This window comes from Equus quagga, chromosome 1 (genome assembly GCF_021613505.1).
Source record: "Equus quagga isolate Etosha38 chromosome 1, UCLA_HA_Equagga_1.0, whole genome shotgun sequence".
Taxonomy (NCBI): domain Eukaryota; kingdom Metazoa; phylum Chordata; class Mammalia; order Perissodactyla; family Equidae; genus Equus; species Equus quagga.
The window spans coordinates 17,713,435-17,857,613 of NC_060267.1; the positions used below are offsets into that span (position 1 = coordinate 17,713,435).

Consider the following 144,179-nt stretch of genomic DNA (forward strand, 5'->3'; position numbering starts at 1 on the left):
ATCAAAATTAAAAACTTTTGGGCCAGCCCCATGGCCTAGTGGTTAAGTTTGGCATGCTCCACTTTGGTGGCCTGGGCTCATGGGTTTGGATCCCAGGCATGGACCTACACCACTCACCAAGAGCCATGCTGTGGTGGCACTACTCACATACAAAACAGAGGAAGATTGGCACAGATGTTAGCTCAGGGCAAATCTTCCTCAACCAAAAAGGGGAAGGTTGGCAAGAGATATTAGCTCAGGGTGAATCTTCCTCAGAAAAATATAAATAAATAAAAACTCATGTTCAAAACTTTTTGTTCTAGGGGCCAGCCCGGTGGCGTAGTGGTTAAGTTTCTGTGCTCCGCTTCAGCAGCCTGAGGTTCATAGGTTGAGATCCTGGGCACAGACCTAGCACCACTCATTAAGCCATGCTGTGGCAGCATCCCACATAAAATAGAGGAAGATTGGCACACATGTTAGCTCAGCAACAATCTTCCTCAAGCAAAAAGGGAAAGATTGGCAACAGATGTTAACTCAGGGCCAATCTTCCTCGCCTAAAAAACCCCAAAACAAACAAACAAAAACAAAAACTTTCAGTTCTATCAAGAAAGAACCCATGAAGTAGAAGAAAATATTTGCAAATCATGTATCTGACAAAGGTCTAGCATCCACAGTATGTAAAAACCTTACAATTCAACAATAAAAAGACCAATAACCCATTTACACACCTACTAGGATGGCTATTATCAAAAAGACAGATAATAAGTGTTGGCAAGGATGTACAGAACTGGAACCCTCCTATGCTGCTGGTGGGAATGTAAAATGGTGCAGCCACTTTGGAAAACAGTCTATCAGTTCCTCAAAAAGTTAAACATAGAGTTACAATATGACTCAGCAATTCCAGTCCTAGGTATGCAGCAAAGAAAACAGAAAATGTATGTTCACATAAAAACTTGTATGTGAATATTCACAGCAGCACTATTCATAATAGTCAAAAAGTAGAAACAGTCCAAACATTCACCAGCTGATGACTAGACAAACAAAACATGGTATATCCATACAATGGAATATTATTCAGCCAAAAAAAGGGGAATGAAGTACTGATACATGCTACAACATGGATAAACACTGAAAACATTATATTAAGTGAAAGAAGTCAGACACAGAAGGCTACATACTGCATATTGTATGATTCCATTAAATGAAATGTTCACAAGGGGCAAATCCATAGAAACAGAAAGTAATGAGTGGTTCCCAGGGGCTGGGGGAGGGAGGTTTGACAAGGAAGTGATTGTGAACAGGTAAGGGTTTCTCTTGGGGGTGACAAAAATATTCTGGAATTAGATAGTGGTGATGGTTACACAACTTTGCGACTATACTGAAGATCTCTGATTTGTACATTTTAAAAGAGTGAATGTTATTGTATCCGAATTTGATTTTTTTAAATTGAGAGACCAAAAAAAAAAAAGAGAGAAACATTTTGGCACACTTGGGGAACTAAAAGTACTTTTTTATGATCACTTCCAAAATTCATCTCATCATTTCTCCCCTAGACCACTGCAACTCTCTAAGTGGTCTCTGAGCTCTACTGGGATTACCACACCCAGAATCTGTCTTTCAAACAACAAGGGCTGCCCTTCTAATATAGAAATTTCATCATGTCACTCCTCTGCTTAAAATTTTTCAATGGGTCTGACTACAGGATAAAATACAAACTCATTAAAATGACAGGCACAGCTCTTAATGATTCTTCAGGTTCATCTGAGGCCACTCTCCTCTACCGACCCAATGCTGGAGCCAAACTTAAGCCCAAAGTTCCATGAATTACCAGTCTCTCTCCCATCCCCATGCCTCCTTCTGCCTTCCTCATCTTGTCTACCTGGCTAACCCCTAGTCATCTTCAGGTCTCAGTTTAAGCTTCACCTTCTCTAAAAGGTACAATTTGGAACTAGTGGCAGAGACTGTTAGTTGATCTGCAAAATTCATCCTCCTCTTCTCCTAAGTTAAGGATCCCCATTTTTAGCTAAGCACATGGGCAGGTGTGGAGTCATTAAGCTAAGCTCTCACCAATGAAATGTAAGCACAAGTTTCCATGGACCGTCTTTAAGAGACAACTCTATGCCTCCTCTTCTTTATTCCTTTCCCCATCCTGCTGCCTGGATGAAGAAGCTGCCATCTCAGACCATGAGGTTGAGGCCGCTCATGGTGGAGCAACAACATGCATACTGTACCCTCATGAAACGCCACACCAGCCCCAACCCACCTAACTAAATATTTACATAAGAGGGAAACAAACTTTAATCTCACTTAAACCACTGTTAATCTGGGTTTTCTGTCTATCTCAGCTGAACCTAACTCTAACTAATATAGACCGTTTCTCTGTGTCCCTTACTTCCTTTGGCATAGTCCCACAATAGCAATGATAAGCACTGACACTGTTTGTTGAGTCTCCCTTTAGTCTAGACTGTGAGCTCCCAAAGAGAGCGTTACCTAATTTATCCCTGTCTTATTAGCCTAACACAGTATCTCACACACTGTCTTGGCATATTAGCAGGTATTCAAAAGACATGTACTGAATTTAATTATATTGGTGACCAAGTACCAAGTCATTAACTTCTACTATCCTGCCCTTTCTTTCCTTTCAAAGTCCAAATATGAAAGCAATTTCTTTTCTGAACCTATCTCTCAGTATTTCTCCCAAACTTTTGCCCCAAATCTCAAGCTGAGCTATATTTTCCCTTTTTGAACACTGTCAGTTGAACACAAAATGCATTTTTACAAAATTACAGTGTACTTAGCATCGCTTCCGTGTTCAGCAGCTCTAAAAGATTAGAAATAAATTCATCATTGACTCAAGAATCTGTATTAATTATCTACTGTGTGTCAAGCACGAGCAAGCAGCTAAGAATATCAATTAGGCATTCCTGGTTCTCGGCTCTCATGCTCTGCTCAGTCCAGTGTATCACTCTGAGGACCCACTCCGGCTCAGCAAGAAACATCAAACTGCTCTAAGGGGACTTGCCGCTCAACGAACGCCATGTTTGTGAGAGGTGACTCAAGCCAGTCTGTGACAGGCATGTACCTTGTCCCTTCTCTGTTCTCTATCTCCGCCTTTCCAGCCTCCTATCTTCTCCAGTCCTTCCAGTCTGATGTCTAACTAAGAAGCTTTTCCTGCTTTGACCCTCCCAATTTATTTCCTGGTCTAATTTCTATCTTCCTAGTCCCTTCATGGAAACTGTTTTTATACAGCCTTCTTGATAACTGACCTCTGCCTTGGTCCTGCCTACTCTTCTTGAATACTATCTCAGGAGGCAAAGGCAGTGTGCTGGGTTTCCTATCAGAATCTCCTGCCCCAGCCCCCTAGACACGTCAGCCCTTTAGGAGGTACGGTATCACGGAAAGACCACTGGCTTAACAGCCAGAGGCATGAACAACTACGGTCTTAAGAGAACTATTTAACCTCTTGAGCTTTAGTTTCTTCAAATATAAAATGGAGAGTCTACCTACCTATGGAGTTATTATAAGGACTAGAGAAAATTCATGTAAAGGGCCAAGGGCAACATAGAAGATTTTTAGTCATCATGACTTATTTTAATACAAAGAAATGTCATGACAGATTTGAAATCTTGTAATATCTGATAACAATAGTAATAAAGAAAACCTAGTTACAATTCCACCATATTTACTGAGCGCTACCTCTACCTAAGTTGTGCCAAGTGATGTAAATAAGGAAGGGGCCAGCCCCATGGCCAAGTGGTTAAGTTCGCGCACTCGGTTTTGCTGGTTCAGATCCCGGATGTGGACATAGCACTGATCATCAGGTCACGCTGAGGTGGTGTACCACATAGCACAACCAGAGGCAATCAAAACTAGAATACACAGCTATGTACTGGGGGGCTTTGGGGAGAAGACGGAGGGAAAAAAAAAAGATTGGCAACAGATGTTAGCTCAGGGCCAATCTTTAAAAAAAAAAAAACTGTAAACAATGAAGCCTGCCCTCAAAGGATTTCCATTCAGGTAAGGATGAAAGCAAGTAAAAAGATAATTAGAATACAATGAGCAAGGACCCAAAGAGGGGTAAGAACAAGGTTTAAAACAAAAGAGCATAAAATATTTTAGATACAGATTGAACACACCCAGGGAAGAGGGGAAAGCAGAAGGCACAGGAGGAAGGATGGGAGCAAGAGCAGCCACAGCGAGTGTGGAGGACTCCTCTGTGAAATTTAGAGAACAGCCGCTGTCCACTGGCCATTTTACACGGAGAACTTTTCTCCTTTTCAAATGGCCAGAACCAGAAACTGGCCTACTGACTTGTATACTCATGTAAGATTTGTATACTCCCTGCTAGTCCCTTAACTCACCCTCTTCCAAATCCTACTGTCATAAAACATTCACACATGAAATGCAATGTCCAAACACAGCACACCAGAACTGGAGTAAGGCTCAGCAGCCAAAAAGCACTGATCGACTCAATTTGAACAAACTGTTAAAAAAAGAGAGAGAGAAATTAATAAGCCAATTGGGGAAATTCTGAGCACATGCCTGAATGTTTGAGGAAATTAAGACCTTTTTTTAAGTGATAACGATATTACAGGGTTTTTTTGTTTTTAAGAGTCTTTTGTTCTTTGTTAGAGTTGTTCTGTTTTTGTTTTCATTTTTTAGAGATACATACTAAAATATTTATGGATAAATGATAGGTCTGGGATTTGCTTTAAAATAGTATGAGGGTGGGGGGAACCTGGTAGGGATGTAAATGAAATAAGCCTGGTCATACACTGGCAATTGTTAAACTGGGTGACGGGTGCATAGGGATTTGTCATACCCTTCTCTCTACTCTTGTCAAAGAGATATTCCATAATAAAAAATATTTTTTTAAAAAGCACTATTCTAGACAGTCCATAACAGTAGAGAATAATACTCATGAAGTTTCTTGCCTCCTTTTCTTCATTTAAAAATCCATGGCAGAAGAAATATTTCAAAACTTAATTAGTCCCCAGTTCCCTTTGTTATTGTAAGATATTACAGATACATCTTGTTTCCTTTTTGGAACCTCAAGTCATAGAAAGGATAGAAGGAATTCTTAACCAGGAGACAATGCCTATTGTTATTTCTCTACCCTTAACGAAGACAATTAATTCTAGGATCCCCACATTGTCCTCCAAAGGAATCAAAGGGTGGTTTAACACAGAAAATTATGGCTGTATTCTTGGAGGGAGATTAATTTTTTAGTAAAGAAAAACTTTGTGGGTTTTTTGCTGAGCAAGATTAGCCCTGAGCTAACATCTGTGGCAATCTTCCTCCATTTTATATGTAGGTTGCTGCCACAGCACGGCTGAGGAGTGGTGTAGGTCCACACCCGGGATCCAAACTGGCAAACCCAGGCTGCCAAAGGGGAGCAGGCTAGACTTGACTACGTCATGTGGCCTGCTCCAAAAAACTTTTTAAGAAACAGTGCAAGTATTACGTGTTTTTTTTAAGTCATTTATTTTTTTAAAAAGTGCAAGTGGTTGGCCTGTATAAACTGAACTCCTGTTGTCTACTGCCAAACACCAACTGGAAGAGCCACCTGCAGAGGACAAAGTTTAGACAACAGGAGAGGGAACTTCAAACCCAGATAGGACTTAGAACCTAAAAGGAGAAAAGTGGGATAAAATAATTTTTGAATATATAAATTTCTAAACCTTGTATCTTTTTTATTCCAGCTCTTTTAAAAATTCTGTCTTCCAGTAGGATTAATTTTTAGTTTCAACAGTAAAAATTTTTTTATGGCTTTGGGTGTATAATATTTGCAAGTATATATATTTGCTAGGTAGAAATAATAAATCGATTGATCCAAATTGACCAAAAAAAAACAAACTGTTTTCCTGAAAGCATATGTAAATTCAGCTTGTCCTTACAAAAAAGTAAATATTTTTACCTTATTTCTTTATCCTTTACGTCCTAATAACAGTAAACATTTACTGAGTTCTCACTATGGGCCAGACACTTGTCATTAATTCTCTCATGTAATCCTCACAACAACCTTATGAGGTGGGTTCACTATTATCCAAATTTCAAAGATGAGGGAACTAAAGCTTAAGGAGGTGAAATAACATAACGAAATTGCCAAACTAGTAAATGAAAGAGCTAGAATTCCAACTTACTGTAGAACCTGAGATCTTAACCACTAAATGGTACACACCTTTCCACCTTTTGGTCCTCAGTACCTACATTTTTAACTTTCAGCTTGCAACTCTTAGTTTCTCTTAACTCTGGAGAAAAATAAAGTCAATTTTTACTCGTTTATATAATCCCTACTTTTTAAATGGACAGAGTAAAACATACCAAGATCCTAAGCCACTGTGTGCAATTTAAGCATTAACGTGTATGTGCAATACTTCGCATAAAAACATGACTCTACTAAGCCAATATCATCAAGGATTGAGCTTTCAGAGTCTCTCGGGGCTAGAAATAAAGTTTCACTGATCCATCGATGTGCTCAGCTGGTTCCTCTTGCAACCAAAGATCCACATTTATTTGTAAGATGGCTGGCACCACTGTGGAGGCAAACCATGGCCATGACGCTGGGCAAAGCTAACTACAACAAAACTTCACATCTCATTATCCTCTTATGCACTGTCCTCCAAGTAAGTGACCTCTAGCTTGACGCGATGTGTGTACAATTTTACCAAAATGACACTGTAAATTTTTCAAAGTTTATCGTGTAATCAAGAAAGATCATTAAGAGTAAAAAGTCAAGCCACAGAGAGAAGACATTTGCAATGCATACAAACAAAGAACTCATATCCAGGATATATACAGAATGCCTACAAATCAATAAGAAAAAAACAATTTAAAAATTGCCAAAACACTTGAATAAGTACTTCACAAAAAAGGATATCCCAAATGCCAATAAAAATATGAAAAGGTGCTCTATATTATCAAACATTCAAGAAATGCAAATTAAAACCACTAGGGAAGAGGCCAGCACAGTGGCGCAGCGGTTAAGGGCGCACGTTCCGCTTCTCGGCAGCCCAGGGTTTGCCAGTTCGGATCCCGGGTGCGGACATGGCACCATTTGGAAAGCCATGCTGTGGTAGGCATCCCACATCTAGAGGAAGATGGGCACGGATGTGAGCTCAGGGCCAGTCTTCCTCAGTAAAAATAGGAGGATTGCTAGCAGATGTTAGTCAGGGCTAATCTTCCTCAAAAAAAAAAAAAAAAACCACTAGGGAATACTACTACAGTACTACATATTTACCAAAATGGTTAAAAGGAAGAAAACTAACAATACCAAGTGTTGGTAAGTATAGGAGCAAATGTAACTCTCATACATTTCTGATGAGAATGTATACTGGTATAAACACTTTGGAAAACTTTGATATCATCTATTAAAGCTAAACATACACATATCTAGGACCAAGCAATTCCACTACTGGGTATATATCCAACATATGGGCAGTGACAGACAGATACAAGGGCATGCATAAGAGCCCAAACTGGAAACAAACCAAATGTCCATAAATAGTAGAATGAATAATAAATTGTGGTATAGTCATACAATTAAATACTGTACAGAATGAAAAAGAATTAGCTACTGCTCTAAGTAACAACATGGATGAAACTCACAGATATAATGGTGAGCAACAGAAGCCAGACACAAAAGAGAAGATATATATGACTTCATTTATGTGAAACCCAAAAACAGGCAAAACCAATCAAGGATGACAGAAGTGAGAGGAGTGGTTAACTTTGGGGAGGTAAAAACTGCGATGGGGAAAGAGTTCTGGATGGTGGTAATTAATGTTCTCTTTCTTGATCTGGGTGGTAGTTTCATGGGCGTGTTCACTGTGTAAAAATTCACTAAGCTACATGTTTATTTTGTGGACTCTTTTTTTTGTATCTAAGTTACACTTCAATTAAAAGTTTACTGTAGAAAAACTGAAAGCTATCTATAATTCCAACAATAAATGAATATTCAAATATTATGGCATATCCAAACCAATGGAATATTACATACTTATGTTTTCAAAGAATAATGAAATAGAAAATGTTCAAAATAGTTTTTTTAAATTGATATAACTGAATTTACTATATTACTTAAATTTTTAAAAAATATCTAAATAGAAAAGTGACTGAAAATTTACTTAAATAGTATTAGTGTTTATATTTGGGTGTTAGGTTTAAGGAAATATTCATTTTCTTCTTTAGTTTTCTTTTTTTTTCAGTTAAGCATGTGCTATTTTATAATGAGGGAAAAGCTATTTTAAAAATATTAACAGCCTGCCACAGACATTGAGATTATCTTAACCTTAATGAATTCACCCATGAAAATCTATCTCGGTGGAGGATCTGTAGCGTCAAAACCACTGAACCAGAACCAAGGATACCAGAAACAACTAGAAATTTGTTTTGGTTATGTGTTTCATTTTCTTTGTTTGGCCAAAGTGAGAAACAGTGTAATCATAAGTCTGATTAAAGCTTTGTAATTGTTCTAGCACCTGTTCAACTTTGCTGATGAACAACACACGTGTGACATACTAAAATCCAGACAGGATTTAACAAGTAAAGTATATCAAACACAGGCCCTGTTATTGTCAAGGTTTCTAGGTGTGGTTGCAGCTCAAGTATAATAAGATCATTTACATCTCTCTGAGTCAGTCACCCACTCCTGTCTGTGTGTCTCCTTCCACCTCAGACGTGGGCAGGAACCTAACACTCTATACATAGCACAATCTGAGCGAAACTGAGTAGATTTTAGGAGTGATGACTCAGGAGTATCAAATCTTTTCCTTCTATGCGGGAAAATGAAGAGAGGACAAACTATTAGCGAAATACACATCTATAAAGATGAAAAAACTTAGTTTTTTAACACATTTATGAATTCCAAGACCACTGCTGCCTTTTACCATTCTATTTATGAGATTTTCTAGTTGAAAGGCCCTAGTTGTGTGTGTGTATGCGCGAGTGTGTATGTGTTGCTTTCCCACACTACAGGTTAGAGAGGAGAAGAAATTAGATTCCAGAAAGTTCAAAACCTAGAAAGGTCAGATAGCTGGCAATCACACACATGCCTCAAAAGTTTATGAAGATCTGGCAGAAGTTTAGTCCAAAATTTAAGGGAATAAAAAATGCTACGGTAAGCCACAATACAGAATTAAACATTTTCTATTTGTATTTCTCTTAGTCTGCCTTTCTCTGTTCTCCAAACAGAAGCTGTTTGTGACCATGGATTAAAAATTTCCCAACCAATTTTAAGCACATCAGTTCAGTTCTCATATTGCAATGATGCAAACGGCAAACCGGAATTACAACTACTACTAACATCTGAAGCACTTTTCGGTGTTTGGATTCTCATTCAGACAAAGTACATGTGGATCCCTTTCACTTACTAACTTGTCTTAAAAATAACAAAAACGTTGAACACAATATTTTGAGGGTCATTTTCTCTTCTAGACTCTATAAATTTTGTTAGGGATGGGGCCAATGAATTAATAAGAGCATTACATTCTGTATGGGAAAAACTAACATTACAGCACACTCGCAAATACTTTTACGTCAGCCAGGACCAAAACATGATCTCTAAAAGGCTTTCCCCCCACGGAAGGGCACAGAAAGATCATGAGTACTTTGGTGAAAGATGAAAAGGAGATGATACAGGAAATGAAGCGTTCACATTTTCGGAGTTAATACAGACATTAAGTGGGTTGCTGCATCAACCCCAATTTTCACTTTCTAATCTCTTGAGGCATACGATAAATCTGAGGTATTATCAAGAAACTTTCTTCATCCACCCCAACTCTGGAACTTGACTTTCCTGAACTAAGACTAGCTTCACGGCCAAATTTTTCTCAAGTTTGTACAGTACATGTTGCTGCAAACGATGACGCAAGTGAGGAGGACCTCTGGGATCCCTCCAAAACTCAAGGTTTGGGTTCGTTCATAAACCCAACTGAGGAATACGGATTACAGTTTCTCACAATTGAGCCGGTTCCATTATCCAAATTTAATTACCATGGTGATCACCAGAAAAGTCCCAACCAACTCCCATCATATGCTTAAATGAACATAACACCGCATTTTACACTCCAGGAAATAATGACATCTGCCTTAGAGAGAGAACTCCAGGGGCCTATGGCTGATGTTTGTCAGAGGGAGGCATCTTCAAACAAAGGTCAAACAAAAAAGCAGTTTAGAGGTATTTAAAATGGACTTCTCCTTATGCCTGAGGCCAAGTTTATCAGCTCTATCATACACCAATCAAAATTGAGTCCAAATTTCCCAAGCTCTGTGATCAGTTGCTCTGAATGCCTCTCTTTGCTCAGTCACCTTTGGCTCTGGGTCAGTGAGGCACAGAAAAGTGGTTACCCCAAGTAAGCCTATGTAATTCAGGCAGAGTAGCAAAAACCATTATCAAAACCATTATCAAAAGCATCGCACGCCTCAGTCTGAAAAACCTTAGCAATAAAAACAAAACGAAAACCAAAATCTTCACAATTCAAAAGCTCAATTAACTATAATAAATCTCTTAAATCTTTTCAATTTAAAACATTCTTTGTCCTTAGATAGCAAATTCTTTTTTTTTTTTTTAAACAAAGCTTTATTTTTTTTTTCCTCCCCAAAGCCCCAGTGCATAGTTGTATATCCTAGTTGTAAGTCCTTGTAGTTGCTCTATGTAGGGTGCCACCCCAGTATGGCTTGATGAGCTGTGCGCAGGTCCACACCCAGGATCCAAACTGGCAAACCCCAGGCTGCTGAAGTGGAGTGCGTGAACTTCACTACGCCACCCGGCTAGCCCCACAGATAAAAAATTCTCTAAAAATATTCTTTGTCCTTAGATAGCAAAAGTTTTTGATGAGTCTCCTTTAACCTGCATAATGCTGACGAAGGAAATTTGAGTGACTCATAGTAGATGAAATGAAAATGAAGTTTAAACAGCTACAAACCTGGCAGAAACACTGTAATTCCAGCCTGGAAGTACCCACAAATAGACTTATTTGACATAGGTGGCATTGCCAATGAGTCTACAAAATCACTAAGTTTGCAAAAATCATAGTTAACACACGAAAGTTGCACTGATTCTTTCCACGTTATTAATGCAAATTTCTTTTTTTAACCTTTACCCTTTCTCCAATGGAAAATAGTGTATATGTTTAACTGTTTTTTAAAATTCTAGGACATAAAACTAAGAGCATTTAAGGGACAGTGGAAAATACAAAGAAGTTTATAAAAGAATTTTCAATCATTCACAATTTCCTATCCAAAGGTTTTGTTCTATTTCATTCTAGACTTTTACATACGCATCTGAAAATCCATGAATAAAGGTATAAATACATATATATTTAAATATAAAGATATACAAAAGAATGTTCATAGCAGTGATGTTTGCAATAGCAAAAAACTAGAAACAACCAGAATATCTGCCAACTGGTGAACGGACTAATAAACGGAGGTGAATTCATGCAATGGAATGCTAGAGCAGCAGGAAAACAAAAGAAGAACTACAAAAACTTGCATCAGCAGAATGGACCTCACAAACAATGATGAGCCAAAAAACAGCAAGTCACAGAGGAATACAGACAGCACGATTCTAGGGGAAAGTTCAGAAACTTGCAAAACTAAATATTTTGTTTGGGATATACACAAACTATAAAACAAAATTAGGGAATGAGTAACAAAATCCAGAAGGATGGTTACATTTGAGGGTGAGGCGAGAGTAACAGGAGAGGCCCACAGGGCGTTCAGAGGTATTTTAAAGTTTTAGCGCTTAAACTAGATCACGGACAATTTATTACTCTTTCCTAATCTGTGCACACACAGAATATATACTCTTTTGTATGTGACAGTCCATAATAAAAACTTAAATACCTAGGAAGACCTATTCAAATGCAGAAGAAAACAATACCAGTTACTTCTACTAATCAACCTAGTCACTCACATGAACCATGAATGACCACGAATTACCTGACGTTTGGGGAAACCCAACAGAACAGAAGAAACAGGCCAAGGTGGACCAGTGGAAGACCTCGTCCCAAAGGAAATATGAGCTATTTCAGGAATCAGAAGAGAACTTTTTAAAAATTCTAATTAGCATGCTCAGACAGATTCAAGAGGATATCATGTCCATAAAAATCAAGAATAAACTGTTATTAAAAAAGAGAGTAAATTTAAAAAGAGAGAGAGAAACATTAAAAACATGACACATGGAAGGGAAGAAATAATAAAACAAAATCCCCCTGGGCTCTAGAAAGACACCCAATCAAGACAGATTGAAAGAGTCTGCAGAGTGACAAGCAGGACGAAACAGAAAGACACGCACCCAGGCACACGCTAAGGAAATTTCAGTCCTCCAAGGACAAAAGCAAAGCCTAAAAGCTTCTAAATATGAAAAAAGGGTGCATTCAAAGAAATGAGAGACAAAGATATTTTTGAAAAGCAAGGACTTAAATTTCAACATTCGTGCACCCCATATTAAAAAGAACTACTCCAAATTTTTAAGAAAGACAAGAAAAATGACAACTTAAAGTATGAGAAACAATAGCAACAAGTAAGACCTAGAAGCAGCATAGAAAGCTGAAAGGAAATTAATAGAGGGTTCAGAGATCTTGTGTGCACCGCTCTCTTTGAGGCAGGGGTTTGGTGATTCAGTATTACGTTCCCTTCTCCAGGTGTCCACTGGCACTTCCAGGTTCTGACGTAAGTGGTATTTATTTAATGATGATATTGCAAAAGCAGTATTTGTGGAGAATAAGCCTAAACATTTAGGCTTAATTTGTACACACAGCATGAAGACTACTTCTTGTTACACAAAACAATATAACTTTGATAATATACAAACAATAGGACTACAAAAACTCAGGAGGAAGAATAACTGAAATGGGTAAATTTCTCATTGTTCACAGCAGAGAATCAAGAGACGTCTTCTAAAGTTGACTTATTATTATTGAAAGTTGACATTATCATTGACGTTATTATTATTATTGAAAGTTATACCATTAACTACGAGAACTATTAAACTCATACAAAGTGGTATATTTTGGGAAGTGGAATTGGGGGTGGGAGAGAAAGGAGGCTCTTTTTCCATTTCATAGAGTTTTCCAACAATGTTCTCATGCCATTTTCTTTAATTAATAGGAAAAAATGCATAGTATTCTTACAAGTATTCTCATACCTTACTTCCACCTCATTAACCCTTAAATACGATAGTCTTTTTTCCTGTTTCATGCACACAAATACAGTGACGCAGGAATGCTCAGGGCTCAACAAGGGACAGTTTGAACCTCGAAGTCGAGGCGGACGGCACTGTGGTCCCCAGGCCCACCACCCCTCAGAGTGCGTTCCTATCTTTACAACCCGGCTTCTCCGGTTTTTCTGTAAACCCCAGGTCCTGTCACCATCCTTGGGGCCCCTGTCCTTCACACTAATGACCTGCATGACCGCCTGATCTCACAGTTCCACACAAACATCACAACTGTGTCCAGCAGACGCAGGCCGACCACGCTGGCTGCGGCGTGGCTCCCACTGTTTCTTTCACTCCCCTCAAACGCCCCTGCAGCTGCTGTGGACCCGGCTCCTGGCACATATCAAAGCTTCTCTCTTTCTGCAGAATCTTTTCCCTTTAATCTCACACCAACTTCCTCTCCCGAAATCAATCTTTCCAACCAAACCCTTCTTCCTGTCTCAGACAGAGAGGCGCTCCTCTCCCCACTGCACCAGGACCACAGCCCCGCCACCCTGCTCTCAGGTTCACCCTCTTCCATCCTGAGGGTTCTAACCCATGCCCAAATCTCGCTAGCCAACTCAATCTTTGCTTAGTCTCTTTTCTTAGCCTCCCTAGGCCTTTAAAGATTTCTCAGTCTCTTCTCTTATTAAAAAATAGTAACAAAGTAAAATAAATACTCCTTTGAATCTGCCCTTATTCTTTCATTCCTTTTTCCCAATTTCAAAATGAGAAGCCTACACTCCTCATTTCTACGTCATCACTTTTTAATCTAGCCTCTGATTTAACCGTAGGACTGGAACAGACTAATCCAGTCATCTGGATGCCCTCATCTAATTCTCCGAGGCTGTCGGGAGCTTTAACACTGATGAGTATTTACCTCCACAAAAGCAGTGCACTACCCACCCCAGTCACCTCCTGCTCCTGTGAGCACCTCTGGCACCCTGGATGACTGTTCTTTTTCCTCTAGCCTCCTAAATACAGGCATTCCCCATCAGCTTCATTTTTGACTTTCCCTTTCGAAAGTCTGATTCACTCTGATGAACCTCACAAAGATGCTGCCCAAATCCTTCAACCGCTCCAGGACACAATTCACCATTTCCAGCGGCCTACAGAACCGGCTACCTGAACGTCCTGCCAGTGCCACAGATCTCATCATGTCCCAATTATATTTATCTTCTCCCCAAACCAGCACCTCAGGTGTTTCTATATATAACACCATCATTCTCCCGGTTACTCAAACTCAAAACCTATTTCCTCACCCCTCACTGTCTTTCTTCTCCTCAGCGTTTTACAAAAGGGACAATAAAGATAAGTAAGATATGGTTTCCAGGCTCCAGGAAGGATAAAGAGAAATGTAAGCAGGGCCAGCCGGGTGGCGTAGTGATTAAGGACACGTGCTCCACTTCAGTGGCCCAGGGTTTGCAGGCTCAGATCCCGGGCGCAGACTTAGCACAGCTCATCAAGCTCTGGCGGTGTCACACATGAAATAGAGGAAGATGGGCACCGACATTAGGTCAGCGATCCTCGAGCGAAAAGAGGAGGATTGGCAACAGATATTAGCTCAGGGCAATCTTCCTCACAAAACAAAAGAGAGAGAAAGTAACGTAAGCAAATAACTATAAAGTAATTTGATAAGCATTGCAGAAGATAAATGCACAGGATGCTGAGGCTGGGGGTGAGAGAGGGACAAAGGGGTGAGGAGATGTTACTAGGAGAGGAATTCAATAAGCTATAAATGTAAGAGTCAGAACTAAAATCCTGTTCTCTAACCCTCACTAGGCCAAAATAGCAATGGCACATATCCTGAATAATGAGGTGTATTCCTTGCTTTAAGAAAATTCAACATATAAGTTTTGACTGACTGAATATAAATTAGGCAATGATGATTCTCACTATACACAGATTTTCTTTAAATAATGTCTCTTCCAATGACTTTAGAATGGGATTTCCTTCTTGTAGATTTTCATAAATATACTCCAAGGTCATCTCAGGAATTAAGAGAGAAAGAACTCTCATGTAGCCACTTCATCTCCCAGAGGCTACCAGAGGTTAAATCACTTGCCTGAGGTCGCAAAGGCTGTAAATAACAGAAATGGGACCTGAACCCAGTGATGTTTTCCATGCTACCTCACTCACCGCCTCTGACGTGTCTCTCATGTCAGAATGTTTTCCCAGTTGATTCCCATAAGAGAAAACAGAAATGAGAATCTGTAAAAAGGGTCCAGACATCAGGTCTCTTTCAAAATCCTGAACATCATCTCCTAGACACACACACACATAATATAAATTCCAGGAAAACAGAGATCTGGTTATAACTTAGTTCTCTGTAAAAATGAGAAATGGGTCCTTAGCTTGTTGATGTCAAATTGACCAGAAGACTCTTGTTTTCAGGGTTCTCCTCAAAATGCTGATAAAGTCATTTTTCTTCCCCAGGATAAAGGACTAACTGGGTTCTAACTATTCAGCTAGTGGCTAAAAAACTTAGAATTTAGGGGAGTGGGAGGCACATAGGGTTTTCCCACATCGGAATTGGGATTACTTAGAAAAGATGAATTCTAAGTATTGAGCCAATTGTGACGATACCAAGTTCCAATTAGCATATCTTAGTCAACCTCTAATTTCACTTTCTGTCAGAGAAAAAAACAGTTACTTCTCTCCATCTCCTAAAAGTGGCACTATGCCTTTTACACTATGAACTTGTCTTCCTTGATAGGGCAGTTAAATAAGTGATTAGAGTTTGCAACTTGCTCTCAGCAAAACCCCTTTTAGTCCTAGAATCTGCTCCCTTTCTAGGGAACATGTGAGAAATACAAAACCAGAACCAGCCAGAACTCAAGTCCAACTCCGCCCTGCCTTGTACAGCCTGTCAGAGGTCAATCTGCAACCATGGCTGGTAAGGTGAACAGCAAAAGAAAAAAAATCAGCCTGGTTGGGTTATTTAATTCCAAGTAAAGTCTAGAAGACTGTGAGAACCATCCTTACTATTGCATCATCCCTTTCGGAAAGTTCCTGAGAAATACGTAATCTTGAACTTGATTAGACTGAAAATAGAGAATTCTGAACAAGGGAGAACTTATTACTACACAACAGTTAGTTAAAACAAAATGGACATTTTAATATTCTTTCAATTTAATTCTAGATAAAACCTGATGAGGTAAACAAATATGATGTCTTGTTCTTTATGACTCACTGCAACCCTGTCACATCCTCTTTCTCACTACTACCTCTGCTCCTACACAGACGAACCATTTTAGAGAACAAGCTGTCAAAAGTTGGGAAAGCAGCTTCCCGTCCAATGAATCAGAAATAAATCACTGGAAAACGAGCCTGGTTAGGACCAGAGAAGTGGCTAACAAAGAGTTACTCTACTTCACTCAAGAGTCAAGTTTCTGTTCATTTTATCTCCCGCACTGCCGTTCCTTCTCCCCACTTCCCTGGAGTCCAAGCACAGTTCCCTGCTGTCTCTGGGGCAGAAGGAAATGGCGTTCACACAGGTGAGCGGATTCCCTTCTCTCTGCTCACAGCCACTCCCTACATTCACAATGAGACTAGAGACCTCTTGTCTCACCTACTCTTACTCATCCTCTCTGGCGCATCCTTACCTCATCCACCCTTTATGTCACTGACCACATTTGTGTGTGCCTACAATTATATGTCTATGACTTTCTGCCTAAGCATAGCTGCTTAAATGGGGGTGGCTTTTTTGTATGTCTTCACAAAGCATTTTCCAAGGATACACACATGACACTCATTCTTAATTTATTTTTAACTCAGAGAACACTCATAAGACCATCAGGAGAGAACTCCCTCAACTTCCTCCTCCATCACCTATAAATATCTGCCTCTGCTCCCATCCTTTCCTCCTTCCCTTGGATTTAAGCAGAAAAGGAGTCACTCCTGGTCTCGTGGACAATCACTCCAGCGGTGCTCGGGATCCCAAACTTTCCTGACTGGTGGAGACCCTGTTCCAGCACATCCTTTCTACTCTACACCTTCAACCCCTCCTCTCCAAGACCTCTCACCCTTCTACCCTACATGATACATTCTCGTCTCTCTCTTCTTAACATAATGCATTAACTGAGCCATCAGATATTTACTGAGCACCTCCTTTGTGCCTGGAGCTCTCTTCTGGCCTGGAGATAAAGCAGTGGATAAAACTAAGCTCCTCCTACCCTCATGCAACTTACTTTCTAGTGAGGGGAGCGACAAAGAACCGATAAACATGTAAGCATCCCAGGGGCTGCTCTTTCTCTCCGTCCCTTCACAGAGCCAGGCTAGAGAGAGCCGTGTACACTGCCTGCCTCTACTTTCCTTCCTCTTCCACCTCGGGTTCCTCACTCCCCTCCTGACAGCTTCGTGGTACCCCAACCCCAACACCACTAAAAGCTCAGACGAAGATCACCACCAACGACCTTCTCTACTCGAAAATCTCAAGGGCATTTCTCAGTCTACTCTTAGTTAAACTCTCCGAAACAACAGGCCTCGCTCCCTCTGCCCAGGTCAACATTCCTTAGGGGTCTGTGAAAGACGCAGCTCAGTTCACTCGCAGCCCTCTGTGCTGGAGGAACTCATCTGTTCTCGTCCTGTTTTAGATAAAGATGGAAATCAACTCTGGGTTCACATACCCAGTTCAGATACTCTATTAACTAATCACAACTCCTGCATGGAGAGGAGTCTGGGGAACGTCAGACAACAGAGCAGCACAGCGGCATAACAAGCACTCACAGGGCTCCCCAGGCGCTGTTCCAACCGCTGTACTTTCATGGATTAACTGACTTAGTTCTCACATCAACCCTACAAGGCGGATACTTTTATATCCACATTTTATAGGTAAGGAAACTGAGACAACGAAAACTGACTACAAGGAAAAAAGCAAGAAAGAATTCCCACCTCTAAGGAGAAATTCTTTTTTCCACAATTGTAAGGGAAAAGTTAGAAGATAATCAAATCAAATTCAGGATTCTGAGCAATTTATTTCTTCTGACAATAGTGATCTTCTGTTAATTAACTTTTAAGGATCATCTTAGTCATGTTTTCAACATGCTAATCATTTTCATGTTTTTTTCAATCTTTATTGAAATAGGATAATCTTAATTACTAAGATGTTTCCCACGTTCTATTTCTCAGCCACAAAGATAAACTTGAAGTTCATGATAGAATAATAAATAAATGGAATATCTGAGATTTTATCGTATTTATCCCATGTGCAAAATTACAATGAATTTACTGTTTGAACAGTATCTTGGACACAGATACTCAATAGGCACCTAAGAGACAACTGGCAGGACCCAAGATAACAGGGTTGTGTGTGTACAGTTGGACATTATGGTTGGCCCACGAGTGTCCTCAGCAGTCTAGCTGGCCACACTGTTTGCATACACTGGGATAAATCGACTATAAGTCTGACTTAGTTCAACAAACCCAATATTTACCTTATGGCCAAATACTTCACTTCCCTGGTTTCCCAACATTTTGTGAAAGATGTAATGTGGCCAAGAAAAGATGCTGGAAAACCAGGTATACGAAATATTTAGTTTTTCCCAACCAGGACTGACCAGTTAAACCAAACGAAGACTGCTGAAGATATCTGGCCTACAGAAAAACCCACCCAATTAGCTTATGCCTCAGATCAGATCCTGCGGCTAATACATTTGGTTAAGGTAGAGGAAAAAGAGAATCAACACACGGGCAGAGCACAACAAAACACAGGAGGTAGAGCGGATGTCCCCCAGGCAGGGGTCAGAGGCAGTCCGCAGCATGGCTCCAGCTCTCACACAAGCACCTGGCCTCGCGAGGCATCTTCCATAAGCATCTACATAATAACCATCAGCTGAACTGAATGAGCAAAGTAGCCAGGTAGGCTGACAAAACGGAAAGTTGTCACACATCATCCAACTGTAAAAGTCACATGGAAAATCAGAGGGCAAGATCAATAGGTGAGGGAAACAAAGGAAAAACAAACAGATTTTAGAAACCAACCAAATGCCAGGAAACACCATGAGCCCCTGAGTTCCAGCCTGGCCAGCTCCCGCAGGGGGCCCTTTTCCTCCCTGGCAGAGGCCCTGGGGACAGAGCCTATACTTAGACTTCTTTACTCTGTAAAGCTGCCACCATCTAAGGAATCCCGTTGGAATCTTCCCACTGCGAAGTCCATCTGTTCACTGAACAAGTATCTACAAGAGTCTTGTGTTCCGGGCCCTGGGCATCCAGCAGGGAACAAGACGGCAAGGTCTCTGCTCTCGAGGGAGTGATATTTTACTGGGAGAGAATCAGATAATCGACGAACAAATACACGAACCAGATCCTTTCAAATGGTGCTAAGTCTTAATTAGGAAATTTAAAACAGCAAAAAAGAAAGTAAAAAGAGAAATGAGATGGAGAAGGACAGGAGGAATTGCTCATTTAAACTCGGTGGTCAGGGAAGTCATCTCTGAGCTGAGACAGGAAGGAGGCAAAGCTGCTGGCCAAGCAGAGATCCTGGAGCAGAGCATTCCAGGCAGAAGACAGGTGAAGAGCACAGCCCGGAGGCAGCCAGCTTGGCGAGTCCAAGGGAGGAAAAGGCCTCCCTGCCCTCAGGTTCTCGTTCAAATGCCATCTCACCACGAGGTGGCCCTGACCATGTCCACTGACCAGGCCCAGTATGCTGTATCCTGCTTCACGATTTTTCTCCATTGCACTATATATTACTTATTAATTTCTGTCTATTCCTACAGAATGTAAGTCCCTTAAGGGCAGGGATTTTTGTTATTTTCACCACTGCTGGATTGCCTCCACCTACATGGCACATAGTAGGCACTCAATAAACAGCAGCTAAATAAATAAAAGGAAAGGGAGGGAGGGAGGAAGGGGAGAAAGAAGAGCTTCAGTCTGGCCGAAGCATGGTGGATGAGCGGACTGGATGAGAGGCCTGTGTAGGCCTTGGAGACCATGAAATGGAGTTTGAATTTTATTTTAAAAACAAAGAGAATCCACTGAAGGGTTGTAAGGCAGGGAAGCAAGATGATCTAATTTGTATTTAAAAAGCTCACTGTAGCTGCTCTGTGGAAAATCAGTCAGAGAGAAGCAAGCAGGGACACTGGGTAACTAGGAGCTAGCAAAGCTGGAGATGAGGAAACAGGCGAGGCAATGACCAGCAATGATCAGTACAGAGAAGCAGATTTAGGAGATTTCTTAAGGTAGCATCAAAAAAAACTTACTGACGGACGGGCGAGATATGGAGAGTTAGAAGGAAGCAGAGGCATCAAGGATGTGTCAGTTATCACCACACTGCTTCGCAGCCCCAAACCTACCCTTCATTACTTGCTCTGTGAAAATTCGGGTGGACCCTTGAAGGATTTTTCCTTTGCCTGATGCCTCAGTGTTAAGCTCTGTCTGTAGAGGGCACTGGAAAGACACTGAAGAGGAACAGGTTTTTCTTTCTAGTTCCAGTGTGCTCCTCTGAACAGGATAAATAAAACATCAAGAATTTCATTATTTCTGATGTCCTCTGAAGTCCTAGCCAGCTGACTTTAAGATCTTTTCTAACTTGAGACAACTGGCAAGACAGCTGGTTTAGGCTCATGAAACTTTAATGTTTTCATAATTGTTTTTCCTACACATACAAGGATTTGGGCACTTTATTCTGTTCGCCCATCCTTATTCAAATGCTAATACCATATGACTTTGAGTATGGCAATTTTAGAATCTATTTTAACACATGGTAAAGCAAGGACCACCTCACTATTTTCTAAGTTTTCTTGGCTATTCTACACTTTTTCTTTCATATGAACACTGAGATCATTTTATCTGATTCCCCACCCCCAAAAGAATTCTCCACTGGAGCTGTAATTGATTTCGATTAAATTTATACATATTTAGTCTTCCCATCCAGGAATATGATATGTATTTTCATTCTTTTCAGCTCTTGTTTTTACATCCTTAAGATTTTACAATTTTCTTCAGATAGATCCTGTGCCTTTCTTGTGGCATTTATCTTTAAGTATTTTATAATTTTTTGACAGTATTATAAACAAAGTATTTTTCTCCTCACCAAGGCCATTCATTTCCATACTCTCCCCTGCCAACATCCCAATGATACCAACGAATGTTTTTACTTCCCACCCATCCCCGCACTGCCCTGTGCCACAATGTCTGATTTTTGCTGAAATCATCTAGAATATTTCATTCAGATAACCAGGTTTTCTTTTGCAAAATGTCTCTTCTACTTCAAAGATCCTTACTTAGCATTTATATTACACATTCCTGGTCACTCCCAATATACGTAATTATATATATTTCAAAGGCCATTGTCCACCACTGTTTCCTCTCCGCTTTCTGCCTTGGGGGTCTCTGTGTTGTACTACCTCTTTGATTAGAGTATATCGCTCAGATTGGAGTCTATGAGTGATATAACCTCTGAACCCCTGCACGCTCACATAGAGCTTTCTTCTGTCTGAAAGGTGAATAACATCAAGACTTGCATACAGGATTCTTGGAGTGTAGACCTTTCTCTAAAACGTCTACAGATATTTCTTACACCATCATCAGAATTGTAACACTGCAAATGAGAACAGTCTGTTTTCTTCTTATTGTTGTAGTTTTAACTTTATCTATCTAAGAGCTTGCAGAGCTTTTTTTTCTTTTTTCTTTTTTTTAAAGGTATGCTTTTAGGTGAGGAAGATTGGCCTTGAGCTAACATCTGTTGCTAATCTTCCTCTTTTCTTTCTCCCCAAAGCTCCAGTTTATAGTTGTATATCTTAGTTCTAAGTCCTTCTAGGTCTCCTATGTGGGACGCCCACAGCATGGCTTGATGAGCGGTGTGTAGGTCCACGCCCAGGATCCAAACCGGCAAAACCCAAGCCACGGACGCACAATGTGCAAACCCAACGACTACGCAGCTGGCTCCTGAGGTTTTTTTTTTCTTTATCACTGAATTCAGGAATTTTATCAGAACATGCCTAGGTTTGTGCCTTTTCTCATCACTCTCGCCTGGAACACAGTGAAATCACTCAATCTACAGTCTTTTTCAATTTGCAGGGAATCTTTTTTCAGCTCAGGCCATTTTTATCACCTATTTCTCCTTCTAAAATTCTTATTATTTGCATTTTAGGTTCCCTAGATCTACCCTCCAAGTCCTTTAACTTTACCTTCATGAGTTCCCATTCTAACTCTTGGTATTTTTGCTCTAAGCTTTGAAATTGTTATTTTACTTGACCTGAGTTCAAAAAAGAGGGAGGCAGAGATGTGCTCAAGCTGCCATCTTACCAGAATCACTTCAAATGGTATTGTTTAAATGCTAATCACTGAAGCAGAAAACAAAAACGCTTCCAAGTGCTCAAAGACAATTACCTAAATTAATATTCTTAAAACCCAAACAGCTATTTGTTGAGAAGTTACTAAATTGAAAGCTCCTGGAAAGCGGGAAATCTGCCGTCTGTGCATCTCTCATCCTCTCAACAGATCTTACAAATATATGTGCTGAACACATACATTTATTGATATCTTGATACAGTCAGCACCTCACAAGTTCCTAAAGGCAGAAGACCTTGTCATTACACTAAAGAAACGTAAAGTCTGAAGAGGCAAAAATAACATAAATGAAACAAATAAATAGTGGTCAATTAAGTGTGAAACTGTGTTCCTGGATACAACAATAGTCTAAAAATAGAAGAGATTACTATGGACTAAAGCAATCAGCTGGTTTCATGATGAGGGGGACGTCAGCCAGGCCGCAAGACAGGGGTAAATTTTAATAGGAAAAAAGGCAGTCCTGACAAAGGAAACAGTCACGGCAAAGGCATAGAGATGGAAATGAGCCAGCAGGGAAAAGTGAGGACACCAGCCTGCCTGTAATAGAAGAGTCTGTCAGCACTGGTAGGGAAATGAGAAGAGACAGGGAGGGTGAAGACAGAGCCCAGACTCACTCACTGGTTGAACAAGTTCTGGAAAACACTTACACTGAAGGATGCCGCGTGCTGTCCTCAAGCAGCTTACAAAGGGAGATGAGAATATTTACGCAAATGATAATTTCATAATTTAAAGATAATTTGAAACAGTTATAATATAGGGGTAATATTAGAGCTCAGAGAACCAACAAATGAGGAAGTTTTTTTTAACAGGAAGTTCACCTTCTAGTACTTCCCTTGGTCTCCTTGAAGAAAAACAACGAGCAAAGAACTATGGGAGCAAAACTCATACCAAGGCTTTTTCTACATGTTCAATCTAAAAATGAAAGTTTCCTCCTAGCCAGACAGGAAGTCCAATAAAGTAAGAATGACAACTCTTTAAAATTTTAAGACAGGAAAAAAAAATTTTTTGTAACTATATATGGTGATGGATGGTAACTAGATTTATTGTGGTGATCATTTCACAATACATACAAATATCAAATCATTATGTTGTATACCTGAAACTAATATAATCTTGTATGTCAATTATGCCTCAACAAAAAAGAAATTTTTAAGACAGCCTGTTTGCCTCAGTCACAGATTTACTCAACAAGAAATGATCAGAAGCTTCTACCTAAGAATTCCTGCTGGGTTCATTTTTAAAAAGGAGATTCAGTGACAAGACTGGTCAGCACCATAATGCATTCATACCTGACCTGAGTTAAAACCCAAAAGTTCCAGTCTACGAATAACTTGAGACAACATAGTCCAAGGTCCTCAAAAAGAAAAGGTAAAAACCTACAGATGCTTTAATTTATCCCTAAGAGCAAGAGTCCTCTGAAAATACACAGCTATTAGAGAACTATTCCTTCACAAAAAAGTAACTCCAAGAAAAATCAAAGTACGTCATTTCCAGAAACCTCTATACATTAATTTTAAAATTAAACATCCTAAAAAAAAAAACACTAAAAAATCTTTCTGAACCAGAATGTAACCACAATACTACATCCACAGTCCAGACGCTCAAGGACATGCAAAGACGCCAGACCTGCGGAATTTCACTTAGGGCTGTCCTTGCGGCATCCAGAATATTCTTCTCCTCGGTTTCCCCTTTGCAGCTTCTCATCATTCCCATCTCGATTCAAGGAGGAAAAATTACTTTCAAATCAAAATATAAGTATATAAAATTATCTTTTCCTTTATAAGTAGTCTTACAGGATCTTACTCAATATTTTTTGTTCTTTTAAGAAATACAGAACACATTTTGCCAGAAGTTAGGTTGGCATGAAGGAAACCCTCCAACCATATTTTCCAGGGCTAACCCCCCTGCTCCTGGCAAAGCAAGGTCAGAAATAACCTGCCTCACTCCTCTTCCTACCTATTTCTCTCAGAACAGGATAGAACACTCCCGTTCTTTTCCCTCCAGGGAGACCCACCTCCAAAACTCCACAGACAGAAGCTGCATCCTAAGAGAAACGGGGCCCAACAATTAAGATAAAAAAGAATTTTGCCGAAATTACTTGAAACCTGATTCGGGGAGATGGAGGCGGATGGTAGCGTGGAAACTGGAGTCTGGATTCAAGCTGATGGCTTCCAACCCCAGCACACTGTACTTTAGGCTTCCTGTTCTTTAACAAGTCTCTACAAATGGAAGTCACGCCTATCTTCAGGTGTTGTCAGGATCAGAAGCACATTTCAAAGACTGTGTGGCCCAAGGTCATACAGTGAGCAGCAGAGACAGGACTCACACCCAGTCTAAATGACTCAAGTCCAGTCTTCTTTTCCCTTTGTCCTTCATTTCAGAATGTGACTGTTACTGGTAGGGAGAAAGGGAAAGATCAGGCCGGATGTAACAAGAGGGGATCTGGGTGTAACAAGAGGGGATCTGGCACACACTGCCTTCCACTCAGTGTTCAGGTGCTTTTCACCAGCTCAGTTCCCTCATCACCATGATAATAGGAACTATTTATTCAGAACCTACTAACCAGCCAGGCAGGGTATATAAAGTGCTCAGCACAGGGCCTGCTACATAATAAGCACTCAATAACTGATGGCTACTTATACAGAGATCTTAACTGCCTAAGAGAACTTAGGAAAGGCTGGCTTCTCACAGGAAATTGAGTGGAACAGAAGTTAACCAGGCAGAAAAAGGGGAAGAACATGCCAGAGTGGGCATTTCTCAGAGAAAGGCAACGTGTACAAAGGCAGGGAAGTGAAAAAGCACAGCGCATTCAGGGAAGTGCAAGACATTGGGCATGGCTAAAGAGGAGAGAAAAAACCTGGAAGGAGCAGGAAATGAGGCTAAAAGGCAGGCAGGTCTCGGCACACAAAGGATGCTTGAATTTCATCCTCTGGATGGGGGAAGCCACGGAAAAATGTTAAAGAGGAAAGAGGACATGAGGATCATTCCATCATAGACTAGAGAAGGAAAGCCTGGAGCAAGAAGAGACTGAAGGGAGGCAGACAAGTTAGGAGACTACTGCAATAGTCTCAGCAAGAGATGGTAAGAGCCTGAACAAAGACTGAAACTGTGAATGGAGAGGAGGAAGCAGAATCAACAGGACTTAGTGACCCATTAGAAGTTGAGGGTTGAGTTAATCCCCAAGTTTCTGACCTGGGTAAGTGGACATTCTGAAGTAGGGAGTATCTGTGGAGCAGGCTGAAACAAGGAGTACAGTTTTGGACTTATTAAGTTACAGTTGTCAGGGGCAAACCAAGGGGATATCGGGAGCAGAGGAGAGTCAGGGCTAGAGATACAGACTAGGGAGCCATCCTGCAGCCCTGACAGCTGAGGCCCTGGGCATGGAGGAGATTACTCAGCAAGTGTATATGAATGAGACGAAGGCTAATGACAGAAATCGGGAACACCCACATCAGGAGGAAGAGAGAGAAAAAGAAGCCCAAGACAGAGCATAGGAAGGAACACTTAGGGAGCATAAGGAAATGGTGCCCTAAAAGCTAAGGAAGGAGAGAGTTTTATAAAGATAACGGTGCACAGTATCCAATGCTGCAGAGAAAGATGCTGTCTCCAGTATCTTTCCAGTACTTTTCAGTGTGAAATAAGAAGTCACTCATGGCTTTGGAGACAGCTGTTTCAGAGGCTTCATGAGGCAGAAGTAATGACTGAGGAGGAGTGAGCAAAGTTAAGAAATAAGATAAAGGAAACGTAGGCTACACTTTCCAGGATCTATGAGGAGAGAAGGTGGGCACATGAGAGGAAGCAGATTCCAATACAAGACTGTGGGACGCTGGGTTTTTTTAAGATGGGAGAAACTTCAGCATATTTATAGGCTGAAGGGAAGGAGCCAAGAGCCAAGTGTTAAGTGAGAGGCTGAAGATAAGAGGAACAGACAAAGACAAAAAGGCTATGAATGAATAGATCAATCAATGAAGTGAGATCCCAAGATCCCAGAAGAGAAGGGCTGGGACTGAGAAGACAGTCAGAGGGACGTACTGTACAACAGGAGGAGGAGACTTCTTCCTCTGAGAAAAGAAGGAAAGGGGAGAAGGGTGGGAACTGATACAGATAAGTCTGTGAGTGCTGCCGAGGGAAGCCGAGGGGGTCTGGCTTTCCTTACAAGCCAGTGAGACTGAACGGTGATAATACATAAACTTGGTTCTTCCTTTGCTTCAGTTCTCTTTAAGAAACTGCTGAAAGTTGTAGACTGCTCCCAAACAAGGCACAAAAGCATTCACACTCAAAATCCTGCACACGATTTCACAGACTGTCCAGATCCGTGGAAGTCAACCCAGGTATCCAGAGAGTCTGTGAGCCGTGACGCTGGGGAATCCCAGAGAACTGGCCTTTCAGAACCTACCTTGTCCATTAAAGAGCATCCAACGGAAAGCACTTCTCCTTAGAAACACAAAGATAGGAAAAACTCTCACTTAAACCTCTATGAAATAATCACTCAACAAAAAGAGATGGACTCTTTGATGTGGCCAAAAGCACTAACTTAGACGCTGGGGATAAAGGATCCAGGCCACCCCCGCCTTTAGGAAACGCAGAATTTCAGAGAGACAGAGCCTTGGGTTTAGCAACGGCTTTAGAGGAAAGCAGCATTTTTTAAAGCTGGAAGATCAATCTAGAGCTAAAGAGAGACAAAAATCAGACCTGTGGGTCTGAAGATAGAAGACTGAAGGAGGGTGGTGGTAAATGCAACTCAAAAGAAAAGAAGATACGAGGAGACTTTCGAAGGAGGACTCGAAAGATCTGTTCCCTAAGGACAAATGGAGGACTCAGAAAGGGAAGAGTCAAAAATGACTTGAAGGTTCTGAGTATTCCCATGCGCCTTTTCATAGCTTGTCGATGCCTGAGCATCAGAAACTATGCTTAAATTTCAGAGCCATTTGCCAGAACCTACAGGCTCGGAAATGTCCACACGCCAGATGTCTATATGAAACAAACGAGTTACTCTTTTCTGCTCTAGTCAACTGCTTGCAGTGACCCGACACGTGTTGAACTAAGGGTAGAAGGCAGCAGCAGCAGCAACTGATGGTGGAGTGAAGCCTCACTTGTAAAAAATACATACACAAATTGATTGCATTCACCACTTCAGATATAACCGTATTCTACTAAGTACCACAAGATATTAACACCAGCCAAGTCACTATGCATCCACACGCTCAGAAACAATAAACATGACATGTACCGAGCGTTCACTGCGTGCCACGCACTACACTCGGTTTTTCTCCTATTACCTCCTTTTAAACCTCCTTGCAACTCGAATGAGGTTGTCATTCCTTTTTTAAGAATTGAAGCCACTAAAACCAGGGAGGTTAGGCAGTCTGTCCAAGGTTACAGAGCTAATAAGTGACAGGCCAGGACTTGGGCCCAGGCCCACCAGATGCCAAAACCTGTGCTTCTTGAATGACTGCACAACCTCGCCTTGTGCCAAAATCAAATCCCCAAGACAGAGACTTCAGGCTTCAATTTGAATCAAATTGAAGGGAGCAAAAACATACTGCACTCCTAAAACAGCGCAAGAAAGAAACAGTGGGGCAGTCATCAAAGGAAGTTTAAGACATGAACAACCTCTGTAGGAGCTTACATTGAGGTGAAATGAAAGACAATTTAATTAGAAAACACACGGAGCCAGCCCTGATGGGCTAGCAGTGTAAGTTCAGCATGCTCCACTTCGGGTGTGGGTTGGGTTCCCAGGGGCAGAACCACACCACTCGTGTCAGCTGCCATTCTGTGGTGGGGGCTCACACAGAAGAACTTACAACTATCCACAACTATGAACGGGGGCTTTGCAGGGGATGGGGGGCAGGGGGGGAGGTTGGAAACAGATGTTAGCTTAGGGCAAATCTTCCCCCTGCAAGAAAAAAAAAAAGAAAGAAAATATATAATTGGCAAAAATGATATAAACTGCAAATGCTATACGGTTTGAAGCAAGAGGGCTCACAGTGGTCAGGGTCAGGTTTATAAAAAAAAAAAGTAGTACTTCAGCTGAACTCTTAAAGAATTGCAAGAAATTGTGCAGACAAGCAGGAAGAAGTATTTCAAAGAGCATTCCTGAATTAATCATGAGAGAGGACAGGACCATGGAGAACTGTAATAATTCTATGAAACACAAGTATAGTGCGAAGGTCCTTTTTAGCCAATCATGTGAACTTTCAACCCTAAGGTGCTACTCCTCACACAGGCCAGGATAGAAAGCAGCCACCAAGGGCTGGGCCGAGAGTGAAGACTTCATCATTTCTCTTATTCAAAAATCCAGCTCCGGGGCTGGCCCCATGGCTGAGTGGTTTAAAAGTTCCTGCACTCTGCTTTGGCAGCCCAGGGTTTTGCCAGTTCGGATCCTGGGCGCGGACATGGCACCGCTCATTAGGCCATGTTGAGACAGCGTCCCACACAGCACAACTGGAGGCACTCACAACAAGAATCTACAACTATGTACTGGGGGGCTTTTGGGAGAAGAAGGAAAAAAAAAAAGACTGGATTGGCAACAGTTGTTAACTCAGGTGTCAATCTTTTAAAAAAAGAAAATCCAGCTCCATGCTACGGGACTGTCAAACAACAAGACTAGTTTTTCAAAATATACACCAAAACTAGGGAGTCCGAACAAACGCCATCCTTTACAGTAAGAGTCGTTCTTCCCATGAATTTGTCTGTCACTTCTCTTCCGGAACTGCCCTCAATACCAGTTTACAATTATTCTAAGTTTTTTGACAGTCAAAACTAAAATCAGTTTATAATCACTCTCATTTTTTCAACCACAACAAGTCTGAACTCCAAAAGAACATCAAGCAGCTTTTCTCCACTTGACTCCAAGTAACCTGTACAACAAAACTCCACCCTCACAGAATTAAAATTTGCCCCATGAGGATTTTCAAAGGAATGTGCCACAGGCTCCAACAGTAATTCCTAAACATGAGTTCCAACCCAAGATGAGCACAGCCCACCAAAAATACAAATGTTCAAGTTTCAGGAGTAGATCACTTAGATAATGCTTGGCTTTGGTTATTGAAAAACCCATACACCTGCCTTCCTTAATACTCCTAGCATCAGGTATGACATCAGCTTAGGCGTGACTTCCTGGTAAAGGTGTATCCCATGAATTCATGACTATGCCACAGGTCTGGGGGGAAATGGCCCACTTTCCCAGGAGAGGTACAGCAGGAGGGAGTCACCAGTTTTCTGGTGACTTAATTCTCCTTGCCCACTTCTGAGACCGTGAAATACAATCTCTATCCAGCATCTTCCCCTTGTCCTCTTCAACTCCCCGACTTCTTCCCCACTCCTAAAGAACTCCCAGGAAGAGCCCGCTCTCCTCCCTCCTCCAGCCTGCAAGGTGGACCCCAGCGCCGTGCTGGAAGGACTGCGGAGGGAGGCGAGGGAACCGGCAGGAGAAAGGGAGGACGTCAGTGGGTTTGTCGTGTTTGTGTTCAGAGAAGTGTTCAAACAAGCACAGGGAGGATCCCTTCCTGTGAGCATTATTTTATCTCAAATACCTTTCCAGTTGTCATCTTTGGACTGCTCTCAGAAGATGTGCGCTCCATCCGACATGCCACAGGAGGATGGTATTTAGGTCCCTCTTTCCTTCACACTTATGACTGAACCGCAAAAGCGACATCCCAGCCCTCTCTACCAGCCCCACCAGCGCACCTTGTATTTACAGGCCTCTATGGCTTCTTGTTCACAATGACGACAAAGCAGACGGCTTCCTGTTTTCTTAGAAGGCAGCCTCTGTACAGAATTCTATGGTGGTCTCATGTACTGTTTTGTTGGTATATTTTTTCTTTTTCTCCCCAAAGCCCCCTGGTACATAGTTGTATATATTTTAGTTGTGGGTCCTTCTAGCTGTGGTATGTGGGACGCCGCCTCAGCATGGCCTGACCAGCGGTGCCATGTCCGCGCCCAGGATCCGAACCGGCGAAACCCTGGGCCGCCAAAGCGGAGCGTGAGAATTTAACCGCTCGGCCACGGGGCCGGCCCCTTGTTGGTATCTTTAAGTGATTTCCCTCCCAGACTCAGAGCTCCTTGGAAGCTAACACAGTACCGTGCTCACCTTTGTATCTCTAGCACACAGTAGGCACAGACTCAATCTGCTGAGTCAAGTGAATGAGAGACTTGAAGGAGATTTCAGAAAAAGGATCAACAGGACTATTTGGAGTTGTGTGCATACAACTGTTTTGCAGCATTTTCCTAGAGTAAAAATTAGAGTTACTAGCTTGAGCAATAAGAGTAAAGATATTTAAATCATTCAATGGTAACAGATGTCATAATCACATGGCAGCTTAGCATAATGGCACCTATTAGATGAGCAACTTTAGACAAGTGTTCAGGCAAAACACTTAGCCTTTCTAAGTTTTCCATTCTGTTAAACCAAAAAAAAAAAAAAGAAAAGGCGAGAGAGGTGGTAATAATACGTGTTCTCCCTAATCACAAAGTCACAGTGAAGCTCAAATACAGAATGTATAAGAAGATCAATCATTACACAAATATAATGTATTATCAGACAGATTTAAACAAATAATTCTCATCGTTAGTGTTACTTTATGTGCACACGCTTGACTAAAACATGAATAAAGTTCAGACAACAGAGCATCTTATCAAACATATAATAAATATTATAATATATGCGCATCATGAAAAAATTTTCAATCCTGGGAATACTTGCAGAAACCTCCTACCTATTCATCTACAGAAAAGCTCATGATTATGCCTAAGTTCAATTCTAAATGATTCTCCAGGCTATTCTCTCCGGTGCAGAAGCAGGAGGCTTTACCCACCAAGTCCAGGTGACCTGCCTGAAGCACCAGACATAGCACAGGGCTCCGCAAGGCGCCCTGCAGCTGACAGCCCAAGGAGGCACGGAGCCGCGTCTCAGCTCGGAACATCTCAGCTCGGAGCAGCTGATCCAGGACCAGAGCCTGAAAACACAGGCCAGCACAAAGAAAATTCTTTAACAGGATACAGCTCAGACTGTCACCATAGTTAGGACTGACTACAACCTGAACCTAAAAAAAATGAATAAAGTCAAGGAATGAGTGCACTAAAGCCAGCAACACACAATAAACACATAGTTAAATGCACCTTTTTTTAGAAGAAAAAAAAGTACTTTTGTCAGAGCAGTAACTGTAGAGAAAATGTAAAACAAATAAAGGTTCATTCAAAATTTGCTACAGACATACAAATAACACCATCGTATAGATTTGGGGCTGCTGGGTTGTTCTAATTTCACTTGAATTCCTAAAAATGTCTACCAACTTCTCCAATGAACCATCTTCTCTACCTTTAGCAAGACAGACAGATGGCCAGGATGCTGACACCCCAGGCCCAAGGTTTTCCAGCCAGTTATCCACAGCTAAAAGAGATGAATACAGGATAAGGAAGTATAAATCTATAAGAAACCAACTCAAACGAAGGCATACGCCAACCAAAACAATCCTGTGCTGGAAAGCAAACCATGCGCTTGTCCTGAAACTGTGTAAGCCTTGGCATCCCCAGGCTGCGTGTAGGAGTCTCACACCTTCTGAAGGAGAGAAAGGTGAGCTAATCAGCGTGAGTCCTAGAAACAGTTCCTCGGAATCATCTCTAGAAAGACCCAGAGAAGTAAACAACGATCAGCTGGAAGCAGATACACCAGGAATAAGGAGCTTCCAGGATTTCCCTCTCCGTGTGAAAGCAATCAACTACTATTTTTAATTTCATTCTGACGCAAACATGCAGCCAGACCTCTCTCTTGCTGGCTAATCAAAGATAGCTGATTTGTTACTATAAAGGAACTCTTCCACAAGTCAGATTTGAATGGAAGTCATCGCAGATTTAATGGCAATGCTCTAGTCTAGATGAATGAGGTACCTTGAGAGGCAGAACGCATGGTAATGCCCTAAACACTTCACAGAAACAAATACTGGGGACGGGCCAAAGAATAACTTGCCAACTGATTAACTGAAAAAGTAATACATTGGTAATTAAGTGCAAAGGAAAACTGTACCTCCCTATACACTAGGAAAACCTAACAGGGGGTTATTAAAAATAATGATTTCCTTCCATGCCCAGCTAGATTTATAACCCTCAAATCTACGTCTGGTTTTCCACTGTAAAAGACTGCGGCGCGGGGGAGATAATGCCTTGATAAGTAAGCAAAGTGTCAGAACTCTCCTGGGAACCTGACACAGTCTTCTTTTCCAATCAACAATTTTTAATCCACTTGAAAAAATGCTGGTGAAGAGGCCCTTTGGGCCTCAGGAACTCAGTAAGAATATGCAACTCTGGGGACACCACCACAGTCCTGACATCAAGCTTGGAGAAAAGGCCGCTTTTGTCTGAGGCAGCCTGTGATAAAAACAGGAACTTTATGGAGAACTGATCACAACTGCACAAGAAGCCGGATCACATGCCCAGAACAGTGCAACGTTTCTCTCACTGTCGTCCAAGGGACTTTTCTAACCACAGTGGCTTGACTTATTCCATTCTTTTAATTCTCAAAATAAATCCAACCCTCCTCTACCAATCCATTGTCAAAAGAAAGAGGGTGCCGGCCAGGATTTGCATGTATCCGGGAGCCACCTCTCCTCCCCTCTTCAAAGACTCCAAAAGGTGACGAGATGCGGAAAATTCAGCCCGAATACAGGCACCAGGAAAAACCCTTACGACAAAGGTGGTAGAAAGCAGCCCCGTGCGTCCCACTCTGGGTTAACGCCGCTGCTTCTCATCTCCCTAGGACCCTCCACGGCCCACCCCGCTTCTATGCACTCCTGTCACTGGGGAGGCATCTCGCATTGTTAAAGGAGGAGGAAGAAGAAATGCTGCGGATTTCCCATGTGCCTTTCTCTCTTTCCGAAGGGGGGGAGGGGGGCAGAAACAGGCGTGGGGCCCTCCCCTCGCAAAGGGTAGCGGAGGACAGGAGAAAGCTGTCAGCCGCCGGCTCGCAGCCTCGCCCCCCCGCCCCCGGGCCCAGACGCCAGGGCAGAAGCGGGAGGGCGCAGCTTTGTCTCGGGTTTTCGGGGGCAGGGAGCGCAGAAGCAGCCCGGGCCAGGGGAGGACCTCCCCCAGCCCCCGCTTAGCCCCCGCCCAGAGAGCACAATGGACCGCCCGGGAAACCCACTCCGCGGAGTGGGAGAGGGGGGAAGACGACCCTCAGAGCCCGGGCCCGATTCCCGGCGGCCTCCTCCCCTCCCGCCCGCGCGGCCACCAGGGCGCGCGGCGGGGCCCCGGCTCCCCCGGCCGCGATCCGCAGCGGCGCCCGCGCCCCCGCCCGCTCCTACCCTCCGAGAGCTCCAGCTCCAGCTCCGCCAGCTGCGCCCGCACTTCGGGCGGCAGCGCCGCCACCGCGGCCGGCGCGGGCTCCAGGCCTCGCTCCGCCATCCCGGCTCCGCCAGCCACACTCCGGAAGACAAGAGAGGCGGCCGAAGGAGGGACGGACTGACGCGGGCCCACACCCCGGCTACCGGATCCGGCTCCGGCCGCCGAGCGCCGCCGCTGCTGCCGCCGCCGCCGCCGCCGCCATGAGCGAGGGTCACGTGAGCGCGGCGGCCCCGCCCACCCGGGCCGAGGACGCTCCGCCTCCGCCGGCAAGGCCCGCTGAGGACTCGCGGGCCTGTGGCGCCCTCTACTGGGCATCTCTGAACCTACGAGCCCAAGCCTGCCAACCCCGGATTCTCTTACGCGAAATGGCCTGATGGTGGTGATGTTCGCGTGGACGCGCAGCGTTTGTCTTTAGGAACTCATGAGCAGGAAGATCTGAGGGGCCCCAGGCCTTACTTTTCCCGGTTCTCTTCACTTAGTAGTGTATGCCGTTGTCTTGCCCGTTCCTCCATTTTCCCCTGATTGACACCTACCCATCTATAAGGACCTGAACACAGGCCGCTTTTACTGGGGCTTCCCTGTCCTATGGTCTTACTGTTTTTATTTCAGTTGCTGCGCTTAAGACAATGGAGGGAGGATGCGCTTCCTCCTCCCTAGACTTCCAACTACTTGCAAGACGGGAACTTAGTCTTCTTTATCTTTTTCTCCTCCTCAGTGTATGACTTAATAGGTGTTCCAAAAATATTAACATTTTAGTTGAATATAAGGAGGGTCCAAGCATTTGTGTGTGTTTACCAGGAACTTCTCGGCAGATGCTTTAAATTGTCATTCATATTCTTTCTTTAATAGTGTTGGATCTTTTCTTATGCCAAAGCTCCCCTTCAGAATTTGAGGGCTTCCAGTGTTTTCACGTTTCTTCCATGCTGACTCAAAACTGGTCCTCTGAGAGAAAAAGCCTCAACATCTATTCACTACTTTTTAGACAGTATTATATCATTCATGAGCTGGAAGAAAAATTTCTTTAAGTTGAGAAAAGAATTTCAGCTTGAAAAAAAGATGTGACGTCACGGCTGATTGAGGAGTGGACTTTGAAATTTCCTTTTAACTGCAACAATGTAAGAAGAATCTGTAGGAATATATTTACATACGTCCTCTGGTTTACACGAGGACCGCTGCGGGTTTTTTTGAAAGGCTGCAAATTCATTGACGTTCCTCCCATCAAAAAACGAAGTCCATGTGCCCTCCCCTGAATCTGGATGGGGTTCTCATTGCTTTAACCAACAGAATATGGCACAAAGTACAGCATAGGGAATATAGTCAATAACATTGTAATAACTGTGTATCGTGACAGGTGATTACTAGACTTGTTGTGGTGAACGTTCTGTAATGTACATAAACATCAAATCACTATGCTGTAGGTGCAGGCCCTGTGGCCGAGTGGTTGGGTTCGCGTACTCTGCTTCGGGGCCCAGGGTCTCTCTGTTCAGATCCTGGGCGAGGACGTGGCACCACTCATCACGCCACGCTGAGGCAGCATCCCACATGCCACAACTAGAAGGACCCACAACTAAAAATATACAACTATGTACCGGGGGCCTTTGGGGAGAAAAAGGAAAAATAAAATCTTTAAAAAAAAATCAGTATGTTGTATACTTGAAACTAATATAATGATATAGGGCAACTATACTTCAGTTAAAAAATAATAAAATAGGGGCCGGCCTGGTGGCAGAGCTGTTGAATTTGCACGTTCCGCTTCGGTGGCCCGAGGTTCGCTGGTTCAGATCCCGGGTGTGGACATGGCACTGCTTGGCCCGCCATGCTGTGGCAGGCGTCCCACATATAAAGTAGAGGAAGATGGGCACGGATGTTAGCTCAGGGCCAGTCTTCCTCAGCGAAAAGAGGAGGATTGGCAGCAGTTAGCTCAAGGCTAATCTTCCTCAAAAAAAAAAAAAATAATAATAATAAAATGAAGATCAATTAAAAGTAAAGATTAAAAAAAGAATAGGGCACGAGTGACGCTATGTGACTTCCAGGGTTAGCTGCTAGGCGGCCACGCAGCTTCCCTGGTTCTCCTGGAATGTTCCTTCTCCAGAGAACCCTTCTCAGGCTCCTCCCTCCCAGGACACTCTCCCCAAGAACCTAGCAGCCATGCAAGGAGCTGGCCACACGGAAGATCATCTGAGGTGCTCTGCTCACCCGCCCCCCAGCTAAACCCAGGCTTTTAGTCATCCTAGCCCAGGGCGAATGAGCCTCCAGAAGATTCTGGCCCCTAGACCACACCAGCTCCTACTGAGACTGAATATGCCACATAGTCATTTTCCCACCCTCCTTGGCAGGCGTGTGATCCACTGAGGGAACTATTGGAAGGGGCGTGTCTGGGGTGGATTTTCCACCCTGGTGGAGATGCACAAGGAGAAAGTGCCCCTTCACTTCCTTCCTGTCTTCAGATGTTGCCTTGTTCAGGGCCTCAGCAGTCATCTAGGGAAAGCTAAGGAAAGTACAGAGACGTCCCATAGAACTTGACAGAATTAGTCTGCTAAAATAAGAAGTTCGAGACCCACCTATATTGGGCTTCTCCTTCTTGTTATATGAGAAAATAGGTTTCAACCTTTTTTAGTTGAATATTCTGCTATTTACAGCCCGAAGCTTTCCATCTGATACTGAATTTGTTACCAAAATGAGGTATTACAGGTAAGCAAAATGTGAAATGGCTGAATATGGTTGCAAAATGTCTAGTAAACTATTAAGACACATCACATGTAGACTGGGGTTGTTTTGCTAGGGGAAATGATCAGAAAAACTCAGGATTTGGAGGAGTGAGTTGACTACTTGATGTGGTTTTCAGTAAATTCGTACAAGAATAAAGAGGTTGAAGATGTCCCAACTGAGGACAGTGGGTGGGGGGGTGGAGGATGGCTTCACCAAGAAGCTTTTCAGGCTGCGATCTAGGTTGACAGGGACGACAGAGTGGAGCTTTGTTGGCTGGGGGAAGCCAATTTCCTCTATGCCCAAGTTAAAGCCAAGACAAACAGAAGCAAGAATGTGAGAGATTTAAGAGGTGAAGCTGAAAAGATTGGGGCTCCAGATCATTAAACAGTCTTTGTCAGATGAAGGGGGTACATTTCGTAACGAATACAAGAAGCCTGGCAGAAAAGATTAGATTTTGGGAGGTATTCTCCCCCTCAGGTCATTAATTTCAAATTGTCTCAAGGAACAGACCTTTAAACTAAAGGAGAAGGGGTATTTGCCGAGTACAGGGACGGGAGTCATGAGGCAGAAATTCTCAGGCTTAGCAACTAATCAGTGCCATCAATAGAGCTACATGCGTAATGTTAGATTTTCCAGTAGCTACCTTAAAAAGGAAAAAGAAAAGCACATCTCAATTCAGATTAGCTACATTTCAAGTGTTCTGTAACTACATGTGGCTGGGGTTACCGTATGGGACAGCATGGGTCTAGACATGATCTTCCCTGCTTTATTAGCACATGGAATTGACTGGATTAAATAGACCAGAAACCCACTAAATTTTTGCAATAAATGTATTGCCAACGACACTCCAAACCTGGCTTTAACTGCCTCTAATTTTTCAACACTTAAAGTAAACCCTAAATTCCCGACTCCCACCCACAGGAAAAGAACCACCCAAGCTCTGTGGCCCCCAAGAAGGACATATTCCTACTGCCCATACCAGGTATGCCAGTGAAGGACAGTGGATGACTAAGACACCCCCCAGAGATCAGAACCAGAGGCTACCAGACTAGCTAACCAACTGATTTATTCTATTTGCCACAGTAGGCGTCCTCATTAGTCCTGTCAGGCAGTATGGTATATTGTTTGCAAAAAGGGCTGCACTTCCCTCCTCCTTCTCCCCATCCCACTGTATTCACTGTCCTTAGGTAGATCTCGCCAATACATTGGGTTTGACCCCGTGACTTGCTTTGGCCACTGAGACAATAGCAAACATGACAGAGCCGTGGAAAGTGCTTGTGCCTTGGGGCTTGCCCCTGCTCTTTCTGCTTTAGAAACTCTGAGACCACTGCCTTGTGAATGAACGTGAGCTAGATTACTAGATAAAGAGAGATACGGCCCAGCTACCCTCCTCGTTCCAGGCAAAACCCAACTAACAGCAAGGTCTAAGAATGAAGTCATCGACTGCCAGTTGATCGCAGGTCCACAAGTGAGCCCTGCAGAGCCCAGCCCAAAGGGTGCAACGCACGAGAGCAAAAAATGGTTGCCATTTTAAGCTACTAAGTTTTGTCAGTTTGTTACATGGCAAAAGCTGATGAAAACGGCATGATATATGCTCAGGAACAGCGTCAACTGCACATTTCCTTTCTCAATGGGAGTATTATACTTACACTTCCTCGTCACCATAGTCTTTTGCAGTGGTTTTCGAATTTTGCAAACATCAGAGTTGTGTGGAAAGGTTATTAAAACATAAGTTGCTGGAGCCAACCCAGAGTTTCTGATTTTGTAGGTTTTGAGTGTAGCCCAATGATTTGCATTTCTAACAAGTTCCATGGTGATGCTGAGGCTGCTGGGTGTGAGGACTACCCCTCAAGAACCATTGGTCTATTGGACATGTTGGAAAGAGTTAACTTGCCTTGTAACTCCAGGTTGCTGGTCCACTAGGAATCATCTCCAGACCTGAAGGGGAAGATTGCACAGTCCAGAGGTCCTAGACTTGGAGCTGGAGGAGGGAGCTGCCTGATACTGGAGTTGTCTCCCTTTGAGGGATGGGATGGGATTTCATGTAAATGAATTATATAAGTTTTTTTTCAGGTTTTTTTTTTTTTTTCCTGAGGAAGATTAGCCCTGAGCTAACTGCTGCCAATCCTCCTCTTTTTGCTGAGGAAGACTGGCCCTGAGCTAACATCCATGCCCATCTTCCTCTACTTTATATGTGGGACGCCTACCACAGCATGGCTGGCCAAGTGATGCCATGTCCTCACCCGGGATCAGAACCAGCGAACCCCAGGCTGCCGAAGTGGTACGTGTGCACTTAGCCATAGTACCACCAGGCCATCCCTGGTAATATTTCTTTAGTGGTTAATAGTTATTCAGGTTTTCTATTTCCTCCAGACTGTTTTTTACTTTTTTGTTTTCAGTTTAATTGCCTTTGATCAGAAAAAATGCAAATCAATACATTGAAATTTCGTTTTTCCTATGTAATCAAAAATGTGATCAATTTTTATTAATGTTTCATGTGTAGTCAAAATATATTCTCCATTGGGTATAATGTTCTCTTTGTACATGGGTCAAAACGTTAATGTTAAGGTGCTGGCCTGGTGGTGTAGTGGTTAAGGCCATGCACTCTGCTTCAGTGGCCTGGGGTCTGCAGGCCTGGGTCCCAGGAGTGGACCTAGCACCGCTCCTCAAGCCACTGTGGCAGCATCCCATGTAAAATAGGGGAAGATTGGCACAGTTGTTAGCTCAGGGCCAATCTTCCTAACAAAAAAATAAATAATAATTAATAATAAATAAATGCTAATGTTAACATTGATATTCAAAACATTTATACCCATAATTTTTTTCTGACTGATTTACCAATTTCTGATATGTATGTTAAAGTCCCACTTTGAGTATGTGCCAATTCCTGCTAAGTCAGTTGTTTTTTCATTTTTAGTAAGTTTTGAAATTTATATTAGGTGCATATAAATTCATGATCTGTCTTTTTGATGAGCTCCTCCAACAAACTATTCCACCTTTTTGGTAGATTATTCCTTGAATTATCATATGATATTTGTATTTATCTCTAACGTTTTCACTTAAATCCTTTTTGTCATATTATTATTATACCAAGCCTTTTAAATTTAGTGTTTGCTGTAATATATTTTTTCATTCCTTTATTTCCAACCTTTCTCCTTTCCTCCCTCTGTGTGAGTGCATGTATCTGTTTAACAAATTAGTTAAATCCATTTACATTCAATGTGGTTACTGATATATTAAGACTTATTTCTTCCTTCTTATTTAATGTTTTCTGTTTACCAATCTTTGATTTTTCTTTTCTTCCTATTGTTGAATTAATAAAGTGTTGAATAGCGCTTCTTTACTTTATTCTGACTGTTTTGAGAGCTACGGATTGTACTGCTATTCTTTTTGTGGCTATTTAAAAAGTCTCAACAATCAAAATTTTCTCCTAAACACAAGAATCCAAATATGCTTTAACTCTTTCATCAATCTCCATCTTCGTTTTTTTGTTATTATCTAGAAATTCAGTTTTAGCTTTATTTAAATACAAACATTTAAAAATATATAACCAAGTTAAATTCTGAGGACATTTTATCAATTTCTGTGCTTAACATTCTCTCTTGTGTCCCACATCTTCCCTCTGGGCTTGTTTTTTCTTGCTGATGTACATTCTTAATAGTTCTTTTAGAGAAGTTATGTGGAAAATAAATTCCTTTAGTCTTGAGTAGCTGAAAATTTACTTTTATTTTTAATTAATTAATTATATTTTGGCTTACTCCTAAAAGATAGCTTACCTGGGTATAAAATTCTAAGTTCTCTTCAGGTTGCAATAGTTTTTTTTTTTTTTTTTAAGCCAATGTTCATACCTGGGAGTCTGACTACAGCCCCTGGTCTCAAGCAATGAGCCTGGTCCTTTATCCCTCCTTCATGCAGAACAATTTTAGTTCCCACTAACCTGCTGGATCCAAACTCATAGCCTATTTTGCCTATTCTTGGCCCCCAAATCCCACAGGACAAAAACTTTGGCTTTATGCTCGCTACTCTATGCTTTTGTTCCATTTAAAGTTCACAGATCATAAATGAATCAACAAAAAATAAACACATGGAAGTGGAGCCTATGAATAAGAGATTTAAAAGGAAAGAAAAAACTTGAAGATCAGGAAAGCTTGAACACTAGATATTTAGGAATTATTGTTATATTTTTACATCAGGTAATGGAATTGTGATCATATAACTTTAAAGAATACTTTTTAAAGGGAAAACATACTCAAATATTTATGGATGAAATGGTATATTTGAGATTTGCTTCATAATAATCCACTTGGGAGTTGGGTGGGAAGAAGGTAAGAGTAAAAGACGAAGTAATATTGGCTGAAATAATAATGGAAGTTGGGTGACGAGAATATGCAGGTTGATTATACTGTTCTACTTCTGTGTATGTTTAAAAATTTACATAACCAAACACTTTTAAGTACAAAACAAATTTCTTATTTCTGCATAAGGTCATAGCTTTGTAATTTTATCTTTTTCTATTTTTCTAATATTGGTGTGTATGTAGAAAAAGAGTACTTCAAAACATGAACCTACAGAGCAATTTTTCACTAAAAGTCTCATAATTATAATAGTTGAAATATTGCCTACTCAGAAATTCAAGAGAATCAACTAAAACACTATCCTGCATGCATTCATTCATTCACTCAAGCATACTGAGTTAATGTAACATGTTAAGCACTCTGTAGGTGCTAGGGATACAGAGTTTGAAAAAGGTCCATACTGTCATGGAGCTTACAGTCTAGCTCTATAAGAATTATCATAAAGGTTTTATAAAGTGGCTTAATATTAGGTCAACACGTAAAAATAACTTTCCTGTCTTACAGCAATAGTCAATTGAAAGAAAAACCCATCGTACTTACAGCAAAACATAAGTAAGAATAAACCTAAGAAGAAATGTACAAGACTTATGTGAAGAAACCCATAAAAGCTAAACTGAGCGATCTAAAAGAAGACCTAAATGAAAAAAAAAAAAAAGAGACCATGACAACGACCTAAATAATAGTTACCTATTCCCAGATGGGAAGACTCAATATCATAAAAGTATCACTATTACAAAAATTAATCTATAAAAGTCAATGCTATCTTTATCAAAATCTTATTGTAATTTCCTAAATCATGACTTGAACAAGCTGATTCTAAAGTTTAAACAGAAGACGAAATGTTCAAGGAAGGTCAAGAAAAATTAAAAATAAAAATTTAAAAGGGGGATTTGCCTGACCATATATCAAAACATTCTAAAAAGCTAAAAGCCTCACAACCCGAAAGTCATAAAGGCATAGTGATTGATCTATGTAAAAGTTAAGACTGAATGATGAAAAATAAAACAAACATGCATGATCTTTAGTGGCAAGACTAAATAATTTTTTGTAGAGTCATTTCTCCCCAAATTTTCCATAAGTGCAATATCCATAAAAACCACAGTTTTTTAATGCAAAATTTGCTAGGCGATTCTACAATTCATATTAAAGAAAAGAATTCACAAGAATGGCCAGACATTGTAAACAAAAACAACCATGGGAGTAAATCTGCCCTTTCATATCACAAAATATACCAAAAGCTATAGGAGTTAAAACAGGGTGTTATTAGTGCAGGACTAGGATAAAAGGAATTTGATAAATATTGAAGAAACAGACTCACGCATAACTGGGAATTTCTTTTATGATAAAGATGGGAGAAATCTGGGAGAAAAGATCAAGTATTCAACAAATGGTTTTCGAACAAATGACTATTTAGAAAAAATAAGTTAAACACTTTTCATAATGCACCAAAATAAACAATGTATTTCAAAGCTAAAATTTAAAAAGCAAAATTATGAAAGTATTAAAAGAAAATAGATGAAAAAATATTTAATAAAGTCAGGATAGGAAAGGCTTTCCCAAGCATGTCATATAGAAAAAGGTTGACAGATATGGCCTCAAAAGCAATTAAAAATACAAGACACCATATACAGGTTAAAATGTAAAAAATTACAGATAAGAATCTATTTCCAGTATATTTAACAGACAATGAAATATCTAGAACATAAAAGAGCTCTACCAGTAAACAACAAAAAATGACAACCTAATGGAAAAATAAGTGACTAATGGCTAACAAACACATGAGAAGATTTTAAAGCTCACCAGAAATCAAAGGAATACAATTTTACCAATAACAGGTAAGAGGTACTACTTAACTCATAAATAGATGCTAGGAGTATCATGTCTCACGATCTCTGGGGATCATAAAAGCCCAGAATTCCTACTCCTGGGGGTGATTTGTCCTGTTACGTGGAAGATTTTCTATATGGACACTGGGGAAGAGAATTCTTTCTTTATCTGGAAGTTGTTGCAAGGACCATGTAAACATGTAACTGCTACTGGCCAATCTTTCCTGTCATATGGAGAGAACCCATTTGAGAAAGAAGCCAACACGCAGCTACCAGATTGGGAAGGAAAAGTGAGGGAGAAAGGGGAGAGGGAAGAAGGGGAGAGACAGAGAGACAGGGGCTAGAGTAACATTGATTGTGCATTTGGATCCAGCTCCACCACTGGACAAAGTAGGCCACTGACTTCCCTCTACTTATTTTCCAACCTCTTTTCAATCCTGTTATTAGACTTCCACTCATAGTCTACTGAATCAGTTTGGTAATAGTTATCAGTAACTGCCCAACTGTCAAATGATCCAATGAACTTTTCATTCGTCTCACTTATATGGCATTTATTTTGAACACTCTACATCTTGAAATTTTCTCCTTTTTAAACTTCATTGACATCTCTTTCTTCTGCTTCTCTTGTCAGAACAGTTAATGCCAGTATCATTTAGAAACTCCTTTTCCTCAGCCTACTTTTTATATTTTTAAAAACTGTTTTTATTTGAAAACATTTTCAAGTATGGAGAATTATACCTGGGTACCCACCTCACCACCTATTTCTGCTTCAGAACTTTAAAGACATTATAAATGCATTTGAAGCCCTATACACGCATCCCTAACATTATTCACCTCCCTCCCTCCTTCCCCAAAGATGATTATTTACACTTGATCTTAGCCAAAAGCCTGAGAGGCGATAAAGATTATTTAAAAGGTATCCACCATCTTGCAGCTGGTATCATTCCCAAGCATATTAGTACATTTTTATACTTTTACTAGATGTATCCATATAATTTTAAAACTATAAATAAAAGATATCAACCTCTACATGTCAATCTAACTTGCTCTGTCAACGTTTCTTTTGACACACAAGAGCTGTTCCATTTCATTCATTTTAAGTGATATATATAGCATTCCATCATAAGATACTATATTTTGTTTGTGGACAGTTTTTTGCTTCTCATTGTTTAAAGAAAAAAAAAAAAAGCTGAGCCAGGCCTGATTGCCTAGTGGTTACAGTTCAGTGTGCTCCACGCCAGCGGCCTGAGTTCAGTTCCTGCACACGGAACCACACCAGTCGTGTGTCAGTAGCCACACTGTGGTGGTCATTCACGTAGAAGCAGCAGCAGGACTTACAACTAGAATATACAGCTATGTACTGGGGCTTTGTGGAGGGAAAAAGAAAAAAAAAGAGGAAGACTGGCAACCGATGTTCGCTCAGGGTGAATCTTTCCCAGTGAAAAAATTTAGTTTAAAAAAAAGCTGCAACGTTCTTGTAGTTTCCATGAATAAAGTCTAGTAGTTTTTCCCAAGTATATAACCTAGAAGCGCAATCATGATATTGCAAAGTGTGCTCATCCCTTTCTATAAATACAGCCAAATAGCTCTCAAAATGGTTTTATCAATTTATACTCTCATTGCAGTATAAGAGAACTGGTGTTTCTTCCTATCCTTGCCAAAACATGGGTGTTATTTTTTTTAAATGTTGCCAATTTTGGCATTTACTAAGGTTCTGTACTTAGCCCTCTTTTCATTCTGTAACTTATTTCCAATTTTTCATTTTTACCAGACATGTCTCACATCCAACCAGATACCAAATCCTATCCATTCTACTTCAAAATCGTGAATATCTGCCCCCTTTCCTCCATCTGATTAGTTTCCTATTGCTGCTATTACTAATTACTGCACACGTAGTGGTTTAGAACACCACATTTATTCTCTTATAGTTCTGGAGGTCAGAAATCTGAAACGAAACTTATGGGGCTAAAATCAAGGTGTTGCCTGGGCTGGTTCCTTCTGGAGAATCCAGGAGAGAATCTTTTCCTTGCCTCTTCCAACTTCCAGAGGCAGCTGGCATTTCTTGGCTCATAGGTGCATTACTTTTTTTTTTTTTTCCCCTAGGAAGATTAGCCCTGAGCTAACTACTGCCAGTCTTCCTCTTTTTGCTGAGGAAGCCTGGCCCTGAGCTAACATCCGTGCCCATCTTCCTCTACTTTATATGTGGGATGCCTACCACAGCATGGTGTGCCAAGTGGTGCCATGTCCGCACCCAGGACCCGATACCGGCGAACCCTGGGCTGCTGAGAAGCGGAACGTGAGAACTTAACTGCTGCGCCACCACGCCAGCCCCAAATGCATTACTTTTATCTTCCACCATCACATCTCCTACTACTGAGTCTGATCTTCCGCCTCCTGTTTATGATTACTTTTATGATTATATTGGGCCCACTCGGACAATGCAGGATACTCTTCCCATTTCAAGATCCTTAATCCTATCTACAGAATCCCTTTTGTTATATAAAGTAACTTTCACAAGTTCTGGGGATTGCGATGTGGACATCTTTGTGGGAGAGAATTATTCATTCTAACACACCACCTTAACTGCTGTTCCCTTAATTCCAAACATCTCTCTCACCTGGACAATTCCCAAACTATTCACATAACCATTAGAATTGTGTTCTCAATTTCAAATCTAACCATAACCCTCTGCTTAAAGATTTTTGGTGGTTTCCCATTCCCTAGAGAATCAAGTGAAAACTCATTTTCTTAGCATATACTTGGTCACACTTTGACTACAAATGAAGTTCTTCAGCTTTTCTCTTGCCATACTCTATTGAAATCTGCACTTCACCCATGCCGCTGTTAGAATGAATTTGCCATATTGTCACAAGTCTCTGCCTTTACTTGCTCTCTTCTTTGCCAGTGTGCTGCCCATTCTTCCTTTGCCCACTCAGCCAACACATTCTGACCAAGACTCAAGTTGAAAGGTAATGCCTTCCCCCACCAGGAGGGCTGACCACTATTTCCTGTGTATTTCTAATACTATCAAAGCATTCAAAACACTACAGTAGTATTTTGGTTTATAACGCCTGACCCTAAAGTTATTAAGGGTAGGAATTTCATTAATTTTAGCATCCTGTGCACCTAGTATCTTGGCTTATAGTGGATACGTAAAATCAAAATGGCCATAAATGGAACAATTAAGCTCATAGAGTGTTAGTGCGTGGGTATTTTCTGAAGGTTTGAATACTGATGAAAAACAGCAAGCTACACAAATAGCCATACATCCACAAAATACAAGATAGTGGTAAGATAAAACTTTTTTAAAAATTAATTTTATAGGTTTACATCTGGAAACTTTGAAGAGTATTTGCAGATACATAAAGAAGTTGAGAGAATTAAATAATCTGCCTAGCCACACCAAAATTAGTAGCCGAGTTGACTACAGCTATGGGAACCCTAGAATTTCATTCAAGAAGGTAGGGGGAAAAGTTTGATGGACATTCAAATTCCACCTTTAAGCCATGTTTCTGGATGTGTTACATGATTTCCAGGACACAACTGGTTTGCTGAGGCAGGTATGAATTGTCTTTTAGGAATCTACAGATAGAAAATTGGCAAGCTGATAACAAGGAAAATGTTTATTGTAGAGGTAATAAACAGTCATGATAAGCTTAACACTTTTTATTCCTCTCCAATATGTGACAGATGTTATCGGTGAGGACTGGAAACACTAAGTCTTGAATGAAATCATGTTAAGTGCTTAGCACAATAGTTCTGGCCTGGAGAACTGTCCAGGTGGGAGAGAGGATGATGACTGGGATTAAGGTACGAACAATTAAGACAGAGAAATAGGAGCAAACACAAACCAAGTAAGTTTTAGCCTTGACTGGAACATTAGCTTTTAAAATTAACTGAAAGAAAATGTAATCTAATGAAAACCACTCTACGCTAGAGATGCACTATGACTTTTGGATTTAAAAGGAATGATTTTATTTTAGTATTATTTTAGTTTGGCATTTACTATTGTTTTGCACTTCACTGTTAGGATTATCAGAAATCTTGCAAAAATAAGCATAACCATCTCAAAACTGTACTCATATCTCCCTTCCCAGATAAGATTCTTTGCCAGTGTATCCAATCATGGTGAATGGCACAAACTTCCAACCAATTACAAAACCAAAATTCATGTGTCATTTTTAATACTGTCCTCTCTTCCTCCATATCTAATGCATTCAAGTCCTGTTCCTAAATGTTTCTCAATCATCCACTTTGCTCCAACTGTACCATCATCAGGTATAACCTAACTGGTCTCCCATCTGTTCTCCATAATGCACAAATTTCAAATCCTAAGAGCCCGGCTCTTAGCTCTTTCTCCAGCCTTAGCTTGGAGAATGGAACAATGTTTCTGCACCCCCGCCCCATGCTGTATCTGCAGGACCCTACAATTCTGCCAATACATCTTAAGGTGGGAGGTACAGATTGTTTTCTCATCTGAAACGCCCTCCTCCTGTTCACCGAGTTAACTCCTAATTCTTCAGCTATCTGTGCTGTTCCTCAGGGAAGCCTTCTATCCCTGCACCATCTCCCACTCCAACCGCACAGATTGTCTGATTTCAGCTTTCATATTTGCTACCAGTCTAATTTTGCAATTACTTATGACTATTTCATGCTAAGCACCATACAGGCAGGAATCTTATCTATTTTTGCTGCCTAGCATACTGCCTAGCACACAGCATGTAATAACTGGCTGAATGAATACTTCACTCATCATGATTAACTCCAATGCTAAATCAACATCTTCAGTTTAGACAGGTAGAGGTCATAGTTACTGGTACTGTATGAACAGAATTTGGAATGCAAAACAGCAAAATTGTAACTTAGACGCATCATTCAAAATACAAGTGTGTAAAGATAAATAACAGCCTACATAATGCTATAGGGAGGCTGGAGTCCTACTATGGTTCATTAAGTCTGATACAGCAGGTATACAAAGAGAACAGCAGAGAAGTACAGCAGCTTTAAAGATCTGAAGAACAGCTACCCAACATCAGTTTTTAAAAATAGCCTTTAGGTAGCTTGCTCCTTCCCACAACACGAAGAAAATGAAGATCCTTATTTGGGAGCCTTATGAAGAAAGTGAAAACATTTCAGTTCCTTTAAAACCTCATACAAACTAAAGATACCCTTGATAGTTTTCATTCCAAAGACTTTTAAGGAAATTCACAATCTTTTAGCAGTAACAGGTAAGCTTTTCATTAAAAGCTTCCAGGCATATAATTGAAATTTAAACTTGGAGACATATTTAGGTTAATATTTTCTAACAAGGTATAGTTAAATATAGAATGTGTATCTCAGTGATGAGACTCTTGACAAATCCGTTCATTTTAAATACAAACTCAAAAGCCTAATAAGTTCACCAGTTTATTAAACCACAAAAAAGAATACACAATTACACCGTGCTCCTCTCATAATAAAGAAATTTAAGTTATGCACCCCACTCTCTTGGCAAAATAAACTTATGAACACACTGATATAAGGCTCTAAGGCTTTGTTAGCACATAACCCCTGTAAACCTGTTATTACTGGGACCACTTTGCTGATATTAGCTATCTTCATGAAGATAAATAACTATTCATGAGCTGTTTAAAAGGCTACGCTAATGACCTAAGTAATTATCCAAGTGAATGTTTATATTAAATGTTACCTGAATGTATATTATTTACAAACATACTCATATCACATAATTTGGTAGAACAGTAAACATTCCTGAGTATTTTTGAGAATTAGAAAATCTAATTTGAAATTAGCCCATATTTAAAAGACTTAGATTTCCACTATCAAAAAAAAGTTCATCCTAACTAGACATTTCAAGAATGAACTGTGGCATAATAGCTATGAAATAAAAGTTGAGTTGTCACATTTAGATACCAGCTGTTAAAAAGCCAGAAATTCACAACTCTATTTTTGCCTTATCATAGTGAAAGAAAAAAAAAATCAAAAGACTCATTTAAATTTCCCAGAGAACTTTCCCCTTAAAAAGCTTCCCAAACTCTTTAGCTCTAGGGTTTGACAGAATCAAAGCAAAGATGTGGTTGAAAAGGTAAAGGTAACCCAGTGGTTTTCTCTTGGAAATAAAAGTTTAAAAGCCTAGACATACTCAAGCCAGGCCATAATCTGCCCGATGTAGGCAAAGTCCTTAAAGCTGCACACTGCCGTATGATTTTTCCCCCTTTAATAACTTCTTCTAACACTGAAAGAATTCAAGAAAACCCCAAAATCATAAAGCTGAATCTTCCAGCTCTCTGCCTTCACTTTACAGAGGAAATATCACACATCTCGCACCTGCTCCCCAAAACAAAACAAAAAAAACAGCTGAGACCAGGGTAGTGATGAAACCAGAGAGTGGGCAATATATAAATTATCAAAAGGTAAATGCAAGTAGTCATTAGACATAAACCACCTGGAGAAAAGGAAACCAGTCCTGCTTTTTAATAATTTTATTTTTTCTAATTTTGTGTTACTTTAATTTCCCATAGCACCTTGGCAATGTTGAAAACAAAAATACAAATACAAGGATGTACTCATTTTAACATAATATGCATGAGCATATGCCACACCATTTTGGAGGGGGGACAGTTTTGACAACAGGAACAAACCTAAGCAATGGACAAAATAGAAGCCAGATGACTGGTTTTGACCCCCAATCCTGAACATTTAAGAGATGTTACACTCAAGGGACACTTGGATTATGCAACGAAAAAAAATCAATGTTGATGTGGACGTTTCTGTATTTATATACTAATCAGTGTTTTGTGTTGCAAAAGGAAAATAAAACCATTTTATTTTATACATAGCCTGCTGATATCTGAATCGTACTTTTAGGAATCGTCTAGGCAACAACTCATAAAAAGTTCTCAGCTTTTAAAAATAAACTTTAAGTTACTTAATAAATGGATGAATTTTGAAAGAAAATTTACTCACCTTGAAAACAAATTCTCTCTCAACTTTTTAAAATGTCTTCATTTAGCTAATGAAAACTGAAATGTCTATGTATCTCCTTGGAAGCCCAGACTAGCTAAATTAGCATATACCAAAGAGCCTAAAATTAAATCAGTGGTCACCAAATTGTAAGGAAATATAAAAAATTAGGAAAAAACCCATCATATATTGCAGTTAAGAATTCATAAAAAACCCTCAAAAGGAATATATTGTCCACTTGCATTTTATCTTTCCTGTAAAAACAAACAAAATGGGTACTTTTAAAGTATGGTTAATATACACGGCCAACACAAATATCAGACTTAGTCCCAGTGCTGTTCAACTGTGTCAAAGTAAAACCAGTGGACGTGTAAGCCAAAAGACTAAATATTAAGGCCATAACTAATAAAACTGAGAAAGTGTTCAGTAACCTTTAAATACTATTTTCTGCTCCAGCAGATGCTAATACTCCATCATTAAGCCTTCTGCAAAGCCAACCTGGTTACTTAAAAAGAAAAAGGAATGTTAAACAATATTCAAGCTACCTTAATTTTAGGAACCAAAAATAGATAAAAAATCTGCATGTCATTTGATCACATGCAAATTGAGTACGTAAGATGCCAAGAATAACAATAAACCCATATCACTGAAAGATCTTTTCTTCTTCCAAAATCCAGTTGAAAAAATTTACATGGATCAATTCTTTTGAATGCCAGTATCTATATTTGCAAAAAAGAAATCACTCAGATTACTAGATATCATGAAAACCTTAATTATCAAAATAGAAAAGGGAGACAGGTTTTACAGTATCTCTATATACCTTCTCTATGAAACGCAAGGTGATGAACTTATGTGGCTCTTGTTCTCTTCATGCAGTAAGAACTATGGCAGAAGATCACTGTACCATATACTCAACATCATTTGTATCTACTTTTAGCCTCCAACAACCCAAGGAAGTGTTAAGTCATAAAGATGAAGAGAAAAATTTGACATTTAAATACCTCCTTCTAAAGAAACAAATAAATAGTTGAACTACAATGAACACCCAAACCTCATCAGTTACAGAGTAATGTTTCACACAACTCACAGGCATCATTTAGATAGAAACCTTAAATCTGCTGTAATAAAATAAATGCTAAATAGATACTGTGAATATATATATATTATATATATATATACACATACACACACATATTTATTCTTCCCTATACATCCCATCAAAATGGGAACTATTAGCTGTAATGAGGAAAATTTAAAACTATATTTTATAAGAAATCAAAAAATGGTCATATCCTTAAATTAAATTTCTACTTTCAATAACACGTTGGGCAAAAGCAACAACACACTTGCTTTCTTCAAAAAGACTCTTTTCTTGTGTTTCAATTAGAACATTTAGTTTTTAGAAGTTGAGTGGACTAAAAGTAAGTCACACAAGCATACAGTAATACCAGCATACTTGTGTGACACATTATAAAAAAACTAAGGTTTCATTTTAAGTGCAATAATTAAGTTTATAATCCTTACCAAGTGAGTTTTATAAAATGTTTATTCTCTTAAATCCAATGCATTCACAGAGTGTTAACACTTTAAATGTTTATCATTTCCACCAACTGCAGCATTATCTAAGTAAACCAAAATGAGCACTTTTATCATAGATGTAGCCAATGATTATTAATACTTTTTTTTTTAAGGACCTAAACTTCCCCCAAATTTCAGCACAGGTAGTTTTATTGTATGTTTCATCTAGCAGATGATTTTAAAAAATAGTGTGTAGAAATCAATAGTTTCAAACTGCTTAAATATATTATACCATGTTATCACTCCACAAAATCAAAAACAATTGCCAAGCTGAACAATAAGTTACAAAGAAATGGTAATTCTGGCTTGTACAGAAATATGCAGTGTTTTCAAAGCTCTGAACAGTTACCTACTAATACAAATTCTCCAAAGCTTAACTTAGAGTTGGAAGATGAATTTCACAGTAATGTAATTTTAACCTCCATTTACATTCATTTTATATATTACTAAGATGTTTACTCTATGTCACAATGGTGCTTTCCAGTGTTCACAATTTACAGTTTCAATTTGTACATATGTAAATTCACTAACATAAGGGACAGTTATTACTATTACAAACTATCCCTAAAAAAATAAAAGAAAACCTCACCTTACATAGAACTCTGAAAATGGTATGACTTAAAAACAGATTAATGCAACATGGTTTTTAATATTTTTAGCCATTTTCTAAACACCAGCATGTAAACTTGCCTATTTAATATGAGAGCTACAACTTTATTCACTGAGAAATTATGTATTAATTTTCTTCAACTATCTTTCTCACCTTAACTCAAAAATCTTGTGACTTGCTAGGTCTGTTTCTGTGTTTTTTCTTTTTGAGAAAGGGAAGGAAAGTGATAAATACATTGTAAACAGAAAAAAGTTGCCCTCAAATTAAGCCTTTAGAAAATTTTTTTTTTTACTTCTACACTATTTAACACTTTAAGAATCAGTTACAATGTCTCATTTTTAACACCAACACAAATAAATTACTGTAGAGTCATTCGTGCCCTACCATTCTGGGACCTAAAGTTCTAAACACATGAAGAGAAGAGTAAAATACTTCAATGTTTGATTCAGAAATTTAGAACAGTTAGAGGTTTTGACTAGACTGGTCAAGGCAGTTAGAAACATACAGTTCTGTAGGTGGTTGGATATTTTGCTTTTGGGGGTGCGTAGTCAAAGAACAGAGAGTAACAAACCAAGTAACAAAGAAAAAATTGTTTCCTATTTTGGCAGGGGGGAGGGGGTAAATCACAGGGCAGTTAAATCTCTGCAGTCCATCTGACCTGTCCACTCAGATCTAAAATAAGACAAATTTTCAGTTTTTTGAATGACCTCCATTCTTTCCTCAAGTTTCAAACTGATTGGTAGTCACAGCTTGAAGCACAATCAGAGTTTAACAGCATGTTGAAGGAAATATCAGTAAGGTCAGAAAGACAGACTAAATTTCAAACTGGGAAAAAAATCTACTCACGTATTACATTCAGTTTTCAAATCATTTACTAACACGACAAGAGATTTGGCTTCAATCACTCCTGCACACACTCATACCATGACAGGCACCCCAGCCACTGATCTGCTTTGCAACACAAGGCCATATAGGCAGAGATGGCATTCTCCAAGCCAAACTTTAAATAGATTAAAAAAAGTAATTTCTAATTTTACAGAAATGTTTCTTCAAAAAATATTTTCTCTCACTCCCTCATCCCCTATACTGAAGGATGCGTAATATGTTTTTTCCCCAAGCTAAATCTGAACCCTCAAAATTGATTCCAGGCAGAAGATCTCTGCAAATTAAAATCAAAAACAAAAATAGAAAAATTATATTTTTATATATGTATACATATATATATATATTTATACTGATTGGAATCCTCCAGCATTTTAAAATCACGTTAGAGATGAATTTTGGGATTCTACTGTTCACAACTCCAAAATCCATAATGATTTAAGGACGTACTTTCTCCCGTTTCGAAACTTCCTGGCTATCCCCTCCCCTCCAAAACAGTTCAATACAGCCACGGCTCAAGTTTAATGGGAAGAGAGACGTTTCTGAATAGTTTTGTTTGTTTGTTTGTTTTACTTTGGTGATCTGGGTGGCACATATTGCTCTTTGCCATTACGTCGAGTCACTCCCTGAGGTATAGCCCTATGGCCAAACTGGCGTCTCTGTTCCCTGATTTTTCCAGCTGCTCCCCTGGGAATGGTATTGCCTCGGAAGCCAGCATAATCCTTACTAGCCCTTGCTTCTGGCTTCTCATGCGGTTTCTCAATGGACTTCTCAGGAGTTCCATTCTCTTCATTTTTGGTGGGAGACACTACATTGGAGCGAAGTTCTCGTAATGGCTGCACAAGAACTGGAGATGGTTCTTTAGGGGGTTTCTGGCACACTTCAGCATAACTTAGCTTTCGGGGTTCCTTTGAAGTCAAGACAAGAAACAAAAGAATTATGGTACATGTTCTCTAAATAATAAAATACAAAAAGGATAGTGTTAACCACAAGTAAACCAGCAAGTTATCTTCTAGGAAAGGGCAACAGGTAATCTCATACACACTGCTATTGAAGTATACTGATAAAATCTTTAAAAGAAATACATCTGTTGAAAAAAATAAAAAGCCCTGGCAATTTATGTATGATACAATAATTTCACTTGAACAATTTATTTGAAGGATGTTCGTATCAACATTGTTTATAGTGATGATAAAAACTAGAAACAACCTAAATGTCTAACAAGTAAAGATAGATTTAATTAATAATGGTACATCCATATGATGGAGTAAAATAGGACCATTCTCTCTTCCCTGGCTGCAAAGAACCCCAAGAGGGACTCCACAAGAATCTCAGCAGAGCAGTTGGAAACAAGTAACATATTAACGTAAGACTAATTAAAAGTCTTAAATACCTCATCTGAAAAAAGGGGACAATAGGAGTCTTGTGAGAATGGGAAAAGGCACGTAAAGTCTTAGCACCGGTCCTAGCATATGGTAGGCATTCAATAATTCATAGCTGCGATTCTATTTTATTATTATTATTATCATTAAAGGACAAGATAAAATGTTCTTAACCTAGAAAAAAGCAACAGCTGTATCAAAATGCTATGGTGAGTGAAAGGATTATAGGTAAATTTTGTGTTTTTCTCCTGCTTTTCTGTATTTTCGTAATTATAAAAATGACTCTGGGAACTGAATAAAAAATGGGAATGGCCCCTCATGAGTTTCATAGACTTGTAAAGCATCATACAAAAAGCTTTCAAGGCCTCTTTACACTGACCCAAAATGATACATTCATCATCACTTGAATAAAATTTTCCCTTAGCCACATGACCAGAAAAAAAGCAACTAGAAGAAACGGAACGAATAGTAACTTCTTCATTCCCTCAACACTGCTAGTTTCCCATTTCTTTGGAGTGACTTTAAACTCCTTTAGCTTCTTTTTGCTGCAGGCAGCCCCAGTTTGGGTTATTTCCAAATAACTCTACTCTAGCAAAGAGGTATGTGAAAAAAATAATTTCTTATTATTTAATGTATTATTTTTTTTCCTCACATAAACTAAATTCATTAAGTTACCTGTAGGGCAACAGCTACAGCTGCATTTATGTTACTATTACATGGTGAAGCAGTATTTGTCCTCGATGGCTTTGCAGTACTTGGAGAAGAAACTGGTACAGTTGTCTGGTTGGGAACATCCTTCTGAACAGTGGAATCCTCTATTAGATCTTTTTCTTGCTGAGTTATGCTAAGGAAAAAAGAGTTTGACATTAGGCTTAGTATGGCACACAGAAACAGCTGGGCAAGTGATCAGAAGAAAAAATAACTTTAATGTGGAAGATCTTCTATATTGAAACTTGTACCTTAATGCTGGGAGCTCAGCTGTGCATGGAGGACTGGTACTCATACTGAGTTGCTGCGCAGAGGAACAGTCTGTCTGTTCATCCTCCGCAGGCACTGGGCAACTAACTCTCAACTCTTCATTATCCTTAAAGTAAAAATATATTTCAAAATTGCAATTATAAAGACACTTCTCCAAAGAGGACACACAAATGGCCAATAAGCACATAAGAAGATGCTCAACATCATTAGCCAGGAGGGAAAACTACAATGAAATCTACTTCACATTCACTAGGATGGTTATAACAATAAGACAGGCAGTAAGAAATGTTAGCAATGATATGGAGATTTTGGAACTTTCATACACTAAAGGTAGCAATGTAAAACGGTGCAGCCACTTTGGAAAATAGTCTGGCAATTCCTCAAAAAGTTAAACCAGTTACCATATGACCCAGCAAATACACTCTTGGGTATATACCCAAGAGAAAACACATGTCTACACAAAAACTTATACACAAATGTGCATAGTAGCATTATTCATAATAGCCAAAAAGTAGGAACCATCTAAAAGTTCATCAACTGGTGAACGGATAAACAAAATGTGGTCTATATCCATACAATGAAATATTAGGGTGCAATGAAAGGAATGAAATACTGACACATGCTACAACAACAGATGAACCTTGAGGACATTATGCTAAGTGAAATAAGCAAGTCACAAAAGGACAATACTGTATGATTCCACTTATATGAGGTACCTAGAGTAGTCAAATTCATAGAGACAAAGTAGAATGGTGATTGCCAGGGGCTGAGGGAAGCGGGGAAATGGGAGTTGCTATTTAATGGATACAGCATTTTAGTTTTGCAAGACGAAGAGTTTGGCTGCACAACAATATGAATGTACTTAACACTACTGAACTGTACACACCTAACAATGATTAAGATGGTAAATTTTATGTTATGTGTATTTTACCAAAATTTAAAAAAAGAAAAACAAGAGCTTTAGAAATTAACATTGATTAAAGAAATAAAAATTTCAATAGGTTTAAAAGGTAATATTCAGGAAAACTTTGTAGAAAATATAGACAAGTACAAAGACAAAAATTAGGAAAGCCAAGGGGATGGCCCCATGGCCGAGTGGTTGGGTTTGCACGCTCTGCTTCGGTGGCCCAGTGTTTCGCCGGTTTGGATCCTGGGCGCAGACATGGCACCGCTCATGGGGCCACATCAGGGCAGCATCCTACATAGCACAACCAGAAGGACCTACAACTAGAATATACGACTATGTACTGGGGGCTTTGGGGAGGAGAAGAAGAAGAGAAAAAAGAAGGTTGTCAACAGATGTTAGCTCAGGTGCCAATGTTAAAAAAAATTTAGGAAAGCCAAAACAAGAAAATCAGAAGTTCAACCTACAAGGTCTAATATCAAATTAAGAGTTCAAGAAAGAGAGTAAAGAAGAGGTGAAGTATTTATCAAAGAGATAACACAGGAAAATCTTACATCATGGAAGGACATGAGTTTCCAGATTGAAAGGGTCCACCAAGCATCCAGTGCAATGAATAAAAAAGGAGTCATAGCAAGACATATCATCATGAAACTTCACAGAATACCAGGGATGAATAAAAAATCCTGAGAGCCACCAGAGAGGGGAAAACAGGCCACAGGAGGATCACAAATCAGAACCATAGGTTTCTGAAAAGAATCTCTGGAAGTTAGATCATTACCTAAGCAAGATATAAAAAGAAAAAACCAGAAAGGGAAGACTGATAAATATGACCATATTAAAATTAAGAACTTGTTTTCACCCACAAACACTAAACTGAAAACAATTATTAGTAATATACATAAGTGATAGGGATCAGTATCCAAAATGCATTAAAAAATCTGTAAGAGATAACCCAAGAGAAAAAATGTACCAAACACCTGAAAGACTCTTTACAAAAGAAGAAACTCATATGGCCAATAAACATGAAAAGATACTTAACCTCAATAGTAATTAAATTTTAAAAGAACATGCTCTATCACTCATCAATTCCACTATGTATATAACCTAGAAATGTTCTTGCTCACATGAACACAAGGTTTGAACATTCATAGCAGTTACTGCTTATAATGGCAAACAGACAAAAACAGCTCAAATGTCCATCAACAGTAGAATGAATGAATAAATGTTATATTCTTAGAATACTATACAACAGTGCAAACTGAACTAGTCATCTGTATCAACAGTGATAACTTTGAAACAATATAGAACAAAAGAAGTAACAGAAGAATACACACTGTACAATTCCACCTATGCAGTGTTCAAAACCAGGCACACTCAACAATACATTGTCTAGGTTAGGGGTTGGCAAATCAAGGCCTGCTGGCCAAATCCAGCCTGTGACTTATGCTGGTTACGGCCTAAGAGCTAAGAATGGTTTGTAAGTTTTTAAAGGGTTTAAAAACAAACAAAATCTAATAGCATAGGGCTCACAAAGTCTAAAATATTTACTATCTGGCCCTTTACAGAAAAAGTTTCCCAGCCCAGAAAGGTAAAACTATAAAGAAAAGCAAAAAATTATTACTGCAAAGTCACAACAATGTTTATCTCTGAGGGGAAGAAAGGAGAATAATAGCAAGAACCGTAAATAGGGAGGGGAGAAACATGGCACTGCTAAGATACTGGTGATGTTCATAGTCCACAATTGTGGGATGAGATAACAGGGGGAAGTACACTTTATCATTCTTCTTTAAAAACATATGTATGTGTGTATCAGATCTCACCAAATTTGAGAAGCCATCAATTGTAAAACACACTTACTTTACTATACTACTAAAAAAAACCACTGTCCTTTAAACTATAATAGCTTTTAACTATAAGACATCCTCATTTTCAAAGGTGGAAAAATGTGGAAAAAGTCTATCTTAGAATTGACGAAATAACTACAATACTGCATAATTTTTTTAAACAAGGGAAGACAGCGAAATACCTTCAAAATTTCAAGGGAAAATGATTTCTAAGAGAGAATTCTACAGAATTACTGATCCAAGTGTGAGAACAGAAAAACATTTTCAGAATGCAAGATCTCAAGAAATTTATACTAAAAACCACTTATTCAGGAAGCTCGGGAAAGATATGACCCACCCTGATAGGCGAAAGTAAAACAAGAGTAAGGAAAGGATGGGATGCAACAAAGGAGAATAAGGAAAATTCCCAGGATGATGGTGAAGGGAAGTCCCAGGAAGACAGCTGTGCAGAAGGCCAAAGAAAGTATGAGAAAGGAGAAATAATAGTACACTATGCTGCTGAGTCATGAAAAAATATGTAATACTGAGATGTGACTTACAAATGATGGCATGTCCTTGTCTAACCAGCAATTCTTTTCACTTTTTTAGTAATACTAAAATAATGGGGTGCCTTATAACTGATGGTATCCTAGATATGATGAAATACAATATACTGGGAGGATGTGAAAAGTATGTTGGTTTAAGAGAGCTAAATCCTTAGCTTCTAGAATAGAAAGTCAACAGACAACATCTAAAATTGAAAAGTCAAGAAACAGCAGTTATAACCATGTTAATTAGAAATACAGGGATAAATGTCAGGAGAAAAAGCTAGAGCTGAAAGTGGGTGCAGGGGACTACTATTTTTCAATATAAGCCTACATAAACTATGTACATGAATGATTAAAATAAAAATAAAAGTTGAATTAGAAAAAAAGTGGTAGAAAATGAGAAAAACTTGTGTGGCATGAGGATTTAGCATATGGATGGAGGTCTATACTCAAAAATATTGTAGGATGGGGTATCGCTACCTTTTGACTTCAACTCTCATTATCTGAAAGACTGAGTTTACTACACTAGCTGTACTTTACTGAACTCATTTGCATCATTGGTTAATTATAGGCACTTAAGTGGAAATGACACTTTCCATTCAATTTGCATCAATGAGTTCTACCAAGCTGAGCTGACTGATACAAAGACATGCAAAAGCAAAGAAACATTTTATTGACCCTGTGTAGCTTTATCATAAATCTTTTTACAATAGTCAAAGTATGCTGAAAATTCCATGAATAACAATATGATAGAAATGCATATGAAGTGCAAACAAAATTTTAAATAATAATCCTAAAAACGAAGGCTAAATATGGTCCCATAAGGGAAAAGACTGGATGCTTCAATGTTTACCTTTTCTTTGTAGACACCTTTAACAACATCAGACATCCTACTCTCCAAAACGAGTTCACCTGGCGTTCTTGATGAACTTCCAGGTAAAGGAGGAAAATTTGAGGCTAATAAGTCAAACTTTGGTGTTGGAGCCTTTGCTTCAGCTGTTGAAGGATGGGGTCTCTAAAAGACACAAATCATAAAACAGGTCACATGCCTATCTCATTCTCTAGTCCTGTATCACAGAAGCCGCAAGCTGCAAGAAACAAACAAAACTCCACCCTAACGCACAGAATTGTTCCCCTATAAATTCCTGGCTTCTCATCTCAGTTGAGCTCTCACTAGTCTTTATCAATCTTACTTATCATTAGTCAGCTCCTTCTCCTGTTTCTTGTGCACGCTTTGCCAGACTCCTTAAGCCTCATAACCAATCTCCACTATTCTTTGCTTTTTAAATTTGCTGTACCCACTTCCATAACAAAAATAAAAACAAAAAACCCTACCTGATCTAAATTTGTCAGCTTTTCTCTTTCCATACCAGTCTCAAGAGTGAACAATATCCTTCCTTGAAAATCTCATCTTTCCCTTCCACCTACCACTCTCCCTATCCTGACAAGCCTCTCACTTGTTTTACCCCTCCCTCTACTTCCTCACCTTTGTACTCATCACTCCACTAAAACTGCTTTGACAAGTCACCGATAGTTCCACAATGCAAAATCTGAGGGACTCTTTTTTCCCCCTGACCTCACTACAGCATTTGGCATAGTAAACCTTTTTTCCCTTGGGAGCTCGTTCCTCTCTCACCTTCTGTGATATCTATCTCTCTTGATTCTCAGATCTGACAATCATGTGTGCTCTTCTCTCCCTGCCCACTCTTTTTGATGTTATATAGTTACTACTCTTCTCACTTTCCATACTCTTCCTGTGTGATATTCATTATCCACGGCTTCAATGACTACCTATATGCAAACAACACTTAAATCAATCTTTTTTACTTTTTGGCTGCACAACTCTGAAAATTCACCAAAAATCATTGAGTTGTACACTTTAAATATTTTCAGCCCAGACCTTTACCTGAAACCCAGACATCCATTTGCCTATCAGCTATCTCCACTCAGATTTCACTTGACTACTTCAAACAACATAATGAATAATGTCATTTTTTTGGCCCAAAGCTACTATGTTCCCCAAGGTTCCATCCTGCCCTAATTTTTATCACTCACTCTACAGAGTCCCCTACATGATCTCATATAACTTTTATGACTTTAATTTACTAAGTGTAAGCTTACAAATCCTAAATTTTATCTTCATAGCTAAGGTCTCCCTCCTGTACAATGGCACCTCCACCCTGCCCTTCCTACTGGAAAGCATGCCTGTCTCCTTTCTCTTCACCCCAACCATCAATCCTCAGTCTGGAAATTTTCAACATATTAAATAGACCTCAAACCTAAACTCTCCTCTCTTGCATTGTTCAGGGCCACCTGAGGATTCACGTGGACTATGACAATGGTGTCCTAAAAAAGTTGTTGCCTGAAGTCTCAGGGCTGCCCATGGTATAGAAAGCTATAAATGAAAAACAACACTGTTTTAAAAGGTTCGCAGTTTGCCTTAAGTACTATTCTGTGTTAAACTGCAAGACGTTTTATTCTTTGAAAACAGTTACCTTTTCACTACTTACGCATGTGATATATTATATGTATATATAGTATCCTATATGTATACTACTTATATATGTAAAATAAGCATTACATTACACATTTACAATATAGCTGTAAATTCCAGGCAGGATTTTCTTAAGACCTCCATGTCTTCCTATGCCATTTTTATTCCTCGACTCCTTTTTTGCCCCCAGTTAAGAAACGGCATATATTCACCATGAACAAACCACAGAGAACAAAAATATGAATAATTTGAGGCTAGGTAAGTTAAGATTCAAATAAGAACATGTCTAGAACTATAAATTTTTTTTTATTTATAAGTGATTTTATAAGATTAGTGGATATAAGAATCAGCAGCAGGTAGGAAACTGTCCCCAAACAATAATTACTAAATAGTATAACAATTTCCAATACTATCCAACAGAGCTTTAAAAGTGAATGATATACCCTATCAGATCAGCAAAAAAATCATACACTCTGAAAGGTTATAGATAAACAGGAACTTGTTTACCGTTTGTGGAGTGAAAAATCAGCACAACCCCCAAAGAAAGCTATTTGGCAACAACTTATTGCACTGTGACCCAGAAATTCCACTTCTAAGGATTCTTCTTCAGATATTATTGCACACAAAGCAAATGATGGTTGTATGAGGTTATCATTGCAATGTTTGGAATAGTACTGTTTGTAAGATCAAAAGACCGAAACTACTTAAATGTCCATTAATAGTCAAATTTTTCAAGGAATATTTTCATATTTTTGATTTTTAAACCATGTGACTATATTAGGTATTCAAGTAATTTTTTAAAAAGTGACCAACACAGGTCAAATCCCTAACTATATGTGTGCTTTAAGGGTGAGTGGTGGTGGATATTTCAGGGTCAAGCACAGGCTCTATTTATCTTTGCCAAAAACTATATGCAATAAAACAAAAACCCAGAAAGGAAAGACAGAACACAAGTCAATGCCATAGTAAATCATAAAAAAACACCCAAAACTCAACAGAGATAATTGAAGGTAAAAAAATACTTACTGGCATCCTGTCATCTTCTCGTCGTCTTCGACCTCGGAAAAGAGTTCTCCTTTTAACAATGACAAGAAAAGGGGACAGTGGGAGGGACAACTCATAAGTTTCTTCAAATATATATATTCTATCAAAGATGGGTGAATTTCTGTTTTGAGTATCTGTACTTTCTGAATCTCCATTACTATTAGAAAGATAAATACATATTCTTCTGAAGGGATCCTGAGCTAATCTGCAGAAAACTTCACCTACTACCACGACCACCACCACCACCACCACCACCACCAAATTAAAACTATAACGCAGATGGGATCTTAGAAATCTTTCTAAGTTATTCTTTCCTCAAGGAACTATAAAGAACTTCAGAATAACTTTATAAACCTCTGACTCAGAGCTATATCCAAATGGACACTAAATTTCTCAATAATTATGAAAAACTACTAATTCATATTATGTGAACAACACATTTATTTAGCATAACCATACACCAATAATTAAGTTAAAACAAAATCACTAGATCATGGGTCTTCAAATATTCACATGACCAAAGAATTTTCATATACCTTTTCTCCCCCTCATATTTATTATCTTATTTCCTTACCTGCCCCTACCATAGTCCCCATTCTGTTCCATCTGCAAAGCAGGAGTCTCTTTTGGAAGGTAGCTTTGCTCCTGATGCCCTGTTACTGTAGGGTTATGCCGTTCAGTTGGAAAGTTCCTTGAACCAGATCTGTTTAATGGTCCATCCCCCAAAGACACAGAGCCCTCTGTTGACTGTTCTGAACCACTTGATGACCTAAAATGAGGCTTCACACTGTAAGAAATATAAGATCACATACATGAAAGGATAAATCAAGACAGACAGAAAATCTTTCCTCTTAATGGCAGATACTCTGAATAGCCCAAGTTAAAAATTGCCTTCTGCTGTATTCTGATTTTCCATAAATTAAGTTAAACATAAAAGAGTCATGTTGCAAAAACGTAAACCCTTTCATATCCCAGATGGATTACTTTTAAAAGGCAAAGGATTTTTACATCAAAAACAGTTGTTTGGAGAGATTTGGGAGAAGATCCCAAGTTCCTGAAGATAAAGCTAGTTCTACCACAATATACAGAATTTAACTAGGATTTCAGTTACTTTCTTTAACACCAGCTGCAGTCTTGACACATCTAAATCCGCCAGGCTTTAAGCTTATTAATGAGGCTATGCCATGCATTTTTCAAAGGGGTAACATCACCCTCAAAGGGAGTAAAACTTGGTTCTTAGGAGGTTGGTGGTGGAATCTTAATCTTAGTCATTTGATGTATAAAGCACAGGTCTACATCCATTACATAGAGAGATATATAAAATAATCTCTCATATTAAATTTCCAACGGGGAACTTAGAAAAAAAAGTCTAAAAAGGTTCTTTAGGAAAGCGACAATAAAAAAAGAGTGAGAAACAGTGGAATATACTAAAATCCCAGCATCTTACTAAGCATCCCTCATTAAATGAAATTAGCTTTTCAATGACCCACATGTGGGACAAAAAACTAGGAAAATGTAATGCAACTAAGAGCCTGGCATGACTTCATGAATTAAAGTATAGAATCTGGTAAAAACAAAAAAACAAAACAGAAAACCACTTCTAACAAAAGTAGCTTTTTAATTTTGGGTGATGTGTATAAGCACCCAACTCTCCAAAAATGTGTAAGCAGATGAAGCTTAGGAAAAGGACAGAGGATGCAGTTTAATCAATAGTGAAAACATCTAAAGTAAGCCCAAGCAACTGAAACTGAGGATCTTGGCTCTAAAAAGATTAAACAAGGAAGGAAGAGATTTATATTTAGCCTCTCATTTGCAGTTTATGTACTCTATTTTTTAGTCTATTTTCATGGTTACAAATTTATAATATTAATAACACATTGCCAATTCTTGGTTCTCTGAATAGGTAGTTAAAATCTCATAATAACTATAAGCCCAACAACTAAACATTAATTCCAACAGCAGCTCCAGCTATCCTACTTTACTCTTTACAGAACATAAAAAATTGTTACTATTATGAAAACTTTTAAAGATAAAAATCAGGCTATAACACTGGGCTGAGTTTCATATAAGATGATACTTTTCCAGATAATTAGTCACAACGTAGATTTTTAACAGCAATGAAAATTAGAGTATGTCAACTAACATGAAATAATTTTCAAAATATTTATGTTATCCATCACATCTGAAAACAACCTCATGAGAAAGATACGCTTGTTTACGTATCTGTTCAGAAGGTACCATTCACCTAAATTTTCTCATTACATTTCAATACACCTAACAGACAAGTTATTAGATTTAAACAGCCCTCAGATCTCATAATCTTAACCTTTCACTGAGAGGGACTTAACAATCTCAGTCCAGGCAAAAGAACAAAAGAATGACGAAAGAAATAAGTGATAAAAGACAGAAAGGAAGAAGTAAAGTGACAGAAAGACAAAGTATGAAAGATAGAAAAATGCCCAGACTTCTGAAAGTTAGTCCTATTCTCTCTTAGTAGGTCTAGTGATCATCATTGGGCTGTTACAAGGTTAATATAATAAACTGCAAAAGGGCTCTCTAAAAGTTACTTTCTCCTTGACTAATAACTTAAAAATAAAGCTCTGGCACTGGTCACTTCTTAGAAGCAAGAAGGAAACAGGGATTTGGGTTGGTAGTCAAAAAGCTCTTTAGTTTCATTCATAATATTTGCATTTTTATAAGAAGAAAGTATTCATGTATTATTTCTGTAACTAAAAGTTAACAACAATCTGTACTGGTCAAATATATAGAATAGAATTGTACACGAGTGGTTTTGAATAACAAGCAAAATTATACAACTGCCCTGTATCTTCAAAACCATAGGTATACCTCCTTATAAAGCAAAGATGATTTGACTGTCATTCTTGGCTTTCTTGTTGCAATTTCACCAAGAAAGCACAGCAGACAAAAACAAGTAATAATAAAATACCATGACCCATTTCATGTATTTTTTAAGTCATGCATCTGCTAACACTAGCACATTTAGTTAGTCACTAAAAGTTGGTTTTGGTCTACCTCATAACAAGATACCTATTCCACTTAACCGTTTAAAGCAAAATTCACACTTTCAAAACAATGTGAAATCAACAGATACATATTTTTACAAAGGTACTATTTCTTTTCTCTTTTTTTTGCTGAGGAAGAGTCTCCCTGAGCTAACATCTATTGCAATCTTCCTGTTTTTGTATGTGAGCCACTGCTACAGCATTGTCACTGACAGACTAGTGGTGTAGGTGTGCTCCCAGGAACTGAACTCAGGCTGCCAAAGCAGAATGTGCCAAGCTTAACCACTAGGCCACTGGGGCTGGCCCACAAAAGTACTATTTCTTTTCTTTTTCTTTTTTTTTCTGAGGAAGATTAGCCCTAAGCTAACATCTGCTGCCAATGCTCCTCTTTTTGCTGAGGAAGACTGGCCCTGAGCTAACATCCATGCCCATCTTCCTCTACTTTATACGTGGGATGCCTGCCACAGCATGGTTTGCCATGCGGTGCTGTGTCCACACCCAGGATCCGAACCGGCAAAAACCAGACCAGCAAAGTGGAACATGTGAACTTAACCCCTGCGCCACGGGGCAGGCCCAAAGGTACTATTTCTAATCATGAGAAATCTGTATCTCTTCATAAAGAAAGTTTGTAAATTGTCATTTACTCTAATTGAATTATTTTTAAGAAAAACTTCCAGCTATGGTAGAGGAAAAGGAAATGTACTAATCTCAGGTCTGCTGATAATAACTAGCCATGTAACCCTAGCAAGATATTTTTCCTCTTCAGCTTTCACTTTATCTGTAAAATGAGTTAAAATTGTATCATAACAAAGTTCTTTCCAGATTTAAACATCATTGCCCCCATGTGCTCATGGAAATTAAATAATCTTTTTTGAACAGGATGGGGATTAGCGGATATGTGTGTATTAAGGCTCACTGTACTTTTACTCATGTGTTTGAGCAATACTTGAATTTTGCAATTAATTGTTACTCTATTATCAAACTAAGAGTCATCTACAAGAGCAGAAATTATCTTTTGTTTATAAAAAATCCTCCATTCTTACAATATAAAGAGATCTCATTTGAAACTTCATAAAGCAATAAAAATGTGTATATATAGTAAACTTTTCCTAACATTTAAAAATGATCTTCAAATGCTTTAATCAATTGTGTCAGTTAAAGTGAGTACAAAAATTGTGACTATTAGAGGGTGGTACATATGAATACTTCCAGAATTCACTGAGAAGAGTATATATATTTTTTAACAAAGGAAGATTCAACCTGAGCTAACATCTGTGCCAACCTTCCTTTATTTTGCATGTGTGTTGCCGCCATAGCATGGCTTGATGAATGGTGTAGGTCTGTGCCCAGGAACCAAACCCGGGCTGCCAAAGCAGAACACATCAAACTTAACCACTAGGCCACGAGGCCAGCCCCAAGAATATTTTTTAACACTTTGAGGCTTCTTTCTCAACTGAAGCATGTTTCAGGAAAACCTTAAAAAAAAGAAGTAAGTTCCTAAAAGTCATCTTGGGAAAACATATGGCATGTGGTCTCCTTGCCAGAAAGAATCAACTGGGAGAACAAGATCTTGAAAGAGAAAATCACTAAAAAGAAATAATTTTAAAAAACCTCCAAAAGCCAGGAGGTTCACAAAATAAGCAAACAAGAAATAATATATGTGAAACTATTAAATAAATCTTATCTACTATGTGAGCCCTTTTTTCGTTGTTACTCATACTCCATGTCAAGCCATAATATATATCAAATTACTGGAATCATCAGTTAACGTTTACATAAAGAATAATACTTAAGTGACATATCAATATTTTATGATAGCAAAGTTTAAAGAGTTCTCAATAATTTATTCAGAACACTGTGTTTTAAGTGTAGGCACTGTAGGGAGAGCCAAATCTTGGCTCTGTCAGCTACTAGCTGCTACATGCCTGTAGCCATGGCATTTAACCTTTTATATCTTAATTTCCTCGTCTTTAAATAGATAAAATAACTGCATCTATCTAGAGGATTATGAAAATTAACTGTGATAAACATGTAAAGCCCTTAAAACAGCTTTAGATATTAAATGCTCAATAAATGTTAGCTATTGTCTATTGTGTGTACACTATAGTTCATGGAAACCATTTCAAAAGTTAATTCTTAAAAATCTTAACTCATATTCCCAGCTTTTATTGCTTAAGTCAGTTAACAATACTTCTATCCTCAAAAAAACTCTCATTCTCCAAATTGTTACCTATTTAACACACTAAATGGAATTTAGACACTAGGTTTTACATTGTTATCATAAAATATTTTTTCTACTCTCTTTATTATTAAAATAATCAGTATATATCGTGTACAATTTCAGTTCCACGTCCTTTTTATAGCCTCTATCAACTCTGAGGTCAAAGTGGGTTTACAAATTCCAGATTAAATCATTCACACACTTCTTGCAAAACAAACAAAAAACTAGTCTTTTTACTGAGTCTGCAAATAAGCATTACTATTAACACAGTAACTCTTTAAGAACTATTAGGAATTGTTTACAATAAATTTCAGCTACAATTTTTATCTTACCGATTTTTTTGGAATGGTCGACCCATATTCACAGCAGCAGTATTTGTTTTATAAGATCCTGGTGAATTAAAGCCATTTACAAAACTACCATTGGGAAAGGGAGCCTAAAAGAAAATTTTAATGTTTAAAAATGATTAATGATAAAGGCAAAATCTGGTATGAAAAGTCATAAGAAACCTCTGATGAACTAACCTACCATCAATTTATTTTACGAGCCAAAAATAATTTTAAACATTTTACTTATTCACTTTTGCAATACTTACTTCAAGTATCACTTGATTTACAGAAGAACCACTAGTTCATTACTTAATAAAGAAGATTTCTCTTTGAAAAAGTTTCACAAACTAAAAACATTTCAAATCATTTAGAATTTATCTAGGCTCTTATTTTAATTCACTCAGCAAAATCTAAAGAATAAAATCATAGGAACCAATAGCTCAACCTTTAGTCATATGCATATATTTGGTATGAGGGGTTAGATATCCTTCTCACCACCTAAAAGCCAGAAAGTAACCAGTATCAACACACAACAGAACAAAAAATCATCTCCTACTCTAGCGGATGTCTTCAAATTTCAGTTCGAGGGAAAAAGTTTATTATTCTGTTAGGCTCTCACTTACCAGTGGTGTTTCAAAGTAAGGTGCAGGATTTGGAGACCAAGACTGAGGCATAATACTATAAACCGAGTACTGTTGGTGAGGATTATATACAGGCTGCATAAAGACTGGTGAGGCATACTGTGCTTGAGTTTGAATGGGCTGACTATACATACTGGAATCCATTAATCGATAACCATTCTTAGCAAAAAACGTATTGATGGCTTTTATCCTTGCCTAGAAGGAAGAGGAACACGTTATAATAACAAAGGACTAAGTGCATATTTTCACAAATATATTTAATTTACATTTTAAACATATTTTACATGACTACATTATTTCTGCCTATCGTAGAAAATCAGTAGAGCAAAAGAAAAAGAAATGATTGAAATAGCTTCAATTAATTAAAAAGACTTCTGCATGGCAAATACACAATGAGCAAGGTAAAGCCACACAAGTCAAAATAATAAAACTAACTGCAATTTATCATAGACAAGGGAGCTATCATTACTAATATATAAATTCTAAAAAAGAGATGAAAAAACCCAACAATCCTATATAGAAATTTGGAGAGAAATGAACAGAGTTCACAGGAAAAAAAAAAGGTAAATAGCTTTTAAACATATGAAAAGATGCTAAAGCTTGCTCTTTAGAAAATTTAATTAAAATTGAATTAATATTTCTCACTTATAAGACTGGCAAAAGTCCAAAGTTTTGACAACACGCTCTATAGATAAGGCTGTGGCAAAGTGGGCACTCCGATACATTGATGATGGGCATGCAAATAGCACAACACTTACAAAGGGAAATTTAGCCATGTCTTCCAAAATCACATATGCATTTACCATACTCTTGTCAATCCCACTTCTAGGAATCTTTCCCAAATATACACTAACCAAAAAACAGGTTTAAAAGAAAGGATACACATGGCTATTCACTGACACTATTGTAATGGGGGGTGGGGGAGTGGGGTGGGGAGCTCAACACACACACGAAACACCCCAATAGTCCAAAAAATAGTCCATCCATGGCTGACTACATCATGGTACAGCCACATAACTGAGTATCACGTAGATGTAAAAAGAACTAAGGAATTCCTCTAAATACTATTGTGCAGTGATTTCCAGAATATACTACTGTTTAATAAAAAAGGAAAAAAATGACAAGGCAAGGAAGAGAAGAGTATGTATAGTACTATTGCTCAACTAAGTTAGATGGGGATATGAAGATATACTTGCATACATATATATGTACATGTAAACATGTATTTAATATACTGTGTTTTAGATATTGTACTTTTAAATCAAGCACATACTGAAAATAAAATTAAAAAAATCAGTTTGTAAAAGTTAAAAGCAAAACGAACCTAAATGTGCATCCAATTAGTAATATAACACAGAGAAATCCTAAGTGACTTTGAATCATAAAAAAATAAACTGTTATGAATGTTCCTTAGGAATAAACCACAAGGCAAAGTATGGCAAAAAAAATTTCTTAATTTTTTTTCAGAACTATATTGCTACTGAGATTGTCATTCTGATACTTTTGTGTGTGACTGTGGGACAAAGCAATTCAGTAATTATATTGGGTCACTGAGATTCAAGATTTTCACAAGGGAGGAAAGAGACATAGATGTGAGACCAAAGGATTAAAATCCATTTAGCTTGAATTTAAATTGGAAGCATCCAGTATAAACTCATACTTTTTTCTTAAAAAAAGACAAACCATGTATTTCATAGCTCTGTCCACTGAAAGGCTTAGAAACGATGACCAAACCAGTAGCCACAAGCACTCCTTGTGCCTAGCCAGTGGACTGCAAAATGCAAAACATCATTTCCCCATAAAAGTAACATGGAGACTCTGGAGACTTGGCTGACCTCAGGTCTCTTTGTACAAGAGCCTGGAACATCTTGTCATACTAGAGAGCGAAGAAACCACTGAAAATTAGTAGGGCTATGACAAAAGGACTCTTGAGTCAACTCAAAGAGGCCATACCTCACCAATAAGGACAATAAACACACCAAATATGTTTCAATACTCAAAAAACATCTGAATGGTCATTTCTGAAGGTTGCTAGGGAACCAACATATTATTTCCAAAAACTGGTAATAAAAGCTAGAACCAAGCATTTATCATGCATTTCATATATGAGCTGTACCTCATGGTAATAAAGATTAGGGCAAACTTCTCTTTATACAAGTGTTTCAACTAATAAACGGAAAAAAGATAGCAAAGAAATAGCAACATTATGGGGCCAGCCTTGTGGCTGAGTGGTTAAGTACACGTGCTCTGCTTTGGCGGCCCAGGGTTTCACCGGTTCGAATCCTGGATGCAGGCATGGCACTGCTCATTAAGGCCATGTTGAGGTGGCATCCCACATGCCACAACTAGAAGGACCCACAACTAAAATATACAACTATGTACTTGGGGGATTTGGGGAGAAAAAATTGAAAAAAAAAAAAAAAGATTAGCAACAGTTGTTAGCTCAGGTGCCAATCTAAAAAAAAAGAAAAAAGAAATTGCAACATTTTGCAATCCTTAATGAATTAATAGATGGAATCAATGATCAGTAGCAGCTAGCATAAAAAGAGACACAGCGACATACATGATTTTGTTCTGGCTGCTCCAAAATGAAATCTGATTCTAATCAAGCCTCTAGATCTAGCTACCAACTTGCATGAAATACAGGGGATCATGTTAAACTATACTCAAGAATATAACTAGCCAATTAAAAAATGTGCAAAAGACTTGAATAGACACTTCTCCCAAGAAGATACACGAATGGCCAATACGCACACGAAAAGATGCTCAACATGACTCATCATTAGGGAAATACAAATTAAAACTACAATGAGATACCACTTCACATCCATTATGATGGCTACCATAAAAAGAAAAAAAGAAACAGTGAGTGTTACTGAGGATGTGGAGAAATTAGAACCTTGTGTGCTGTTGGTGGAAATGTAAAATGGAACAGCCACTGTGGAAAACTGCATAAAGGTTCCTCAAAAAATTACAAATAGAATTAATGACCCAGCAATTCCACTCCTGGTTATATATCCAAAAGAAGTGAAAGCAAGGTCTTAAAGAGATATCTGTACACCCATGTCCATAGCAGCACTATTCACAATAGCTAAAATGTGGAAGCAACCAAGTGTCCCTTGTCAGGGGAACGGATAAGCAAATTGTGGTGTACACATACAGTGGAATATTATTCAGCCTTATAAAGGAAGGAAACTGCAGTATGTTATATGGGTGAACTTTGAAGACACTATGTTAACTGAAATATGCCAGTCACAAAGAGACAAATACTGTATGATTCCATTTATATGAGATAATTAAAGTAGTCAAAAATCATGAAGACAGAAAGCATAATGGTGGTTGTGAGGGGCTGGGGAGAGGGGAGAACAGGGAGGTTTTTTTTTTCTTTTGGGGAGTTATTTTTAATAGGTTACAGTTTTAGTTTTACAAGATGAAAAGAGTCATGGGGATGGACGGTGGTGATGGCTGCATAACAACGTGACTGCATTTAATATGGCTGCACTGTACACTGAAAAATGGTTAAGATGGTAAATTTTATGTATATGTATCTTAACACACAAAAAGAGAATACAGCTTAAGCGAAATGTATACCCTGAGAAACTCTGTAAGACAAATAACATAGTTATTTCAACATATTTCAAAAAATAGAGGTAAAGGATAAAACTACAGATTTAAAAAAAGAAAAAAACTGGAAACCAGGAAAATGCGAACAGCAACTGCTGTTCAAGAAATTATTGTTCATTTTTTAAAAATCCGTATCTTTAAAAAAAAAAAAACGAAAGTGGGGGGAGGAGTGCCAGCCCCGTGGCTGAGTGGTTAAGTTCACACGCTCTGCTTTGGCGGCCCAGGGTTTCACCGGTTTGGATCCTGGGTGCAGACATGGCACCACTCATCAGACCATGCTGAGGCGGTGTCCCACACGGCACAACCAGAAGGACCTACAGCTACAATATACAACTACGTACTCGGGGGACTTTGGGGAAAAGAAGAAGAAACAAAAAGAAGATTGGCAACAGATGTTAGCTCAGGGGCCAATCTTAAAAAAAAAAAAAAAAAAATCCTTATCTTTTAGAGCTACTGTTACTAATTTATTTACAGATAAAATTAAGTTTCAGATTTGTTTCAAAATAATTGGAGGCATAGAAAAATGGGTGGGAATATAGATGAAACAAGACTGGCCATGCTCTATTAATTGTTAAAACTGAGTAACAGGTACACAGTGATTCATTATACTATTTTCTCCATTTTAATATATGTTTGAAATTTCCTGTACTAAGTTAAAAAGAAAAAGGCAAGAAAGAAATGCTCTAAAACTTAGTAAAATAAATCAGACCACTTGTTTATGTACTGACTATGGTTGCTTTTGCACTATAATGGCAGAGTTAAGGAGCTGCAACAAATTACATGACCAGCAGAGTCTGTAACATTCATTATCTGGTCCTTAAAAGAAAAAGTTTGCTGACCTGTATGACCTGTATAATAGAGCTATAATATAAAGATATGAGAGGTTAGATTAGGAATCATAGCCTCATCAAGTTGTTGAGAATATCAAATGAACACATGTTAAAGCATAAAATTACAACTTTAATAAATGAGTGAAAGGTGTGTTTTATGATCCTTACAGATATAGGCCAGGAATGTCCTCCCCTCAAATTTTAACCAATCGAATAATTAAAAAATCAATAATGGCCAATCTTGAAAACTCCTTAAAATATCAAATTGACTTTAACCTGGCCTAAAAAAATAATTACAGCTATTGCTTATACTAAAGTAATGTTACAGACTATAGCTTACTTTTAATCTTAAATATTCCATAAGAAACTCAAACCAAGTAAATAACTATTTTCATTTATTTATTTATTTATTTATTTATTTATTTTTTGAGGAAGATTAGCCCTGAGCTAACTACTGTCAGTCTTCCTCTTTTTGCTGAGGAAGCCTGGCCCTGAGCTAACATCCATAACCCATCTTCCTCTACTTTATATGTGGGACGCCTACCACAGCATGGCGTGGCCAAGTGGTGCCATGTCCGCACCCAGGATCCGAACTGGTGAACCCCAGGTCGCTGAGAAGTGGAACATGCAAACTTAACTGCTGCACCACTGGGTCGGCCCTATTTTTTAAATGTGGTCCATCAATCAAGAAAACGGCAGCCCAAGGGGCTGGCCCAGTGGCACAGCAGTTAAGTTTGCACGTTCTGCTTCAGAGGCCCAGGATTCGACAGTTTGGATCCCAGGTGCGGACATGGCACCGCTTGGCAAACCATGCTGAGGTAGGCATCCCACATATAAAGTAGAGTAAGATGGGTACAGATGTTAGCTCAGGGCCAGTCTTCCTCAGCAAAAAGAGGAGGATTGGTGGCAGATGCTAGCTCAGGGCTAATCTTCCTCAAAAAAAAAAAAAAAAGAAAAAATGGTAGCCCAAATAAACTGATTCCAGGGGCTAGCCCCATGGCTGAATGGTTAAGTTAGCACACTCCGCTTTGGTGGCCCAGGGTTTCACCAGTTTGGATCCCGGGCACAAACCTGGCACTGCTCATCAAGCCATGCTGAAGCAGTGTCCCACACAGCAGAACTAGAAGGACCTACAACTAGAATATACAATTATGTACTGGGAGGCTTTGGGGAGAAGAGGAAAAAAAACAGATTTCAAGACGATCCAGGCACTGGAAGCAGTAGACAAAGATTTAATCCAGCTATCATAAATATGTCATGGATAAAAAGGAAATTATGTTCTTAAACAACTGAACAAAAGGGGAAATCTCAGCAGAGAGAGGTAAACTATTTGTAAAAACGGAAATTCCAGAACACAGCTTGAAGATGAATCCAAATCCACCGAAATTACCCAATCCCAAGAAGAAAAAGAGATCGAAGAAAAATGAACAGAATCTCAGTGACATCAAGCAGTCCAACATACATGTAACTGGAGTCTCAAAAGGAAAAGAGAGAAAATGGCGCAGAAAAAGTTTTGGAAAAACTGTAGTTGAAAATGCCAATTTGGTGGAAAACATCTATCTGCAAATTCAAGTTCAGCAGGACAAATGGAAAACCACACCAAGACACATCATAGTCAACTTACTGAAAACCAAAGATAAAACAAAAAATATCTTGACAGCAGGCTAAGAAAAACAACACATTACATACAGAGAAGAACAACAACGCCTCAGAGGCCAGAGCAATGGAATGTTATATTAAAAGGATGGAAAAAAAATTAAAACTATCAATCCAGAATTCTGCATCCATGGACAATACTCATCAAAAATGTGTGTGAAATACAAGACAGTTATAGATAAGGAAACACTAAAAAAATTCATCACTAGGATGCACTAGAAGAAACATCAAAGGAAGTTCTTTAGGCTGAAGGGGAACTAATACCAGATAGAACAGATCTATAGGAAGAACAACGAAAAATGTTTTCCTGCCTATTTAAAGAGAAACAAGATGATAAAATGTGAAGCATTTTACCTGAGCTCATACAATAAAAGCTCCATTGGACTCCTTCAGAAGCATATCTCTAGGCCAATCATAATACTTATTGAAGAAATAATTACAAAAAATATTCATGACTTTAGGAAATGTTAGTTTAGATAAGACAAAAATAATGAACCCTAAGACAAAAGTGAGATAAAATAGACTTCATCAAAATTAAAAACTTCTGCTCTTGGGGCGGGCCCAGTGGGTAGTGGTTATGTTCATGTGCTCCACTTCGGCAGCCTGGGATCACAAGTTCAGATCCCGGGCCACGGACCTCCGCACCGCTTTATCAAGCCTTGCTGTGGCAGGCGTCCCACATATAAAATAGAGGAAGATGGGCAAGGATGTTAGCTCATGGCCAATCTTCCTCAGCAAAAAGAGGAGGATTGGCAGTGGATGTTAGCTCAAGGCTACTCTTCCTTTCCACTACCCTTCGCCCCACAAAAATGAAAAATTTCTGCTCTTCAATATATATCGTTAAGAAAATGAAAAGGCAAGTCACAGATTAGGGGAAATAAATTTGCAACATACATATCCAACAAAGAACTTGTATCCAGAACATATAAATAACTCTTACAATTTAATAATAAGATCAACAATCAAATTTTTTTAAATACAGAAAAGATTTAAAAGGTACTTCACCAAAGAAGATATATGGAAAGAATCAAAATGTCTAAGAACAAGTGACTAGATAATCAAATTGAAGTATACTCCTACAGTGGAATACCATTCAGCAATAAAAAAGAATGAACCACGTATGGACAGCTAATCTTCAACAAACATGCCAAGAACATACAATGGAGAAAAGATAGTCTCTTCAACAAACAGTGTTGGGAAAAGTGGACAGCCACATGCAAAAGAATGAAGGTAGACCATTATCTCACACCACACACAAAAATAAACTCAAAATGAATCAAAGACTTGAAGATAAGTCCTGAAACCATACAACTCCTGGAAGATAATACAGGTAGTACACTCTTTGACATTGAACTGAAAAGGATCTTTTCAAATACCATGTCTTCTCAGACCAGGGAAACAACAGAAAAAATAAACAAATGGGAGTTTGTATCAGACTAAAGAGCTTCTGCAAGGCAAAAGAAACTAGAATCAAAACAAAGAGACAACCCACCAACTGGGAGAAAATATTTGCAAATCACATATTTGACAAGGGGTTAATCTCCATAATATATAAGGAACTCACACAATTGAACAACAACCAAAAAAAAACCACCTGATCAAAAAATGGGCAGAGGATATGAACATTTTTCCAAAGAAGATAGATAGATGGCCAATAAACACATGAAAAGATGCTCAACACACTAATCATTAGGGAAATGCAAATCAAAACTACACTAAGATACCACCTTATGCCTGTCAAAATGGCTATAATCACTAAGACTAAAAATAAATGTTGGAGAAGATGTACAGAAAAGGGAACTCTTATACACTGCTGGTGGGAATGCAAACTGGTGCCCTCACTACGGAAAAGAGTATGGAGATTCCTCAAACAACTAAAAATAGAACTACCATATGACCCAGCTATCCCACTACTGGGTATCTACCCAAACAACTTGAAATCAACAATCCAAAGTAACACATGTAGCCTATGTTTTGTTGCAGCACTATTCACAACAGCCAAGACATGGAAACAATCCAAGTGCCCATTGACTGATGATTGGATAAAGAAGATGTGGTATACACACACAAAGGAATATTATTCAGCCTAAAAAATGATAAAACCGTCCCATTTGCAACATGGATGAACCTGGAGGAATTATGCTAAGCGAAATAAGCCAGACTGAGAAAGACAAACACCAGATGATTTCACTCATACGTGAAATATAAATAAACACATGGACTAAGAAAACAGTTCAGTGGTTAACGGGGAAGGTGAGTACAGGGTGGGCATGGGGCGAAGGGGAGCACCTATGTGGTGACAGACAAGAAATAACGTACAACTGAAATTTCACAATGATGTAAACCATTACGAACTCAAAAAAAAAAAAATTTCCCATATAAATTAATGGTAACTGCTTCTTCACTTTATGCCATTTCAGCTTACAAAAGTTTTCACGGGAACACTCTACTTTCAGACAGCGGCATGAACAGAAAAAGAATTTCTGTTTGGGATGATGGAAAAGTTCTGCAAATAAATATTGGTGATGGTTGCACAGCAATGTGAATGTACTAAATGCCACAGAGCTGTACACTTAAAAATGGTAAATGGTATGGATGTATATTTTACCACAATAAAAACAACTTCTAAAGAAAGCATAAAAAAATGATGTGTCTTGCAACATTATTTGTTTTTTTTAAAGTTTTATTTATTTATTTATTTATTTATTTTTTCCTTTTTCTCCCCAAAGCCCCCTGGTACATAGTTGTATGTTTTTAGTTGTGGGTCCTTCTAGTTGTGGCATGTGGGACGCTACCTCAGTGTGGCTCGACGAGCAGTGCCATGTCTGCGCCCAGGATTCGAACCAACGAAACACTGGGCCGCCTGCAGCAGAGCGTGCAAACTTAACCACTCGGCCACGGGGCTGGCCCAGTAACATTATTTGTTAACAGAGAAATAACTTAATGTTTGTCCACAGAGAGAAATGGATAATTAAATCATGACATAAATGAACAATGTAGTATGTATACTTGAAATGATGAGTGAAAAGATCTTGAAGATCTTTGAGCAAGCCCTGACAGCCTAGTGGTTAAAGTTCAGCGCTTTCACTGAGTCAGCAGCCCAGGTTCGGTTCCTGGTTGCAGAACCACGTCACTTGTCTATTAGTAGCCATGCTGTGGTGGTGGCTCACACAGAAGAACTAGAAAGACTTACAACTAGAATATACAACTATGCACTGGGGCTTTGGGGAGGAAAAAAGATCTTGAACATCTATTAAGTGAAAACAAAAGATGATGTCTATTGTACATTCCATTCATGTAAAGACAGACAGAAAGAAAATTCCTACATGGACACAGAAAAAACTGTGATCTCTAGTCACCTCTGGCAAAAAGGACTGGAGGAATCTGGGAGAAGGAGATTTAAATTATTTATTTATTACTAATTATTTAATACTGTTTGACTTTCTTACCACATGCAGGTTTTTTTTTTTTTTTTTTATTAATGTTATGATAGATTACAACCTTGTGAGATTTCAGTTGTACATTTTTGTTAGTCATGTTGTGGGTACACCACTTCCCCTTCTGTGCCCTCCCCCCACCCCCCTTTTCCCTGGTAACCACCGATCAGATCTCCTTATCAATATACTAACTTCCACCTATGAGTGGAGTCATATAGAGTTCGTCTTTCTCTGACTGGCTTATTTTGCTTAACATAATACCCTCGAGGTCCATCCACGTTGTTGTGAATGGGCCAATTTTGTCTTTTTTTATGGCTGAGTAGTATTCCATTGTGTATATATACCACATCTTCTTTATCCAATCATCAGTTTCTGGGCAACCACCACATGCAGGTTTTACCTTCAAACTCAAAATTCTGAAATAGTAAATATAAAACAGAAATATATACAGAAAAAACTATATATTCTATGACATATATTCAGTAATATATATCATCTATATGAAACCCAGATAAAACTTAATATTCGCAGTCATAAAAAGCAATTAAAACAGGATGAAATATTGCCTCAATGAAATTATCAATACGTGAAGAAACAGGTAGATCAACATTCACTTAATCCCTTTGTCCTCCAATATCACTGCTTTTGAATCATAGAACTTCAGAAATAAAAAGCATGCGCATTTCAAAGAAACAAATCAGGACCTTAAGAGGTAACTTGAAATGCTCAAGATCAAAGAGCTTGTGGCTGAAAGCAGCATCAAGGGCTGGAATATAGGATTTCTGGCTCCTACACCCATCTTTTCCGGTGCTACGTCATTTGGTTTTAATGAACAGTACTAAAATTACTGGGAATCTGTGAATCTCCTAGTAAGAACATTGCTATGTGATGGCTAATCAAAAGAACCATAAACAAAAAACAAAATGGCAGATAAAGAAGAAAAAATTTCATTTTTCACAATGAAAAAATATATGTACACATTTATCACTATACCTGAGATCTCTGAAAAAGCAATATGCTATAAGAATTAAAAAGTATAAGGAATAATCAAAATAGTGATTATTTGTAGATGCTATGATCTCTTAGGCAGATAATCCAAAAGACACAACAAAACATTAGATATGATAAAGGAGTTCAGCAAGGTTGCTGCATGCAAATAACATGTTTTAAAAAATCAGTAGGATACCAAGGAGAGGGAAAAAAGCAACAAAAGTCACTTTAAGGAAGCAATTAAACACAACAGACCTGAATTAATAGAGAAATAGATCATAATAAAGTTACTATAATAATGAATAATGTACAGTAAAAATGCCAATTGTCCCCAATTTAACCAATAAGTTAAATGTAATCCCATTAGTTCCAGTATGGCTTTTGTTTTGTTGTTTGTTGGTATTAAACAAATCTTCTAAAATTCATAAGGAAAAGTAATGGTCTAAGAATAACCAAGACAATTCTAAAAAATAAGAACGAGGTAGGAGAACATGCATAAGATGATAAGGATACTATAAAACCATGGTAATTAAAACGGTGATATTGGTTCAGTAAAGTAAAGATTGATAGAGAACCTGAAATAGATCTGATAGATGCAATATTACAGACAAGTTGTGGAAGGACAGACGACTCAACAGATAAGTGTTGAGACAACTGCCTTTTCATATGTGGAAAAAAATTAAATTAGATCCCTATTTTATACTATACATCAAGTTAATTCCAGATGTATCAAAGACCTAAACCTGACATATAAAACTTTAAAGCTATTAGAAAACCTAGGAGAATATCTTTATAACCTCAAGCAGGTAAGGGAAATAGAAAGAAGAGCATTATAGGCAGAGCAAATAGAAAGACAACTGGCAGATATCTTCATCTGTAATGTGGAAAGTAATATTACCACCTACCACACAGAAATAATGGGATTTAAATATGTCGAGTTCTTAGAACAGTGCCCAACATATAACTTCTTAATAAATGTAAGCTGCCTTCAGTCTGGTTCTTCCACTGAATAGTTGTGTGACACTGGGTGGGTGACTCATGCCTCACTTTCCTTACTAGCAAAATGGAGAAAACAAGAGTACCTACCTTTTTAGGTTCTTCTAAGAATTAAATGAGTCTATACATATAAACTGCTTAGCATAAAAACTGACAAAGCTCAATAAGAGTTAGTAAAAATAATGTATTGCATTTACAAATAATAATTATTATATTACATACGGAATGAGGAGCATGTCAAATTAAGTGAATGTTTAGGATTCTACTTTAGATAGTAGCTCTGATAGCAACGCAGAGCATGGACTATAAGGGGGGAAAAGCTAAAGGCATAAAAGTTAAAAGGTTACTCCACTTGTTCAAGCCTAAACAATGGCAATAAGGACTGAAAGAAGTTTTGAAGGCAGATTTCACAGGATGCAAGAACAGATTAAGTGTAAGAGGAGTGAGCAAGTATCATCAATGACAATTCCCAGGTTCCTAAATGGCTGAATGTTAATGTGCTGATGCAGTTAATTGAGATGAGGTTGAAAGTACTGAGAATGTTTTCCACCTCTATTAGTAAAAATTATTCCTGCTTCTCATTTTGAGATCTGGGCTTATCTTACATGTTGTCAATCAGCATCTAACTTCATGACTTCAACTAAAAATCATGCCTTTGGAAAGAACAGTTGTATAGAAAGTATTTTGATGCTCTATCAACTAATTTTCTGAAGATGCACATAACATGGGCCAGAAATTTCTTTAAAATCATTACGGGTTTTATAAAATATTATCTGTGTTATTAAAATTTTCAAACAACAAAAAACCTTGTTTCACATTGGCTTCTACTTACAAATGTTTCTTACCATGATTGGCTTGCCCTGAAATGTTTTAACTTCTTCTCTTAAGTATTTAAAAGCCTGTTAACAAAGCAGAAAGGAACTTTCATTAGTATTCAAACATATCATTAAAGCCATCTTTACTCTATCAAGAGATTTCTGTATTAGGAACTAGCTCTAAACTAAACAATAAAAAATCCTCAAGTTGATTCAGTTATGCAGGTAATAGAGAATTAAAAAGTAAAAACTTAAGACCTCAGCTAGTTGGTATTTATTGTAGAATGGCTACTATGGATTACTGCAGAGAAAATACACAAAATTCAAAACAGACCTAAAATATCATTACACGTCAATTTAAAACCGGTTCAATCAGACAGCCTTCTAAGATTAATAATTAAAAAAAAATCAGGGGCCAGCCCAGGGGCATAGTGGTTAAGTTTGTGCACTCTGCTTTGGGGGCGCAGGGTTCACAGGTTTGGATCCTGGGTGTGGACCTACACACGGCTCATCAAGCCATGCTGTGGCTGTGTCCCATATACAAAATAGAGGAAGACTGGCACAGATGTTAGCTCAAGGACAATCTTCCTCAAGCAAAAAGAGATTGGCAACACATGTTAACTCAGGGCCAATCTTCCTCACCAAACAAACAAATAAATAAATCAGTAAGGGGTTTTAAAATGCTATTAGACATATTTTTGTTTTAAAAGAGAATTACTTCTCTTATCTTTAAGTAGGACATGAAAATAATTAAGAGTAAAATAATTATGTCAAAATTCCAAGAATCGAAACAGAAGTTACAGATTTAATATGGGCCTACTATGTACTAGAAATACTAATCACTGAGTACATGGTTCCCAATCTCCATCTCAATTTTAAAAATTATGTGTTAATTTTTTTATTGATAGGAAACAAACTGCTCTTAAATTGAAACTAAAAAAGCTTTAGGAAGATGATTAAAAAGAAAACAAATTAATAAGCAAACCCAAAAAGGTGAACAAGGTGCTTAACAGTCTTTAGAAACATTACTATAAGCACACATTTTCTCAATTAAAATATACCACTGCTTCTTCTACCACCAGGAGCTGAAATCAGAAGAAAAGTTTTCTTCTTACCTGTTGTGCATCTGTGTCTGACTGGAAAGTGATATACCAGTTGCTATTGTGTGCAAACTCACAGCTTATCACCTTAGGGCAGTTTTCATTTTTGAACAAAGCTTTCACTTCCTAAAAGAGAAAAACTTCAGTTAACTCTAAAAAATATATCAACAATGGTCATTTTTTTCCCATTCATGTCTTTTGGTCCTTTCCACTTCTTTACTTGTTAACTGTTTATGCCTTCTGCCCAATCTTCAACTGAGATTATGTTCTGAAACAAAACACGCATGGTTAACAGTGTAAATTTTGTATATGATTTTGGGGTGAAACTTTATTTTATAATCAGCAAAACTGGAAGCTTTTCACTCCTGGTGGCAAACTAAATTTTCCTTAAAGTAAAATCTCACCAGTCCTGCCATCATCCCCCTGAAAAAACGATGCCCTCCATTAACACTGTCTAGGTGCTAAGTATTTTCATTCAATCCAGATACTTTGTCTACATCAGAGTCATAGACATGAACTCTCTGCAAAGATATCTTTTCTTTTCCATAACTGATATAACTGAAAACTAAAACTCCAACAAATATATGGATTTAGAAAAAATGATTACCAAAACTCAGAACTGTATACCAGCTTGAAAGGAAACATCTACTGAAAAACCATCCAGAGAGAGAGACTGAGATTTACTCCTGAAAACAGCCCTGTGCTGAAGATTTTATCATCTCCATTTTATAGTTGAGGAAAGGGCAGCTCAAATTGTTTAACCTACTCACACTATCAAAGTGGAACTCAAACCCAGATTTGTATACCTTCAAATTTCATTTCATCTAATACTTACTTGAGTTCAAGGAGAAATTTAGTAGTAACCAATAATTCCCAAATATAAAAAGAATCTGGTTAGGTCAAACTGTCCCATATCAACATATCACTAGGTACCAATTTAAAAAGAGACAATTACTAAACTGATTAGACAATCAATATGACAGCAGTGAAGTCTAATCTGTATTCTAACTCCCTCAAATTTTTAAATACACTGCACTAAGAAAAGAGAATATCTCTACTTGTGCTGAAATTTTCTTAGGTCAAATGCTACTTGAAATAAGTGGGCAACCAGTTGAGTTTTGTGACAGTGGTGAAAAATCACCAAGTTCAGTTAATAAAATTCCCCTCTAGTCCAGAATTACCTTTTTGGAGAGCTATCTGTGGAACTGTTAGACTGTCACCCACTGATTTCTGCTTCCAAAAATCCAAAGATATTCTCCAAATACTTCTAATTCGCTTAAAGTGTATAAAGAATTGATTAATTTACTTAATTCTTAATTTAAAAAAATCTCTATTTTCAGCCTTTGTCATTCTTTAGGAAGAGTTCTTTTCACAGATTTACTTTACTAAGTATAAGAAGAGAGGCCTGGATCTAAAGCAATCAAAAATTTATTCTACCTGACAGGAACCTTTAAGGTCACTATCTAAATCCCCTTATTTTAAATTTGAATTTCAGTGATTACTGCCTAGGTCGACTTTTCCTGGCTATTTTAGTCATCTGCCTTTCCTTAACTTCTTTTTTAATGAACAATGTTTTTGCCTGGTTCCTTTTATTTACTGTTTTTCATGTGTGTGAGCTCTTATGTACTCAGAATATGCATTACGATAACTATATAAATGATAATGGCTAACCTTAAGAGTGTTTTATATGCCAGGTGCTGCTCTAAGCTCTCTATATACTAACTCAATTCTCACAACAATTTTATGAGTTGTTTATTACTATTATTCCATTTAACAGGGGAGAAAACAGAGGCAGAAAAGGTTAAGTAACTTATCCAAGGTCACAGAGGTAGCAAGTAAAAAAGCTGGAACTCAAATCCAGGCAGCGTGGCTCTAGAGTTCAGGCTCACATACTCTACACTGTTTCTTAGCACTGCAAATATTCTTCCCATCCTGCAACTTTCCTTTCGATTTGTTACTTTAGACATAGAGTTCATAATTTTCAATCAAAGATCTATCTAGCAAGAGTTACTTTTCTAATTTCTCTAATTCTAAGCTTGGAAATCTTCATTCTGGAGGTTTAATACTGAATGACTGTGGACAAAAAGATTAACTACTAATGTCTCAAATCTGTTACGTGGCAAGGGTCTAAAAATTCTTTTTAAAATCGCTCATCAATCACCATATCAGTTACTGATTAATCCTCCCCACCTCTAATTTATTATGCCTTAACATGACAACTTAGTGTGAAGCTTTGTGGCTTAGCGGTTAAGAAATATGGGCTTCGGAATTAGAGAGATCAAGTTCAAATCCAGACCCTATCATTTAAACAGCCCACATGTCCTTGGGTAAGTTTTTTAACCACTCTAAGGCTCAGTTACTTTATCTGTAAGACAAACAATAAAACCTTAGGCTTTAAATAACTGTAAAGTATATTGCACAATACATGGTAGAACCTAATTATTAAACAAATGTTACCATACATACATTATTATATAAAAAGGTCCACTTCTGGATTATATTGTTTCATTCAAATACTGTTTTATTCTTGTACCTGTACCACACCATCTTTGTGACTGCAGTTTTGCTTTATATTTTGTTAACCAGTAGGATTAGTCCTGACTCTAATCCTTATTCACACTTTTCTTCTTCATTCCTGTGTAAGTTTATTCTTTCAGATGAATCCTCAAATTGCTAAAAGAGCCTATTTATATTTTAATTGTCATTCAGTCAAATCAAGACACAAGAATTAGCATCACTGCAATATTCAGTCTACCCTTCTAAGAACACAGAATTATATCTTCTATTCTTCCAGTATTTCAGAATTTACAAATTAGTATTTATCCTATTCAGAGTAATTGATATGAGGGCACTGACTTACATTTTCCTTGTTTACCTCCTTCAATTTAAGCAGTTAAAGAAGATTTAGCTTTAGCAGTGCTTAATAATTTGATTTACCTCTATTGGTGTTGTTTCAGGAATCTCTCTAAGAATCACAATACAACGCTTATGACTTGGTCTCACTTTCTCGCCCTTCTCATCAACTTGTACCATGGGAGAAGCTGAAATTTATAAGAAGGTTTTATTCAAAAGTGATAAGTAGAGATATTAATAATTCCATTAAAAAACTATTCATTTCTATTTCCAACTGAATAAATCAGAAGAGGTTAATATGCTAAAGAAATTAAGTTGTAGAATCAGAGATCACAGTTATAAGAGAATATTTTGAGATTAACAAGCAAAGAACCTTCTCTAATGTTACTCTTTGAACAAATATTTAGAGTACCTACTTTGTGACTTGGCACTGTGTTGGGGTTAAACAGAAGCCTTCAGGGAGCATGCAACATTTATATCTAATAAGGGAATTTCCCTGTATACAATTATCAAATTCTTTATTTCAAGATAACACAAATCAGTGTATTTGCATTAGCCAAACACTACTCTGGGGAATGTAATGAGCTCCAATATATGAAGAAATTCTTCTTATAATCAAAGTCTTGAGGCCAGCCCCATGGTGTAGTAGTAAAGTTCAGCACACTCTGCTTCAGCGGCTGGGTTCGCAGGTTTGGATCCCAGGCACAGACCTACACCATGCATCAATCATGCTGTGGTGGTGACCCACATATAAAGTCAAGAAAGACTGGCACAGATGTTAGCTCAGGGCTAATCTTCCTCAGCAAAAAAATTAAAATAAAAAATAAAGTCTAAGTATCCTTTAGATGCTGATTTTGAGGAAATACTGAAGGAAGATAGCACCACATAGCTAAAACTTTTATTTCTAGTCCCTTTGGTGAGATAACATGCCACATCTCCCTGAACATGTAAGTAGAGAGATTAAAAAAAGCAGTTAAGGAAGAAAGCTTGGGTGTAAACGCTAGGTTCCAGCCCTTAGAGGCTGGCCAATTTTCTTATGTTGACAAGACTGGGTTATTTTAAGAAATGATGTCTGCACAAATCGATCAGAGATCTAATAAATGCTTTTAGCCCTCCGAGAACAGAAATCCTCTACTCCCATACAGGTGTATTATTGGACTTCCTATGTTTAACTTTTAAACACTTTCAACAACACATTTCATATAAAAGTGAAGATCTGCCTTTATTCACTAAGGTAGTTAACAAAACCCATAGAAGAAAGGTTACCAAGAAATACTGACATAAGACACAAACATCACTAAAAGTCCTTAGACACCCAATCTAAAAATATAAATTCTTTACCAAACAAACTGCAGGTTGCAACTCTTTAATAGGTTGTGAAATCAATTTAGAATAAAAGAAATGAGTTCACTGCAAGCATTTAGTATTAATCTGTGACTGACAATTCAGTTGTGTATGGGTATATGGTGTGTGTATTGGGCTGTGATGTAAAATTTACTTCTTACTTGGGTTCAAAAGTTTGAAATAGATTGCTTTACAAGGTGTGATAATGACACATATAGCTTTTTCATAGCCAAAAAAACTGAGATTTAACTGCTTATAGTTGAGTAAGTGAGTTATAACAAGATGAACCACCAAGGTGTAGAACTGGTATAGAAACTATATATACCAGTCAGTAAAAACAAACTATTGGGACAGAAGAGCGAAAAATAGGAAGTTAACAACAATTCCCTATATGATCAGAAATCAAAAGAATATTTAATTTTTGACTTTAAGAAATAAGCTAGGGGCTGGCCCCATGGCCAAGTGGTTAAGTTCGCGCGCTCTGCTGCAGGTGGCCCAGTGTTTCGTTGGTTCGAATCCTGGGCGCGGACATGGCACTGCTCATCAAACCATGCTGAGGCGGAGTCCCACGTGCCACAACTAGAAGAACCCACAACTAAGAATATACAACTACGTACTGGGGGGCTTTGGGGAGAAAAAGGAAAGAAATAAAATCTTTAAAAAAAAAAAGCTAAAAGCTATGATTTACATACATCTCAACACTTCAAGAATTAGATCAGGGTCTGTGGTCAGCTTTTTTATTTCTTCCATATTAGCAACTGTCCAAATTGGGATGAACTGATCACTGTCCATTTGAGATATCAAGTAAAGATCCTTTGACAAATTTTCTCTGAAAGGAATAAACAGAAACAACAGTTGTATAAAATAAACAATTCTTAAAAAGCTCCTAAAGAGGCGCCTCACTCACTTTGTCAACTAAGTCTAGGAAAACAAAATCACGCTATCAGAAATTATACAGTGAACTATGAAAACATATAATATACAACAGATATACTCTAACAGGCTCCAGAAAGTTCCTGAATCCCCAAATACATAGGGCCCAATAGTTCTGAACAAGGGATTTTATGGAATTATACTGATATGGAAAGAGGCTTAATATTAAAAGTATATTATAAAATATTCCACAGTGTAGTTCCACCTTCTAACACTTTATCATTGATATTAGAATATGCAGGGGCTGGCCCCGTGGCCGAGTGGTTAAGTTCACGCGCTCTGCTGCAGGCGGCCCAGTGTTTCGTTGGTTCGAATCCTGGGCGCGGACATGGCACTGCTCATCAAGCCAGGCTGAGGCAGCGTCCCACACGCCACAACTAGAAGGGCCCACAACGAAGAATATACAACTGCGTACCGGGGGGGCTTTGGGGAGAAAAAGGAAAAAATAAAATCTTTAAAAAAAAAAAAAAAGAATATGCATGTGGGAAAAATTATAGTTTAAACCATGATTTGGATTGTAGAGGACTTTAAATTTCTGAATGTTTACATTTTTCAAATAAGTATGTTTGACTTTCTCTTTAAATTTAAATAATAAATTTAAAACATTTAAAAATAAGACAAGATTATTTTGATACATTTTTAAAAAAGAAGATACAAACACTTCTACCTTCTACCTTACACGTAAAATCCTGTTTAACGAACTTATGTAAAATCAAATTCTGTCTTGTTATTCACATCGCATCTTTTGAAGCCACCTTCCCAATGACCACTCAAACATTCCTGATTCCCCTTCCCTTGATTACACTGCTCTACTTTTTTAAAAATTTTTTATCTCAAAACTTTATTTTTTCCACATCGCTTACCACCTAACACATTTCTAAGTTGCTTACTCTTTATGTTTACTGTTTTTTCTCCCCTAGACAGAATATAGGTTCCATGAAGGATCTTTGTTGTTCAAAAATGTGTTTCACAGTCCTAGTGTCTGGCAAAACGTATGCCTTTACATTTAAATTATGTTAAAATAGAGCAATAATTACTTTCTTAAGGTTACAATCGTCAACAGGTGGTGGTGATTTGTTTTTGGAGGGAAAAAGAGAATAGAGAGGATACCAGCAAAGGTTAAACTCACTTCCGCATAAAAGGAAAAACATACAATCACCCCAATCAACAAGATATTCCTTAAGCTTAAGAACTTGAAAATAAGACAACTATAAACATAGTATTTGCACAACTAAAAAGTTGTAGCCTAAATCGTAGCCTAAATCAACCCTGTCTTTCAGCAAGTTGATTCTTATAAAACAGTGTGTTAAACTCTCAAAGAAACTACCTCATCAGAAGTAGTCAAATTAACGGACATAACATCTAGGATTTGACTATTCATGACTAACATCTGATATGTGCTAATGGCAATTTTGCTGAGCTACAAATGTCAACTGCCCAGCTGGTTTGAACTGTATCACACTTCTGAGTAGGATGTGATAGATTATGACAAGTCAGAGCGCCCACCGCAACAACTAAAAAAGCTTGGATAAATTAGAAAAATCATGTTTTTGGAGATAAAGGAGAGCTACGGAAGCTATAAGGACAAAATCAAAATTTCAGAAAGATGATCTTTCTTTCCTGAAGGCATCTGCAGATCCTGGACCAGAGGGGAAAACTGCAGAGCTTTAAGGCAGTTGCACAGGACTGGCATTAAGAATTAGAAACTAAAGGAGCTCCCAACACACAGCTGATTTTCCCCATTTGACATTTACTGAGTTCTAAGGAGGAAGATGGAAGACTGAGAGTCAGGCTGAAAAGGAAGAGTAAAATCTCTGTGGTCTTGTGCAAGTTCCAGTAGAAGGAACCTTGCCTCAAACACAAAACATCTGCCAGATTTTGAAGCTATATGGGGTAAGAGGATAAAGAGCTAATCTCAAACCTCTGAAGATCAGACTAACTCTTCCTTGGTGTTTCAGGTTTCAGGTAACAGAAAACTGTCAACTTCTAAATCAAAAGCCTAGGGGCCAGCCCCGTGGCCGAGTGGTTAAGTTCACGCACTCCACTTCGGCGGCCTGGGGTTTCACAGGTTCAGATCCGAGGTACGGACATGGCACGACTCATCAGGCCATGTTGGGGTGGTGTCCCGCATGGCACAACTGGAAAGACCTACAACTAGAATATACAACATGTACTGGGCGGCTTTGGGGAAAAGAAAAAAAAAAAAAGATTGGCAACAGATGTTAGCTCAGGTGCCAATCTTTTTTTTTTTTTTTTAAAGATTTTATTTTTTCCTTTTTCTCCCCAAAGCCCCCTGGTACATAGTTGTGTATTCTTCGTTGTGGGTTCTTCTAGTTGTGGCATGTGGGACGCTGCCTCAGCGTGGTCTGATGAGCAGTGCCATGTCCGCACCCAGGATTCGAACTAACGAAACACTGGGCCGCCTGCAGCGGAGCGCGCGAACTTAACCACTCGGCCACGGGGCCAGCCCCGCTCAGGTGCCAATCTTAAAAAAAAAAAAAAAAACCGCCTAAGAAGGTTATGCCTAAGGAACAGAGATAAATTAAGAGGTAGACTAAGTCTAATTAAAATGGCTGCTTAGCCCTGATCCAACTCAATTCCTGACTGGACTGAAGCAATCAATCTGCTACTGCCTACCAGAAGAAAGCTCAAATCTTGTCTAATGGGGAAAATTATGCCACCTGCAGCTTCTAGCTTCTTTTATATGTAATATCCAGCATATAATCAAAATTTATAAGACACGCAAAAAGGCACGAAATTATGACAGAATAGACAGAAAAAACTCAGAAACATAAGCACACACATAAACAAAAGCAAAGATTTTAAAGTATCTATTACAAGTATGTTACAGAAAATGAATTGTATCTTAGGCACAACTGACCAGAGAAAAGAAAGCGAGAAGGCTCTCGCTTTTAACCTAGGGCCTGTACTAGACTATAAAGGCAAAGAAGAAAAAGGAAGAGGAGAAAAAGGAGATATTTAGGATGAAGAACCAACCTGAGTTGAAACTGTATTATGAGTAAAAAAATAAAGACGTCTATGATAAAATCCAGGTTTCTAGTTTGAAAAATCGGTTCACTGATCCCACCTCTCACCACACACAGGAAACAAAGAAGGCATTATATTGGCATGCATATCCAAACTTCTGTTTATTTTAGAAGGGGAAGTTCTACATATTGAAGTTTTATGATGTCTAAGCTGTAAATATACCTATAAATTCTTATCTATAAATAAGACATTTTGAAACATTTGCCTGCAATAACTCCTTATTTAATAGAAGACACTGGTAATATAAATTCTATGCCCATCCACCTAAATATCCTGCTAAAAATAACTTTATTATCAAAGGTTAGAACAGCCAACTACTAAAAATATAAATTAAGAGATAACCACTTTTTTGAAAACTCTAAACCTGAATATGTTCATAGGAAAAGTACCCAATAGAAATTTTATTATCTTTCTGCTGTGAATAGATCTTTTGCATAGCCAATTGGAAACTCTATCTTTAAATCTAGTTAAGAGATATACTGAAGAATGATACCAAAATATATCACTGAAGGAAATAATTCCACTCTATTTCACAGGTATTTTACATCTACTAACCAAACAATTCAAAATACAAGAAATAGCAATAAAAAAATTACGGTGTACCGTGAGAAACAGAATTCTAATTGTTTCTTCAGACATTCTTTTAGGTCTTCTGTAGAAATCGCTGAATTGCTTTCTCCTGATCATAGAAAACAAGAAAGAAAAAGTTAATACCAAATTACCATAGGTGGTAAACTTTCCATATTGTTGTACTCAGAATAAGTCACAAAGTATGCATAAACTAAAATGGACCACAAAACCTTATCTTCATTAATTTTAGAATTCAGAGAGCACAAGGTCTGACTAATTTCTTCCAACCTATCTATTCTTCTTTCTTTAGATAGATTTCACATCAGTTTAAAAACTATTTTATCAAGTAATTAACAAAGCACTATTAATATCAAAAGCACTTGGCTACCATATTGTAAAACTACCTAAATACTTTAAAAATGTGATAACTACCTATTCCTTTACTGAAAACAAAGAACAGAAGAAATAGTCATCTAAATTTGAAGAAAGAAACTAGCTAAACAAAGCAGGATATATATATATATACACACACACATCCGTATTGCTGGTAGTAAATCGGATGTTAGTCACACTCCTTAAACTGCTCTCTTTTAATACTCTTTTCTTTCCCTTCCTTGATTTTAAAACACTATATCTTCCTAAGGATATTTAAAGCACTCAAAAATCCAAAAGATCAGACCAACTCTCTACTAGCCTTCTATTATTTAAACCCAGAAGATGGGAGTTTTTTTCAGGAGTCAAACCTGCAAAACCATCTCTCTTACTAGAATCTTACACAAAATATTACAGACTCAAAGCATATAATTTGTTCCCTTCTTAAAAAGCAGTAATGATTAAGTCGGCAAATTTCCTTTAAAAACACAGACAATAGGATGTATGCAAAGACAAATAAATTTTGTGCATGGTTTCACCACTACCTTGTCTTACTATTCAAGATTCAAAGTGATATTAGATATTAACTTCATTAAAAATGAATATAAGAAGCATTCTATTTTTATGTATATACAATCCTTCTAATATAAAATTCATCCACCCAAATGCTAGCTAAATGAGCAACAGCTTCATTTAACCTTTCAATTTTATTATACTAAATTTATTAAATACCAACTTGCGACATCACTTAAATCAACTCTATGTTCAAAGTAGCCAGTGACCAGGGATATCATGACCACAAGTAGGGAGCAGAACCCACCACCTTAAATTACTTTATGGAAATACCACCCAATTCCACTTGAGAAATAAACTTACAAGCTGACAGACCTCAGAAATCTAGTCCAAATATTTATAATAAATAAGGAAATTGAGGACAAACCTTTATACACCTGACTAGTCACAGAACTAAGCAGTGATAGAAATGCCTACTCCCTATTATGCCTATTTTCCAAAGAGACCCTTTAGAAATTAGAAAAATAAATTTAGGTAGTCAGTGTCTACGGTCCATTTTTAGTTTCTTTTAAATTTCATCCATATTAAATCCAAGGAACTACTAATCCTTGCTAATTAAATGAATGTGAAAAAAACATTTCACAAGTTGAATTGCAGTAGAACCATGTTTTTAATACAGCCTATTACTCAAAATTAATCCCTGCAATTTCACATTTATAAATGCATTTCACACTGACAAGAGCAATGAGAAAACTGACAGAATTTGTACTGATCCCAACTAACAGACCAAGAAACTTGTACCCTCTGAAAGATTGTAATTTAGGTCTCTTTTAACTATTTTTTCCTTTTAATTTCACACTTTTGTTTAACAGGATCTTTAAAGGAAACATTCTTTTTAAATTACAGTTTTCATGTCTGGTCATTTGAAAACAGTATTTATGACAATCATCTAATATTTCATTAACATAAACTTCTTTTCCAAAAAGAAAATATACTGATCAATACCATATGTCTATTAGAGCAATGATAGAGAGACTGTAGGGAGAAAAAGACTAGCATACTGCATTCTCATTTTACCAAAAAAACCATAAAGTTTACCGGAAACATCATATATTTGGTAACTCAGATCTTCTGGCCCTAAAATCATTCCATCGGTTGATTCTTCAACGCCTGTAGTATTTCTTGTGGTTTCACAAGATGAATACATTACTTCATATTCCTTACACATATCATCTGAAAGCTCTGTATTACCTGCATTAAAGAAAACATCCTGAAAGTAAATAGGAATTCTTTAAATCCTATCTGGGCTCCATGTCTTCTATAACAAGATTTCAAGGAATTCTACTAGTTCAGAAAATGTCTTCATGGTTTTAAGTAGGAGTTCTCTTCCCAAAGGAGATAAGTTTTGACCATTATGGATAAGCTAAAATGACTAACAACAGCTTAAACTTATATGGCGCTATCTATGTGTCAGACAGCTTCATGCACCTTACTCACTCAATCCTCAGAAAATCCTATGCCAAAAGCAATTATTATTATTATTATTGTTTTAAAGATGAAGGAAACAAGCAGCACGGAGAAGTTAAGTCATTTGCCCAAGGTCCAAGAGTAAACAGCATTGCCAATGATGGTAGATCAAAACTAATTTATAGAGGCCGGACCAGGAGCGCAGCGGTTAAGTGTGCATGTTCTGCTTCAGCAGCCGGGGTTCCCCGGATCGGATCCCGGGTGCGGACATGGCATGGCTTGGCACGCCATGCTGTTGTAGGTGTCCCACATATAAAGGAGAGGAAGATGGGCATGGATGTTAGCTCAGGGCTGGTCTTCCTCAGTAAAAAGAGGAGGATTGGCAGTAGTTAGCTCAGGGCTAACCTTCCTCAAAAAGAAAAGAAACCCCAATTTATAAATACCACATTATAAATGGGTTAAATGCTGAACGCAAAGATACAGCTACTATTTTAAATTAGGGACAATCCATTCATACTGGATACAAATGAGAATTATGTACAAACTATGTTAAACATTTATATTTAACATTAATTGTGCATGATTTTACCACTACCTTTAACCTTTCACCACTACCTTAATATATTTAATCAAGTAATCAAAGGATGTACCCCAAAGTTCTATGAACTGGTTTGGTCATATGTTTAACGAAAATGATTTGTCATAATGAAATATTTAGGACTTACCCTCAGGATGAGACCCCGATGTGGCTGCTGTTTCGTGCCAAGAGCTTTCAGTTCCTTGCGTTACTGGAGTGGCATCAGTATTTCCAGGAGGAATTTCCTGCCATACTTTGGCATTAGGATTTAAACCAGTTCCTTTAGATGTTACCTGCTAAATAATCAAAGGATCTATTTGTAAATTTTAAAAGTCAGTGTATTAAAATTACAAATTCAGATAAAAATATTTATTTAATATTTATTATTTATTTATTATTGGGGTTTTCTTCACATTTAATTAATGGACAATTCTTTTAAGTTTTTCGCTCATTTGGAAATATAAATCTTTTTTAAGTAGATGAACTTGAAATGTCTATATAAAATTTAGCTACCTATACAATAAAAAACATATCTCTATAAAACACTATTAATATAGAAATATTTCTTTACCCCAAACTACTTCCAAATGTCATAAAATTTACTCAAACTATTTATATATCTTTGATATTAGCACATGTTTATCTAGAGCAAATTTTTGAGTTATCTAAAGCAATATAATTTTTACTGCCATCTAAGCTGTGGCAGAGACCTTTGAATCTGAACGATTCTATCACTAGAAATTTTTTCCTCCAAGTCAAAAACAGCAATCTGCCCTATATTCTTAACGTCCACAACATAACTATTTAACATATTACCATCTAAACTGATCTTCTGCATACATCATCTAATCACAGACACAGAGGGGAAAAGCAGAAATGAATCATGGTGTGCGGGGTGGGGGAGGAGAAGGGTATTCAAAAGGTGGAGGGAGAAGAAGAAAGCAGGATGCACAAAATACACTTCTCTCACCTCATTCAACCAAACAACAGGGTTCAATCCTTCTCAAGTATATTAATGACCCTTCAAAAACTTTACACCCTTTCCAGAAAGTTACTTTTAACTGTCTTCTCAACCACAGGCCCCTCCCATGGATGGCAGGCACTAGAAGGTGGATTCAAAGGGCATGGAATTAATTACTCAAGCTTATGACCTGCAGATACTGGGAATTCAAGCTTTCCTGAAAATTAACTGAACACACTGAGTCATTTATCAGGAGGTTGTCACAAATTGTTTACCTGGAGGGAATTCTTACGACTGACCCTGGTTCACAGGGTTTAAAAAAAAAAAACGAATTGGCCTTGAAGGTATCACCAACACCCAAATATGGTCAGCCAAAGCAGGACTCTGGATAGGTAGCAGTGCAGAGACCCCAGACACAGTTACTGAGAAGACTCAGCTTCTGGGAAGCCTAACTAGTTTCTGCAATTATGTCCCATGAAATTCCCCTGTACCTTTAATATAATAAACCAAATGTTTACTGGAGTTTGAGTTTCCATACTATGCAACTAACATGACATATGTAAGAACCAATGAAACACTGTTTCCATAATTCCACTCTGTAGCTTGCCATATATTTTTTGATTGCTTCCTTTTATCAACTGAAACTCCATTTGGGAAAAAGGAGAAAGCTCAGACACAATGTCCTTTTCTATGCCAAGGTTCATTCATATCTTGGGAGCAAAGGCTGGGCCTTGAAATGGTGGTAGTAGTGGCAGTACGGCTGACATTGTTTAGAATTGCCAGAGTAATAGAAAGCATATGTGTTTTAGTCAAATTTATTATTTTTTTAAAAAAATTCTCTACAGACTATATCGTCATACCCCCTTTCTGCCTTCACTAGAGCAATATACTCCCCGCTTTGCCTTCGGAGCTGACTTGACTGTGACTTGGGAATTTAGATAGAGCTTATTAATCTCTGACTGACGGCAGAAAAGAGCTGTGAAGAGCTTGTGATAGCCTGGACTTCCTGCCATGTGAATAGCATTTAATTTGATAAGCATTTTAATAAAAAAAAATCTATGTATTTACATACTTACTTTCCCTTCTTTTTTTCAATTCTGAAAATACCAGATATGTCCCTACCCAAGAAAATAGCTAATAAAAACTATGGCTCTTAGAGGAATCAGGAGCTGGCCCAGTGGCTCAGTGTTTAAGCTTGCACGTTCCGCTTCTCGGCGGCCCGGAGTTCGCCTGTTCGGATCCCAGGTGTGGACATGGCACCGCTTGGCATGCCATGCTGTGGTAGGCGTCCCACATATAAAATAGAGGAAGATGGGCATGGATGCCAGCTCAGGGCTAATCTTCCTCAAAAAAAAAAGAAGAATCAAATTTCTGAATCTTGATAAATACAATGAAAGAGTAAAAAAATTCATTTAACAAAAAAAATCTGTACACGAAAAAGATGCAGTAAAGAGGCCATAAACCTACTAGAAATACTCTAACTTACCGAATTGTTATGCATAGTATGTGGCTTTAGTAAAGCAAAATAAGGATTCCTATTTTCAATGTAGCTGCTAATTATTATCTAAACATATAATGATTGAGGCTCTAAAACCACGTTTGAATTGAAAACCCAGCTCTAACATTAACAGCTGTGTGATCGTGGGAAAATTTCTTAACCCACCTGAGTCTCAATTTTGTCAACCAAAAATTGAAGAATTCCTTATTTTCAGAATTAAATTATATTAACATTTAAAAGCAATTAACACAGTATAACTACCCCACTTTTTTATAAAGTATGTTGGTTTTGAATGGAAGGTAATTCAGCTGTCTACACAAACTCTAATGCATTACATCAAGATAACTGCAAGGTGAAGTTAAAAGTTAAATGCCAACTATTATATCAGAGAAAATTAACTTTGAAGAAATAGATACAAATCACCATAGATGGATGACTATAAAACTGCAAATAAAATTAAAAACAAAGTTAGACTAGAAAAATAAAATTCTAGAAAAAATAGACATACATGCACACAAATAAGAAAATAAAACACCATTTTACACTTATTAAATTAGCAAAGCACTTAAAAGTAATTCCCACATTGGCATAAAATTTGCAAACTCATTCTTTACTGGAGATTGTATAAAATAGTGCAACTCATATTCCCATATATTAGCATTATTTATAAGAGCCAAGAAATGGAAATAACCCAAAGTCAGACAGACAAGGAACAAAGGAAATTAAACAATCCAGGGGCCGGCCCCATGGCCGAGTGGTTGGGTTCGCACACTCTGCTTTGGCGGTCCAGGGTTTCGTCAGTTTGAATCCTGGGCACGGACATGGATGGCAGTGCTCACCAGGCCATGCTGAGGCAGCATGCCACATGCCACAACTAGAGGGACCCACAACTAAAAATACACAACTATGTACTGGGAGTCCTTGGGGCAAAAAGGAAAAATAAAATCTTTAAAAAAAAAAACACAAAACAATCCATAAGTACTAGTATCTCCCTTTCACAGGCTATCCTATTATATGAGAAATAATACATCCAATGAAAGACACAGAGATTAACTATGAAGTCAGTATTAACCATCCAATGATTACAACTCACAGATTATTACATTGCAAAAAGTACATAAACATGTGGACACGGGCTAGAAGGGAACATGATCTGCTACAATAACCAGATCAGAGATTTTTTTCCCTTATAAAAGCATTCTATTAATAAAGCATTCCAGGGGCCAGCCCCGTGGCTGGGTGGTTAAGTTCTCGAGCTCTGCTTCGGCAGCCCAGGGTTTCGCACATTTGGATCCTGGGTGCGGACCTAGTACCGCTCACTAAGCCATGCTCAGGCAGCATCCCACGTGCCACAACTAGATGGACCCACAACTAAAAATATATACAACTATGTACAGGGGGGCTTTGGGGAGAAGAAGGAAAAAATAAAATCTGTAATAAACAAATAAAAAATAAAGCATTCCATTAAAACATCACTTTGAGTCAAAAAAATAAAATAAAAAGGCTTATTACATCCATTAGATTTTTTTCAAATCAGAACATAAACGTTACAGTATCTAGTACCTTAAAATCAAAGATTACTCTGTGCCTATTTTGCCTGTATATAGATAAAATATACCATTATTTTAGTTTTATACCAGTCAACATTTACTTAAATTTACATAAATGTTGACCATTTTCTTTGATCATCATTCTTTCTTGCATTTCAGACCTTTCCTTCTTCCTCAGACATCACTCAGAATTTTTTTTTGCTAAATTCTCAAGTTGTGGTTTCACTAAAAATACCTTTATTTTACCCTCTACCTTCGCTGTATACAGAATTCTCACTAGGCACTTATTCCCTTTCAGTACATTAAAAATATCCCCCCTGCCTTCTGGTTTGCTCCATTCCTGATCAGAAATCAGCCATTAGTCTAGCTGTCATTCCTAATCTCCCTTTATCTCTGGTTGCTTAATATTTGTCAAAGGTATTTTACACTTTTGCAATCATAAGTCTAAGTGTGGAATTCTTTTTTATTTATTCTACTTGAGATTCACTGAGCTCTTTGAAATCCGATGCATCTTTCATCAATTCTATACAATTCTCATCTCTTCAAATATTGTCTCTCCACCAAGTGCTCTATTACTTCCTTGTGGAACTCCAATGAAATATTCTATACCTTCTCACCCTATGTTCCACCTCTCTTTGTATCAATCTCTCTCTCTCTCATTTACCATTTCTTCATTTTACCAATTTCTAAGAAATTATGTTCTGAGCAATTATGTAAGATCTTTCGTCCAGTTCATCAATTCTCTCTAGCTATTTCTAAGATGTGTTCAATCTGCCCAGTAAGTGTATAAGTTCTTTTCATATTTCTCATTTCTTTCTTTCTTTTTTTTCCTGTGAGGAAGACTGGCCCTGAGCTAACATCTGTTGCCAATCTTCCTCTTTTTGCTTGAGGAAGATTGTTACTGAGCTAACATCTGTGCCAATCTTCCTCTATTTTACGTGGGATGCTGCCACAGTGTGGCTTGATGAGCAGTGCTAGGTCTGTGCCCAGAATCCGAACCTGTGAATCCTGGGCCACCAAGGCAGAGTGCACGAACTTAACCACTATGCAACTGGGCCAGCCCCTGTATTTCCCATTTCTTAAAGTTCCTTTTGGTTCATTTCTCAAAGGTATCTGATCGATGTTTTGTTTCCTGGTCATCCTTTCAGTATCTTGCTTCTTTTAAGCATATTAAACATTCCTATTTTACAGTCTTTATTTGATAATTCCAATATGTGTAATGTTTGAGGGTTTGATTTTGTGATTCATCATTTCCATTAAACCATGCTCATGATGACTTACATGCTTTATTTTACATTGTAAGCCCATTTTCCTTGGAACTTTAATTGTGGGAATTTTGAAGATCATGTTTAAAATGTGCTCTTCAGAAGAGGGTTTGTTTTCCTTCTGGTAGATGACTGCATACTAAGACTATCAATCTACTATCACTTTAATTTTCAACATAGGTTTTTTTGGGGGAACAATAGGTAGTGTGAATTTTAGCCCTGCTTTGGCATCAAAGAGGATTTGTGGTTAGAATTATTAGGAAGACACCTCTTCCATCAAACCAGAGCCACGGCTAAAACTGACAAGTTTCCTTTTCTCTGGGAAATCTTGTCCCCCGGGCCCCAGTTTATCTTGTGTCTTGTCTCTAAGCACTGCACATTAAAACCAAAGCTCTGGGCCACTAAGGATCAACAGACGCATTAAGGGTAGCCCCTCAGTTCACCACCTGCTTCTCTCTCTGGTTTAGTACTTTCTGATTATTTTTGGTCTGAAGATTTCATCTGCTTTCTTACCAGCTTAATGCTCTGCTTAAAAACATTTTTTAGGGGCCAGCCCGGTGGTGCAGCAGTTAAGTTCACACTTCGGCTTCCCGGCGGCCCGGGGTTTACTGGTTCGGATCCCGGGTGCGGACGTGGCACCGCCTGGCAAGCCATGCTGTGGTAGGCGTCCCACATATAAAGTAGAGGAAGATGGGCACGGGTGTTAGCTCAGGGCCAGTTCTCCTCAGAAAAAAGAGGAGGAGTGGCAAATGTTAGCTCAGGGCTAATCTTCCTTGGGAAAAAAAAAAATTCTTTTAAATATATCAACCAAAATTTTCAGTTATTTTCCAGAATATCTAATTCACAATATTTCTAAAAAAAGAAATTACCAGTATTGTCTTCATAAAGCTAAACTGAAGAGTAATTCCAACAATTGAGAGGCAACTATGGTGTAACAGAAAAAAATTAACTTTATTCTGCCACTTAGTAATTATGCCATCACTGGCCCCAGTTTCCTCATTTTTAAAAACATAATGCCTACTCTACCAAAACTTTAGTTTCTATACCTTGGGCACCCAACTTCATTTATTTTGGTCACTACTTCCTCTTTCCCTCTTACTATTTGTACATAGCTCTATTTTTTACCACTACCATAGTTTATTTAAATATGTGTTCTTTGCAACTAGTCACTGGGCTCAAGGAAGGCAGACACTAGGTCTTCCTCTTCTTTCAATTTTAGCTATTAACATACTCCAAGCCAAGAGCAGACCTTCCAACTGTCTATTCGAATGAAATAGTAGAGGCATATGTGCAAAACAGGAATTAAGGTTTAGCAGCTGTATTTACTCTTCTCATTTGCTGGAAGATCAGAGTTGATATAATCTTCCTTTTTTTCACGTGGCCTGAGTTTAAAATGGAAGTCTTATGTCAGGGTATTTCTTGGCTTTTGGTTTCAGGACTGCTAAAAGCTTTTACAATAACATCAAAACCAATAACAAAAAGCCAAACCTTGCAGGGGAGCAAAAGTATCTGTGAAGTAGCACTATTTGAATAACCATAGCAACATCTCAGCTTAGGGATGTTAGTTCACAATTACCTCATATCATAATTAGCTTAAGGAGGAAACTAACTAGTTTTCTTAGACCACCAGGTAGCTCCACCAGGACAGGTACACCAAGGAGTTATCTAAAAACCACCAAGTAGCAATTTTAGAAAGCAAGTCATCTTTATATTTGCCACTATGTAGACGCGTGAACAACTCGTGCTGTACCAAAAGGATCTCATCAAGGTGCGAACCACCTGTGCTGTACCAAAAGTATCTTATCAAGGATTATTATCAGTCAGTATTCAGAATCCACTCTGGCTAAACAGAAAGGTATTTTATTAAAGGATAGTGTCACTGCCACTACATCACTGGAAGGACTGAAAAAACACACGCAAAGGTAATTACCCAAAATAATGTTGCAGAAGTGGCTTGATGAGGAAATCACTATCCCTGCCATCACCAAGCACTAAATGTCAAAATTCAAATCTATTACAAGCTTTACTATTGCCAGCACCAAAGTCACTTCTCCATTAGAAACTCAGCCTTGCAACTATTAACTCCACTTAAAGCTGACCACCTCTACTGCCACTCCAGCCCGCAGAACAGAACCTTCATTTCCTTACATTGTGTATTTTCAAATAGAAGTCATCTGTGGGTGTGTCTGACTAGTGGGTCTTAGGTAACATGCCTGCATCCATCTAGATACGAGAGAATCTGGGAATTGCAGTTTTGACTAGTTCATACACTAGAGAGGCCTGACTCATAATATGCGAATTTCTGCAAATGTAGAAAAGTACTCAAAAATTGGGAGGCCTCAGATATGACAAATATTCACTATAAGAGATTAATATACAAAATATATTGTCATATATACTTAATTTAAAAATAAATACCCAAATATCTAGGGATTATGATCAAAAACTTAACTTTTTAGTGATGCAATGTACTATTTCATTAAGCATTTAATAATCAATCAAAATAATTAACTAGATGCCTTTCGGAGCATACTATCCATAAATCTGATGTGCCCCTTGCTAATGGTGCCAGGGATAATCAAAGTATGAGATCCATGGCATATAGACAAACAATACTCCTGGGAATATTTATACTTTTCACCAGCCTAGTTAAAAACACACACTACAAAAGCCATTAATGTACACAAGAAGGCACAGTATACTGTAGCACTGATCCCATGAGTGAAAGACTGAAAACAACCTAAATGTCCATCTACAGGCAAATGGTTAAACAAAATGTAGTACATTTCATAACATGGAATACCTAAAAGCTAAAAAAAAAAAAAGATAGGCCTATATACACTAATATAGAAAGTGCTTCAAGGCATATTGTTCAGTTAAAAAAATCAAGTTGCAGAACAATAAGCACTTTGTTTTATCATTTACGTGTTAACGAACACATAAAAATCACTGTACAGATATACAGGTATGTAAAAACAGAAAAGACCTGGAAGGTTATAACACTAACTGATTAACACCAGAACCTCAAATTACTAAGATATTTACAAAAGAGGGAAAATGTACAAAGGACAAGAAGGAAGTTAATGACAAAATATGATTTTTTTACCTGTTGAACTACTTAATGCCATTTTGAAAAGTATAAAAAGAGACAATCAGTTCACTACTGTAATTCATAAAACTTTTCTAAGAGTTGGCAATGTTTATCGAAAACCTTAAAAATATACATTCTTTGGTCCAGAAATTCTACCTGTCATATTTACTGAAAAGAAAGAGATAGGCAAAAATATGTAAGTACAAGGATGTCGACTAAACTAATTTTATAATGGTGAAAAATTAGAAACATCCAACTGTTATGGTCTGCACATTTGTATACCCCTCAAATTCAAATGTTGAAATCCTAATGCCTAGTGTGATAGTACTGGGAGATGGAGCCTTCGGGAGGTGCTTATGTAATGAGAGTGGAGCCCTCATGAATGGGATTAGTACTCTTCTAAAAGAGACCCTGCAGAGCTCCCTAGCCCCTTGCACCATGTGAGGACACAGTGAAAAGGCATCATCTACGAACCAGAAAGCCCTAAGCAAACACAGAAATCTGCTGGCACCATGATTCTGGAATTCCCAGAAATAAACTTCTGTTGTTTTTAAGTTGTCCAGTCTGTGATATTGTTATGGCAGCCCGAATGGCCTAAGACACCAACTACACAGGATTTGTTCAATAACTACAGTCCAGCCATATAAAGAATATCCCAGAGTCTCAAAACCAGATTGTATACAAAACTCATGATATATGAGTAAGTTCTATGGACTGTACCAATGTCAATCTGCTGGTCTCTACATCATACTATAGTATCCAAGGTGTTACTACTAGAGGAAACTGGGCAAAAAATATATGGGACCACCTTGTACATTCTGGGGGAAACTTCTTGTGAATCTATAATGATTTCAAAATAAAGTTGTTGGGTTTGTTTTTTTTTTAAGATTTTATTTTTCCTTTTTCTCCCAAAGCCCCCTGGTACATAGTTGTGTATTTTTTGTTGTGGCATGTGGGACACCGCCTCAGGGTGACTTGATGAGCGGTGCCATGTCTGCGCCCAGGATTCGAACTGGTGAAACCCTGGGCCGCTGTAGCAGAGTGTGTGAACTTAGCCACTTGGCCACAGGGCCGGCCCCTCAAACTAAAGTTTTTAAAAGTGGGAAAAAATATTGAGAATACATTGGAAAACATTTACAGAAACTTGGGGAGAAGGAAAGCAAGTTGGTATCCTATCACAGAAATTATTCAATTTTTATTTTCATTTTTGTGCTTTTCTGTATTTTCCTATAATTAACATCTATTACTTTTACAATCGGAAAACATATAAGGAAACATTTAAGATCCAGATTAAAAGACACACCAGGGGCCAGCTCAGAGGTGTAGTGGTTAAATTCACACATCCTGCTTTGGTGGCCTAAGGTTCCCGGGTTAGGATCCTGGGCACGGACCTACAGACTGCTCATCAAGCCACACTGTGACAGGGTTCCACATACAAAATAGAAGAAGACTGGCACAGACATTAGCTCAGAGACAATCTTTCTCAAGCAAAAAGAGACAGACTGGCAATGGATGTTAGCTCAGGGCTAATCTTCCTCACCAAAATAAATAAATAAAATAAAGACATATCAGGGGCCGGCCCGGTGGTGTAGTGGTTAAGCTCGTGCTCTCTGCTTCAGTGGCCCAGGGTTTTTGAGTTTGGATCCCAGGCACAGATCTACGAACCATTCATGGGGTAATGCTGTGGCGGCATCTCATATACAAAGTAAAGGAAGACTGGCAAGGATGTTAGCTCAGGGACAAGCTTCCTCAAGCAAAAAGAGGAAGACTGACAACAGATGTTAGCTCAGGACAAATCTTCCTCAACAAAGAAAAAAAAAAGGGAGAGAGAGAGAGACACACATCAACTGGGAAAATCATTTTTGGCAAGTGACATAAAAGACTATTGTCTTCAAAGAAAGCTTATACAGCCTACCAATTGATAAAAAAAAAAAAAAGCACAAACAAGCAAAACGGCAATTCACAGCAAAGCGTACCCAAAAAGCAAATAAACATGGAAAAATGTTCAATCACACTTAATCATCGAAGAAATGCAAAACAAATCAATTACTCCATTTTAACCTATATAGTGAATTTTTACAAATAAGAATGCCTGATGCTGACAAAGATGCAGTAAACTGGGCAATAGTAAAAACTGTCATAACACTTCTAGAAAGCAATTTGTCCACAGTGATATGAAAAACTTTAAAGATTTTATTTTTCCTTTTTCTCCCAAAGCCCCCTGGAACATAGTTGCGTATTTTTAATTGTGGGTCCTTCCAGTTGTGGCATGTGGGATGCCGCCTCAGCATGGCCTGATGAGCGGTGCCACATCTGCACCCAGGATCCGAACTGGGGAAATCCTGGGCTGCTGAAGCAGAGCGTGAGAACTTAACCACTCGGCCATGGGGCCGGCCCCTGAAAAACTTTAAAAATGTTCATTCTTTAACTTACTGCAGTGAATCTTAGCCTATGGGCTTTATACACAAGTGTCCTTTATAGAATTACTCAACATAAAGAAAAATTGAAAACCGAAAACGTCCATCTAAAAAGTTGATGTGTTTTTCTATAGCAAAGTCTTTAAAATGACACAATGAATCTGACAAGTCAGTTTAACCAGAACAAAGCCTTATTTTTTCATTTGAATCCTAGATAACCATGTTTGATTCATCTTTTGACCAAGCTTTAATAAATAACTCCATCAAAATCCTTCTCTCTTCCACAGAGCTAGAAGCAAGCCCTTGAGGCTACACAGTTCCATAAAACATCCATTAAAGGATGTAAATTGTCCAAGTGCATGCTCAAACTACCTGCCAGCACATACACACAGTACATCAGCTCACACCCTCAAATCACCACAAATATACTCAAATTGTCAGTCCATAAAACTGATAGATCAATCACCACCTCTATTTCTAAGCAATATGTGTCATTGCCAAATAAGCCAAAAGCAGTTCTCATTATTGGGAGAGACATAAATGAGAGGAAAAAAGGGAAGCCAAATTCTTGGCAAAACAATACCTTCTGGTCATAAGTGACAGCAGTTTTAAGGTAAGAGAACTAAGAGTTAGGAAAAAGTCACCATAAATACGGTGAAACCATCTCTTTGGTCATACATAACCATTTGTTTTACTTACCTAATTACTATCAGAAACAGAAATTCTATGCCACTTAACCCTACAAATGGTGAAAAACAGAAATAAAGTGTATACATTGATTAAACTTATTTGTCTCATGGCAGATCAATCATCCAGGTTTAATTTTTACATCTCCAAAATTGAGAGGACCACTAAATTACAAGTACATAAAAAAACAAAAGAAGACACAAAACAAAACAGAACCAACTTTTCATTCTGTATAAACCTTCAGGGTCCTCCTACTAGATGCTTAGGGGTATTTTATAGAAAGTAAAAATGAAAATTAAACTGGGAATTTTTCACCCATTCTGACAGAATAATAACATTTATGGAACACTTAATTCATCTTTATAACAACTTCAGGTAAATACTATTATCCATATTTTGCAGATAAGGAAAAAGCTACTTTACCTGCTGCATAGCTAATAAGACAGAGCCAGGATTCGAACCTAGGCAGTCTGGAGAGTCTGCCACTATACAAGAGTTGCCTCAGAGAAAACTTTAAGACAACTAATCACACACTATTTAAGAAATATTAGGGGGCTGGCCCCGTGGCCGAGTGGTTAAGTTCGCGCGCTCCACTGCAGGCAGCCCAGTGTTTCGTTGGTTCGAATCCTGGGCGCGGACGTGGCACTGCTCATCAAACCATGCTGAGGCGGCGTCCCACGTGCCACAACTAGAAGGACCCACAACGAAGAATATACAACTATGTACCAGGGGACTTTGGGGAGAAAAAAGGAAAAAATAAAATCTAAAAAAAAAAAGAAATATTATCAGGGGCCGGCCTGGTGGCACAGTGGGTAAGTGCACACATTCCACTTCGGCGGCCCGGGGTTCACCAGTTTGGATCCCGGGTGCGGACATGGCACCACGTGGCACACCATGATGTGGTAGGCATCCCACATATAAAGTAGAGGACGATGGGCATGGATGTTAGCTCAGGGCCAGTCTTCCTCAGCAAAAAGAGGAGGATTGGCAACAGATGTTAGCTCTGGGCTTATCTTCCTCAAAAAAAAAAGGAAGAAGAAAGAAATATTATTAAGTCTCCTCACCAAGGTAAATGGTCCCTGGCCCCAGTTCTGCGTACAGTGGCTAATAATCCACAAGAAACAGATACAGAAAATATCCACCAGATAGGAACTAGGGTCCCCAGGGCAGAAGTAATTCAGTTCTGCAATGATTTCTATTGTAGGGCCAAAGTACAGCAAACTTTCAATTTAATAAATAAATAATATTCATGGTAGTTTATGCAATAAAATTTATCCTCTATCACAAAGTACTATCCCAATCTGAATTATTTTGTCTACAAACTCCACAATGGCACTGACCTTGTCTACGGCTTACTGCTCTCTAGTACCTTGAACAGCGACTGGCAGACAGGAGGTCGACAACAAAAGTTGTTGAATAAATCGATGAATGAATATATGCTATATGAGTGTTTCTCAAATTTTGTGAATAAGTATCATCTAGGGATCTTGATAAGATGCAGATTCTATTCAGCAGTTCAAGGACAGGGCCAGAGAGTTTGTATTCTAACAAGCCCCTGCTGGTCTGGGGCTCACACTTTGAACAGCACGGACAACGTTAGGTCATTTCCCCCCGAGCTCTCCAAGTTGCCAAGAATCAGCATTCACTGACTGTCCACTGTGAAAGCAAACCTGAAGTTTACTCATCAATAAAGCCATTAGTCCTGGTCCTCTTAGTATCTGAAACAAAGACAAGATTCATATCCCCAAATTCCCAATACCTTGATCAGATGACATCAAATAAGTTTTTTAAAAAAGAACAGAATGGAGGGGTTGTGGAGAAAAAGGAACCCTCATACGCTGCTGATGGGAGTGCAAACTGGTGAAGCCACTATGGAAAACAGTATGGAGATTCCTCAAAAAATTAAATAGAACTACCATACGACCCAGCTTTTCCACTACTGGGTATCTATCTAAAGAGCTTGAAGTCAGCAATTCCAAAAGTCCCATGCACCCCAATGTTCACTGCAGCTTTATTCACTATAGCCAAGACGTGGAAGCAACCTAAGTGCCCATCAACTGATGACTGGATAAAGAAGACATGGTATATATATACAATGGAATACTACTCAGCTGTAAAAAAGAACAAAATCGTCCCATTTGCAACATCATGGATGGACCTTGAGGGAATTACGTTAAGTGAAATAAGCCAGATAGAGAAGGATAATCTCTGTATGACTCCACTCATAGGAGGAATTTAAAAATGTAGACAAAGAGAACAGATTAGTGGCTACCAGGGGAAAGGTGGGGGGTGGGCACAAAGGGTAAACGGGTGCACCTACAACACGACTGACAATAATATACAACTGAAATTTCACAAGATTGTAACCTATTTTTAACTCAATAAAAATTTTTTTTAAAAAAGAACAGAAAAAACAAACTGAGGCCTCCATAGATCAGCGGCTTAACTTTTGGGGAGTCATGGATTGTTCTAAACATATAATCAAAATTTATAGACTTCTCCCTAGAAAGTTCTACATATGAGATTCATGAATCCCCTTATTAAAGAATAAGAACCCAGGGCCAGCCTGATGGCACGGCGGTGAAGTTCGCACATTCCACTTTGGTGGCCTGGGGTTCGTCAGTTCAGATCCCGGGTGCAGACATGGCACCGCTTGGCACGCCATGCTGTGGTAGACGTCCCATGTATAAAGTAGAGGAAGATGGGCAGGGATGTTAGCTCAGGGCCAGGCATCCTCAGTGAAAAAAGGAGGATTGGCAGTTGTTAGCTCAGGGCTAATCTTCCTCAAAAAATAAAAAGATAGATAGATAGATAGATGGGTAGGTAGATAGATAAAATAAAAGTAGCTTTTGCAAGCCAGCCCTACTGATGGCCTAGTGGTTAAAGTTCAGGGGTGTGGGGCCAGCCCGGTGGCGCAGGAGTTAAGTTTGCAGGTTCTGCTTCGGTAGCCCGGGGTTTGCTGGTTTGGATCCCGGGTGCAGACATAGCACTGCAACCCATGCTATGGCAGGCGTCCCATATATAAAGTAGAGGTAGATGGGCTCGGATGCTAGCTCAGGGCCAGTCTTCCTCAACAAAAAGAGGAGGATTGGCAGCAGATGCTAGCTCAGGGCCAATCTTCCTCAAAGAGGAAAAAAAAAAAGTTCAGCGGCCTGAGTTCATGAAGTTCCTGGGTACAGAACCACATCACTCATCTGTCGGTAGCCATGCTATGGCGGCAGCTCACATAGAAGAACTAGAAGAACCTACAACTAGGATACACAACTATGTACCGGGGCTCTGGGGAAGAGGGGGGAAAAATGGAGAGAGAAAGATTGGCAACAGATGTTAGCTCAGGGCAAATCTTCCTCAGGAAAAAAAAAATAGTTTTTACAATTACCAGTGCCACTATCATGTAGTTTTAATAAATCTTCCAGAAATACTTAATATACAAAGCATAAATTTCCGTCATTTTGGAAGGCAACTATTTAATTACTGAACAATTCACATCACAATATAATTGCTGTGATGATCAAACCATAGTGTCTGTCAAGCCCTTACCTAGACTGTATTACAAGGCCTAATACATAAACATCACAAACATAACCTCTGTCAGAAGAAATTATTATTATTATTTTTCCTCCCCAAAGTCCCAGTACATAGTTGTATATCCTAGTTGTAGGTGATTCTAGTTCTTCCGTATGAGATGCTGCCACAGCATGGCTTGATGAGTGGTGTGCAGGTCTGCACCCAGGATCTGAACTGGTGAACCGTGGGCAGCCAAAGCAGAGCGTGCGAACTTGACCACTTGGCTAAGGGGCTGGCCCCAAAATTATTATTCTTAAATTACAGATAGGAATTAAGGATCAAAAACGTTGTCACTTGCCTCAGGTCATACAGCTAACATTTGAAATAGGATTCCCAAACTCTTACAGAAAATCATAGTACACAATACAAAAATTTACAATGTTTTCAAGAAGGCTGGAAACCTCCCCTGAGAATCAAACTTTAAAGAAAACAAAACTTAAGCAAAACACAGAATACAAGAAAGACAAATTAAAATGCTATGAACACTATCAGAGCTAGAGTCATCTTCCATTTTCACTTAAGGATATTCAAAGACGAGGTTAGAAATCTTTTTTCTGACTTCACAATGACTGCTAGATTAAAGTTTCTCAACTTCCTCTACTTTCCACTCCTCTGCAACACAGACTCAGACTCCATTTCTAACTCCAGAGTCAAAACCCTTTTTTAAGCTCCTAGGTAGCAGACCAAAATTACAGATTTGAAATGTTCCTGTCCAGTATTAGTATTAAGGATCACTTCCATTAGCTGGGAAGTAACACGGAGCTGGCAGATAACCCAAACTGATACAACCCCAACTGATATAAAATAGTTGAATATCAATATTTCTAGTTATTAGTCTTTTATTCTACTTTTCACACTTCAAAAATAATTTCTACTTCATTTTCAGTCCATTATATCTGAAAATATTTTTATTTGAAAACGTTTTTATTCATTTTAAAATTCTGCATCCAGCTCCATTTATTATTCCAAAATTAAACTGTTCAAAACCAACTCAGCTATTTCCTTATTTGTAATTCTTCTTGGCAATCATTTCAAATTCATTTAGGCCTTCTTCTTCTAAGTCATTTTTTAAAAAATCATTTTCAGGGGCCGGCCCCGTGGCCAAGTGGTTAAGTTCACGCGCTCCGCTTAGGTGGCCCAGGGTTTCGCCAGTTCAAATCCTGGGTGCCAACATGGCACCACTCATCAGGCCATGCTGAGGTGGCATCCCACATAGCACAACTAGAAGGACCCACGACTAAAAATACACAACTATGTACCTGGAGGCTTTGGGGAGAAAAAGAAAAATGAAATCTTTAAAAAAAAAAAATCATTTTCAGTGACATCTACTAACTTTTTATAAATGATTAAGCTAATGGGAAAAAACAGTACTGTACTTGGGGTGAAAGGAACAACACTATCTATGATTACTGTAACATAAAGTTAATAAAAATTATCTAGGCAAATATCCCACTTACTTCAGATTGTAGGGCTAACCTAAAATTTAAAATGTTATCACTTAAAAAAAGAGAAAACTTTACAAGTCAGATAAATTATTTTTAAAATTATGTAAGATCTGGGGGAAGGGGAGAATGGAGAGATTATTTCATGCATACCGAGTTTCGGTTTTGCAAGATGAAGGGTTCTGGAGATGGATGGTGGTGATGGTTGCACAACAATGTAAATACACTTAAGACCACTGAACTGTACACTTAAAAATGGTTAAGATGATAAACTTTATGTGATGTGTATTTTATCATAATTAAAAATAATTTTTAAGTTATGTGAATTATTAAAGCATCCTGGGTACATAAAAGTCACTGCTACCTAAGTAAGTGTTTATAACTATTCATTTTCAGGGAAAAATTCAAATAGAAACAGAAACCCAATAAAAACACTGCCAAACAACTAGAACAGACATAAACGGCTGAAAATATTAGAGGGGGAAAATGATTTGAAAAATGAACCAAATGTTAGCAATCATGAAAAACTGCAAACTGTCTCCATAGTATTCAAAAACGTAAATAACTCACTAGCAGCCAGAAAAGGAGCACTTTCCTGTTTCAAACTCAGAGTTTGTTCTGTAATGAACATTTCATTTGTAATGAAATTTATGTTGGACCATGTTTGACAATTTTGTGAATTATCTAAACATTTTTCCCTCTGCCCAGAGAGCAAGGTATTGTATGTGCCTCCTTCAGAAAAGAGGTGAGAAAAAACAATAAGCTACTGAAGTCAATATAGCCCTTTGTCTACAAGACCAAGTTAAAAAAGCTGCATCTAAGTATTACTTAAAATAGAATTCCCTGTCTGCCTGTAGATTTCTATTGCAGTATAGCTAGGTAATTTAGAGCTCTAACTCCAGCTTCAACATTCACTAGCTATATAATCTTGGGCAAGTTTAAGTTCTCTGTGCTTTAGTTTCTTTTTCTCTAAAATGAAGATAATAATGCTACCTACCTCATAGGTAAGCTTGAGTAGATGTATACACATGTATACACGCAAAAATACTTAGCAGGCCTGACATACAGTAAGCACAATACATATATATACCACTATTACAGTATTATTATCATCACTATCTATCCCACTGATTCCAGTCATAAACTAGCTAACTTGGGCTTCTCCAGAAAAATGTACACAAGGAAAAGATTTTGAACACACGTGCAGAGGACTCATAGATCCCAGATTAGAGAAGTCCTACCAAAGATGATCCACAGGCAACTTGGTTTATAGTAAAGTGGTTCTTAACCTCTCTCGAGCCATTGACCTCTTCAGTAGTCCAATTAATCTGTGGATCTCTTCTCAGAATAATGTTAAGTATATGAAACACATAGGATCACAAACTAAACCATAATTAATATTAACTTTAATACTTTTACATTTCTAATTTAGTAATAAATATGCTTTACTAATGCATTAAATAATGAGTTTTACATATAATAACAAGGTGCAATGGGTATACACAGTATTTCAAGATATCTGCAAAAACTGTATTATGATATGAAAATGTTTCCCTTGTTGCATCTATTGAAATTGCAAGAATTTTCAATTCTGAATTTCAATTAGAAGCTAGTGAAAACAGGCAATTTTTTCCCTCAACCAAGTTCACAGACTTCCTCAATTTTATCTAGGGACCCAGATTAAGAACCCTTGGCTTAGGGGAAAGTGCAAAAATAAGTTTTGGAGCCAGAGACTTGTGTTCTAGAAGCCAGACTTCAGACTTTAGTCCCCACATTATTTACACCTGAATGACCTTAGACATCAAACTTCTGAGCTTTGGTTCACTCACTCAGAAGAATTCCTACATCATGAGGTTATAAGGAACAAATATTAGTTAACAAAATGCCAAATGACCAGTGTGCTATTTTCACTGATTTTAATGCCATATATTCAGCCCCAAATATTCAGTGACACGGTTAATTTTCAATAAAACTCATTATATGAGAAAAATTTAAAACTACATACTGATTCACAAAGAAAATGATTAATGGAAATATTAATTTTATGTAACAGTTTAGTGAGAGCCATGATTCAGCATTAGAATGGCCTCCATCTAAATCCCAATTCCTCTACTTTACTAAGTTACTTAACCTCTCTACCTCAGTTTTCTCATCTGTAAAACACTGCAATGTTGTTTTAGAAACAAGGGAGGATCTCACTTAAATACTCAATAAATGGGGCTATTATTAAAGTTCACATTTTAACAAAACCAAAGGAATCAATTTGGAACTCAAAAGTTTATCTTGGAATTCACATTGATATAAATAAAACCTCAGTCTTTCTTTTGCCTGGCAAAACACACACACACTTAAAACCTGCAGCATTTGCACGGCATAACACTCCTAATGCAAACTGGCACTGCTTACAAATCATATCTGAATTCTTATTCTGCCAAAGGAAAACAAGGAGAATGAAAAACGGTAAACAGAATGGGTTCGATAATTTTAAATAGTTTCATGATTTACTTGGAAGTTCCAATGAATGTTTATTATCAATGTTGGAGAAACTCTCAAGTAGTCTCTTTAAAACTCAATTTAAAGATCTCAAATTTATCAGCTCCACAATGTCGGTCAGAATTAAAAAAAAAAAAAAGCAAAAGCATGAATTTACTTGACGCCGGAATATTACGGAATAAGATCCCTCCTTCCTTCCAAAAAAAACCCCCCAAAACAAAAAAAAACCCGCCATAGACTAGCCCTGGCTCCCCGATCCATTATACAACCTGTAAATTCCTTCCCTCATTGAAAAGATTCTTTTTATGGGCATAGTTAACAAGTGCCAAGCTGCGAAGTTGCAGCTTTGCTGGTTTGACGTTTTCACAATGCAAGAACAATATGATCTGGAATTTACTCAAAGCATTAGCCAGGCAGTCAGCTGATGCTCACCGCACACGAGAAAGACAGAAATAAGAGAAATTAAACCTCGTATCTGTGTATCGCTGGTATCAACTACGTACCTTTAAAACTAAAATAGGCCAACATTAGACGCTCCAGTTAAAGTAATAAAAGTATTTCTGTTGTTAAATAAAGACGGCTTTCCCCGCGCTAGGTCTCTCTCATTCTTGGAATTTTCCTTGTAAAGGGCTTTCATCAGTTCATAAAACCAACCTCTCACCACGGAACCGCTGCCTGAGTAACTTTTACAAAAGGTCAAAGCGGTGCCTTTCAAGGCTTCCAAACCCTACTGGCTTCTCTTCGGTTCACAGTAACTCGCTTTCCACCCACAGAACGTTCCAGAGACCTAAGGACGGGGACCAGACAAAACTTGGTGGGAGTTGCTAAAAAGAGGCTTTCAACTTTTTCAAAATACTTAGACCGAATTTCACCTTCCTCCCTCCGCGCCCCCACATGTTGCTCGTCTCCCTCCCAGAGGGCCCCGCGAGGCCTCGCTTCACCCCCTACAACGCGCCCACCTGATTACCCTTTTCTCCGCAGACTCCGCCCCCACCCCCCCACCCGCCACCCCCGCCTGTGTGCCGGCTTTAGGAGGTCCATATGGGACGCTCTCCCCTTCCTCTGGCCTCACCCCACGCCAGACAAGCCTCGATGCTCTTCCCTCAACTCTCCGCGACCACGGCCCTCCCCGACCACCGCTTCCTCAAGTGCTGGGAGAGCGCAGAGTGGAGCCGCAGGCCTGCACGGCCCAGGTGCTGTGTCAGCCTATCTGCCGGTTCCGCGCCGTGTACGGCCTGGAAAGTCACATGGCGGTGGGACCGGCCGGCGCCTCCACACGCCTGCTCTTCTCAGAGCAGGACGAGATTACCAAGTCCACTCACCTCCACGAAGAGCAACATGTCTTCCTCCGCTCGGCCCACTCGTTCTCACCGCCGCGACTCCAAGTGGCTTACAGGCCCGAGCCCCAACCGCTAGGATAAGGACACTCGCCTGGCCCCTCCACCCGGCAGTGGACCCGGCTCCTCCCCCGCCGTCAGCCGCTGCGGCCCGACCCGCCCAGTCCCACCTCCCTTGAAACAGCAACTGTTTCCGGGTCTAGAGAACAATTGCTTCCGGGAGCAGACAGTCCTCGGAGCGCTCAACTTTTGCGCTACCTTTTCCAGCAGCAGTATGGGATGTACTATCATCCCTTCTAGGGGGAGGAGGGAAGTGATCAGAGGAAGGCACCATTCTGCGCCACGGGGGTGTGTAAAAATCTTATTGACGCCTTTTATCCTTTGCGGACGGGTATGGCTGCAACGGCCATAATCATTCCGCAGTTTTCATAGTTCAAAATCGAGTTCTGATAAAAAGCCGAGCTTGTGCGAAGTGTACTGAATAAACGCCCAACCCTGCCGAAAAGGTGGTGGATCGCAGAAAAAAAGTAGAGAAGGAAAAAAAAAAGCAGTGGTAATAGTAAATCTACTAATAGCAGCTGCTTTATGTTAAATGCTTACCATGTGCCTGGCACTGTTCTAAGTATTTTACGTGAATTAATCTTAAAACAATCCTATGCAATAAATACTATTATCCTCATTTTACAGCTGAAGGAGTCCTCTAGGAGGGCAGGTTTCCTTTAGACACACCTTGAAAGAACTTTGCCCCATGTTCGCTTGAATCAGGTACCCGAGTCCCCGCTTAATATAACGCTACTTAATGATACTTTAGTCTGGATAGCCTCCTCATTGATGTTCTGCTATCACTTCAAATGAAATACAATAAAAACGATTTTTAAAAATTATAATTTTCTGTTAGATGATCCAAATTCCTTACTATCTTTAGTAATACTAGTTGGATTTATCCCTCCTTTGTCAGTCCTGCTTCTATATCCTAGACACTCATCTTTTTTTTTTTTTTGAGGAAGATTAGCCCTGAGCTAACATCCATTGCCAATCCTCCTCTTTTTGCTGGAGAAGATTGGCCCTGTGCTAACATTTGTGCCCATCTCCCTGTACTTTATATGTGGGAGGCCTGGCACAGAATGGCTTGATAAGTGGTGTGTAGGTGGGCACCAAGGATCCGAATCAACAAACCCAGCCACCCAAGCAGAGTGCAAGAACTTAACCTCTACACCACCCAGCTGGCCCCATATTCCTCTTTTGAAATAATCATGTCCAGATCTTTTCCAATGGGTTTTTTCCATTCTATTATTTCAAAATTCTTCCTAAATTGAAGGCTTCATTTTTACCAAACTGCTGTTTGCTTTCAAGACCTTACCATTCTTTTTTTTTTTTTTAAGATTTTATTTTTTCCTTTTTTCTCCCCAAAGCCCCCCAGTACATAGTTGTATATTCTTGGTTGCGGGTCCTTCTAGTTGTGGCATGTGGGACGCTGCCTCAGCGTGGCTTGACGAGCAGTGCCATGTCCGCGCCCAGGATTCGAACCAACGAAACACTGGGCCGCCTGCAGCGGAGCGCGCGAACTTAACCACTCAGCCACGGGGCCAGCCCAAGACCTTACCATTCTGATCCTATGTAATCTCCCTTACTTCACCTCAAATGAATCTCCTCACTTTTTCACGTAGATCCCAAATTAATTCCCTTATCAAATTGCTGATATGTGTCCCATACGCTCCCTAATCTGGTCCCTAGTAAACTCAACATTACTTCATCTCAATTAAACCAATTTCCTCACTTTTCCCCTGAAATACAAACTCAACACTCACCTCCAAAGCCATGGCTCAAGGCGTCTTCCCTATCTGGAATGCCTTCATTTGTCAATCAACCTTCTCTCTCCATAAGGCTTTCCCGAAAACTCTGCTCCCCACAGATCTCTTCTTCATGTCCCTTGTTAACGCTCGAATATTATATTCTATCTTAAGTTATTTCCTTTTTCTTCTTTTCGTTTTCCAGTTTCTTCACAGGTACCCTGTCGTATATTCTTCACAGTCTAGGATAATGGTAGCCACATAATAGTGTCTCAGCAAATGTTTGTCAAATCGAAAGGGAAGGAGAGAAGTTTTAAAATTTGCCTTAAAAAGCCTTCATTTCCAATTGCTGATGAATTCCATGCTGCATAAAAAATATGAGAGAGAGAGCAATAATGCTAAATTAGTTTAGTTGACAAGCATGTAGGATGCTTTGTGAATGCCTGCTGAGATAAGCAATGTAAAGAAATCTAGAGAAATAAAAGTTACATAAAGATCTTACAATCTAATACTATTATCAATAAAGTACTTAAACCGACTAATGGATGTCAAATGCTGGATAATGATGAATATTTTAATCAGACTTCACATTCATAAAAATAAATAATTCTCCTTAATTGCGGTTCTTTTCAGAAAACGTTATGAACTTCCTTGAATAAATAGACTTAATTGTGATTTATAGAAAAAAAAGGAGTAATATTTTATGACTGGAGGCCAGTCTAACAATAAAGGAAAGTATTTTAAGGCTTAAAAGAGTTTCTATAAGGAGTTGAGTCTGAAACTATAATGAATATCCAAATTTTAGACAGTTTCTGTGGAAGAACTGAGGAAGAATATGCCAAATGTTAGAAAAAGAAAACTAAAGTACAGCATCTGGTTTTGAGAAGTTTACCAACTAGTAGATAGAGACAAATAATAGTTACACTTCAATGAGATTAGTACTATACTAGACAGTTTACAAAGTGATTTGGGAACACAGAGGAGACAGTCACTTAGGAAACGGGATCTTAAAGAGAAGGAAAAAGATTTAATTTGCTCTCTAGATACCGACTGATATTTTTAAGAGACAACTACTTTATGATCCCCTGCCTTCCTTTCTCTGAAGGACTGAAACGCATGTGTTGTTTAACTTTCCAAGTTCACAACAAAGGCTCCACATAGGACTAAGTTTAAGTTTAAATAAAGACTCAACATAGAAAGTTTTTGTAGAGAAATTGTTTTACATTCACCATTTGTATAAAGTCTAAAACCTCAAAATGATATTATACAGTTTATGAATTTATACACCCGTAGTAAAATTATATAAACATGAACTAGACATCAATACTTCAAAATCGTGATTGTCATTGCCTCTGAAAAGGGACAGAGGGGAAGGAAGGAGTCTGGTGAAAACACCAAAGGGGATTTCAACTTTATCTCTAATGCTTTCTTTTATTTAAAAATATCTGAAGTAAATATGACAAAATGTTAAAATTCGTTCATTCTAGGTGATAGGTACATGCCTATTTGGTATATTACTTTCTGTACTTTGTCATATATTTTTAAATTGGAAACAAAATCTACACAGCCAACAAAACTACCCTCTCCTTTAATTGCTCCAGTCTCCTAAATCCTTTCACCTCCTTTGCAATCAAAGGAGCTGCCCAAAGTACTACTCTTTCAGTTAGAAGGCAGCTTCTAGCGTGCCCTTCAATTTCTCGAGTCAACTATGGAACTTCAAAGACTTTTTCAGTCAGGTTCCTTGAAAAAGCTAGTCACTAGGCAGTACAAAGAGTGTGATCTTCATCCAAAGAATATTTTCCAAGTTACGAAATGTCTAGGAAAAGTTGAGGGGCAGCTGAGGAAGTTGTAACACAATTAATCCATTACAGACAAAAATTCTTAAGCAAAACCTAAGGAAGCAAGAAGAACCAGGAGTTACGTTCGATACACTGGATCTTGAATTCTAACACCTGGATTTTAAACTCATTTAAATAGGGCTATATCTTCTATTTCTTTCAGCATTCCTGTTGTCTATTCTCTCCTACCCTCCCTCCCCCTTCACCCTTCTACCATCACAGCATATAGAATGCCTGGTTCTCTGCATATAATAAGCACTCTTTAAATGTTTGAGTCAATGATAACGTCACAATGGGTCTATTATGACATCACTAGGACTGGATTTACCATGGTCAGCAACCAATTAGTAGCAGGGTAAACCACAATCTCTGGGAGCAGGAAAGGCTTCTAGTTTGTTCGTGGACACTTTTATTAGCATTTGCCTATATTCTGTGAAAAAAGAAGAAATAAAAGAAAATTACTCAATTTTTCAAATATTTATCAAAATGCAAACTGACAATGAATCTGATTCAGAAATTGAACTTGTGGATTACACCACCACGACCAAAGAAACCATTGATAGCTCATTGTTCCCTGCGCTTGAGCTCCCATTTACAGCACAGGATGTCATCTCTAGGATTGAGCAAGCACAGCTCTGTCGAGCCAGAGAGGTAGGTAGTAAATGAGAAGTTTACAGATGGCAACATTTTTTTTAACTTCCCATGACCAGTTACATTTTTTTTGTTACAACTCATTTTATTTTCATGATATTTGACTGTGTTTGAAGTAAATTTGATTTCAAATGACAACTTTCACCTGACTCTGTGGATAACAAGCTCCAATTTTAATCTCTTTCACTTTCATATCAGAATTAAGTTTTTTGAGAAATAAATTACATGTGCTATTGAGTGATTGGGATAGAAAGAAAAATTAAAACCTATAGCTAATATTGATATCTAATTTTAGTCAAAAGTTTTCATTTATTCTCAACTGAGATTTATCAAATAGCTATTAACAAAAAGAAACAGATTGCTTTGAACTCTAGCTCCTTTTATTTCCCCTGAACACTTCATGGAAAAGGAGTTTATTGGCCAAGGACAATAAACAAAGAGCTTAAATAGTATAACAATCAAACAGACCCCAAACAATTAAGGCTATACTGCATTCTGTTCTCTCAGACAGAATACAACAAAATCAGCCAGGTTAAAAGAGGTTAATTCAGAGGAAGTTCTTTCCTATGTGTAAGGAGTACTGAATATTTATACTTTCTCATTCTCCACGTAGACTTACTCCTGATTCAACTCCCCCCAACTAGCAGCAATAACAGTGTTTGCTTTTAATAGCTTTATTGAGGTATAATAGTCATACAATAAACTGTACACTTTTCAAGTATACAGATTTTTTTTTTTGAGGAAGATTAGCCCTGAGGTGACATCTGCTGCCAATCCTCCTCTTTTTGCTGAGGAAGACTGGCCCTGAGTTAACATTCGTGCCCATCTTCCTCCACTTTATATGTGGGATGCCTACCACAGCATGGCTTGCCAAGTGGTGCCATGTCTGCACCCAGGATCCAAACCAGCAAACCCTGGGCCGCCGAAGCAGCCTGTGGTCACTTAACTGCTGCACTACCGGGCAGGCCCCAGTATATGAGATTTTCAATTGCTTTGCATCTTTATCAACACTCGATGTTATTAGTCTTTGTAATTTTAGCCATTCCTAAAGGTATATAATGGTATCTCATTGTGGTTTTAATTCGCACTTTCATAATGACTAATGATTTTGAGCAACTTTCCATGAGCTTATTTGCACTTGGTATGTCTTCTTTAGTAGTTCAAATATTTTGCCCATATTTTAAAAATTGAGTGGTCTGTGTTCTTATCATTCAGTTTTGAGTATTCTTATGTATTCTGAATACAACTCCTTTATCAGATAGATGATTTGCAAATACTTTTTCCCATTCTGTGGCTTGTCTTTTTCTTCCACTATTAGTGTCTTTCAAAGAATAAAACTCCTAAAGCCAATTTATCAACTTTTTCTTTTGTGGATTATGCTTTTAGTGTAGTATACTCCAAGCAAACCTTGCCTAAACCAAGGTCATGTTTTCTCCTAAGTATTCTAGGAGTTTTATTCTTTTAGATTTTACATTTAGGTCTATGATCTATTTTGTCTTAATCTTTGTATGTGATATCAGATATGGATTGAGGTTCTGGGTTTTTGGGGGGTTTTATTGAGGAAGATTAGCCCTGAGCTAACATCTGCCGCCCATCCTCCTCTTTTTGCTGAGGAAGACTGGCCCTGAGCTAACATCCATGCCCATCTTCCTCTATTTTATATGTGGGACGCCTGCCACAGCATGGCTTGATGATTGGTGTGTAGGTCTGTGCCCGGGACCCAAACCAGTGCACCCTGGGCCACGGAAGCAGAGCATGCGAACTTAACTGCTATGTCACCAGTCAGGACCCCTAAACTTCATTTTTGACTGACTGAGTAGGCTAGGACCTCCAGTATAAAGTTGAATAGAAGTGACGAGACATCCTTGCTTTGTTCTTGATGTTAGGGGAAAGCATTCAGTTTTCCACCATTAAGTATGACAGTAACTGTATGTATTTTATGGTGCTCTTTATCAAGTTGGGGAAATTCCCTTCTTTTCCTAGTTTGCTGAGATTTTCAATTAGGAATAGATGTTCAGTTTTGTCAAAAGCTTTTATGGGGGCTGGCCCAGTGGTGCAGGAGTTAAGTGCGCATGTTCTGCTTTGGCGGCCCGGGGTTCGCTGGTTCGGATTCTGGGTGCGGACATAGCACTGCTTGGCAAGCCATGCTCTGGTAGGCATCCCACATATAAAGTAGAGGAAGATGGGCATGGATGTTAGCTCAGGGCCAGTCTTCCTCAGCAGAAAGAGGAGGACTGGCAGCAGTTAGCTCAGGGCTAATGTTCCTCAAAAGAAAAAATTTTAAAAAAAAAGCTTTTACTGCATCTTTTGGAATAATCCTGTGTTTTTTTCTCTTTGAATTTGTTGATATAGTGAATTACATTGATTTAGGAATGTTAAACCAACCTTGCATTTTTTAGATGAACCCCATTTACTCATAATGTAGCATTCTTTTTATTATCTTGTATTTGATTTGCTAAAATTTTGTTAACTTTTCTTTTTCCTGAGGAAGATTAGCCTTGAGCTAACATCTGCCACCAATCCTCCTCTTTTTGCTGAGGAAGACTGGCCCTGAGCTAACATCCATGCCCATCTTCCTCTGCTTTATATATGGGATGCCTACCACAGCATGGCTTGCCAAGCGGTGCCATGTCCACACCCAGGATCCGAACCAGTGAACCCTGTGCTGCCGAAGCGGAACGTGCACACTTAACTGCTGCGCCACCAGGCTGGCCCCTGTTAACAACTTCTTGTGTCTATGTTTATAAAGTATATTGGTCTGTCATTTTCCTTTCTTTTTTTTTTTTTTTTTTCCCTGCTTTATCTCCCCAAATCCTCCCTGGTACATAGTTGTATATCTTAGTTGCAGGTCCTTCTAGTTGTGGCATATGGAATGCCGCCTCAACGTGGCCTGACGAGCGGTGCCATGTCCGCGCCCAGGATCCGAACCCGGGAAACCCTGGGCCACCGCAGCGGGGCATGCAAACTTAACCACTCAGCCACGGGGCCAGCCCCTGTCATTTTCCTTTCTTGTAATGCCTTTGGTTTTGGCATCAGAGTAATGCTAGCTACATAGATTCAGATAGAAAATTCTTTTCAATTTTCTGTAAGTTTGTTGAGAATTGGCCTTTCCTTTTATAGTCATGCACCTGATAATGACATTTTGGTCAGCATCGGACCACATATGCAATGATGGTTCCATAAGATTATTAGCACATAGCCTAGGTGTGTAGTAGACTTATACCACACAGGGTTGTGTAAGTGCACTCTATGATGTTAAAACAATGACAAAATCACCTAATTACACATTTCTCAGAATGTGTCTCTGTTGTTAAGTGACGCATGACTGTATATGTTTGGTAGAAACCAACAGTGTTTGGGTAGGGTGGGGAGAAACAATCAATAGTACTATCTAGAGTTATGGCTTAATTCACAGGAAGGTTTTAAACTACAAATTCAATTAAAAAAATAATCATAGGGCTCTTCAGGTTATCTTATTTCTCCTTGAGTGAGCTTTCACAGGTTCTGTCTTTCAAGGAATTTGCCCATTTCGTCTGAGTAGTTGAGTTTATTAGCCTAGAGTTGTTCATAATAATCTCATATTATCCCTTTGTTATCTGTAGAATCTGTAATAGTGTCACCTCTCATTTTTGATATTAGTAATTTGTTTTCTCCCTTTCTCTCTCTCTCTTTCTTTGCTTATCATTATGGCTAGAGGTTTATCAATTTTATTGATCTTCTCAAAGAATCAACTTTTGATTTCATGGGTTTCCTCTAATTGCTTTTCTGTTTTCTATTTTACTGATTTCTGCACTGATCTTTATGATTTCATTTACATTTTTTACTTTAGGCATAATTTGCTCTTCTTTTTTCCAGTTTCATAAGGTGAAAGCTGAGATCATTGAGAACCTTTTTCTTTCATAATAAGTATTTTGTTCCATCTATTTCTCCCTCTGCAAATGGAAATGCTGTGTTTTCATTGTCATTCAGTTTTAAATACTTTCTAATTTCCCTTTTGAGCTTTTTCTTTGACTCATGGATTATTTAAGTTTATTTATTTATTTATTTTTTCCTCCCCAAAGCCCCAGTACATGGTTGTATATCCTAGTTGTAAGTTGTTCTAGTTATTCTGTGTGTGCCATAGCATGTCAACTGATGGATGAGTGGGAAGCGAAACTGGGCCACCAAAGCAGTGAGAGTGCTGAACTTAACCACTAGGCAATCAGGGCTGGCTTGAACCATGGATTATTTAGAAGCGTGTTACTTAGTTTCCAAATATTTTCAGACTTTTTCTCATTTATTTCCAATTCAATTTCATTGGGTCAGAGAACTTATTTCATATGATCTGAATCCTGGTAAATTTCTTGAAATTCGTTTTATGATTCAGAATATGGTCTACACTGGTAAATGCAATTTATGTACTTGAATACAATTTGTATTCTGTTGATAAGTGGAGTACTCTATAAATAACGATTATATCAAGCAATCAAGTTGGTTGATAGTTTTGTTCAAGTCTTCTGCTATCATTTTTTCTCAACTTTATGTATCAACTATTGAAAAAGAAGTAAAGAAATGTTTGAGTATAATTTTGAATTTATCTAGTTCTTCTGACTGTTCTATCAAATTTTTTTTCATGTATTTTGAATTTATTTCATTAGGTGCCTAAACATTTAGAATTGCTATGTTCTCTGAACGAATTGGCCACTTTACCATTATAAAATGACCCTATTTATCCCTAGTAATATACTTTTCTCTGTAATCTACTTTGTTTGTTATTAATATAGCCATTCTAGCTTTCTTTTTATGAGTGTTACTATCCTTTTACTTTAAACATATTTGGGTTATTATATTTAAAGTGGGTTTCTTATAGGAAGTATATAATTGGGTTTCTTTTTTATCAAACCTGACAATCTCTGCCCTTTAATTGGATGTTTAGACCATTCATATTTAATGTGATTATTGATATTGTTAGGTTTGAATTTGCCATTTTGCTATTTGTTTTCTGTTTGTCCTGTGTGTTTTTTTGTTTCCTTTTTATTCTTTTTCTGACTCTTTTAGATTGAATATATTTTTATGATTCTTATTACCTATAATTCTGATTCACCTTTTTAGTTGCTGCTTTAGGCTTCATAGCATACATATTTAAGTTATCGCCATTTGCCTTCAAGTGGTATTAAACCACTTTTGAACAATGTATAAACTTTATGGCAGTATTCTACCTTTCTCTCTCTCCTGACCTTTATGCTATTTGTATCATACTTCTACGTATGTCATAAACTCAATATTTATTACATTCCAATAATTCTTTTAAATAATTACCTATTTTTCAATTTTTTATTTTAGTAAAATATACATAACATAAAATTTACAATTTTAACGATTTTTAATGGTACAATTCAGTGGCATTAAGTATATATATAACATTGTGTAACCATCATGACTGTCTAGTTTCAGAACTTTTTCATCATCCCAAACAGAAACTCTGATCCATTAAACAATGACTACACATTCCCTTTTCCCCCCAAACCCTGGCAACCTATCTACTTTCTGTCTCTATGAATTTGCCTATGCTAGATACCTTATATAAGTGGAATCAAAGCATTTGTCCTTTTGTACCTGGTATATTTCCCTTAGCGTGTCTTCAAAGTTCAACTGTGTTGTAGCATGTGTCAGAATTTCCTTTCTTTTTAAGGCTAAGCAATATTCCATAGTATGTATATATGACATTTTGTTTATCCATTCATTCATCAATGGACACTTAGGCTACTTCCACCTCTCTGCTATTGTGAGTAGTGCTGCAATGAACATAGGAGTACAAATATCTGTTTAAGTCTCTGCTTTCAGTTCTTTATATACCTAGGTGTGGAATTTCTCGATCGTATGGTAATTCTCTTTTTAATTTTTTGAGAAACCGCTGTACTGTTTTCCATAGTAGCTGCACCATTTTACATTCTCAACAGCAGTGCACAAAGGTCCCAATTTCTACACATTCTCACCAACACTTATTATTTTCTGTGGGTTTTTTTTCTGATAATAAGCATCATAATAGGTGTGAAGTATCTCATTGTGGGTTTGATTTGCATTTCCTTAATGATTAGTGATGTTGAACATCTATTCATATGCTTGTTGACCATGTGTTTTTATTCTTTGGAGAAATGTGTATTCAAGTCCTTTGCCTATTTTGGGACTGGGTTTGTTCTTGTTGAGTTGCAGGAATTCTTTATATATTCTGGATATTAATCATTTATCAGATATGCAATTTGCAAATATTTTCTTCCATTCTGTGTATTATCTTTTACTCTGTTGATAGTTGTGATGGTTAATTTTACATATCAACTTGACTGGGCCACACATTTAGTCAAATATTATTCTGGGTATGTCTATGAAGATGTTTCTTGATAAGATTAACACTTGAATCAATAGACTGAGTAAAGCAAAATGCCTTCCCTAATGTGGGTGGGTTTCATCCAATTAAAAACCTAAACAGCACAAAAAGTCTGATAAAAGAGAACTCCACTTGCCTAACTCCCTTGAACTGGGGCATCAGTCTTTTCCCACCTTCAGACTTGAACTGAATCATCAGCTCTTCTTGGGTTTGGAGCCTGCTGACTTTGGGACTAGAACTACACCATAGGCTTTCCTGGGTCTCTAGCTTGCCAACTAGAGATTGGGAGACTTCTTAGCCTCCATAGTCATGTGAGCCAATTCTTTATAATAAATCTCTCTGTGTCTCTGTCTCTTTCTTTCTGCCTCTCTGTTTTGGTTCTGTTTCTCTGGAGAACCCTGGCTAATACTACGATAGTGGTTTTGGTACCAAGAGTGGTTCTGGAAGAGCAGAGTCTCAAGGATGAGTTTTCTGAATTGGATCTGGGATTTCTAGAATTGACTCTCTAATCTGATTAGATTTCCAGTATTAAAGAGAGCACTGATAGTCCTTGGCATGATCTGGCAATTAAGAAATGCAAAATATCACCATTTGATACTCCTAACCAACTGCTTATAGGAAGCAAGAATCTGGATGACCGTTTATATGATATTTTCAAATATTTTTGGCAAACTAACAAACATAATGAGATAGGTTGGTTGCTCCTAATGCCACCGGACAAAGTAGGGAAAGAAAAGGATGAGCCCAGGGATTCGAATTCTCAGCTCAAGTGCCACATAAATGACCTGAAAGTCTTTATGTGTGCCCTGAAGGAGACCCTTATCTCCTATAGCTGCATAACTGAGATTGCTGAAAATTAAACCAAGTAGCTCATTCTCTGACTGACTGAATTACAAAGCAAGTTGATGTCCCAGTTTCACTTGGTGGCTAATATTAAAGTGAGGGCATTGATTGGGAAGGAATGGGCTCCTGAAAGCTGGAATGGGGATATGTGGGAAGGCCCTGATAAAGCTTGGGACATTGAGCCACTAAATTCTGAAGAGTGTTCTTTGCCAAAGGAGCAGCCTCTCGACCTCCCCCCCCCCCAACAGGAGTAGCCTCTCCAATAGAGAGGGAGCAGCCTGTCCACCCCTGTCTGAGTGGATTAACCCTGCATTGCCTGAGGAAACTGTAACAACCTCTCCTGAAGCAGTTGCCATACAAGACAGCACTGATTTTCCTCAGAAACCATCCCTACTACACCCCTTTGTTTCTAGACCTGTAACTAGACTCAAATTCCAATAGGCCACTAAAGATAAGGTTGAAAGTGTGATCCATGAGGAAGTGCACTACACTCCAAAAGAACTACTTGAGTTTTCCGACTTTTACAGACAGAAATCAAGGGAATATATGTGGGAATAGACGTTACGGGTGCAGGATAATAGTAAAAGAGACATAAAGTTGGATAAGGTTGAATTTACTGATATGGGCTCATTAAGCAGAGATTCTGCATGTAATATTACAGCTTGGGGAATTAGAAAGGGTTCTAAGAGTTTGGTTGTTTGGTTGGCTGAAACATGGACCAAAAGGTTGCCCATACTGAGTGAGTTAGAAATGCCAGATTTGCCTTGGTTTAATGCAGAAGAAAGAATTCAAATGCTTAGAGAGATTGGAATGTTAGAGTGGAGGGCAATTATGGTGGGAAATGCCAATTATGGTGGGAAAACCACTAAAACTACCTCTGCCTGGGACAATAGTGAACCAAAGCAATACTGCATTTCTAGAGGGATTGCAGAGATAAGTGTCACAACCAAGGAAAGATGCAGGAGTGGTGGTTCCCACCATCCTCATTCAATTTGCTTATTTGGCCAGTGCAGAAGACAGATGGATCTTGGAGAATGACAGTGGGTTATAGGCATACCTCAGAGATATTGCAGATTCAGTTCCAGAACACCACAATAAAGTGAATATTGCAATAAAGAGAGTCACATGAATTTTTTGGTTTCACAGTGCATATAAAAGTTATGTTTACACTATCCTGTAGTCTATTAAGTGTGCAGGAGCATTATGTCTAAAAACAATGTACATGCCTTAATTAAAAGATACTTTATTGCTAAAAAAAAAAAAAAGCTAACCATCATCTGAGCTGTACTGTAAAATTAACCAGGTGGTGATCCTATTGCAGCTGACATACCAGATGTAGTTTCACTGCTTGAGTGAATTAACACATCCTCTAGTACCCAGTGTGCCTCTACTAATCTGGCGAATGATTTTTCTCCATATCTGTCAATAATGACCACCAGAAGCAGTTTGCTTTCAGCTGGCAAGGCCAGCAATACACTTTCACTGGGCTATCTCAGCGTCATGTCAACTCTCCAGTTTGGTAGAATTCACCAGTGAAGCCATCTGGTCTAGGCTTTTCTTTGTTGGGAGTTTTTTAGTATTACTGATTCACTCTCCTTCCTGGTTATAAGTCTATTTAGATTTTATATTTCTTTATTATTCAGTCTTCATATACTTTATGTTTCTAGGATTTTTTCCATTTGATCTAGGTTATCCAATTTCATGGCATAAGATTGTACATAATATCCTCTTATAATACTGTTTATTTCTGTAGAACCAGTAAAAATGTCCCCACATTGATTTCTGGTTTTAGGAATTCGAGTCTTCTCTTTTTTCTTAATGAATATACCTCAAAGTTTGCAATTTTGTTGATTTTTTGGAAGAAACAACTTTTTGTTTCATTGACTTTCTCTACTCTTTTATTTATGTCTGCTCTAATCTTTGTTAATTCTTCCCTTCTACTTAGCTTTGTGTGTAATTTATTACTCATTTTCTAGTTCCTTAAGGTGTAAAGTTAGGTTACTGACTGGAGATCTTTCTTCTTTTTCTCACATAAATGTTTATCCTTATAAATTTCCTTCCTAGTACTGCTTTTGCTACATCCCATAGTTTTTGGTATGCTGTGCTTTCATTTTCATTTATAAGTATTTTCTATTTTCCCTTGTGATTTCATGTTTGACCCTCTTGTTGTTTAAGAATGTGTTAATTTCCACACATTTGTGAATTTTCCAGTTTTCCTTCTGTGATTGATTTCTAACTTCATCTCATTGTTGGAAAAGATACTTTGCATTTTGGGGGGGTTTTTTTGAGGAAGATTAGCCCTGAGCTAACATCTGCTGCCAGTCCTTCTCTTTTTTGCTGAGGAGACTGGCCCTGAGCTCACATCCCTGCCCATCGTCCTCTACTTTATATGTGAAACGCCTACCACAGCATGGCTTGCCAAGCGGTGCCATGTCTGCACCTGGGATCTGAACCGGTGAACCCCAGGCTGCCGAAGCAGAACGTGTGCACGTAACTGCTGCGCCACTGGACTGGCCCTGTATGTTTTTGTATATATTGAGATTTGTTTTGTGGCCTAACATATGGTATCCTGGAGAATCTTGCACATGCACTTGAGAAAATTATATATTCTGTGTACATCTATTATATCTAAATGGTTTATTGTATTGTTCAAGGTCTCCATTTTCTAACTTCACTTCTGTCTGGTGGTTGTATCCATTATTGAAAATAAAGTATTGGGGCTGGCCCCATGGCCGAGTGGTTAAGTTCGCATGCTCCGCTGCAGGTGGCCCAGTGTTTCGTTGGTTCGAATCCTGGGTGTGGACATGGCACTGCTCATCAAACCATGCTGAGGTGGTGTCCCACATGCCACAACTAGAAGGACCCACAATGAAGAATATACAACTATGTACTGGGGGCTTTGGGAAGAAAAAAGAAAAAAATAAAAAATCTTTGAAAATAAAGTATTGAAGTCTCCCACTATTGTAGAACTATCTATTTCTCCCTTTAATTCCATCAAGTTTTGCTCTTGTGTTTTGAATGTCTATTATTAAATGCATGAATGTTTATAATTGTTACATCTTCTTGCTATATTGAACTTTTTATTATATTCTTTGGTAATCTTTTTTGATTTAAAGTCTATTTTGTCTTTTATTGACATAGCCACTCAGCTCTTTTTTTTTTTTGGTTATTGTTTGCATGGAATCTCTTTTGCCATCGTTTCATTTTCAACCTCTTTGGGTCTTTGGAACTGAAGTTAGTCTCTTATAAACAGCATATGGTGGATCATGGTTTTTAAAAATCTGTTCTACCAAGCCTTATCTTTTGATAAAATGGTTTAATCCATTTACATTTAAAGCAATTACTGGCCAGCCTGGTGGTGCAGCTGTTAAGTGCCCACGTTCTGCTTCAGCGGCCGGGGTTCGCCGGTTCGGATCCCAGGTGCGGACATGGCACTGCTTGGCAAGCCATGCTGTGGTAGGCATCCCACATATAAAGTAGAGGAAAATGGGCACAGATGTTAGCTCAGGGCCAGTCTTCTTCAGCAAAAAGAGGAGGATTGGCAGCAGTTAGCTTAGGGCTAATCTTCCTAAAAAAAATAAACTAATTACTGATAAGTGATTTAACATTTTTCATTTTGTTATTTGTTTTCTATTTGCATTATAGCTTTTTTCTTCTCATCTTTTGAATTATTGCCATCCTTTTTGTTTAGTTGATTTTTTTAGTAAAATGTTTTAATTCCTTTCTCATTTCCTTTTTGTACATATTGTATACTTCTTTGCTTTGTGGTTACCATGGGGATTACAAATAACATCATAAAGTTATACACTCTTAATTTGAATTTTTTTATTGCAGTAACATTGCTTTATAACATATAAATTTCAGGTGTACATGGTTACATATGTCAATTTCTGTGTAGATTACATCATGTTTACCACCTAAGGACTAATTACAATCCATCACCACACAAACACACACACACACACACACACACACACACACACACGTGCCTAATCACCCCTTTTACCCCTCCTCCCACCTCCCATCCCCTCTGGTAACCACCAATCTAATCTCTGTTTCTATGTGTTTGTTTGTCATTGCTGTTTTTTGTGTGTGTGAGGAAGATTGACCCAGAGCTAACATCTGTTGCCAATCTTCCTCTATTTTATGTGGATGCCACCACAGTGTGGCTTGACAAGTGGTCCTAGGTTCACACCCAGGATCCCAACTTGCAAACCCCAGGCCACCAAAACAGAGTGCCTGAACTTAACCACTACACCACGGGCCAGCCCTGTTGTTTTTATCTTCTATTTATGAGTGAGATCATACACTATTTGACTTTCTCCCTTTGACTTATTTCCATCCATGTAGTCACAAATGGCCAGATTTCATCATTTCTTATGGCTGAGTAGTATTTCATTGTGTATATATACCACATCTTCTTTATCCATTCTTCCCTTAATGGGCACCTAGTTTGCTTCCAAGTCTTGGCTATTGTGAATAATGATGCGATGAACATAGGGGTTCATGTATCTTTATGCATTTGTGTTTTCATCTTCTTTGGATAAACCCCCAGCAGTGGAATAGCTGTGTCATTTGGTAGGCCTATTCTTAATTTTTTGAGGAATCTCCATATTGTTTTCCATAGTGGCTGCACCAGTTTGCACTCCTATGAGCAGTGTATGAGAGTTCCCTTCTCTCCACATCCTCTCCAACACTTATTGTTTCCTGTCTTGTTAATTATAGCCATTCTGATGGGAGTGAAGTGATATCTCATTGTAGTTTTGATTTGCATTTCCCTGATAGTTAATGATGTTGAACATCTTTTTATGTGCCTGTTGGCCATCTGTATATCTTGTTTGAAGAAATGTCTGTTCAGATCCTCTGCCCATTTTTAATTGGTTTTTTTGTTGTTGTTGTTGAGTTGTATGAGTTGTTTATATATTTTGGATGTTAACCCCTTATTGGATACATACTTTGCAAATATCTTCTCCCAATTGTTAGGTTGTCTTTTCATTTTGTTGATGGTTTCCTTTTCTGTGCAGAAGTGTTTTAGTGTGATGTAGACCCATTTGTTTATTTTTTCTTTTGTTTGCCTTGCCTGAAGAGATATGATATTCAAAAAGATACTGCTAAGGATGATGTCAAAGAGTGTATGCCCCATGTTTTCTTCTAGGAGTTTTATGGTTTCAGGTCTTAGATTCAGGTCTTTAATCCACTTTGAGTTAATTTTTGTGTATGGTATAAGATAAATGATCTATTTTCATTTTTTTGCATGTGGCTGTTGATATTTTTTGATTGGATGTCAGATATTGTAAATTCTGTCTTCTTAGGTGCTGGATATTTTTCTAATTCTATAAATATTCTCAAACTTTTAGAAAACAGTTATGTAGAAGTAGTTTGATCCTTTTGAATCTTTCTTTGTGCATTGCTGGTGAGACTATGAAGCTGGGTACCTGAGGGTTACTGGAAATATTCAATAAGATTACCTTTCCATCTTGTTCCCAACACAGATATAGATGAAAAGAAGTTAATCTTGTCAATTCGATGTTTTCTTGTTTACTCTGAGGGGTGACTCATGAGTCAGGGAGGATTTATAAGTTTGTTTTACAGAAGAAAAAGAATGCCTTCAAGGAAATAACAATTACCAGATAACCAGCCCCCAGCTGCCATTGATACCCGGAAGTCACATTGCCCAAGGGCTTATCTGGAGCAAAGAAACAGGGATTACACCTTTGTTTCTCCAAAACTCCTCCTGCCAAGTCCCTTAGCTCCATGAAATCCCCTGCTTTCTCTCTCTCTCTTTTTTTTTTTTAAGGAAGATTAGCCCTGAGCTAACATGTGCTGCCAATCCTCCTCTTTTTGCTGAGGAAGACTGGCCCTGAGCTACATCTGTGTCCATCTTCCTCCACTTTATATGTGGGACACCTACCACAGCATGGCTTGCCAAGGAGTACCGTGTGCGCACCCGGGATCTGAACCGGAGAACCCTGGGCTGCCGAAGCGGAATGTGAGAATTTAACCGCTGCACCACCAGGCCAGCCCCAGTTTCCTTCTCTTATTAAGGCAGATTTGAGAGAACCTATCCTCTTGCCTTCTCATTTTGGCCAATTCAAATAATCTTTCTCCATCTCCAAGCACTGATGTCTCAGTGATTGGCTTACTGTGCACTGGGCACAGGAACTTGAGATTAAGAAGTTCATTATCAACTATAGCAGCATTTTCCTTATGGCTAATTTTGCCTCCATTACTGAGGCAAAAAAGTTTCTGAGTACTCTACCAGTTATTCCATGGATTAAGTTCTCTCCTCCAGCTGGGGACAGAAAATATCCCTCCTCCTTTTGTGAGCTCTGGGGACTGTTTCTATTAATCCTTTTAGATGGCCTTCTTTTAGTTGTTTCAGATAAGAGGATAAATCTAGTCCATGTTACTTCATCTAGGGTGGAAGGATAGGTTGAATTCTCCTTTTAAAAACTTAAAAAAGAGGCTGGCCCCGTGGCCGAGTGGTTAAGTTCGCCCGCTCCGCTGCAGGCGGCCCAGTGATTTGTTGTTCGAATCCTGGGCGCGGACATGGCACTGCTCATCAAACCACGCTGAGGCAGCGTTCCACATGCCACAACTAGAAGGACCCACAACGAAGAATATACAACTATGTACTGGGGAGCTTTGGGGAGAAAAAGGGAAAAAAATTAAAAAATAAAAACTTTAAAAAATTATAGTAAATATAAGTAAAAATTCACAATTTAAAAATTCAATGGGGGGCTGGTCCGGTGGCACAGTGGTTAAGTGCACACGTTCTGCTTTGGTGGCCTGGGCTGCCAGTTCAGACCCTGGGTGCAGACATGGCACCGCTTGGCAAGCCATGCTGTGGTAGGCGTCCCACATATAAAGTAGAGGAAGATTGGCAGCAGATGTTAGCTCAGGGCTAATTTCCTCAAAAAAAAAAAAAAACAATTATCACAAAGTGAACAAACCCAAAAATTACAAAAAAGTATTATCTGAACTACAGAAACCTCCTCATTTCCCCCAAAGACAACTATTATCTTGACCCTTAACACTGTAGGTTGGTTTTGCCTGATAAATGGAATCATACAGTATATATTCTTTAATGTCTGGCTTCTTTTGCTTAATACTAAGTTCATGGTATTCTTTATATGAAGATATAGTTCATTAATTTTCATTACTGTCGTTCCATTTTATGACTTTATCCATTCTGCTATTTTTGTCTACTACAAACAATATTGCTATAAACATTTTTACGAATATCTTTTGATACACGTGTGCATGCATTTCATCTATGAATGAAATTGCTGAGCAATCAAGCATGCATAGATTCCACTTTAATAAATAATGCAAAATGGGTTTTTTCTTTAAGTTTTTAATTTCAAATTACTTTTGGACTTAAAGAAAAGCCACAAAAATAGCACAGAATTTCCATATATTTTAACCCAGTTTCCCCTAATGTTTAACATCCTATATAACCATAGTACAACAGACACTCAGAAAATTAAAATTGATACAATACTATTAACTAAAGATCTCATTTCAGTTTTACAAGTTTTCCCACTCATGTCATCTTTCCGTAACAGGATCCTATCCAGGGCCTCATATAGCATTTACTTGTTTCCTTAGTTTCTTGCAGTCTGTATCATTTCCTTGGTCATTCATTGCCTTTTATGACCTTGATATTTTCAAATAATATTATTTTTTGAATCTCTCTCAGTTTGGGCTTCTTTAATTATTTTTCATGATTGGATTGAAATTATACATTTTGGGGGGGCAAGAAAACCCCAGAAATGATCTGTGTTAGTAAATCATATTACAGGGTTTTGCATTATGACTAGTGTTGACCTTGATCATTTGGTTATAGAGGTTTGTTCACTGTAAGGTTATCTTTGTAGTTAATAAATACCTTGGGGAAGATACTTTGAGGCTGTGCACACTCTGTGTCTTCCCAAATTTTTGTCCAATAATTTTGGAATCCACTGGTAGATATTGCCAGCAACAATTACTACTGTGCTATTTACCTAATGGTAATTTCCTATTTCCTTCTTACACATTTATGAATAGGAAATCTACTGCAAGGAAAATCTACCTCTTCCACTTTTTTATTTACCTGATAATTACTTACACTGATATAGACTCATAGATATTTATTCTATCCTGTAGGTTATAATTCAATAATATTATTTTTTGAGTGTGTGTGTGGCTTCCATTGTTCCAGATTTGGCCATTAGGAGCTCCTTCAGGCTGACTCCTGTGTACTTTCAACAAGTGGCTATCTATCTATCTATCTATCTATCTATCTATCTCTATCTGCATTTCACTATTTTTTGAAACCATAAGATGTTCCAGGATCATCTTGTACATTCCCTGCCCAGTCCTGGAATCAACAACTTTTCCAAAAGCCCTGGTTGCTTTTATTGGCGAATGATGTTTAGAAATAAAGATCTGGGGCTAGGTGTGTTCATTACTACCAGAGTGTCATTTCTTCCAGCCCTTCTCAGCAAATAGAGCTAGGAGATATATGCATGTGTTTTAACCCATGTATATATATAGGCATATATATTTAAAACATGACTTTATAGTGATAGTTCAGATTCCAGTCTTGTACCACAGGGATTATTTTGGTCATTTCTTATTCCTTATTTGTAATTTCTTTCTCCAAGAGTGAAAAACCCAGTTCTTATTATCTACAATATATTTACTTATTTGTTCATATCTAGTGTACACATAGAGTACTATCCAAATTGCTAACTCATATCCCTGCAAGAAACACATTTACTGACTAGTACAGCATTTGCGTACCATTCTTCTGTATTTAACCTTACATTATTCAGTCAAGATGTTGTTTTCCAAAGTTACTGGCTACTACTTTTCTTCTTAGTGTGGCTATGTTATTCATCTGTACACAGTTAGGTTCAGTTGCTAGTATTTGTATCCATTTCTTGTCACCCCATACACTGGTTGGTTTCAAGAGTTTATTTATTGAGTATGTGAAGGGTATGTGAAACATTACTATGGTGATAAAAATCAGAGCTATACAAAAAGGTATAGTTCGAATAATGTAACTCCTTCCTCATCCCTGTTGCCCCATTCTTATTCCTCCTTTCTTTCTACCTTTTCCCCAATACATCCTGTATATAACCAATCTCTCTAGCAACTAGCTTATCCTTCTTGTGTTTCTTTTGCATAAATGAGTAGATTGATATGTAATTTCTTATAATTCCTCTTTCTTACACAAAGGGTAGCATACCATAGATGTTCTTTTTTTCTTTACTCTTTTCCCTTAAACTGGATGTCCTGGAGATCACTTCATATCAGTTCAAAGAGATCTTCCTCATTCTTTTTTCTATCTGCACCATAATCCATTGTGTGGGCATACCATCGTTAATTCAGTTACCCTCATATGTATGTATATTTAGGTTTTTTGCAATATTTTGCAATTACAAGCCTTGCTTCAATGAATAACTTTGTGCATTTATATTTTCATGTGGTTAAATGTGTACTTTCAGGGTAGATTCCTTAGAAGCGAGCTGCTGGGTTGTAATGTAAGTATATGTGTAGTTTTGTCAAGTAATGAAAAATTTCAGTTCAGAAAAGTTGTACCAGTTTGTATTTCCGCGATTTGCAAATATTTACTCCCAGTCTGTGGCTTGACTTTTCGTTCTCTTAGCAGTGTTTTTCAAAGAGCAGAAGTTTTAAATTTTTGTGAAACTCAAGTTATCAATTTGTTTTTGATTATGCCTGTGGTGTCATTTACAAGAAATCTTTGCCTAACCCAAAGTTACAAATATTTTCTTCTATTTTTTCTTAATTTTATAGTGTTAGGTTTTACACTTAGGTCTATGATCCATATGACTTAGTTTTTTAATATTGTGTGAGACAGGAATAAAAGTTCTCTTTTAAAAAAAATTTTTGGCATATGGATGTGCAATTATTCCAAAAGCATTTGTTGAAAAGATTATCCTGTCAAGAGACTTATGATTTCCATTTCTGCATGTAAGGAGCTCGGAAGTCACCACCCCATCCTAACAAGAACAAAGCTGGACAGACTGAAAAATCAACAACTGTTCTTGGATCCATGAGAGAGGTGAGGACATGGGTCAAACCACTGTTCTCAAGATTGGAGAGATAGGCAGGCGAGGACAGGGAGTCATCAGTTACTAGAGGAAAGAACTCATAAGCAGAAACTGCTGTGGGAACCAGTGCTGGGGTAGGAAAATTGCTGGAGGTTCAGTGTAGACAATTCTGAGAGTTAAAACTCCAAGGAGACCCAATCACAGGGGACACCCCCACGCTTGTGTGAGTTTTACCTCCAAGAACTCCAACCGGTTCTCACTGTAAATAGCAGAGAAAAATCCCCTTGTGCTTCTGGCAGGAGGAGGGGAAGAGTAAACATTCTGAAATACACCAGAGCAGCCTGTTCTTTTTAACAAGGGCTGCCCTCAGGAGAAACTACTTAACCAGAGGCTAACCTGCTGGGGTTTTATCAGAGCCTAATCTACCTGGGGGAGGGAAAATACCCCACTCCAGCTCCCTTTAGCCATCCTGTCCCACCTAAGGGGGGAAAAACTGGGAAGCACTGGTGAAGTGCACAGGCTTTCAAAAAGACTGAGACCTAATCATAGGATTATAAAACGTTTCTCCTTCTCCTCTACCTTACCACAACATCACTAAAGACCTATTTACCAGAGTTCCTTTCGCCAAGTACATCATGTACAGTTTTCAATAAAAAATTATAAAGCATGCTAAGAGGCAGAAAGCACAATTTGAAGAGACAGAGCAAGCATGAGAACCAGACATGGCAGGGATTTGGAATTATCAGACTAGAAATTTAAAATAATAATGCTTATACACAAAAATTAACTCTAAATGGATTAAAGATTTGAATGTAAGAACTGAAACTATAAAAACCCTAGAAGAAAATATAGGCAGTACACTCTTTGACATTGGTCTTAGCCACGTCTTTTTGAATACCATGTCTATTAGGGTAAGGGAAAAAAAGAAAAAGTTAACAAATGAGACTACATCAGACTAAAAAACTTCTGCAAAACAAAGGAAACCATGAACAAAATGGAAAGACAACCCACCAACTGGGAGAAAATATTTGAAAAGCATTTATCAGACAAGGGGTTGATCTCCAAAGTATATAAAGAACTCACACAACTCAGCAAAAAAACACAAACAACCCTATGAAAAAATGGGTAGAGGATATGAAAATACATTTTTCTAAGGAAGATATACAGATGGCCAACAGGCACATGAAAAGATGTGGAACATCACTAATTATTAGGGAAATGCAAATCAAATCTACAATGAGATATCACCTTATACCTCTTAGAATGGCTATAATTACCAAGACAAAAAAACAACAGGGCCGGCCCTGTGGCTGAGTGGTTAAGTTCGTGCACTCTGCTCCAGCGGCCCACGGTTTCGCTGTTTCGGATCCGGGACGCGGACATGGCACTGCTCATCAGGCCACGATGAGGTGGCGTCCCACATGCCACAACTAGAAGGACCTGCAACTAGGATATACAACTATGTACCAGGGGGGATTTGGGGAGATAAAGCAGAAAAAAAAAAAAAAGATTGGCGACAATTGTTAGCTCAGGTGCCAACCTTTAAAACCACCACCACCAACAACAACAAATGTTGGAGAGGATGTGGAGAAAAGGGAACACTCATACACTGCTGGTGGGAATGCAAACTGGTGCAGCCACTATGGAAAATGATATGGACATTTCTCAAAAAACTAAAAATAGAAATACCATATGACTCAGCTATCCCACTATTGGATATCTACCCAAACAACTTGAAATCAACAATCCAAAGTAACATATGTACCCCTATGTTCATTGCAGCACTATTCACAATAGCCAAGACATGGAAACAATCCAAGTGCCCAGTGACTGATGATTGGATAAAGAAGATGTGGTATATATATATATATATATCTATGTATACAATGGAATACTACTCAACCATAAAAAAGAGAAAATCATCCCATTTGCAACAACATAGATGGATCTGGAGGGTATTGTGTTAAGCGAAATAAGCCAGAATGGGAAAGACAAACACCAAATGATTTCACTCATATGTGGAATATAAACAAACACATGGACAAAGAAAACAGTTCAGTGGTTACCAGGGGGAGTGGGGTGTCGGGTGGATACAGGGGGTGAAGGGGAGCACTTGTGTGGTAACAGACAAGAAATATGTACAACTGAAATTTCACAATGATGTAAACTATTATGAACTCAATAAAAAAATAATAATGGTTAATATGCTAAGGGCTCTAATGGAAAAAGTAGACAGTATTCTAGAACAGTTGGATAATGTAAGCAGAGAGATGCAAATCCTAAGAAAGAACCAAAAAGAAATGCTAGCGATTAAAGACACTATAACAGAAATGAAGAATGCTTTTGCTGGGCTTATTAGTAGACTGGATATGGCTGAAGAAAGAATCTCTGAGCTTGAGAATATGACAAGAGAAACTTCCAAAACTGAACAGCAGAGAGAACAAAGACTGAAAAAACCAGAACATCCAAGGTTACTGTGGAACAACTACAAAAGGTGTAACAAATGTGTAATGGGAATATCAGAAAGAGAAGAGGAGAAAGGAACAGAAGTATTATTGGGAGAAATAATTACTGAGAATTTCTTCAAATTAACGTCAGACACCAAATCACAGATGCAGGAATCTCAGAGTACATCAAGCAGAATAAATGCCCCCAAAACTACACTTCGATATATCATTTTCAAGCTACAAAAAATAAAAAATAGGGCCAGCCTGGTGGCATAGTGGTTAAGTTCTCATGCTCCACTTTGGCAGCCCGGGGTTCGCCGGTTCAGATCCCAGGTGCAAACCTAGCACTACTCATCAAGCCATGCTGTGGCAGGCGTCCCACAAATAAAGTAGAGGAAGATGGGCACGGATGTTAGCTCAGGGCCAGTCTTCCTCAGCAAAAAGAGGAGGATTGGTGGCAGATGTTAGCTCAGGGCTAATCTTGCTCAAAAAAAAAGAAATTAAGAGGATAAATTAATGAAATAGAAAAGAAAAATACAATGAAGAGGCTTAAAAAAGCTGAAAGATGATTCTTTGAGAAGTCTAATTGAACAATCTTTGTAACAGTCGATCAAGAAAATAGAAGGCACACATAAACACTATTAAGGGTGAAAAGGTTGATATAACAATAGATACAGCAGAGATTGAAAAGACAATAAGAGAAAATAGAATATTAAGTATAACTTAGGGATAGTAACTTGAAAAGCTTAAGTGAAATGGGACATTGTCTAGAAAAAAAATATGTAATCAATCTTATACAAACTTTTTCAGAGAAAAGTAGGAAATTCTTTGTAAACATTTTTATGATATTAAAACCATTTGAAGGCAGTATGAAAAAGTGGTTATATGCTAATATCACCCATGAACAAAGGTGCAAAAATTCCAAATAAAATATTAACAAAAAAAGTGTGATAGGCAAAATCATGTATCCCCTCCCCCACAAAAAATGATATCAGGACCTAATCCTTGGGAAGATGTAAATGTCACCTTATAGGGAAAAGAGATCTTTACAGATGTGGTTAAAGATCTTGAGGTGAAGAGATTATCCTGGATTTTCCAGATGGGCCCCAAATGCAATCACAAGTGTCCTTATAAGAAAGAGGTTGAGGGTCTGGCCCCATGGCAGAGTGATTACCAGTTCGGATCCAGGGTGCAGACATGGCACCACTTGGCAAGCCATGCTGTGGCAGGCATCCCACATATAAAATAGAGGAAGATAGGCATGAATGTTAGCTCAGGGCCAGTCTTCCTCAGCATAAAGAGGAAGATTGGCAGCAGATGTTACTCAGGGCTAATCTTCCTCAAAAAAGAAAAAAAAAGAGAAGATAAAGGCTTTATTGCAAGGTCAATCAGCAAGGAGATAGGAGGCAAGGCTCTCAAATCTGTCTCCCTGATCCAGGGGTTGGGGCAAAATTTAAGAGATTAGGGGGAATAGGCTGGTATGCAGAATCACTGGCAGGGCAGGTTTTGATTAGAGGGGTTTAAACATTTATAGTAAGGTGTGAAAAGGGCTTTAACTTTGGATCTTCCTAAACAATGGGCCTCTTACTTCTTTTTTTTTTTAATATACATATATTTTTTCACTGAGGAAGATTAGCCCTGAGCTAACATCTATTGCCAATCTTCCTCTTTTTTTGCTTGAGGAAGATTAGCTCTGAGCTAACATTTGTGTCAATCTTCCTCTACTTTATACGTGGGTCACCGCCACAGCATGGCTGGTGAGTGGCATAAGGCCATGCCTGGGATTTGAACTCGCAAACCTGGGCTGCCAAAGCAGAGCATGCTGAACTTAACCACTAGGCCACAGGGCTGACCTCCTGACCCCTCACTTCTGATGAGAGTCTGACTTTTTTTTTTGAGGAAGATTAGCCCTGAGCTAATGTCTGCTGTCAATCCTCCTCTTTTTTTTTTGCTGAGGTAGACTGGCCCTGAGCTAACATCTGTGCCCATCTTCCTCTGCTTTATATGTGGGACGCCTACCACAGCATGGCTTGCCAAGTGGTGCCATGTCCACACCCGGGACCCAAACCAGTGAACCCCAGGCCGCCGAAGCGGAACATGCACACTTAACCACTGCACCACCAGGCTGGTCCCAACAGTCTGATTTTCAAGTTCCAGTCATGTCCCAGTCCTTTGATTCTTTTGGGGGAAAATCTGGTTCTGGGTGTTATTTCAGATCAAGATTTTCTCTTCTGCACTTGCTTTGGCTACATGACTTGCATTTTTTGGGTTGCCCTTGAAAGAAACTTTAACTTTCTGTTGATAAGGTCAGTTTGAACTGGTCCTAGAGGGCCTATGGTTACAATTTCACACCCACCAGATTGGCCAAAATTTTTAAAGTTTAATTATACCACACGTTGGCAGGAATGTGAAGCAACAGGTATACTTATACTTTGCCATGGAAGTATACATTGGTGTGATTATTTTGGAAAACACTTTGGTATCATCTAGTAAAGTTGAAGACACATGCATCTTGGGGCCGGCCCAGTGGTGCAGCAGTTAAGTTCACATGTTCCACTTCAGCAGCCCTGAGTTTGCAGGTTTGGATCCCTGGTGTGGACCTACGTACGTACCGCTTGTCAAGCCATGCTGTGTTAGGCGTCCCACATATAAAGTGGAGGAACATGGGTGTGGATGTTAGCTTAGGGCCAGTCTTCCTCAGGAAAAAAAGAGGAGGATTGGCAGTGGATGTTAGCTCAGGGCTAATCTTCCTCAAAATAAATAACTAAAAATTGTTTTAAGAAAAACGATGCACACATCTTATAATCCTACTTTTCTAATATTAGTCATAAACCCTAATAGCCCTACTGAGTAGAAATTTAATGTGAGCTATACCTGTAACTTTAAATTTCCTAGAAACCACACTATAAAAAGTAGAAAGAACAGGCGAAATTAATTGAATAACTTATTTAACCCAAATGAAATTATCATTTCAACATTTAGTCAATATAAAAATTATTGAGATATATACATTACTCCCATGCCAAGTCTTTGAAAGCAGGTATTTTGCACTTATAGTATATCTCAAATTGCATGCTAGATTTTCACCAGAAATACTTATCTCTATTTAAACTTCACAGAATTTACAGTTGGAGAAGTGGATTCACACACCAAGTTCTTCCAAACACACCTAAAAGTTTCCCAATAAATGAATCGTGTTAGTTTTAAAATTTCAATTAGTTCAATTTAATTTAAAACGTATTTCCTGTCACTCTTGCCTCATTACAATTGCTCAATAGCTACATGTAGCCAGTGGCTACCATAGTGGACAGCACAGCTCTAGAGAAATTCTTGCATATGTGCACCAGGAGGCATGTTAAAAAATGCTTATGTTATCGTTTGTAAAAGCAAAGAACTAGAAACAAACCAATATAGAAATGAGTAAGAAAATTATAGTATATTTGTGCAATAAACTACTAAACACATAGCAGTGAAAATGAACGAACTATAGAGATACGCATCAACATGGATAAACTAAAAACCACGATGTTGATGAAAAAAGCAAGTCACAAAAGAATATAGAGAAGGATTCAAAAACAGGCAAAATTACACAATCTATTATCTAGAGATGTGTGTGTGCATGTGTCTGCTGTAGGGGAGGCACAACTTTACCTCTACCCATTTTAAGTATTCAGCTAGGATTCTTTCACAAAAAGACAAATTAACGACAGAAAAGCTTTTTTAAAAAACTATTTTTATTATTTTATTTATTTTGTGAGGAAGATTGTCCCTGAGCTAACATCTGTGCCAATCTTCCTCTATTTTCCATGTGGGACATTGCCACAGCGTGGCTTGATGAGTGGTGTGTAGGTCTACACCCAGGATCTGAACCTGTGAACCCCAGGCCACTGAAACAGAATATGTGAACTTAACCACTATGCCACTGCATTGGCCCCTAGAAAAAGTTTATTAACACATGCAGTGCATATCACATGGGAGAAACATAAAGGAAGAGTAACTCAAAGGGGCTTACATAGCATCTTCAATGAAGGACAGTTTGTGGAGAAATGACAGGACAAAGGAAAGCAGTTTTAGGCTTTCAATGGTGGCAAACTGTGGGAAGGTAAATATATGGCAGGAAACTAATGGACTAAGGTTTGTTTGCAGATTCCTCTGGTGCTTATAAATCTATCTCCTTTAGGCAGAAAAGGAGGGGGGTGAAGAGAGCTTTTCCTGCATTTGCTGCTGCTGCTTTTTTTTTTTTTTTAAGATTGTCACCTGAGCTAACATCTGTTGGCAATCTTTATTTATTTTTTATTTATTTCATTTTTCCTTCTTCTCCCCAAAGCCCCCAAGTCCATACTTGCATATTCTAGTTGTAGGTCCTTCTGGTTGTGCTATGTGGGATGCTGCCTCAGCACGGTTTGATGAGCAGTGCCATGTCTGGGCCGGGCATCCTAACCGGTGAAACCCTGGGCTACAGCAGTGGAGTGCTCAAACTTAGTCACTTAGCCACGGAGCTGGCCCCCATTTGCTGCTTCTTAATTGCCCTGAGTTCAAAATAATTTTCATGTTAAAGAGGGATACTTGGGGTGATATATTCTGGTTTCTTTCACTGCTGTAACAAATTTCCACAACTGGGTAGTATAAAACAACAGATATTTATTCTCTTGTAGTTCCAGAGGTCAAATGTCTGAAAGCTGCGTCATTGAGCTGAAATCAAGATGTCAGCAGGGCTGCACTCTCTCTAGACTCTCTTGAGGAGAATCCATTCCTTGCCTCTTCCATTTTCTGGTGGCTACCAGCATTCCTTGGCTGTGGCCACATCACTCCAATCTTCAAGGCTAGCAGCTTCAAATCTCTCTCTGCTCCATTTTCACATTGGGCCTTCTTCTCTATATGTGTCTATTACTAACTCGCCTTCTGCCTCCCTCTTATAAAGACATTTGTGATGGCAGTAAGGCTCACCTAGATAATCCAGGATAATCTCTCCACCTCAAGATCATCCATTTAATCACATCTGCAAAGACCCTTTTTCCATATAAAATAATATTTACACATTCCAGGGATTATGACCTCATCTCTTTGGGGGAGGCGCTTCATTCAGTCTACTACAGTGTGAAAAGTGTAGAGAATATGGGCCAGCCCTAGTGGCCTAGTGGTTAAATTCGGTGCATTCTGCTTTGGCAGCCCAGGTTCAGTTCCTGGGCATGGCCCTACACTACTCATCTGTCAGTGGCCATGCTGTGGTGGCGGCTCACATACAAAAAGAGGAAGATTAGTAGCTGGTGTTAGCTCAGTGCTAATTTTCATCAGCAAAAAAACAAAAAAGTGTAGAGAATAAGATTCAAGATAGTAGTTATCTCCAGGCATTGGGAAATGTATGCAATTGATATGGGGAAGATTTAAAGATATTCTGCTTCTTCAGCTGGGTACACAAGTGTTCATTTTGCTATTATTATTATCTGCATCTCAGTTTCTATCCTGCTCCAGATTAGATGCTCAAATAATGGTGCTCTCTCTACCTACTCTCTTACTTTGATCCTTTCACCCCTATAGCACATAGTAAGCACGTTTAGAGTAGCATTTAGAGTGTTTACTTTCTTACCTATGGCAAAAGTTTATCTGTAGATTATCTCATTTAATCCCCATGATAATCCCATATGGATAGGTAGTATTATGAATCCTATTTCACAGATGAGGAAATTGAGACTTTATGAGGCTTGCCTTGAGATCATAGTTGTTATATGATGGATAAAGGAATAAAATCCAGGTAATCTGATTCTTCTGCCTGTAGTCTTTTTGACTGGAGGTATTTTAAAATATTAACATAAAATTCACATATGATAAAATTCATGTGCAATAAAATTCACATACAATAAAATTCACTTTTTTGTGTGTACTCTTCTAAGTTTTGACAAAGCATTCAGATGGGTAACCACCACAAAAATCCAGATGTAAAACAATTTCATTTCCTCAAAAAATTCCCCTGTGCCACAACCCCTCCCTGACTCCCAGCCCCTTGTGGCCATTACTTTCCCATCCCTATAGTTTTCCGTTTTCTGAATGCCATATAAATGGAATCATATCCTATGTAGTCATTTGAATCTGTCTTAGCATAAAGCATTCATTCATAGTTCAAGGATATTTGGGTTGTTTCCAGTTTGGAGCAATTATAAATAGTAACTGCAAACATTTACATATAAGTTCTTGTATAAACATAAATTTTCATTTCTCTTGAGTAAATACCTAGAAATGGTATTGCTAGGTCATATGGTAGTATACATTTATAAGAAATTGCCAAACTGTTATCTTAAGTGGCTTTACTATTTTGCATTCCCACCAGCAATGTAGGAGAGTTCCAGTTGCTCTATATTCTTGTCTATGCTTGGCAGTGTCATCATTTATTTAGATTTTCTTTTATTTCTTTCATCAATGTTTCATATTTTTCAATGTATAGATCTTGCTTTGTTACATTTATACCTATTTCACATTTTTAGTGTAATTGCAAATGGTACTATGTTTATTAAATTTCAATTTCCAGCTGTTTATTGCTAGGGTATAGGAATATGGTTTCAATTTTTGTATACTGGTCTCCTATCCTATGAACACATTAAACAGCGGTAGCTTTATTGTAGGTTCTTTGGGAGTTTTTACA

General features: G+C 38.3%; 3 protein-coding genes across 10 annotated transcripts in view; 1 reads left to right on the top strand and 2 right to left on the bottom strand.

Annotated features, from left to right (window-relative positions):
* Positions 1-33,999, bottom strand: part of DIP2B (disco interacting protein 2 homolog B) — a 209,928-nt gene extending 175,929 nt beyond the window's left edge. For all 6 annotated transcript variants that reach the window (XM_046663507.1, XM_046663499.1, XM_046663474.1 and 3 more), the window contains exon 1: positions 33,766-33,999. In XM_046663507.1, coding sequence (XP_046519463.1) covers positions 33,766-33,865 — 100 coding nt within the window. In that variant the 5' untranslated portion in view covers positions 33,866-33,999. The remainder of the gene's footprint in view (positions 1-33,765) is intronic.
* Positions 34,000-48,088: 14,089 nt separating this feature from the next.
* Positions 48,089-113,685, bottom strand: LARP4 (La ribonucleoprotein 4). Of its 3 annotated transcripts, XM_046663992.1 has the most exons (17): positions 113,534-113,681; positions 112,715-112,998; positions 93,389-93,536; positions 92,295-92,447; positions 90,345-90,420; positions 86,453-86,589; positions 84,501-84,604; positions 81,579-81,689; positions 80,494-80,547; positions 68,098-68,310; positions 67,478-67,581; positions 62,476-62,688; positions 61,884-61,932; positions 59,217-59,378; positions 55,070-55,194; positions 54,786-54,954; positions 48,089-53,636 (listed from the first exon to the last, which is right to left on the bottom strand). In XM_046663992.1, exons 4-17 carry the CDS (start codon positions 92,422-92,424, stop codon positions 53,298-53,300), a joined length of 1,986 nt encoding a protein of 661 aa, XP_046519948.1. In that variant the 5' UTR covers positions 92,425-92,447; positions 93,389-93,536; positions 112,715-112,998; positions 113,534-113,681; the 3' UTR covers positions 48,089-53,297. The 3 variants fall into 3 exon arrangements, with proteins under 3 accessions (XP_046519948.1, XP_046519929.1, XP_046519938.1); XM_046663973.1 differs by lacking the exon at positions 112,715-112,998 and having other exon boundaries at positions 113,534-113,685; XM_046663982.1 differs by lacking the exon at positions 112,715-112,998 and having other exon boundaries at positions 93,389-93,533; positions 113,534-113,684.
* A 3,977-nt stretch (positions 113,686-117,662) lies between these two features.
* The window catches only part of FAM186A (family with sequence similarity 186 member A), a 67,565-nt gene continuing 41,048 nt past the window's right edge, over positions 117,663-144,179 (top strand). Inside the window, exon 1 of the mRNA XM_046639968.1 lies at positions 117,663-117,827. Coding sequence (XP_046495924.1) covers positions 117,663-117,827 — 165 coding nt within the window. The remainder of the gene's footprint in view (positions 117,828-144,179) is intronic.

Excerpts from the sequence above, each read along its gene's own strand:
- LARP4 (XM_046663973.1), bottom strand. Across the intron at positions 81,690-84,500 it reads CTGAAACAACACCAATAGAG|GAAGTGAAAGCTTTGTTCAA; the intron begins GTAAATCAAATT and ends TTTCTCTTTTAG. Across the intron at positions 62,689-67,477 it reads CGACCATTCCAAAAAAATCG|TGTGAAGCCTCATTTTAGGT; the intron begins GTAAGATAAAAA and ends TATTTCTTACAG.